The sequence below is a fragment of the Euleptes europaea genome, chromosome 7 (genome assembly GCF_029931775.1).
Source record: "Euleptes europaea isolate rEulEur1 chromosome 7, rEulEur1.hap1, whole genome shotgun sequence".
Lineage (NCBI taxonomy): Eukaryota > Metazoa > Chordata > Lepidosauria > Squamata > Sphaerodactylidae > Euleptes > Euleptes europaea.
In genome coordinates, this window is record NC_079318.1 from 87,751,761 (window position 1) to 87,873,656 (window position 121,896).

The 121,896-nt window shown below is 47.8% G+C and overlaps 4 protein-coding genes and 2 non-coding genes across 6 annotated transcripts; 2 read left to right on the forward strand and 4 right to left on the reverse strand.

The window, feature by feature from the left end:
• Positions 1–31,319: 31,319 nt before the first annotated feature.
• NUDT22 (nudix hydrolase 22) lies at positions 31,320–39,239 on the forward strand. The gene is made up of 5 exons (XM_056853606.1): positions 31,320–31,787; positions 33,348–33,458; positions 33,860–33,957; positions 36,549–36,642; positions 39,135–39,239. Exons 1-5 carry the CDS (start codon positions 31,320–31,322, stop codon positions 39,237–39,239), a joined length of 876 nt encoding a protein of 291 aa, XP_056709584.1.
• Positions 32,600–32,672, reverse strand: TRNAD-GUC (transfer RNA aspartic acid (anticodon GUC)). The gene has a single exon. It is a non-coding gene; the product is annotated as a tRNA-Asp (tRNA).
• Positions 39,240–40,341: 1,102 nt separating the features above from the next.
• On the reverse strand, positions 40,342–40,410 carry TRNAV-GAC (transfer RNA valine (anticodon GAC)). The gene has a single exon. It is a non-coding gene; the product is annotated as a tRNA-Val (tRNA).
• Positions 40,411–48,824: 8,414 nt separating this feature from the next.
• On the forward strand, positions 48,825–55,479 carry TRPT1 (tRNA phosphotransferase 1). The gene is made up of 7 exons (XM_056853470.1): positions 48,825–48,830; positions 49,364–49,445; positions 50,526–50,695; positions 51,822–51,996; positions 52,995–53,051; positions 54,249–54,359; positions 55,457–55,479. The coding sequence occupies exons 1-7, from the start codon at positions 48,825–48,827 to the stop codon at positions 55,477–55,479; spliced, it is 624 nt and encodes a 207-aa protein (XP_056709448.1).
• A 1,465-nt stretch (positions 55,480–56,944) lies between these two features.
• On the reverse strand, positions 56,945–78,737 carry FERMT3 (FERM domain containing kindlin 3). Its single transcript, XM_056852799.1, has 14 exons — positions 78,578–78,737; positions 73,938–74,171; positions 72,097–72,222; positions 70,734–70,902; positions 70,251–70,353; positions 68,376–68,483; positions 68,072–68,206; positions 65,992–66,041; positions 64,661–64,785; positions 63,413–63,519; positions 62,368–62,577; positions 61,148–61,272; positions 58,995–59,136; positions 56,945–57,124 (listed from the first exon to the last, which is right to left on the reverse strand). The coding sequence occupies exons 1-14, from the start codon at positions 78,735–78,737 to the stop codon at positions 56,945–56,947; spliced, it is 1,974 nt and encodes a 657-aa protein (XP_056708777.1).
• Positions 78,738–93,256: 14,519 nt separating this feature from the next.
• Positions 93,257–118,544, reverse strand: STIP1 (stress induced phosphoprotein 1). The gene is made up of 14 exons (XM_056853035.1): positions 118,437–118,544; positions 112,756–112,965; positions 111,136–111,277; positions 108,225–108,366; positions 105,516–105,687; positions 104,169–104,295; positions 102,901–103,003; positions 101,182–101,302; positions 99,842–99,938; positions 99,294–99,418; positions 97,853–97,889; positions 96,509–96,612; positions 95,421–95,593; positions 93,257–93,730 (listed from the first exon to the last, which is right to left on the reverse strand). The coding sequence occupies exons 1-14, from the start codon at positions 118,443–118,445 to the stop codon at positions 93,658–93,660; spliced, it is 1,635 nt and encodes a 544-aa protein (XP_056709013.1). The 5' UTR covers positions 118,446–118,544; the 3' UTR covers positions 93,257–93,657.
• Positions 118,545–121,896: the final 3,352 nt, after the last annotated feature.

The following is a 121,896-nucleotide window of genomic DNA, read 5'->3' on the forward strand; positions in this document are numbered from 1 at the left end:
TCCAACGGTGACTGTAGAAAAGCATTTGTCTTGAATGACAGCGGTATTGAACAGCCTAAGGGGCTTGCACATTTATTAGAAAGGTGAATCCTACCGAGTATAATGAGAGGTCGCACGTGCAAAAAACAGAGAGGCTGTTCCAATGCGGGAGTCTCGGTTTTTTTAATCGAATGATGGGTGGCCGTGCAGGAAGGTGGGTTCACAATCGCATCTCAACTTTCCTGAGCTTCACAGCACACATGCAATTTTGGACATATTTCCAGCATGGGGTAGTAGTTAGATCGACTGCCGGACTAGGATCTAGGAGACCCAGGTTTGAATCCCCCCTCTTCCATAGAGGCTCACTGGGCCAGTCACATAATCTCAGCCTAACCTACCTCGCTGGGTTGTTGTGAGGATAAAACGGAGGAGAAGAAAACGAGGTAAGCTGCTTTGGGGAGAAAGGCAGGGGATAAATGAAGTCAAACAATAAACAAATAAGTAAGCGCACACAGGACTGCAGTCTGAAACTGCAATGGAAAACACACATGTGTTGAAAAAAGCACAGGAAGGCTGAAATGTGATTAGCACATCCAGCTCCCATGAGGCTACCACTGATCGATTCAGAAACCTTTTACTCACACATTTAGAGCCAAGCTACATGATATACCCAACACATGATGATGATGATGATGATGAAGAATAAGAGTTGGTTTTTATATGCCGGCTTTCTCTACCACTTAAGGGTGACTCATACCAGCTTACAATCACCTTCCCTTCCCCTCCCCACAACAGACACCCTGTGAGGTAGGTGGGGATGAGAGAGCTGTGACTAGCCCAAGGTCACCCAGCTGGCTTCATGTGGAGGAGCGGGGAAACAAATCCAGTTCACCAGATTAGCCTCCGCCGCTCATGTGGAGGAGTGGGGGAATCAAACCCGGTTCTCCAGATCAGAGTACACCACTCCAAACCACCGCTCTTAACCACTACATCACGCTGGCTCTCCATGACATACTGGGTCAGGGTGCGACACTTGACGTACATTGGGGGAACTCACCTTAAAAAGCACTTGTTCGCTCAGTGCTGCGAGGGAGCATTGTTAGGGTGGGTAGAAGGAGCTCCCAGTTCCCCCACCCCACCCTGTTTTCACCAGTGGAAAGGGTGGTGGGTAGTGGCTTTTCATCCCTTTTCTGTGGCTCCCAGTGCCCTGTAGTTACACCCTTAGAACTGGCTTTCTGCTTTTCACACGTGGACACCAACGGCCAGAAAAAGGCTGGAGCCACATGTGAATTCTGCCTCACGCCAAGCAAAGCTTTAAAGGGAGCAAAGGATGTGGAGGCAGGGCTCTCTGGAGGAAATGAGGAGCCAAGGAGGATTGGGGGTGGGTGGGAAAAAACTCACAAAGGAACAACAGGCAGGGGGCCATGCGCTTTTTAGGCTGGGTTGAAATGTGACACAGGTTGAGGCAAAATCGCTTGAAGGTGTGTAGCTGCTTTGTGCAGCCCGGTTTAAAGAAGACCTCACATGGCAGAACGTTTCATCGTGCCTAAATCAAGGCTTAAGTGAGGAGGATGCAGAGATAAAAGGCGGAGTGCGGGAGAAGACCCTGCAGGATATAAATAAGAAATAAATATGCATAAGCATTGGTGGCTGGAGGGCTGTGTTCGGCTGGGTGGCCCACACTGGGTGGCTACTGTTCTGCACACAAAAAAACCCCATGGCAGCTTGTGAAGATTCAGCAGAACAAACAGAGCGACTCCCTTAACTTCCTAAATCAATCGATCACACTAAAACCTGCGGCATCAACAGTGAAACAATAAAAAGCCCACGTGGATCTAAAAAGCTGGGCTCTGCTAAAAGCAGCCGAAAAGGAAAGAGATTTCTTGGCAACTAAAAATATAGCAATGTGGGGGATCAGAAAGTTGAAAAGGGGCCTTGCAGGCCATCTAGTCCAACCCGCTGCTCAATGCAGGAGATCCAAAGCTAAAGCATCCCTGGCAGATGGATGCCCAGCCTTGGCTTGAAGACGGCCAGCAAGGCAGAACTGAACCCTTCCACTGCCTGTCCCCGTCCCCACCTCGGTCAGTGGTTTCTCTGTCAAACTGCTCTTATCATTAGGAAGTTTCTCCTAATGTTCCACTGAAATCTACCCTCCTGTAACCTGAGTCCATGGGTGCTCGTCCTGCCCCCTGGGACAGCAGAGAAGAAGTCTCTGGTGTCTCTGGGAAGGATATTTTGCAGAAAGCAGAAAACCCAATAAACAGTAAGCTTGCATTCTAGGGCTGCCAGGTCCCTCTTCGCCACCAGCTTTTGGGGCGCAGCCTGAGGAGGGCAGAGTTTGGGGAGAGGAGGGACTTCAATGCCATAGAGTCCAACTGCCAAGGCGGCCATTTTCTCCAGGTGAACTGATCTCTATCGGCTGGAGATCAGTTGTAATAGCAGATCTCCAGCAAATACTTGGAGGTTGGCAACTCTATTGCATTCTGAGGGATACGTTCCTGTGATGGATAGCTCTAAATGGAAAATTAGGAAGGGGAGGTCTTGCTAGAAAGTTTATTTATTTATTTACATTTATATCCCACCCTCATTCCAGGCAAGCCGGGCTCAGGGCGGCTCACAACACAATATAAAAACATCAATTTAAAATCTATATTAAAAACATCTATATTAAAACGTAACTTTAAAATTCATACCGCATATTATAAAACCAAGGTAGCATAATTTCATTGTGGGGTTCACTGACCAGCCAGTGAACCCCACAACCAGTTGGGGGAGGATGGGGAGGCCAGCAATTCATACTAATGGAAAGGCTTGCAGCTGCCCTCAGGTGCAGGCCTGGTGGAACAGTTCTGTTTTGTAGGCCCTATGGAACTCATTTAGGTCCCGCAGGCCCCTGATGTTATTTGGTAAACTGTTCCACCAGGCCAGGGCCAAAAAGGCCCTGGCCCTTGTTGAGGACAACCGCACACTCCGCGGGCCAGGGACCACCAGCAAGTTGTTGTTCCCTGAGCGCAAGGCTTTTGGGGGGATGTGCCAGGAGAAGCGGTTATCCCACTTAATCCACATCACTTTTGCCTAGAGCTGCCAATCTCCAGGTGGGGACTGGTGATCTCCCAGATTTACAACTGATCTCCAGATAACAGAGATCAGTTCCCCCTGGAAAAAATGGCCGCTTTAGAAAGTGGACTCTATGGTGTTATACCCCACTGAGGTCCCTCCTCTCTCCAAGTTTGGCCCTTCCAGCCTCCACCCCCAAAATCCAACCCCCTGCACAATGCAGGACATTCACAACTACCTCCGCCCTCCACACCCCTAGTGACCAGAAGATAGCCAAGATGCCCTCCCTCTCATCATCTGCCTAAGGTCACAGAATCAGCATTGCTGACAGATGGCCATCTAACCTCTTCTTAAAAACCTCCAGGGAAGGAGAGCTTACCACCTCCTGAGGAAGCCTGTTCCACTGAGGAACCGCTCTAACTGTTAGAAAATTCTTCCTAATGTCTAGACGGAAACTCTTTTGATTTAATTTCAACCAGTTGGTTCTGGTCCGACCTTCTTGAGCAACAGAAAACAACTGAGCACCCTCCTCTATTTGACAGCCCTTCGAGTACTTGAACATGGTTATCATATCCCCTTTCAGTCTTCTCCTCTTCAGGCTAAACATACCCAGCTCCTTCAACCTTTCCTCACAGGACCTGGTCTCCAGACCCCTCACCATCTTTGTTGCCCTTTTCTGGACTCGTTCCAGATGTCTACATCTTTCTTAAATTGTGGTGCCCAAAACTGAACACAGTACTCTAGTTGAGGTCTAACCAGAGCAGAGTAAAGCGATACCATCACTTCGCGTGATCTGGACACTATACTTCTGTTGATGCAGCACAAGACTGCATTTGCCTTTTTAGTTACAGCATCACACTGCTGACTCATGTTCAGTGTTTGGTCTACTAAGACCCCAAGATCCTTTTCACACACACTACTGCTCAAACAAGTCTCCCCCATCCTATAATTATGCATTTGATTTTTCCTACCTAAATGCAGAACTTTACATTTGTCTTTGTTGAAGTGCATTTTATTAGTTCTAGCCCATTTCTCCAGCCTGTCAAGATCATCCTGCATCTTGGCTCTGTCTTCTACTGTATTTGCTACCCCTCCCAATTTAGTATCTGCAAATTTAATAAGCATCTTCTCTATGCCTTCATCCAAATCATTTATAAAGATGTTGAACAACACAGGGCCCAGCACACATCCCTGAGGAACTCCACTAGTCACTTCTCTCCAAGTGGACAAGGAACCATTAACTAGCACTCTTTTGGTACAATCTGTCAACCAGTTGCAGATCCATCTAACAATAATAGGATCTAACCCACATTTTCCCAATTTGTCAACTAGAATACTATGTGGAACCTTATCAAAAGCCTTACTGAAATCTAGATAAACTATGTCTACAGCATTCCCCTGATCCAGCAAGGTAGTAACTTTCTCAAAAAAGGAGATAAGATTAGTCTGACATGACTTATTCTTGAGAAACCCATGCTGGCTCTTAGTGATCAGATCCATCCTTTCTAAATGCTCAAGGACAGACTGTTTGATGATTTGTTCGAACACTTTTCCTGGTATAGAAGTCAAGCTGATGGGTCGGTAGTTACCTGGATCCTCCTTTTTCCCCTTCTTGAAGATGGGGACAACATTTGCCACCTCCAATCTTCTGGCACCTCACCTGTTTGCCAAGACTTTTCAAAAATAATGGACAGAGGTTCCGAAATTACATCTGCCAGTTCTTTGAGTACCCTTGGGTGCAATTCATCTGGCCCAGAGGATTTTGTTTCATTTAAAGAAACCAGGTGTTTGTGCACTACCCCAATACCAATTCTAGGCTGCAAATCCCTTCCCTCATCACATGTTCTGTTTATGCCATGTTGAGCACCACTTCCCTCACGAGAAAAAACTGAGGAAAAGTAGGAATTGAGGAGTTCTGCCCTCTCTTCATCTCCTGTAACAATTTCACTTTCCGGTCCACACAATGGGCTTATCTTGTCCTTGTTCTTACTCTTACTCTGTACATAGGAAAAGAACCCTTTTTTGTTGCATTTAGCATCTCTCACTAGCCTAAGTTCATACTGAGCTTTAGCTTTCCTAACACTCTCCCTACAAGCACTAGTTATTTGCTTATATTCCTCTTTGGTTATAAGGCCCTCCTTCCACTTCCTAAATGAGTCTTTTTTATTTCTCAACTCAGATCAAATCAAGCCTGAACTGACCCTAGAAGCTAAAATGACTAAACAGAGGCTGTCGTATTTTGGTCACATCATGAGACGACAAGAGTCACTGGAAAAGACAGTCATGCTAGGAAAAGTTGAGGGCAGCAGGAAAAGAGGAAGACACAACAAGAGATGGATGGACTCAATAAAGGAAGCCACAGCCTTCAGTTTGCAAGATCTGAGCAAGGCTGTCAAAGATAGGACATTTTGGAGGACTTTCATTCATAAGGTTGCCATGAGTTGGAAGCGACTTGACGACACTTAACACACACACACACACAAATCACTAGAGACCACTCCCTTCCCTCTCTAACCACATAACAGACATGAAAAAGGAACCATAAAACAACGGAGTAACAGTGTGGTATAGCAGTTCAAGGGCCGAGACAAGGACTTGGGAGGTCTGGGTTCAAATCCCCTCTCAGCCACAAAAGTCCTGTCACTCTTTCTCAAAGTCTCAAAATATATTTGGGATAAAATGGGTGGTGGTGGTGGTGGGGAGAGGATTTTTATATGCTATCTTGAACTCCCTGGAGTACCGACAGGATAAAAAATGTGATAGAAGGCACGGCAATGGAGTAAAAAAAAAAAAAGCTTAAAAATTATAAACAAAACCGCATCAGCAGCACATACATTTTAAAGTCAGAGAGAGAACTAGGAAAACAGTTCAAGCTGAATGGCAGCATGTTAAAACCAGGCCAAGGCAAATGCTTCCTTTGGGGGGGGAGGAGACAGTTCTGACACGGCTGTTACTTCGCCAGCCACACGGATGGGCCACCCTGCAAGTGCCATTTCCAGCCGGCGCTCTCCAGCCCACAGCGTTCAGGTGGACCAGATGCTTCCCCTCCCCTCTCCTCGCTCTGACACATACCCTCCTCCCCCCCTTCTGCCACAGTTCTGCCTGGTCTGCACTATTAGGTGTTTATTTGTTCTCATTGCAGGGTTCTGCGAAAACACCATCTGGCTCATTGCAGCGCGGAGCCTGCTAAATCAATTCTACACCGTTAACCAGGTCAAAAATAAACAGATAAAAGGATGCCAAGCAGAGAGTTTCCAAAGGGCAGTTCTGGGTATGCGTGTGTGTGTGGGGGGGTGTAGGTGTTCCCTACAAGTTCTTGCAAACATGCTCAAAGGCAAAGCGTATGCCCCCTGGTCAGCAACTATGTTGTTTTTTAAATATAAAATGGCCATGTTTTGAGCAGAAAGGGCAGCCATATTAGATCTGCACATTCACTCCGTTCATAAAGCTTGGGTCTTTCTGCAGACACAAGGACTTCCGCCCGTGGTGCATGACTTTCTCGCATTCCCCTCCAACGGAAGCCTGGAATGCTCCCCCCATCCTTTCGCTGGGGGATGAGGACCCCTGAAAGAGGATTTCCAAGGACATTTCCAGGGACACGAGAGCCAGTGTGGTGTAGTGGTTAACAGCGGTGGTTTGGCGAGGTGGACTCTGGAGAACCGGGTTTGGTTCCCCACCCCACCACATGAGCGGCCGAGGCTAATCTGGTAAACTGGATTTGTTTCCCTGCTCCACCACACTAAGCCAGCTGGGTGGCCTTGGGCTAGTCACAGCTCTCTCAGCCCCACCCACCTCACAGGGTGTCTGTTGTGGGGAGGGGAAGGTGATTGTAAGCCGGTTTGAGTCTCCCTTAAGTGATAGAGAAAGTCGGCATATAAAAACCAACTGTTCTTCTTCTTCGAGCTGCTGTTAGAGGCGAGAAAGTCAGACTTCACAGGCAGAAGTCCTTGACCCTTTAGCAGCGCTAGTCTAGAATGGAAACAGATGCCCTGCCCGAACACCTCTGAGAAGCTGCCTCCGTCTTGGCCTGGTGCACAGGAGCAAGCAGCTGGTGATGGGGTCAGTCAGGAGTTAAAGAGCCCTTCGCCCAGAGGTTGACACAATTCAGCTGGCCTTGGTAGGCAGCCAACATGTCTGCCCGTCACAGGCAAGACTTCCCCACTCCCACCTCTTCCCCGCAGCGGGACGTGTGTGTGTGTGTGTCTCATCTTCAATTATCACGCTTTTTGGAACCACTAGCTGCTCTCCAAGCATCTTCAAAACCCAACATGACTCAGGTCCCCCTCACCGAGTCCCAGAAGGGCAGCGGCTCATAGTCATGGCTGTGCCAAGCGTGGGTTAAACTTGGAAAGAGGAAAGTGCATTAAAGAAGTTCTTTCTCTCTTGGGATGGCAGGAAAAACAAAACGGGCGCAGAAGCCCTTCCCTACTGCTTGACCCCAGCGTCCAACAAAGGTATACTGCTTCAGCAGAGTTCCATTTAACTATCATGTTTTTTCATTTCCTTTTTTTAAAGAGAGAATAACAGTTCAGGAAAAGGTATCCCTTTCTATCACAACGAGAACAAGCCGGCTCTACCGTAACGTGACTGCAGAGTCCTGCAGCCCTGGGAGCGGCAGACACATCTCTTGCTGTTCGCTGAGCCCCTTTGCATGCGACCCCGTGTCCTTTCGGCAGCGGGCACAGCTGTCATTTAGACAAGCTACGGCGAAACCTTCCGAGCCATTTGTCAGAAGGCCCAGAGCTCCTGTCACAAAGCAGGTGGCGAGATGGCAAACCATGGAGACCAGGGCGCAGTCCTTCCTGTCTCTCCCTGGAAAGGGCCACAGGAGGTCAGCCGCCTGGCGCTGAGCGGCAGAGACATTTCGCCCTGCCCTTAGCAGCTGACGACTCAGTGGGCAGCCTCCAGCAAGATACCATTTGCTCAGCCTCCACGATATGCGTCTTGGATACCTTAAGGGCCATCTGCTCCCTTATATTCTCTTGAGACACCCTACTGCAAGCAACTGAGGCACAGCCTTTGCTGTAGTGGCACCCAACCGATGAAACCCCCTCTTGAGGGAGCTCCATCTGGCTCCTGCCCCATTAGTGTGCAGGCACCAAGTCAAGGCATCTCTTTTATAGAATCATAGTGTGGGAAGGGACCACAGGGTCATCTAGTCCAACCCCCTGCACAACGCAGGAAATTCACAACTACCTCCCCCACACACCCCCAGTGACCTCCTACTCCATGCCCAGAAGATGGCCAAGATGGCCTCCCTCTCATCATCTCCTTAAGCTCATAGAATCAGCATTGCTGACAGATGGCCATCTAGCCTCTTCTTAAAAACCTCCAGGGAAGGAGAGCCCACCACCTCCCGAGGAAGCCTGCTCCACTGAGGAACCGCTCTGTTAGAAAATTCTTCCTAATGCCTAGATGGAAACTCTTTTGATTTAATTTCAACCTGTTGTTCAAAGAGTTTTCACGGTGCATTGACAGTTGTGATTTGGACCACTGCTGCTATTAACTGTCCCCTCCCCCAATTCTGATAGGCACCTCTGCTCTCTTGCTTCTGTTTTATGTGGTTTTAGACTGCATACACCCTAGCCGCATTGGGGAGCCTATTTGGGTAAATGGCAGCTAGGAAATTTTTAAAAGAAATGGAATATTTTGGTTCATGAGAAACATTTTTTTCCTGGCTGCCTTGGACATCTGAAAGACAGGGGTATACTGATATTTTAATAACAACGAATAAGATACTGCAATAACAACAAAATGATTTATCTCGCAGGGCCAGTTTAAGGATTATGTCTGTGAAGCGTTTGGAATATGCTCCATAAATGAGAAGTATTGCTTGTCAGCTGCAGCAGAAGCCAAAATGAAGAGGCAGCTGCTGGGAAAATAAAGCTCCCCCCCCCCAAAAAAAAATCCTTCTAAAAGAGACCAAGAACCCATGGGTTGCCGCAGCAAAATTAGAACTAGCATGGCTCTGAAGGCAGTTGGCTAGACAAATACATGAGACCTGGGTTCAGAATTAGGTGTAACCTAGACCATCAGTTAGATTCTTCCACTGACATCTATAAAAAGTCTATAGAGGCCTAGGACTATATGCTTCAACCCTGGTTAATACTAACCGTTGTTTGTGTTGGGTTACGATCTGGTCTATTGCTGGTTATGACCGCAGACCAGCTTGCCATCTTGTAAACAGAGAAACCAGGGAGGCAGAGAAACTACTCAATCTTAGTTTGCTCATTCCTAGGCATTCAGCACTTAACCCTGGTTAATACTAGCCATGGTTTGCAAACAGGGCCAATCCTTTAACACGGTTTAAGTATATGGAACATAACAATTAACCATGGTAAAGAAAAACAAAACACGGCTAAAGCCCAAACTCGGGTTCCCAGCACTCCCAGCAACTGTGGGAACACCTATTAAAAAATAAAGGAGAGCCCAAATGGGCTCATAACTTCCGGGGGAAGGGAAGGACTCCTGTCTCCCCCCTAGCTGTGGTGTAGTGGTTAAGAGCGGTGGTTTGGAGCGGTGGACTCTGATCTGGAGAACTGTGTTTGATTCTGTACTCCTCCACATGAGCGGCAGACGCTAATCTGGTGAACTGGATTTGTTTCCCCACTCCTACACATGAAGCCAGCTGAGTGACCTTGGGCTAGTCACACTCTCTCAGCCCCACCTACCTCACAGGGTGTCTTTTGTGAGGAGGGGAAGGGAAGGTGATTGTAAGTCGGTTTGATTCTTCCTTAAGTGGTAGAGAAAGTCGACATATAAAAACCAACTCTTCTTCTTCCCGTGCTGAAACAGCACTGCAGGGGAGTTATTTCCCCGTTTTTGCTGCTCCAACGGCACAGAACACTCCACATACAGCAGCAAAAACGGGGGAAATAACTCCCCTGCCAGGCTGAACCCACTCGTTAAAAACTCAAATGTGCAGTTTGACCCTCGGAGTTACATTTGTCCAGAGCAAGCAGGATGGAAATGTAGCAGGAGGGCATGTTGAAACTGGCACATATGTCGGTTGGGGAAGCTGAGCTTCCACATTAGCAAAGGCTTAAGGGTCCGGCGCATCCCTCTCTGGGAAGAGATCTGCTCCCAGCCTCCCCAGGACTTATTTCCATGCAGATGCTCTCGCAAGCTTATTGTCAGTGCCTCCAGGGTTCCAAATCCCCAGGGTAACTTTTGCCACGCTAATCAATGCTAATGCTAATTAGAATGGCTCACACTCGGGCAATCGCTCATTTTAAAAACCCGTGCTGCTTGCTTGCTCCCTTTGGCCAAGTGGGAACCAATCCATCTCCAGTTTTACTGCTGGAACCATCTCCTTCTCTCTCTCTTTCCCGTAATTTTTTACAAGCAAACAAAGCAGCTGCAAACCACAGGCCGTTTGTTTTTACAATAATCCTATCATTTACCCCCAAAAAGCACCACCTATTAAACTAGGCCAGGTTACTTGCACCCCGGGGAGAGGTTCCACAGCTGAGCAGAATGCAGGAATTTAGGACCAAAGAGATTCGAGGCAACAGTTCCTTTAAAAGGGGGAAGAAAACCCCTCCCAACATCTGACTGCTGCTAACAGTGTGCCAGCTTAGAAGTCCACAGCATGCGTACCGATGCGTGCAAACAATGTCGAATTGTTTTCTTGCATGTCATATTTAACCCCACATAGGAAACACAGAACACATGGGGCCTGGTTCTTGAAGCATTATCCTGGGTAAGCACTACCAGGGTTAACCCATGGTTGGTTTTATCAAAGTCCTTCAGAGCAGTTAGCGACAGGGGGAAAATTCCGTTCACCCACAGGCATTTTAACTAGTCGCCGAGCTGCATGTGAGTTCTAGAGGAGTGTGTCTGGGAAGCCATTTTCATGGCATCAGTTAGGCCATGGAGGAGGTTCTGTTCTGTCAACTCTGTAAAGGCAGGAGGTTGCAGCTATAATATTAATTCCTGGCCTGACCAATCCAGAAACCTCGCCCTGCCTGCCAATCTCAAACAATGATGCTGTGTAACCCTGCTTTCGAAGAGGGCTCTAATGCTCACACAGTAGCTTACAACAGGGTTATGTTGATCGCAGTGTAGTGTAGTCTACTTTGTTGTTTTTTTCTTTCCAGAACTCAGTGTTCTTTTTAAAAAAAATTAAAAAAGGAAAAGTAACAGAGAATAACTTCTGGGTCTCCCATAACAGAACATGGGCTCCATTGGGGAGGGGCCGTTTCTCAGTGGTAGAGAATCTGCTTGGCATGCAGGTCCCAGGTTCAATCCCCGTCATCTCCAATTAAAGGGACTAGGCAAGTAGGTGATGTGAAAGACCTCAGCCTGAGACCCTGGAGAGCTGCTGCGGGCCTGAGAAGACAATACTGACTTTGATGGACCAAGGGTCTGATTCAGTAGAAGGAAGCTTCATGTGTTCACGTGTGTCCATTGTACCCGCTGCCGCCAAGTGTTCTTAGAAAGTTGGTGAGGCTGGGTGAGACATGCTCAGCAGGGTTTCTGGTTGGCCACTGGAGATCTAATGGGCTGTGCAAATTAAAATAACGTTTAGAGGCAGCAGCCACTACAGTGCTGATTTCATTCTCTCTCTCACTCCTCTTTCCCAGTGTATTTTTAAAAATTACTCGTTTCCTGTACTTGGGCTTCCTGTGTATGTGTGTGTATGTGCATGCATGTGTGTCCCCGCTTACTATGGTGGCCATTTTGTGGTTGCGCCCACCACCCTGTGTCACAATTCCAAAGGTGCCCACAGGCTCAAAGGAAGGTTGGGGATCCCTGTGCTAGCCCTTGGGGTTCACCCAATAAAATTAATAGATGATTCAGGACAGACGAATCTCAGCAAGTCCACCATAAATAGGCTGATAATTCCCCAGTAAACTATGCTTAGGATGCATAACATGCGGCCTGCAGGCTGCATATGACCTGCGGAACTTTGGTCTGAACAACTGCATCTCTTTACTAATCTGGGTTAAGTGATTCCAGGTAGGTATTCTGGATCAAGAACATGAGAAGCACTGAACTGGATTAGACCAATATGCACATCATACAGCATTCTTTGTGAGAACCTACAGGTTTTCCATAAGTCAGCTCTGACTTGACAGCACACACACACATACTGTATTATACTATAATATAGCATCTATGAGATACAACTTCACATTAACCTGTTTTGCTGAAGGAATAATGCAACGAAGTGCACTGAATGTTTTAAAGCTCTGCACAAATGCTTAATAATAATATCTTGCTGTGTAAACAGTCAGCAACCAGTTTCATTGGGGGGGTCAACTCTGAGAGCGCACCAGTTCTCTTTTCAACATCCATCTTGACACAAGAAATAGAGGTTACTGGAATAGTGACCATACTGATGAAGACTATAAAGTTCTGTGAAAGTTAAAACTATTACACGTAACTATAAAAAGTGTGACTATACAACACATTTCAATTTTTACAGACGCTTCCATGGAAGCATACATGAGATTCAGCGTACAGTTTCATTTAAAAAGTTGTTTTACCAATTTAATAGCAGTCTCAGTTCCTTGTATTGCTTTGGCACATCACCCTGAAATGTCTTCGCTGCTCTGTAATGTTCTCACTGGGACTGAGGCAGTTTGCATTCAAGTCAGACTCGGTCATCGAGGGAAGGAGCAACAGAAGTTCCAAATGCCCTGGAGTAAAACACGTTCAGTGAGAATGTAAAGGTAGTTCCAGGATAACCATCTGACATACTTCAAAAAGAGACAGCTGGATGGAGCATATGTTTCCAACAGGCCTGCCAGTTTTAACCAACAGATTAATCAATTAATTGGTAAATACTTTTCATCCACGAATAGGGCTGCCAGTCTCCAGGTAGGCCCTGGAGAACTCTGGGTACTACAACTGATCCCCAGAGAATAGAGAGGGTTGGTAGTATAGTGTCCAGATCAGAAGTATAGTGTCCAGATCACGCGAAGCGATGGTATCGCTTTACTCTGCTCTGGTTAGACCTCAACTAGAGTACGGTGTTCAGTTTTGGGCACCACAATTTAAGAAAGATGTAGACAAGCTGAAATGTGTCCAGAGGAGGGCAACAAAGATGGTGAGGGTCTAGAGACCAAGTCCTGTGAGGAAAGGTTGAAGGAGCTGGGTATGTTTAGCCTGAAGAGGAGAAGACTGAGAGGGGATATGATAACCATCGTCAAGTACTTGAAGAGCTGTCATATAGAGGAGGGTGCCGAGTTGTTTTCTGTTACCCCAGAAGGTCGGACCAGAATCAATGGGTTGAAATTAAATCAAAAGAGTTTCCGTCTAGACATTAGGAAGAACTTTCTTACTGTTAGAGCGGTTCCTCAGTGGAACAGGCTTCCTCAGGAGGTGGTAAGCTCTCCTTCCCTGGAGGTTTTTAAGAAGAGGTTAGATGGCCATCTGTCAGCAATGCTGATTCTATGACCTTAAGCAGATGATGAGAGTGACCATCTTCTGGTCACTGGGGATGTGGGGGGGGGGAAGTAGTTGTGAATTTCCTGCATTGTGCAGGGGGTTGAGCTAGATGACACTGGTAGTCCCTTCCAACTCTATGATTCTATGGTAGAAGTGACATCATGCCACTCTAGGAATCTAGGTTTTACCATACAGTTTCTACCAACTCCTAGAGAGGCATGGCGTCACTTCCAGATTTTCCCTGGAAGTAACACCACTGTTATGCCAGTAGTACACCTCATATCCCCATGACTGACAGGTGCTAGTCATTAGCTGGTAACCCTACATAATGAAGATCCTTGTGCTGTGGTGTTTTTTTAAAAAAAATTAAAATCTGCACAATAACCAATCAGAAGTCCTGCTGGGCAAAAGCCCTACCTGGTCCTGCCCACTTTCTCAAAACCCTTGGGCGGGGCCAGAAAGGTGTCTGTGGGAGCCATGGTACCCACAGGTGCAAAGTTGTGGACCCCAGGTCCAGCAATTCATATTGCATTCGTGTGCATAACAAGGAGAACATTTAAGTGCTCATTCAAGTATATGAATTGGTTAATCAATGGCCCTTCACTGCATTCATTACTGGCTTGTCAATGCTCCCTGTTATTTATTCCCATATAGCCTAGGCTGTAAATTCTTTGGGGCAGGCACAAAAACGTGAAAGCTTGTGAAAAATGGAAAAATTTGTGGGGGGCATTATATAGCATGAAAAAAATCTGAAGACCTTTCTCCCCCAATTTTCCTAGTGGTAAAGTTGGAAAATTTAGGGTAGCACTGAAAAAACACCCATAATTTTTTTTAATGAATGAAATGTGCTAAGATAGCATAGGCGTAACAGTTTGTACCTTTCTGTCATTTTAGCAGTAGAAAAGAGCAAGAGTCCAGTAGCACCTTAAAGACTATCAGAGTTTCTGGCAGGGTATGAGCTTTTGTGAGCCACAGCTCACTTCTTCAGCTCATACCCTGCCAGAAATTCTGTTAGTCTTTAAGGTGCTGCTGGACTCTTGCTCTTTTCTACTGCTCGTGTCAGACTAACACAGCTACCCATCATGCAATTTTGCTTGTAGATAAAGGTATTTATACTTTTAATTCCATAAATTTGTCAATTAATAGTTTTATATGCTAGCTATAAATACGGTAATGCTTTTTATGTTGATAAAGCAACAAAATAGGTTTAGGTATAAGAACATAAGAAAGGCCCTGCTGGATCAGACCAAGGCCCATCAAGTCCAGCAGTCTGTTCACACAGTGGCCAACCAGGTGCCTCTAGGAAGCCACTAACAAGACGAGTGCAGCAGCACCACCCTGCCTGTGTTCCACCGCACCCAAAATAATAGGCATGCTCCTCTGATACTAGAGAGAATAGCTATGCAGCATGACTAGTATCCATTCTAACTAACAGCCATGAATACCCCTCTCCTCCATGAATATGTCCACTCCCCTCTTAAAGCCCTCCAAGCTGGCAGCCATCACCACATCCTGGGGCAGGGAGTTCCACAATTTAGCTATGCGTTGTGTGAAAAAATACTTTATTTTATCTGTTTTGAATCTCTAACCCTCCAGCTTTAGCAGATGACCCCGTGTTCTAGTATTATGGGAGAGGGAGTAAAACTTGTCCCTGTCCACTCTCCAAATCATTACATATATTACATATACTTTCATATTTTCCTAAAATTTCAATTTTCCCCCAGGAAACAAAACATCCCCACCCCTCATGGCTTTAAAATGTCTGAAATTTTACATCCTTAGGCAAGGATCCCCCATATTAGCATATCTTACTTTGGAAAGCACTGTGAACGCTGGCTTGCTATATAAATAAATTACCCCCCATTTTATTTTAATACAGACTTAGATCACAGGTCAAGCTAATATCTAATGGTCCTAATAACTATCACATTTTTATCCCTGCTCTTCCTCCAATGTATGCTTCCCAACAACCTGGAGAAAAATGTTCTGCCCCATTAACAGAGGCTTAGTGGGATGCTATTTCCTATATGCCATGAAACGCCTCACATGCCATTTCCACATATCAGGCCTCTGTTAAAAGGGCCAGGCATTTTTTTTCCTCCAGGTTGTTGTAACCCCTTCAAAGAGCTCTCCTCTCTTCCATTTTATCCTCAGAACTCTGTGACATGCAGTTAGGCTGTGACAGAGGGAGAGTGTTTCTCACTGCCTCTATTTTCTCTTCACTCTGTTTCTGTCAGATAGCTAGGCTGAAGAACAGTGGCTGGTCTAAGGTGATTCAATTAACTTTTTAACAGAACAGACATCTGAACCCAGGTTTCCTTGGTCCTGGTCTGACTCTGATACTCTAACCATCGTGACATTAGGATATTATAGCTACAAATACTCTATCAATGCAGTCCTATGCAGAGTTACTCCAGTCTAAACCCATTAAAATGAATGGGCTTCAACCGGAGTAACCCTCCTTAGGATTGCACTGTGCAAAGCCTGACGTTTTCGCCGAATTAGAACTGATTTCCAGACTACACCAATCAGCTCCCCTGGAGGAAATATCAGCTTTGGAGGACAGCCTCTAGAGCAGCGGTTCCCAAACTTTTCGGGCCACTGCCCCCTTGGTTCTACAAACTGAACTCCAGCACCCCCTACGCTACCCTACCAAAAGCATCATTCAAAAAAGGGGTTTACATGACGCACTAAAGAAGAAGAAAATAACAATAAAATTTCAAAACTGTAACAATTAATTGCACATCTATTCAAAATCAAATTAAAATTTTTATGTTGAAATTTATTGAACAAAACTGATAAGCTTGATCCAGTGGTACCAGCTCTTCAAAGTCTGGAAAAAAATTCTGAAAGTTTCCACCAAATTTGCCAGCATGGTGCCTTAGCTTGATCTACTGTAAATTAGTGATCAACACTGTTGAAGGGGTCCACCTCTAGCACGCACACACCCCGCTGCCCCCTTGCCTATTAGTGCCTTCCCTAGGTAATCCCACCGCCCCCCAGGGGCTGGTATTGCCCACTTTGGGAACCACTGCTCTAGAGCATCACAGCCCCACTGAGCTCCTTCTCCTCAAACTCTAGCTTCCCCAGGGAGATAGATCACAATGGGTAGCTGTGTTCGTCTGTCTGTAGCATTAGAAAAGAGTAAGAGTCCAGTAGCACCTTAAAGACAAACATAATTTCTGGTAGGTTATGCGCTTTTGTGAGTCGCAGGTATCTGAAGAAGTGAGCTGTGACTCACGAAAGTTCATACCCTGCCAGAAATCTTGTTAGTGGTTAAGGTGCTGCTGGACTCTTGCTCTTTTCTAGCTTCCCCAGGGCACTGCTATCAAACCTCCAGAGCTAAATTCAACATTGACTAGAGGTCGCTGTGGATCACCCAGTTCTCGACAGGTCACCCTGAAGTTTGTATTTTCTCCCCCTCCCTTCCTTTCATGTATCAAGCTGAAAATGTATCCTGAAGAAGAGATCAGAGGAACCCAAACGTTTTTTCACCCCTTTGTAACCATTTGGTTGCTCCTAATAAAAAATGTGTTACTTTGCAATTGTTTGGGTTCTCTCCCCCATAACACAACAACATATAGAAAAGGGCAAGAGTCCAGTAGCACCTTAAAGACTAACAAAAATATTCTCTGGTAGGGTATGAGCTTTCGTGAGCTGTCGCTCACGAAAGCTCATACCCTACCAGAAAATATTTTTTGTTAAGTCTTTAAGGTGCTACTGGACTCTTGCCCTTTTCTGCTACTGCAGACAGACTAACACGGCTACCCACTGTGAATTAACAACAACGTAGCTTTGGTTTCACAGGCCATTTATGCACGGGAGTTTTTGCCTTGGATTTGCCGCTGTGTAGACGCACAACTCTGCATGGGGGCTTATGGTTGAGTTTTGAGAATTTGGATGGGGGAAATGTGCGTCTCGAGAGCGGCAAATCCAAGGCAAAACCTCCCGTGCATAAATGTAGAAAAGGGCAAGAGGCCAGTAGCACCTTAAAGACTAACAGAAATATTTTCTGGCAGGGTATGAGCTTTCGTGAGCCACAGCTCACTTCTTCAGAAAGCTCATACCCTACCAGAAAATATTCTTGTTAGTCTTTAAGGTGCTACTGGCCTCTTGCCCTTTCCTACTACTGCAGACAGACTAACACGGCGACCCACTGTGAATTACCGTGCATAAATGGGCACAGAGAAAAATACACATCACAACTCTTTCCCCTCTCGTTATTATGACAAGCAGAATTCCCAAAATATAAACAGTTAAGCCAGGGAGGGAGTTAAAAATCTGAAGGGCGGAGCTATAAGCAAAAGGATAGACGCTTCCGGGGTAGAAAAAAGGGGGCAGACCCCAAATGGCAAGCGCAGTGCTCGTCTGAAGGACGAGAAAGGGTGACTAACGGCGGGGCTACCGGTGCACAGGTGGGGCGAAGAACAGACCTGAGCAATGGTGGTTTGCAATAGCGTGGGGATAAAATGGGCTGGGGGTGCTGCTGGGGTGTCATTTAAGAGAACATAAAACCAACTTTCCCCCCCTCCCGCCAACGAAAAACAACGATGCAATAGAAAGGAGGGAGTGGTAATAGTGGGGGGGGGGAGACGGCGGTTACCATAGAGACTCACACTCGGCGCGCGGGCCTCGGCCGCCATTTTGGCACCCCGCCTCCCCCTCGTCGTCGCCGGCCGGCTTTGGCCCCGCCCCTTTCGGAAAAGGGCGGAGGGAGGAAGCGACATCCGGGGACTTTCTCAATCGCCTTTGCCCTTGTAGTAGTTGTGACCTCAGTTAAGACTGGATAGCGTCTGTGCTTTATATAACATAAAAGGAACGTTTTATGTAATTACATAATATACTAGTTAATAAATATTTTATATATATATATATATATATATATTATACACACACACACACACACACACACACACACTATTGAACATATGAAGCTGCCTTACACTGAACCAGACCCTGGGTCCATCAAAGTCAGTATTGTCTACTCATAATATTACATAATATACTAGTTAATAAATATTATATATTATATTATATTATATTATATATAACAAATATAGATATAGATATGCGGCTCTCCAGGGTCTCAGGCAGAGTTCTTTCACATCACCTGCTTGCCTAGTCCCTTTAACTGGAGATGTGCGGGGTTGAACCTTGGACCTTTTGCATGCCAAGAGGCTCTACCACTGAGCCATGCCCCCTCCCCATAGCTCTCCAGGGTCTCAGGCAGAGGTCCTTCACATCACCTGGTTGCCTAGTCCGCTTAACTGGAGATGTCGGGGATTGAACCTGGGGCCTTCTGCAGGCCAAGCAGAGGCTCTACCACTGAGCCGTGGCTCCTCCCATACATTTTAAAAAATGTTTTTACAGTGCTCAAGACAAGCAGAATTTCAACAGGAGAAGCTTCCACTAATCCATGCTGGGGAAATGTCACTTGTTGAATTTCTGCCTGTTGTGTTCATTTGCTTTCACGCTTTTTCTCAGGCATGTTAATAGTTTTATGATAACAGGTGCTGCTTTCCCCATGGCCTTGCTGGGGAAAGCTGCAGCTGTGGAATGCCTATCTACAGTTTAGGTGACAAAGAAAAAAGGGAGTCTCAATCCCAAATTCAGGCTGACAATACACCGAATATGTCGCTTCTCATAAAGGGAAAGCAGATCTGTTACGGTATGGGGAAAGGGCTGGCAAGTTTGGCTCTCGAAGTTGCCAACTCCCCCCCCCTCTTCTTTTTTCTTCATTTTTGGAACTGGCCCTATTCCTTTGCCTTTTAATAAGCGGAAATTTAGCAAAGTAACACTTTTCCTGGCATGTCAACAAGCGGATGGAAAGCCTTTACTTGATTAACATTATGTGCGGCCTGGCAGTTGTTAAAAGCCCAGGAGGAAGGCCAGCACAAAAAAATAACGATTACAATTGGCAATACTACATGAAACAAAACAGGGCACACAACTCCATGTATTTCTTGGAATTATTCTTAGGAAGAGTCGCATTGGGCTAGAGGTCCATCTGGCCCAGCATTATCTTTGTCACAGTGGCCAACCAGGGCTCCTGCCTCCAGAGGCCAGCAAGTGAGGTGGTTTCCTAAATTTAAATTGCCCACCTTTTGAATCCACTAGAAGAAAGGGTCAAATGATGGTCCTACCCAAGGTGAGCCAAATTTCACCAGTTGCCTGCCCCAAATATGTACTTAAGACCAAGTCTGAACACATGAAGCTGCCGTATACTGAATCAGACCCTTTGTCCATCAAAGTCAGCATTGTCTACTCAGACTGGCAACATCTCTCCAGAGTCTTAGGCAGAGGTCTTTCACATCACCTCCTTGCCTGGTCCCTTTAACTGGAGATGCTGGGGATTCAACCTGGGACTTTCTGCATGCCAAGCAGAGGCTCTACCACTGAGCCACAGCTCCTCCTGCTGGCTCTGCACCCCACATCTTGTGCTATAATGCTATAATATCTTCTAAATAGAGAAATTGCCCAAAATAATCTTACAGAAACCTCTGGAAGAATATGACATTGTGATGGAGTTGATGGGATTCATTTACCAAAAAAAATTAAACATTGCATGAATATACAGCTTCATGCCACATTATTAAAAATTAATCCTTATTTCATGATGAATAACCTTTGGACTATAATGTATTTTAAAAAGAAAACTATCTTTAGATGGATTTTTCCTCAAAAAGCATTTTATTTGAAAAATCTGATTTACATGAAGAAATCCGATTTTTAATTTAAAAAAATCATTGATTTTTATCCACCCTGATATATTCAAGGTATTAATCCTAGGTTTAGCTGTTATTGTATGCTCCATTTTATCCGATGTTAGCCTCTCTGAGCCTGACCTTGTTAGGAAGAATGGGGAAGGAAATCAAATAAATAAAATAAATAAATTCCTACCTGGATTGGCTTTTCTACACTGGAAAATCGCATTGCGATGATTGTGTAAATGCAGTGAGAGCACAATATCCAACAGGGTGTATGGATGCAGTGTAGGAATATTTCTGATCATGGGCTAAATGCCTTTTCCTATCACTGAGTAATAGGTCTTCCAAACATTAGTTAATTAGGTGTTTTTCCTGCCCATTGATTTTGGGTCTGATAGCAGGTATGGTGTTGCTGAGATCAGATATAACGAGCCAGATTTTTGAAAAAAGTTTTATTGACTTCACAAAACTGAACAATTAGAATCTTCTGACCTACCGCCCCCCAAAAATAAAAAGAAGAGTTGGTTTTTATATGCCGACTTTCTCTACCACTTAAGGGAGAATCAAACCGGCTTACAATCACCTTCCCCTCCCCACAACAGTCACCCTGTGAGGTTGGTGGGGCCGAGAGAGCTCAAAGAGAGCTGTGACTAGCCCAAGGTTGCCCAGCTGGCTTTGTGTGCAGGAGTGGGGAAACAAACCCAGTTCATCAGATTAGCCTCCGCCACTCATGTGGAGGAGTGGGGAATCAAACCCGGTTCTGCAGATCAGACTCCGATGCTCCAAACAACCGCTCTTAACCCCTACACCATTTTATCAAGATGGTCATCCTGAGGAGCGCCGGCTCCACCTACAGACCAAGTTTTTAAAACAGTTTCAAATTACAATTTGACAGCCTGTCAGAGTAATCGCACATCTGAGGCTTGGGAAGGAAGGCTCACAGCTTCAGGCTACGGCCCCTTCACCTTGGCTTGTGTCTTGAGATCTTCATCAAAAGACCGCCTTTCCCATCTCATGTATGTCAACCATTGTCGTGCCGTTAACATCCAAAAGTGTCCTGGGTCAGCGCACGCACACGCACGCACACACACACACACACACAAACATTGTGATGTAGATGTGCAGTTCAAGCTAATAATTGCTGATGCAAACTGTGCTAATGCAACTTCACAAAAATATGCAAATGAAGTGCAAGCAAAATACAGGGTTCACAGGGTAAGAAATGTCAGGGCCTTCACCGGACCTGTCTTCCTTGACGTGAGGGACTAGCCATAGAAAGCAGAGCTCTCTAAAGCAAATCACCATAACAGCTTAGTGTTAATTGTGGAAATGGTGCCAAAAAGAGGGTGAGGCGCAACCGGCCAACAAAACCCACTTTTGTCAAAATGGCTACAGTGACTTCATTCTTGGGGGGGGGGGGGCCACAATGGTCCCCATTCTCTCAAGGGGTTTTTCTCTCCACAATGGTCTCAGTCAGGCCTGCTAAGCGGAAGCTCCAGAGGAAGGGGCGCTGTTGTCAAGGGAGCTGAAGAGCTGCCTCCTGAGGGGCAGGAAGGTGGGATCCCCGCACGGTGTGAAGTAGAGGTTTAAGAATATGTCACGGGATGGTGGTGGAATATTTATTTCGCAAAGGAAAGGTGCTTAGCAGAGGCTGCAGGCTAGTTCTCAAAACTGAGGAAGCCACCAGAGACGTTCTTCTGTCTCCTGCAGTTTATGGCCTCAACGGTTTCCAAACTTTTGAACATGTGTCTGTAGCTGCGCCTTTAACAGGAAGCGTCACCTGCCACCATTCACAGGTGGATAACCTTTTCCTTCATGCCGTGGAGAGCTTTACATGCCGAGTTTTATATATCAGACTATTATTGAAGGCACAGAAGCAGGCCAAGCAGGGTCATTTAATTGTTGGCCACTCCAGTTTGGATGGGAATGAGATGTGAAAGGCCTTCTGCCGCTATCTCCCCATAAACTCTACAACAGTGGTGATTTGAGACTAGGGTTGCCAACTACGGGTTTGAAAATACCTGGTGATTTGAGGATGGAGCCTAGGAGACTTGGGTTTAGGGAGGGGAGGGACCTTGGTAGGTTATAAAGCCATGCAGTCCATTGTCCAAAGCAGTCATTTTCTTCAGGACAAGTAGAATAAATGTTGTAAATGAATAATAAATTATTTATGTAGTCTGGAGATCAGTTGTAATTCTGGGAGATCTCCAGACCCCTCCTGGAAGTTGGCAACCCTATTTGGGACCAAACCTAAAACATGCTTAGGATTACATTGTTTGAACCCATTCTAGAAGGGAGGAGCGAAGCTCCTTAGGAGCTGGCATGACCCCGGGTTAGCATAGGTGCCACCTTATTTTTCGCCACCGGCAGGAGTTTTTTGGGGCAGAGCTTGAGGACGACGGGGTTTGGGGAGGGGAGGGACTTCAATGCCATAGAGTCAATTGCCAAAGCGGCCATTTTCTCCAGGTGAACTGATCTCTATCGGCTGGAGATCACTTGTAAAAGCAGGAGATCTCCAGCTAGTACCTGGCGGTTGGCAACCCTACATGGGGGGTGTTCCCAGGGGTGGAGCTGCCTTTAGGCAGCTTCCACAGCCCTTTCGCCCCGGAAATGCCCCCTTGAGCGACAGCAGGGCTGCGCCACCTTTTTTCAGTGATGTTGCCTAGCTGTTCTCTATGGGGCATTTCCCCCTATTTTTGAATTGTCGAAAAGGCTTTTTTATCCTCCGTGGCAGCTGGAAAGCCTCAGAAGAGGCAGTGTGGCTGCGCCACTCCCCGCCGCCACAGATCCACACACCCCTTCAGGAACGGGCTGCCCACGTCTGAGATATAAAATCCAATTATCAACTCAGTTTTAAAAATATTTACATTCACTGAAAATGTGCTGTGACTGAAGAGTGCCTAAAATCTGTCCCTATGTAGACCAAGGGTGGGGAACGTCAGGCCCGAGGGCCGTATAAGGCCCGCAAAATCATTTGGTCTGGCCCTTCGTGGGTCCTGGCAGATCTCTAGCTCAGAAGGATCTAAGACTGGCGATCCGCCCCCTCCCGCAGCCAGGAATAGCCTCTATTCAGGGCGGATGTGAGTTTGTTTTGCTGAGAAAAGGAACCTTCTTTCCCCCTTGCAGAAGAGTCATTAGCTATGAAGCTGTTAGGACCGCCCAAGAAACTATGTTAACCCTTTCCCACCTGGGCTGTGGAGAAACGTATTTCTTCTGCACTACAAGTGGGTTGGGGGCGGAAGTGGCAACAATGGAGGGGTTAAAGGGGGCAGGGCCAGATTGTGCGGCCCGTGAATGATGTTATAAATATTCAAATGGCACTTGGCAGAAAAAAGGTTCCCCACCCCTGCCATAGACTTTGCTCAGCCTAATGGTGTTGATGTTGGGGCCTTTGTAAGTTACCTTCGCTTTGGCCTTTCTTCGAAGGCAGTATCTCTCGTTCCACCAAGAGAAATAGCAAATTAAGGACACAATTGCCATTTTTTTCCTGGTGGGTGTTCGCATATTTCTCACAACGGGACAGAAACTCGATGGTCAAAGGTTTTTGCGTTACTATATCCTCAGGTTTAGGAAAACTTCGGGCAAAAGCGCATGGTCGCTTTAGCCTCCTTTACTCCCTATTTCAGGCAGGATTCAGCCAAGATGGAATGCATGCGTTTCGCCAAACATGCGTTAGATCCTGGCTGAATCCTGGCTGAAACAGGGACTAAAGGAGGCTAAAGCAACCATTCATTTTTGCCCTTCATTTGCCCATTGCTGCATTTTGTTTCAAGATACAGGATCTCCGCACGGCAGCGTGCGGAGAAACCCGGTTGTAACCTTATTTAGATATGCATCTGACCAGGAAAAAAACAAACATCCTCAGCCTGCTCTTATGGCTTGTAGCACCAGTCTGAGCTCTCAAAAACAGCAGGTGAAACTTTTCAGGGCATGGAGATCCCTGCTGATGTTCAAGGCGCAAGAGCAGGGGTGAGACGAAATTGGGCTAGTTACATCGCTTTGGGATACTGCAGGGAACCAACAGCAAACGGCACCCCCCTCCCCAATTGTTATCTGTCCTCCTAAAGTGTTCCCACTGAGATTAAAATTAATTAGTGCCAATTACAAATCAGATTAGAGGCAGCCTCTTGTGGGGGCAAATCGCTTACTGAATGGAAGCATTGCCAGAGGGGTGTTGTGCACAGTGAACTGATAGATGGGAGGCAAGATTAATTTACCCACGTACGGTCATAATCCCCCTCCCGCAAAGCTAGGAATGAAACCCCAGACTGCTGGTAACCGCCGGATGCTGTACCCCTGCAGCCAGAACTAGAAACAGAAAGCACCAGGGTGTTCTTGATCCTGTTCGTTGTCATGCTACAACATGACCGAACCTTGAGTACCAGATTCAGATTCATTTATTAATAAGGCAAATACCATTAAAAACATTCATATCAGTTCCCAGGTTCAGTCCCCAGCATCTCCAGTTAAAAGGGACTAGGCAAGTAGGTGATGAGAAAGGCCTCAGCCTGAGACCCTGGAGAGCCGCTGCCCGTCTGAGTAGACAATACTGACTTCGACGGACCAAGGATGAGGCAGCTTCATGTGTTTAAGTTACAGAATTAAAATAGGAGAATATACAGTAACTAAAATTATGCGTGTGTGTGTTAAGTGCTGTCAAGTCGCTTCCGACTCATGGTGACACTATGAATGAAAGTCCTCCAAAACGTCCTATCTTTGACAGCCTCGTTCAGATTTTGCAAATTGAGGGCTGTGGCTTCCTTTATTGAGTCCATCCATCTCTTGTTGGGTTTTCCTCTTTTCCTGAATGAAGGAAAATGAAGGACTAAAACTATAGGATATACGATTCATAGACAGTTTATATAATTTAAACAGACCTCGAATTAATAAAACATTCTCCATTTTAAGTAAAGTTACCAAGCCCCAGCTTTGTCTGACGGATCTTATATATTGCAGCACAGAATTTAGCTACTTGCTTCACCCTCCGGTCTGATCCTTCCATAGGAGACTCCTCAGTCTCCCTTCCTTGGAGCTATCCTTTATTAAATCAAGGAGAGGGGAAATTAGCTTGTATCGGACTTCCTGGTAGAAAGAGCACCTGAAAAAGACATGCGCAGTAGATTCAACTTCACCCGACTTGCAGGGACATCCCCATTCTGATCTTGGTAATCTCCTAAATCTGCCTTCTAGGATCGCCGAGGGTAGAGCAGAGCTTCTAGCAAGTGAAAAAGCCCTTCTTTCTTTGTTTGTTTCCAAATATGAAAGATATTCTGCTGGCGCTAACACATACCTATTGTTGTCTGGGGGCAAAAACGCCAGAGAGTTCACAAGCTCATTTTGACGTTTAATGTCAAAAAGCCTCTGCCTGATTAATTGCTTTGCTTGATCGATGTTAAGCGCTAACAGAGAGTGGTTGGCGAATCCTAGGCTTGTGACAGAATCCTAGGCTTGTGATGCCTTGAGTACTCAGAGGTAAAGTGTGCTGTTGAGTCGCAACTGACTCATGGCAACCCCATAAAGTGATTTCACCTCATGGGGTTTCTGAAGCAAGAGATGAGCAGAGGTGGTTTGCCATTACCTTCCTCTGCATAGCAGCCTCAGTCTTCCTAATGGTCTCCCATCTATGTACCAACGAAGCTTAGCTTCCAAGATTAGATAAGATCAGGCTTGTCTGGGGTGTTAGGGCTGCTATAAAGATAATTGTCCGCCATGGAGTCGCAACTGACTCATAACGACCCCAGGACCATGGAGTTTTCAAGGGAAGAGATGAGCAGAAGTGGTTTGCCATTGCCTTCCTCTGAGGAGGAGAAGAGTTGGTTTTTATATCCCGATTTTCTGTACCTTAAGGAGTCTCAAACTGGCTTACAATCACCTTCCCTTCCCCTTAATCCTGAAGAATGACATTGCCAGCAACTCACACTAACAATATTTTAACAAGACGCCCTTTCCTGAAAAAGACAAAATGAAGGACAAAATAGGATACCGACTTAATATGGAGAGAAAACAGAGACGGTCCTGACAAATAAGGACAACTGGAGTGTATCAGAAATTGGCCATTATATATACTAATATTATCCCAGAGCACATAGATGCAGGAGAGTGTTATTTTTTATATATACAGAAATGGCCCTGAAACAACCAGCAGCCATAAAAAGGAAAATCAACTGCACTTCTGGCTGATAAAGGAACAGGCCATCTCTGCGGGTGTTTCGCCTCAAAGGATCTTTCTCTTGATGACTTTCGACAGGTTTCATCTATCTCTTTGTTAACGCTGTCTTGATTCTAATCAGATTCATCAGTCTTCCTTTCTCTCCTTCATCGGATACCAGAATGATCTCTTCAACACCTGTCCTCTTCGTAATCTCGCATCGTGGCTTCTCAAGGATGGAGACTGTCAATCCAGACTTCTCAGGGATGGAGACTGTTTGCATTTGTTTATATCGCTGGTACTGCCAAGGGGATTCTTAGAGACCGATTCTGGAGGAAGTAGGAGAAGAGAAGTTTAAGAATGAATACGGCTTGGCTTCCTGTCCTGAAAACCTCCAGACTAACAAAGACTACAGTCAACAATAGCATGTAGATTAGCCTTGGATTTCACACATTAACAGATCACTTCAGGATACAATGGTTCCATATTAACATACCACACCCTCATTAGCACATTATCTTGATACTTACAGGACAATGATTGGCACATTACCTTTGATACTTTTTGCAGGACAATGATTCAGCTCAAACCCAACCCCTTTCTGACTATATATTACTCTTCCTACACACTTGACACTGAGAGACACTGTCCTTCAGTGTTACTCCTCTGAAGATGCCTGCCACAGCTGCTGGCGAAACGTCAGGAAAGAAAATACCAAGACCACGGTCACACAGCCCGGATAACTCTCTTTCCCTCCTTCGCTGCCAAAAGATATTTATATTAAACTGCGAAGATTGCATTCCACGTTGTACTAAGACCAAATGGGAAAGTCTTTGCCTTGTAATTAAATTGAGGAGTTATAATCTTGTAACGCCGAGCCCAAGAGTTCTCATTTTTACATCCTTCTGAGCGTGTAACATCCATTATAAGGTCAAGAACGGAATCAGATTTAATATCGGAAAGCTGTTAGCTCTGAAAATATGGATTGAGGACGGTCGGCCGCGTTACGCCTGTGATCATACAATCTAGCTCTGATATTTCCCCCCTCACATATTCCTGTTGGGGGGGGGTTCAAGTAACTAGGACTGCACTAGGCCGTGTGACCCAAGGTCTCCATCTTTATTAATGGCACAGCTTTTCTGTCCTTAACAGCAACAGATATATAGATGTTCAGCACGTGAAGCTTTGCTTAATGTTGAGATAAAATGGGTTTTTTTTTTCACTTGTGTAGTATCTGTGTATCGGTTGTTGACTGAAAGCGCAGAAGCACAGGCAGTAAGCAAAAGGTGGCAAATCTGCACCAAGCTAAATTCTCCTATCTGTGTACCTTCTTGCCCTGGGGGGGGGGGAGAGGGTATCTGGCCATCCCACAAAGTCTCTGGGTGCTCTCAATTGTGCAAAACATTGCCAACTTTTAAACTGCTCCTTGCGCCTATGCCTTTAACAGCAGCCTGTTCTGTAGAAATTAACGGGTGGTCACGTTTGTTTGTTTTTTAATTTCCATGCCCTGAAAAGCTTCACTCGCAGGTTTCTTCTGATGAAACTGCTGTTAAAGGCACAGAAACGGGCTGGGCTGAGTTCCCCAACAACTGGCAACAACCTGATATGGTTACCAACTCAGGGCTGGAAAATTCCTGGAGATTTGGGGGTGGAGTCTGGGGGGGAGGGACCTCAGCAGGGTATAATGCCACCCTTCAAAGCTGTTGTTTTCTCCAGAGGAGCTGATCTCTGTAGTAACTCTGGAGACTCCACCTGGAGGCTGGAAACTCTCCTCCAGGCAAACCTAAGTTAAAAGGACAGCAGCAAGCCAGACTGGCATAATGTAAATAATATAAATAAACTGATAACCAGTTTTATCTCCGTGCCATAAAAACGATTCAGCGGCACAGGAACAGGCCAGGTTGGCATTTTTGTGGTCAGTTGGCAACCGTACCCCACGTAGGGTTGCCAGCTCTGAGCTGAGAAATACCTGGAGATTTGGGGTAATGGAAACTGGGGTCGGGGTTTGGGGAGGGACCTCAGTGGGGTGCAAACCATGCCGTTTCAACTAATATTTAAAGCCAGTCTCTGGCTTGTTCCAGATCAGTTGGAAGGGACCTCCAGGGTCATCTAGTCCAACCCCTGTACATAATTCACAGTGGGTAGCCGTGTTAGTCTGTCTGCAGTAGTAGAAAAGGGCAAGAGTCCAGTAGCACCTTAAAGACTAACAGGAATATTTTCTGGTAGGGTATGAGCTTTCATGAGCCACAGCTCACTTCTTCAGATCTGTTAGTCTTCAAGGTGCTACTGGACTCTTGCCCTTTTCTACAACCCCCTGTACAGTGCAGGAAATTCACCACCACCTCCTCCCCACACCCCCAGTGACCCCTACTCCATGCCCAGAAGATGGCCCAGGTGCCCTCCCTCTCATCATCTGCCTAAGGTCATCGAATCAGCATGGCTGACAGACGGCCATCTAGCCTCCGGGGAAGGCGAGCTAGCCCACTGACACTGGCGCTGCAAGCGCGCTGCAAGGGGAAAATGCCTTTTGCAGGGCGGGAGGCTGGAGCAATCAGAGCGAGCCGCTCCGGAGCAAGCCGGCGACTTCCTTCCGGGAGGCGGCAGCTGGAGGTAAGCGGGCCGGCGGCGGCGGCCCAGGCGGAGCTCCCGAGGCCCGGCCCTTTGCAGACCCCCGCAGCCCTGTTCGCCGCGGCGCTGCCCCTCCAGCCCGGGGCCGCCGCTGGGGTCCCCCCGCTCGGAGGCGCGATTTGCATGTCATCTGCATAACCCGCCACGCGCCCATGGACGCGCGCGGCGAAAGTGCCCCGTCAGCGCAGCCTCCCGCTGCTCGCCGCCTCTGACGGTGCAAAAAACGCCTGCCGCGCGGTCGCGGGGCGCCGGCCTGCTGGGAATGCGCGGTAGCCGCGTGTTAATTAGCACGGCCTGCTGGTTTGACGGCGGGAGGCGCGGCTCGGGAAGAAGGCCGGCGGCCGGGCACACGCCCTCCGGCCCCCTGTTCCGGCGGTGGCAGCAGCTTCGCCTTTTCTCCTGTCCGGGACCAGGGGCGCCTGCAAAAGGCTTCGGTTGCCAAGATAACCCCGACCGATGGCCGTTTATGCACGGAAGGTTTCCCCTTGGATCTGCCGCTCTCTGGGTGCACATTTTCTCCACCCAAATGCTCAGAACTCTGCATGGAGGCTTATTTTTGAGTTTTGAGAATTCGGAGGGGGAAAATGTGTCTCTATTGAGTGGCAAACCCAAGGGGAAACCTCCCGTGCACCAATGGCCCATGTTAACTTAAAAAAAAAAATCAGTAGCTATTAGCCACTGGAGTTAAGTGGAGCCTCCATATTAAGAGGCAGTGTGCCTTGGAGACAAACCGGGGAGTGTTAAGGTTGCCAACCTCCGGGTACTAGCTGGAGATCTCCAGCTAGAGTTGCCAGGGGCCTCTGCGCCACCAGAGATTTTTGGGGTGGAGCCTGGGGAAGGTGGGTTTTGGGGAGGGACTTCAGTTCCATAGAGTCCAATTGCCAAAGCGGCCATTTTCTCCGGGTGAACTGATCTCAGCCAGCTGGAGATCAGTTGTAATAGCAGATCTCCAGCTAGTACCTGTAGGTTTGGCAACTCTTATCTCCAGCCAATAGTGATCAATTCACCTGGAGAAAATGGCCTCTTTGGCAATTGGACTCTATGACATTGAAGTCCCTCCCCTCCCCAGGCTCTGCCCCAAAAACCTCCCACTGGTGGTGAAGAGGGACCTGGCAACTCTAGGAGCGTTGTTGCTTTCATGTTCTGTTTGCCGGAGTCCTGACCAGCCTCAGTTGGAAACAAGATGCTGGGTTAGATGGATCTGGTGTCTGACGCAGCCAGTCTCTTTGGGGCTGTCATGTGGTCAGGATTTGAGAATTCCTTTCCCCGCAGCTCTTATTTCCAGTGGCTGGCGGCTTCCTCTCCCCCCTTGGCAGGGCTCCCGTGCCTTTAACATCTTTGTCTTTCAGGCGGAAATTCAGCAGGCATTTATTTTCCCAGCTTGGGTATGCAGTGACAAGAAAAAAGGTAGTTCTTGAATTTCTGCCTTGGAGAAAGGAGTACAGTCGTCACTGGCTTGACCACCCGGTGTCTTTAAACAGAAGCCTGGTCAGGTAGAAATTCAGCTAGTAAAGCCTTTGCTGTCATTGATTTCCCCATCAAGAGGACCTTTGCCTGCATAATTGTTTGGTCATTCCGTTTTCAAGGTAGAAGAGCTAGGCCAATAAAACAAGATGGCAACTTTACACCTGTGCCTTTAATTCGTACTGATTTCTATAAGTCAGGCAGCTGCTAACAGCACAGGAGGGAAACCAGGGCTAGCAACCCAGTCTTTCTTTTTAGGCCATTTATGCTTGGTAATTAGCAGCTCATTCCAGGCTGAAGTGCCCTGCATATTTTTTTTTTAGTTTTTCAAGCTGAACCATCATTCAGGAAGTGACTGCGAAGCAAGCGCATACCTGCTTCGCATGTCTTAAGGGCCCCTTTAACGCGACCTTTGTGTTTGCTCCGCCCCTGCCTCGAAGAATCCCCTCAAGGAAGCATGCAAAATAACAGCCGTGCGTTAGCGGCGGTTGCTAATGGAAGGAAGGAGCAGAGGAAGGAAGGAGCTGGGGGGTGGGTGGGGTTTCTCCTATCTCCAATAGGCATTTTAAAGGTCTCATTAAAAAAAAGAGCTTTGAACGAGCTTCAAAATTGACCCTGCATAAATGGCCTATAAGAACTTATAATTATGCCAAGTGAGACCACTGGTGGTCCATCTAATTTAGAATTGTCTGCTGTAACTGGCAGTTGCTCTCCAGGGTCCCGGAAAAGGATCTTCCCTGACGTCTGCTCCTGGAGATCTGTTAATAGGAGGGGGAGGGAACTTCAGAATACAAGACAAGCACTCTATCGCTAAGCCAAGACCCTTGACTGCTGGGAAATTGGCCTTGAATTCCTGTGGCACAATAACTGGCAAGGGCTGTTGTCGTTTTTCTTTCAGACACCGAGAGGACGGTGCTCTTAGATGGACAGGCAGCTAGAAGATGGATCCGGAGATCTCGCTCATGTTCCAATGTACCTCCCCATTGGGCATTTCCGAGAGTCACGTCAGAGTGGAACTTTCCCCTCTGTACGACCGACACCCGCTACCTGGCGACCGGGTCCAGATCGAGACCGCTTGGGCAGCGCGACGCCAGCGGGAACTGTGGCTCTTCGACGGGGCCAAATTCCGCCTCCACTCGGTCAAGCAGGAGGGAGGCGTCTTAGTCTTCCGCCTCGGCATCACCTGCTACAAGGACTTTGTGGGCACCAACCTGGCCAGCAGAGTCGAAACGCTGCGTCAGCACGGGCACGAGGATTTCGGCAACAGCCAGGCCTACCTCGCCGACCCCCTGGGGGTGGGTGCCATGCTGCACACGGCGGACGATAAGTTCGTCTTCTTGCGGCGCAGTCTGTGTGTAGGAGAGGCACCTGGGAAGGTGGACATTCCCGGGGGGCATCCTGAACCAACGGTTGGTATTGTCCAGTGCGGCGGGGGGTGGGGAGAGAATGAGGCAAAGCATGTCAGTGTTCGTAGCAATGCGGGAAAGTGAATTTCAGATATTGTGGAACCCATGGCAAAAAACAACAAATACCCTTCCTGCCTGTGTGGTGTAATGGTTAAGAGCGGTGGTTTGGAGCGGTGGACGCTAATCTGGAGAGCCAGGTTTGATTCCCCACTCCTTGAAGCCAGCTGGGTGACCTTGGGCTAGTCACAGCTCTCTTAGAGCTCTCTCAGCCCCACCTACCTCACAGGGTGTCTGTTGGGAGGGGGAAGGTGATTGTAAGCCAGTTTGATTCTTCCTTAAATGGTAGAGAAAGTCAGCGTATAAAAACCAACTCTTCTTTTCATGAACACACCTGAAGCTGCCTTATACTGAATCAGACCCTTGGTCCTTCAAACCTCAGTATTGTCTATTCAGACTGGCAGCAGCTCTCCAGGGTCTCACGCAGAGGTCCGTCACATCATCTGCTGGCTAATCCTTAACTAAGAGCCCCGTGGCACAGAGGGGTAAGCTGCAGTACTGCAGTCCAAGCTCTGCTCACGACCTGAGTTCGATCCCAACGGAAGTTGGTTTCAGGTAGCCGGCTCAAGGTTGACTCAGCCTGCCATCCTTCCGAGGTTGGTAAAATGCTGGGGGTAAAGGGAAGATGACTGGGAAAGGCACTGGCAAACCACCCTGTAAACAAAGTCTGCCTTGGAAACGTCGGGATGTGACGTCATCCCATGGGTCAGGAATGACCTGGTGCTTGCACAGGGGACCTTTACCTTTTAATCCTTAACTGGAGATGTCAGGGATTGAACCTGGGACCTTCTGCATGACAAGCAGATGCTCTTCCACTGAGCCACAGTCCCCTCCTCATTTTTTAATTTAATTTTATTCAGTTTATTCCCAGCCCTTTCCCATCCCAAGATGTGCTCAGGGCAGCTTCCAACAATATATGAATACAATACATCAAAACATAATTTAAAACAATTTACCCATATAATACAGATTAAAGTGGCCGTCCAATTTATACCTACTACTGCAATAAAATTAAGCTGTAAAGGTGAGAAGCCCATCAAAGATTTTACGCAGAGGGCCTACATAAATAAAACGAAAGAGGGGGAGAAGAGAAGGGAGGCTATAAGAACATAAGAAAAGCCCTGCTGGATCAGACCAAGGTCCATCAAGTCCAGCAGTCTGTTCACACAGTGGCCAACCAGGTGCCTCTAGGAAGCCCACAAACAAGGCGACTGCAGCAGCATTATCCTGCTTATGTTCCACAGCACCTAATATAATGGGCCTGCTCCTCTGATCCTGGAGAGAATAGGTATGCGTCATGACTAGTATCCATTTTTACTAGTAGCCATGGATAGCCTTCTCCTCCATGAACATGTCCACTCCCCTCATAAAGCCTTCCAAGTTGCCAGCCATCACCACATCCTGGGGCAGGGAGTTCCACAACTTAACTATTTATTGATGGGGGGAGGGGGACACAAATTTGGGCTGTAGAAAATGGAATTGAGTCTCCACATCACTGCTTTTCAGGTTGTGACAGGAGATACTGCCTCAGAGGGACCCATCCGCCATCAGGACCTCCCCGGAGAGCTAGTGGTGAAAGAGTTGTTTTCCTCCGTGCTACGAGAGATTCAGGACGAGGTGAGGAGGCCCGGAGGACAGGGTCGGGCCCATTTCTAGGCTTCCCTCCCCAGCTCCTCTGTGGCCCAGCATTTCCTTTCTAGCATGGTGTAGTGGTTAGGAGTGGTGGTTTGGAGCAGTGGACTCTGATCTGGAGAACCGGGTTTGATTCCCCGCTCCTCCACATGAGCGGCGGAGGCTAATCTGGTGAACTGGATTTGTTTCCCCACTCCTACACATGAAGCCAGCTGGGTGACCTTGGGCTAGTCACAGCTCTCTTAGAGCTCTCTCAGCCCCACCTACCTCCCAGGGTGTCTGTTGTCGGGAGGGGAGGGGAAGGTGATTGTAAGCCAGTTTGATTCTGCCTTATGTGATAGAGAAAGTCGGCATATAAAAAACAACTCTTCTTCTTTTTCTTCTAGGTTAACCTTCCTCCGCCCACCCTGAGCTGCCCAGTGTTGCTTGGGATCGCTCGGAATGAGACAAGCGGAGGCCGTGCCAGTGCTGAATTCTACGTCAGGTAACGTGGAAAGGGCCCCCAGTTAATTGAGCAGCAGGGTGGTGGTGGGTTTTTTAAAAGAAAAATTGGTCAACCTTTTAGAGAAGAGAATGCCTCTTCTGGGAAACTGGGTACTGTAAAAGGCGTAAGGATTATTAGGAATGCCAGCCTCCAGGTGGGACCTGGGGTTCCCTCGGAATTACACCTGATCTCCAGGTGACAGAGATCATTTCCCCCTGAGAAAATGGCTGCTTTGGAGGGTGGACTCTGTGGCATTGTACCCCACTGAGGTCCCTGTCCTCCCATGGCTCCATCCCCAATTCTCTAGGAGTTGCCCAACCTGGAGCTGGCAACCCTACCAGTTCCCCACCTAGGGTTGCCTGGTCTGGGTTGGGAAATATCTGGAGATTTTGGGGGCGGAGCCTGAGGAAGGCGGGGTTTAGTGAGGGGAGGGACTACAGCGGAATATAATGCCATAGAATCCATATTCCAAAGCAGCTGTTTTCTCCAAGTGAACTGATCTCTGTCGGCTGGAGATTGGCCAACCTATGCAGAAGAAGAAGAAGAGGAGTTGGTTTCTATATGCCAATTTTCTTCTACCTTTTAAGGAGAATCAAACCAGCTTACAATGGCTTCCCTTCCTCTGCCCACAACAGACACCTTGTGAGGTAGGTGGGGCCAGTGGCGTAGCGTGGGTTGTCAGCACCCGGGGCAAGGCAAGTAATTTGCGCCCCCTAACCCGTGGATTTTAGCACTCGAGTCTCTTCCACTAGATTAGTTAAAGAAACCCTTACCCCCTAAGCACATGTATTGTTTGTTATGAAAATACTGATGTAATTAAAGTAAAATGCTTCATGTGGAGGAGTGGGGAAACCAACCCAGTTCACCAGAGTAGGGTCCACCGCTCATGTGGAGGAGCAGGGGATCAAACCCGTTTCTCCAGATTTAGAGTCCACTGTTCTCAGCCACTACACCACGCTGGGGGAAGGAGGCAGCCACAGGCAGCATTCCTCTCCCCCACCATTCCCATTCAAAGGTCCTGAATGCAACAGCGCGCCACTGGAGCCAGCTTGCAGCTTCGGGGACCCCTCCAATGTGATTTTCCCCCTTCTAGCTTAGCAGCCAGGCAGCTGGGGCCACTGGCTACCTCCGATCACTCACCCACCCAAGCAGGCGGAAGGCCGGTTGGTGTTGGCAAGGGTCTGAGGCGGAGGATTAGCAGAGGGGTCTACACCTCCTCAAGGGCCCCGATCCTAAAACTGAGATTCTGAAAATCCTGGCTAGGCTATACCATGGGAAAATACGCAGCCAGAGGCGGAAATGTACCAAAAGGGGAGTTGAGGAGGGCAATCATTCTGGGAGCTTTTAAGGGTGGCTGGGAGGGAGACAGCCAGGTCTCTCCCCTTATGGGACGCTGTCCAGCAGGAATTCCTCTTCCACTTTCCCCACTGCAAGAGCACAGGACACCGTACAGAGATTTGCCCGTCTCCGTCTACATGCAAGGGAGAGACCGAAGGGCATTACCAGCTTCAAGCAAATGTGGCCTCGAGGCTGAGAGAGGGGAAAGCCAGGCCAAAGGGACGGACCACTCTGCTCCGAAAAGTAAAAACCCAGGTGGGATCAGGGGGACGGGCATGGGCCCATTTCCCACAGTGCAGCCCGCGACCCTCCACAAGATGGAGCCAGTGGGCCAAAGAGAAGATTCTGTCTTGCAAAGCAAAAAACCGGTCAGGAGCAAGCGAAGACTGGGACGCTCTCCCTAGATCTTCATTATTACTGTTAGTCACTGTTGAACCAACCAAACTTACCTGCAGCGGCGGCTTCTACTCAGTTCCCCACGTCTCCTCGAGTCCTCCCGCCTCCTGCTCGGCAGCTCAGCCAATTGCATGCTGGTTCTCTCCCGCGCTCAGCGCTGCGCTGGGCGGCTGCTTCACTGTCCCTCCCCCAGATAGTCCCTCCCTCGCTCTCTCCGCACCGCACCGCACGCCTGGCACGCACCTCCCCCTCCACAGTGGGCGGCGACCCGGCGGCTCGGATCGGATTCGCACAGCCCTCACTGCAGTGAGAGAGAGTGAGTGAGTGAGCCAGGCAGGGGCAGAGAGCTGCGAGTGCGAGTGCGCCCCCCCAGATGTTGCGCCCGGTGCGGCCGGCCCCCCCTGCACCCCCCACGCTACGCCACTGGGTGGGGCTGAGAGAGTTCAGAGAGAACTGTGACTAGCCCAAGGTCGGTCACCTGGCTTCATGTGTAGGAGTGGGGAAACCAACCCGGTTCACCAGATTAGAGTCTGCCGCTCACATGGAGGAGTGGGGAATCGAACCCGGTTCTCCAGATTAGACTCCACCACTCTTCATCACCACACCATGCTGGTACTGGTCTCCACTAAGCACGGTCTTCACCACAGTTGTCTCCATGGTCTGTCTTCCCATAATCCTTTTGCATGTTCTTCATCTGGCTCCTGAATTGGCTGAAGTGGTTGATTCTGGCTAGCACCTATTCAGTCCCCAATGAGATTTCTTCCTGCAGATCCAAATGGCCACAGAAACCGGTTCTCGCTCTCAGCCCACAGATTTCCTTCACTTCCAGTAACAGGGTCGTTATTTCTGCTTTTTAGGTGTAGCCTGACTTCTGAGGAAGTGCAGCATAACTATGCCATCGGGGGCCCTGAAGCCCAAGAGTCTACAAGCACCATATTTGTCACGAGAGAGGTAAGTGGCAGTCGGGAAGCAAAAGCAGAATTGGCCAGTCTGGGTGTACTTAGGCCTTCACTCAAGAATAAGTGACTCGCACAGAAGAGCCAGGCCTGGCAGAACTGGAGGCTTTATAGGCTCAAGTGAAACCCTATGGCCTGCTTGTGTCACCTGACCACTGCTGTATGAGAAGCTGCAGTATCATGTTCTGGCTAGCACTGTTGGTGGTGCCAAAGTGGTTTTAGAATAGGGTTGCCAACCTCCAGGTGGTGGCTGGAGATCTCCTGCTATTACAACTGATCTCCAGCCGATAGAGACCAGTTCCCCTGGAGAAAATGGCCGCTTTAGCAATTGGACTCTATGGCATTGAAGTCCCTCCCCTCCTCAAACCCCGCCCTCCTCAGGCTCCTCCCCAAGAACCTCCCACCAGTGGCGACGAGGGACCTGGCAACCCTACCGAGAACCCTAGCCTAAACTACTGTATTGCTGCCTATCACTTGTAAGTATGCGCCAAGTATGAAGTTTCTACACTATTTAAAGTGTCGTTTTAAATTAGGGTTGCCAGGGTTGTAATAGCGCTACTTTTACAGCTACTACCTGGAGGTTGGCAACCATAATGATATGTGTGTGTAAAGTGCCTTCAAGTCGCAGCCGACTTATGGCGACCCCTTTTTGGGGGTTTTCATGGCAAGAGACTAACAGAGGTGGTTTGCCAGTGCCTTCCTCTGCACAGCAACCCTGGTATTCCTTGGTGGTCTCCCATCCAAATACTAACCAGGGCCGACCCTGCTTAGCTTCTGAGATCTGACAAGATCAGGCTAGCCTGGGCCATCCAGGTCAGGGCCATAATGACATAGCATATGTGAATTTAGTCAAAAGACATGCTGAACCGTCATTGCAGACTTCCCTGTGAAGCTGGCGCATACCTGCTTCGCATTTCTTGAGAGCCCCTTTAACGCGACCCTTTGTATTTGCTCAGCCCCTGCATCAAAGCATTCACTGAAGGAAGCATGCAGAATCCCATCCGCGGCTTAGCTATGCAAAAGACTATTGCTAATAACGAAGGAGCAGGCGAGTGTGTGTATGTGGAATTTGGTTGACTTTCTCCTCTTGCATCGGGACCGTGAATAGTCATTTTAAAGGTCGGATTTAAAAAATCAGCATTGAGCGAGGAGCAGAATCGACCCTGCATAAATGGCTAGAGTGTGTTAGAGTTTACTGAATCACATTAGTGTGTTGAAGGGCACTGCTTGGAAGTTTTTATAAGGTGTTCCATGTGATCCAGATGAAAATAAAAGCAAAAGTACCCATTCTATAATAGCACTTTAAAAGAAAGGGAGCATCCGGCTGGGTATCTATGAAGTGTGACAAAAGAGAGGTGGCCGTTAACCCCCTAACATCATACTTTAGGTGGCTTTAAAAAATATATTTTTCAAACGTATAGACAAAACATAACAGACACACACATCAGTTTCTGACATTATGCTGGAACTTACTCTATAGTTTCAATTCAATTGTACATTCTTTGGATTATTACGATTTCATATTTTACAACAGAATTTTTAAACTTAAATTTTTATGTTCTATTATTTTTATTAACAGCTATATAATCAAATAATGTTTTCCATTGATCATAAAACTCAGGGCCTCATCTGTCGTGCACTAAAGGTGTTAGTTTAGCCATCATTGCATATTCTGCAACTTTATTTGCCATTTAGCTACATCCAGATAATCTTCTGCTTTCCACTTTCTTGCATTCTCCACCCTTGCCGCTGTCACCTTACACTTAAATAGTTCATTATATATTTTTGGTATGTTATCTGGATGTGAGGGCAGTCTGGCTGCGGTCCGCTAATCTGGCTGCCTATGCGGGTGCCCCCTGCCTCCCTCGCCGCTCCATGCACATCCCGCCCGAAGCTGCGCGCTCAGTGGAAGAGGACGGCCATCCCAGATAGGAGTGTACCGTTCTTCGGTCAAGGAGTGTACCGTTCTTCGGTCAAGGGTGTACAATAGCTGCCCTCCCCTGCTAGAACCACCAAACAAGCTCTAGGTGGCTTTCTTTTTGTGGCCCCTGACCACGTGAAATCCCTGGTGACCAGGCCTTGGGGCATCCCTTAAATGTCTGCCTCCTACATGTGACTTACTTCCTGTGTGAACAGACTGCTGGACTTGATGGGCCTTGGTCTGATCCAGCATGCCTTTCTTATGGACCTTATGTTCCTCTCTTTGAGAGACAGCCTGGTGTAGTGGTTAAGAGCAGTGGTGGACTCTGATCTGGAGAACCGAGTTTGATTCCCCACTCCTCCACATGAGCGGCGGACGCTAATCAGGTGAACTGGATTTGTTTCCCCACTCCTACACACGAAGCCAGCTGAGTGACCTTGGGCTAGTCACACTCTCAGCCCCACCTACCTCACAGGGTGTCTGTTGTGGGGAGGGGAAGGGAAGGTTTGATTCTTAAGTGATCGAGAAAGTCGGCATATAAAAACCAACTCTTCTTCTTTATACAGAACGTCCTGACGATGGAGCAGAGGGGGGACCTATGGAAAGAACTGTGCCCTTCAGGCAAAGGGGCCATAAAACTCTACGCAGGAGTGATGGGCCAGTGCCCGTGACGCATCCACCAATGAGAAACAGTAGGAGGAAGCCAGTGACTCAGGGACCCTTCAGGACTTCTTTGCATTTTTTTTCTGGAACAAAATTGCCAGCTTTTGGTTGGCACAGCTGGAATGTTACTCCAGGGGTATATATATAAGTGGGCTTCCCTCCCATTGCTCTGAAACTGAGCTGGCTAACCTCTTCCTTGTGCCTTGCCTGACCTGCTGCTACCGTGCCTATTTGTCACCCACTTCTCAAAATAAAGGCTTGAAAAAACTTCTTAGAGCTAGCTTGACTCAACTTTCTTGAGTGTGTGTCGGTCTTGATTCTCGTGCTTTTCCCATTCCTTCCGATCAGGTGTACCGACTACTTTCCCCCTGAGGTCTGTGCTTTTAAATATATATTGAATAGTGCAACCCCTATTTTGCATTATACCGTGAACTGACGAAAAGACAAATCAGTGGTTTCTAGATCAAATCAAGCCTGTACTCTCCCTAGGAGCTAAAATGACTACACCGAGGCTATTGTACTTTGGTCACATTCTGAGAAGACGATGCTCGCTGGAAAATAATCCTAGGAAAAATTGAAGGCAGCAGGAAAAGTGGAAGACCCAAAATGAGATGGATTGAGGGCTGTGACTTCCATCAAGGAAGTCACAGCCCTCCGTTTGCAAGACCTGAGCAAGGTTGTCAACAATAGGACATTTTGGAGGTCACTATGGTATAGGGTTACCATGACCTGGATGGCCCAGACTAGCCTGATCTTGTCAGATTTCAGAAGCTAAGCAGAGTCAGCCCTGGTTAGTATTTGGATGGGAGACCACCAAGTAATACGAGGGTTGCTGTGTAGAGGAAGGCACTGGCAAACCACCTCTGTTGGTCTCTTTCCATGAAAACCCCCAAAAAGGGGTCGCCATAAGTCGGCTGCGACTTGACGGCACTTTACACACACATACAATGTATAGGGTCACCATGAGTTACAGTGAACACACGAAGCTGCCTTATACTGAATCAGACCCTTGGTCCATCGAAGTTAATATTGTCTACTCAAATTGGCAGCAGCTCTCCAGGGTCTCAGGCAGGGGTCTTTCACATCACCTACTTGCCTAGTCTCTTTAACTGGAGATGCCAGGGATTGAACCTGGGACCTTCTGCATGTCAAGCAGATGCTCTACCACTGAGCCACCGCCCCTCCCCACACACATACTCTTGTTAGTTATAGGGAGGGCACAGAAACTTTGCAACCCGGTTCTTGACGATTGTTAGTCTTAGCCCCTTTAGAAGCTTCCACGATTAAGAGTGGCATTATACGCACGCCTTTAAATATGTATTCACAATCATAAGGACTAGAAACCTCTTTTATATTTTTAAATTAAAAATTAGATTCACAGGAACGTGAGTTCTGCATCCCAGGCTTTTTCTATGCTTGTGTGCAACTGTTGTGTACGCACAGCCTCGGCTAAGACCTGCACTGGCTTACTTCTAGGAAATTCTTATACCTTTCCCCCTTGTTTACATCACCTGTATGCAAAGAGCAGCACCCACACGTACCAAAGGAGAAGAGGGACTTCTCCTCCAAGAAACAAATGGGTGGCTCCAGGTAAATCCTCCATATCTTGCCCATGTTTGCACCCGAGGAGCTCTGGATATTAGCCAGAGAATTTGCCCCGCAGCAGGGGAGGATTTCTCAGAGCTGGCCGAACAAGGGGTGGGCAGAGGTGGCGTGAGAGAGGGATGCATTACGAGGAAAGTGCTGATCCCTCTCCTTGAGCCTCCATTATCTGGATTATTGGCAGCTCGGAGGTGGGTAATGAGCCGGGATCTGGGTCCCCACAATCCGAGGAGCCTGTCACCCCCTCCTGAGCAGATTAGCGTCTGAGCCGGGACCCGAGGGGCTAAGCTGCAGCATTTGCTCAACCACGTCAGGTTTACGAGCCACATTTCTCTCCCACCCACCCCCTTCCCCTTTACGCAAGCAACCTGGCTTCGATCCGCCTGGTGTGGTCAACTGTCCAGAAAAAGGACCAGCGTGACCCACTTCTGTGCACTAAGCAGTGCTTTGGTCTGCAGAAAGAGGGCAAGCAAAGTGGCATGGCCATGGGCAGTCTTGGCAAATTGGCAATGGGGCAGCTGCCCTGGGCCCCTTGCTTGGGGCCCAACCACCCATGGCTCTTGATGGGGGGGTGGGGGAAGAGGAAGACGAAGAGTTGGTTTTTATATGCTGACTTTCTCTACCTTTTAAGGAGAATCAAACCAGCTTACAATCACCTTCCCTTCCCCTCCCCACAACAGACACCTTGTGAGGTAGCTGGGGCTGAGAGAATTCAGAGAGAACCGTGACTAGCCCAAGGTCACCCAGCAGGTTTCTTGTGTAGGAGCGGGGAAACCAACCCAGTTCACCAGATTAGAGTCTGCTGCTCACAGGGAGGAGTGGGGAATCAAACCCGGTTCTCCAGAGTAGAGTCCGCCGCTCTTAACCACTACTCCATGCTGGCTCTCTAGACCAGGCTCCTGTTGCCGCCATCGCACTCATCCAACTGGGAAATAGGGCAAGGGCTGCCCCTTCCTAGGACCTAGCAGAGGGGCAGCACTGATTCTGGTGCCCTATCCTGGACTATTACCCAGGACCCCAGAGCCACTAAGCCTTGGGGACTAGTGGAGAGGTCCTGCCAATTACAGTGTGTGGAATTCGCTGCCAGGAGAGGTCGTGACGGCCACGAGCACAGATGGTTTTCAAAGGAGGTTCGATGGATTCACGGAAGAGAGGTCCACCAGTGGTTCCTAGCCAAGGGAACCTCCATGAATAGAGCCAGCACATCTGAATAACAGTGCTAGGAGGCAGCATCAAGGGAAGGCCTTGGCCTCTATGGCCGGCTTTGTAGCCTTCCAGAGCAACTGTTTCGGCTACTGTGTGAGACAGGACGGTGACCTAGATGGACCACTGCTCTGGTTCCCAAATGCTCTTCTGATGTTCTTTTTTTAAAATTATTAATTTATATAAAGGGTACAGAAGGGAAAAAGGAATGGGTAAGCAAAAAGGTATATCCGTCTGCAGGCAGAACAGAACAGTTGATCAATTTAACGATAAATGGAAACTGTTTTATAAATACATGGAGGTTGAAGGTTAAGTTAGGTAATATTAAGAATTAAATGCTGAATACTTATGAGACAGATTTTTTTTTTACTGTAGAGTAGAAAATTATATATCTAGTCGTAAATATTTAGGATATTCATTTTTTAAACATATTAAAATTCTAGTAAAGCCAAAGTATTGTTAACATGTAATCTGCTTGATTAACTTACAAGATTTGTTGTGATGTTAATGTTCTTTTTTTTCTGTTTTGTTCTGATGTTCTTAACGTTTACATTTCGAGATGGTGTTAAGCAGAGGAGCAAGGCTGATGAAAAGTGTTGGCAATGCTGAAGTCCCCACAGCACACTAACTTCTCAGAATTGTAAAGAGTGGGAGTTTGGGGACTGTGCCAACTTCTGAACTGGTCCTGTAGCTCACCTACACATGAACACACGAGGTTGCCTTATACTGAATCAGACCATTGGTCCAGGGAGGTCAGTATTGTCTACTCAGACTGGCAGCGGCTCTCCAGGGTCTCAGGTAGAGGTCTTTCACATCATCTACTGCCTGGTGTTTTCAACTGGAGATGCCAGGGATTGAATTTGTGACCTTCTCCATGCCAAAGATGCTCTACCACTGAGCTACAGTTCTGAAAACAAACACATGAACATATGAAGCTACCTTATACTAAGTCAGGCCATCGGTCCATCAAGGTCAGTATTGTCTACTTAGACTGGCAGTAGTTCCCCAGTGTCTCAGGCAGAGGTCTTTCACATCACCTCCTACTTGGTCCTTTTAACTGTCCACATCATGTTCTACCTGGTCTGTAACTGGAGATGCCGGGGATTGAACCTGGGACCTTCTGCATGCCAAACCGATACTCTGCTACTGAGCCATGGCTTCGCCAATGCTGATCCTTTACCAGAAATTATTTGTGTGAGCCAGTAAGGCATAGTAGTTAGAGTATCATCCAAGGATCTGGGAGACCTGTGTTCGAATTCCTGCCAACCATGAAGTATGCTGAGTCACACTTCTACAGTCACACTCTCTATCAAATTAACCTGCTTCACAGATTCACTGTTGTGAATAAACTGGGGGATTGGAAATTTGTCGGAAATACAAGCATGCTATAATATTATGACAGGACAGCTGGTCAGAAAGAGCTGTCAGTACCTGTCAGATCAAGAGGATCTGGGCTGATGTAAGAGGCTGTAATGGCCTGCAGCAGCAGTGTAAACTGGAAGGAACCAGATATGGCCGGAAAGGTGATGCAACTCTGTGGGTGTAACAGCAGGTGGCCTGATAAGTATCTGGTGGCAATATGTATATAAATGTGTAGCCTCTAAGGCTCAGTGTTGGGGTGTTATGCTGAGGACTAAACCGGAGGCTATGCTGGAGTATATGCTGAATGGAAGAGTATGCTGGACATTTGATACACTGTAAATAAACTAAGCACTTTTATAGTAGCTGACGTCTGGTGGAGTGTTTTGGACCAACTGATTAAACTCGCTGAACTCCGCGATGTGAAGCGGCCAGAGCTTGTTAGAGGAAAAGCAGGGTAAACATGTTGAGCAATTATCAGTTGATAAGTTTGGGTTCCCCACTTTGCCATGACGTTCACTGGGTAACCTGGGGCCAGGTTATATACTCTTAGCCTGATCTATCTCACAGGGTTGTTATGAAGATAAAATGGGGAATGAAGGACCACATACGCCATCCAGAGCTTGGAGGATCAAAACACACTGGAGAGATTCCATGCCAGGAAAATCTCCATGGTCTGATTTCTGCAATACAACTTCTGCTAAAGTCAAGGGGATGGAGCAGGAGATAGCTTTTCTGGCAACCCCCATCCCTCCAAGCTGCATTTTCCCAGTACACTTAATTTAAAAAGAATAATGAGCAATAATGTGTGTGTAAAGTGCCGTCAAGTCGCAGCCGACTTATGGTGACCCTTTTTTGGGGTTTTCAGGGTTTTAGCAGCCCTGGACTTCCTTGGTGGTCTCCCATCCAAATACTAACCAGGGCTGACCCTGCTTAGCTTCTGAGATCTGATGAGATCAGGCTAGCCTGGGCCATCCAGGTCAGGGCAATAATGAGCAATAATACAAGATAATTATTAGTAAAACCTCAAAGATTGCTTGCAAAGGGGACTACCCCAAATCACAGAGGATAATTAGAGCACAAGAAAGGCCCTGCTGGATCAGGCCAAGGCCCATCAAGTCCAGCAGTCTGTTCACACAGTGGCCAACCAGGTGCCTCCAGGAAGCCCACAAGCAAGACAACTGCAGCAGCATTATCCCGCCTGTGTTCCACAGCACCTAATATAATAGGTATGCTCCTCTGATCCTGGAGAGTTCTATGGACAGCAGGCTAAATAGAGCCTCCATGGTCAGAGGGAGTGTACCTTTGCATACCAGTTGTGGGGGGGGGACGGAGGCAAGGGGCCGCCCTTGCATTCCTGCCTGGCTTTTAGGCTTCAGCGGGGGAGCATTTGTGAGAACCGGTCTGACCCAGCAGGGCATTTCTGAACTGCTTAACGTCTGCGCATTTTAAGTAGGCCCCTGCCCCCAAGAAGATTACAATCGACATTTCGCCAGACAGCAGGGGAAGGGAAGAGAAAGGATCCGGGAAGGTTATTTATTCTCCCCACCGCCATTAATAGGAGCTTGTCTGGCATTTACGTTTCCAGACTCCTCCGCTCTTTCCAATTGCTGCAATTTGCCCGTCCCAACTGCCAGCGCAGCCCCATCTCCTGCTCCTTGGTATTTCGGGCTGCTTCTCCCCGCCTGGTCCCAACTCTCTTCGCTCTTGAAATGACCTTCTCGAGTCTGGGCGCAGGGAGCTCTTTACGCAAACCCAACCTGACTTTGACGAGCGCAGAAATAAGGCCGACAGCGCCACTTAGTGGCCAAGCGAGATATAGACGCGTTGCCCCAAACGAAAAAAAGAAATATGAACTTCTCATTGGAGGGGGTCCTTTGCTAGCAATTTGTCTGCCTGGGTGAAATTCAGGGACTGTCTTTCTGTATCAAATATATGTTTCTATGCTTCTAAAGTCATAAGAACATAGGAAAAGGCCTGCTGGATCAGACCCAGGCCCATCAAGTCCAGCAGTCTGTTCACACAGTGGCCAACCAGGTGCCTCCAGGAAGCCACAAACAAGACAACTGCAGTAGCACCATCCTGCCTGTGTTCCACCGCACCCAAAATAATAGGCATGCTCCTCTGATACTGGAGAGAATAGGGATGCATCATGACTAGCATCCATTATTACTAGTAGCCATGAATAGTCCTCTCTTCCATGAACATGTCCACTCCCCTCTTAAAGCCTCCCAAGTTGGCAGCCATCACCACTTCCTGGGGCAGGGAGTTCCACAATTTAACTATGAGTTGTGTAAAAAAATATTTCCTTTTATCAGTTTTGAATCTCTCACCCTCCAGCTTCAGCAGATGACCCCGTGTCCTAGTATTATGAGAGAGGGAGAAAAGCTTCTCCCTGTCCACTCTCTCCAAACCATGCATAATTTTATAGACCTCTATCGTGTCTCCCCTTAACCACCTTTCCAGGCTAAACAGCTCTAAGCGTTTTAACCCCTCCTCATAGGGCAGTTGTTCTAGTCCCCGGATCATTTTGGTTGCTCTTTTCTGCAACGGCTTTGGGAATAAACGCAAAGGATGATTTGCTGGAGACGCCGCGCGCCTGTCTCATTCCTTAACGTCTCGCTGCTTTTTATTTAACCGAAGTATTTTTATGCCCAGCTTTCCTCCTAGAACTGGGGGTCTAAGGTGGATGACTGGGGGGAGGGGGTACCATCCCAATAGCTTTCTGCAATAGACAGAAGTCTGAAACTTGGAGACGAATCCTGATTACTAGAAAAATCTGACAACAGAACATTTTCGACTCTCTCCAGTTTACAATGAATACCGAGATCCCATCCTAAGGATAATTCACAGTGGGTAGCCGTGTTAGTCTGTTTGCAGTAGTCAAAAAGGGCAAGAGTCCAGTAGCACCTTAAAGACTAACAAAAGTATTTTCTGGTAGGGTATGAGCCTTCGTGAGCCTCAGCTCACTTCTTCAGATACTTCTCCATCCTAAGGAGAAAGACATGTCCTGGGACCTGGGGGAAACGGTGAAACGAAAAAACTACAACTCCCAGAAGCCTTTGTGGCCCAGAGTGACTATAGACGAGCATAGCTTCAGGTTTGCTTTGCTCTGCAGCCCGTGTTTTGGAAGAGCTTGCAGTCTGGGAGAAGGAGCTGCGTGTATTGTGCAGAGTGGGCACGGGGGGGGGATGGAAAGCAGAAATAGGTAAGGGGGGGAAGGGGCCGATTTCTGGTTCATTTCCAGTTGAGCCTTAGGTTTCTGCACACAGTAGTGGCAACCTTGCTATGGAGGCGGAAACATCAAGTGTTGGGGGAGCGTCGCCAAAGAGACACGGAAAACAGGCCAGCCGAAGGATGCGGAGAGATCAGGTCAGAGGCCTTCCCACCGACACTGCGGATTTGCATGGGGTCCCTGGCCAGATCTGAATTGTGTGTGTTAGGGGAGGGGCCGTGGCTCAGTGGTGGAGCATCTGCTTGGCATGCAGAAGGCCCCAGGTTCAATCCCCGGCATCTCCAGTTAAAGGAGCCAGGCAAGTAGGTGATGCGAAAGACCTCAGCCTGAGACCCTGGTAGAGCTGCTGCCGGTCTGAGTAGACAGTACTGACTTGGGTGGACCAAGGGTCTGGTTCAATATAAGGCAGCTTCATGTGTTCATGTGACTTATGGCAACCCTATGAATCCATGTCCTCCAAAACGCCCTCTCGTGAATAGCCTTGCTCAGGTCTTGCAGACTGAGGGCCGTGGCTCCCTTGAGGGAGTCAATCCATCTCATGTTGGGTCTTCCTCTTTGCCTGCCGCCTTCAACTTTTCCTAGCATTATTGTCTTTTCCCGAGGGTATCATCTTCTCAGAATGTAAAGTACAATAGCCTCAGTTTAGACATTTTAGCTTCTAGGGAAAGCTCAGCCTTGATTTGAGCTAGAACTCACAGATTTGTCTTTTTGGCGGTCCACGATATCCGTAAAACTCTCCTCCAACACCACAGTTCAGACATCTGAATACAGGATACGACTTTTCTCGCCCGTCCAATGTTACCTGATCAGCTTCTTGCTGTTTTAAATGTGGCTTACAGGAGAGAATTCTCCTATGTGCAGCTGCTTCAACATTGCCACCTACACCGGATGAAATTAACTCTTATGTGCAACTGTAAAAGTTACAGGAGTCCTTTTAGGGGGTCAGGATTTGTGTGTGATGAGAAAGGAGGCTAATGTTTTGCATGTCAAAAATAGAACCAAGCATTCCACCAGCGTACAATGCAAGTTCAGATATGTATATCAGTAAAGGATACACGGCATGCCGGGAAACTCAGCTTTCAACATAAGAATGAAAGGAAAAACCCCAGTGTGGTGTAGTGGTAAAGAGCAGTGGCTTGGAGTGGTGGACTCTAATCTGGAGAACCGGGTTCGATTCCCCACTCCTCCACATGAGCGGCGGACGCTTATCTGGGGAACTGGGTTGGTTTCTGCACTCCTACGCATGAAGCCAGCTGGGTGACCTTGGGCTAGTCACAGCTCTCTTAGAGCTCTCTCAGACCCACCTACCTCACAGGGTGTCTGTTGTGGGGAGGGGAAGGGAAGGAGATTGGAAGCCAGTTTGATTCTTCCTTAAGTGGTAGAGAAAGTTGGCATATAAAAACCAACTCCTCTTCTTCTTCTATTCGTAAGGTTAAAAAAAATAGAGCCAAGCAGGTGGTGTATATGCATTTCTGCTTGTCAGCTGCAGCTGTCTCTCCTCCTCATTACTCATGCTAGGAGCGGGGGCTTCAGCCTTTGATAGAGACCATTTGCTAACTTCCAAGGAGGTAGAGGGCCCAGCCTCAGCTGCCAACTCATCCGGGAGCTCTGTCTGTTCAGTGTCCTGGTCCCTGCTAACCACGACACTGCTTTGGGTATAAAACCACTGGGGAAATGACTGATTTTGATGGGTCTGTTATGCTCAGAGAAGGAGGATGTATAATTTCCTTTAACAATAAGAATTACTAATCAACATAATTCGGATATCTGCCAATGGGTGCATCAACTCTCAAAAGTTGTCAATGCCTAAGGTGCTATTGCACTAGAATTAGGATTTCAAAACTTCAGAGCACTTTGCATACGTTCGCTGGTTGTAATGCTTATGATAGCCCTGTGAAGTAGGCCAGTTAATAGTTACTAACATCAAGTTGAGTTCTGGAATTACCACTGATCTCCAAACTACAGAGTTTCCCCCCCCCCCCCCCGGAAAGAAATGGCAGGTCCAGGAGGTCAAATTCTATGGCATCCCATCCCCACTGAGCTCCCTGCCCCTCCCCCCCAGGCACAGCCCCCAAATCAGGAGTTTCCCAAGCTGTAGTTGGCAACTCTACCAGTTTTATCTCCACATTACAGGAGGAGGGGTGGTCTGAACCTGAGAGAGTGGCTGTCCTAAGGGCCACCTAGTGGATTCATGATGGAGGTAAAATTCAAACCAAGGACTCCCTGATTTTTAATCAATCTGGATTGCAAAGAAGCAATTGGGGTCAGCTGGCATGATATATGCAAAGGCCTCTGAGTAAGGTTGCCACTCTGAGTAAGGTTGCCACTGAGTAAGGTTCCCGCTATTACAACTGATCTCTAGCCGATAAGAGATCAGTTCCCCTGGAGAATATGGCCACTTTGGCAATTGGACTCTCTGGCATTGAAGTCTCTCCCCTCCCCAAATCCCGCCCTCCTCAGGCTCCACCCAAAGAAAACCTCCCACCAGTGGCGAAGAAGGACCTGGCAGCTCTACTCTTTCTTTCTCACTATGCACATTCTCTTAACTGCTGCACCACAACTTTCTTTCAACTGTTGCATCCCACAGATGCAGCATTTCTCACTTCTATCTGACAATCTGCCGATCCCCAAATTTCTCGTTGTATACTAGTATTATGGTCTCAGAGTCCCGCTTTCCTTTTCCACAATATACTCCCTTACCGGCTGACTGTTTCTTTCCAAACTTTGTTACAGGATGCAGACGTTCGCCTCTCTAAAGCCCTCTCTTATGCCCTGCGCCACGGTGCGAACAAACTGGGATTACAGATGGGGCCTGGTGAGTGTTTCTGCCTTGTATCTTCCCCTTGCTGCCTGGAAAAGCCTTGCCGGTTGAGTTTTTGCCTGGCTTAGAAGACACACAGCCCCAACTGAAAAAAAAGTTGGCACTTGGTTTTAATTTCCATATACTTCTCCTGTTGCACTGATTACTGGAAGACCCATCATTTTGACTACATTGGCTTTTACACTGTGTCAGTGAGAAAAGCAGACTGTAAATAATGTGTGCGTAAAGTGCCATCAAGTCGCAGCTGACTTATAGTAACCCTGTAGGGCAGCAGTTCCCAAACTGTGCTCCACGAAACATCTAGTGCTCCGTGAAGAGATTGGAAAGAAAAATACTACTGTCATTCAGTTTAGTATATAGGTCTAGACATTAGGAATAATTTTCTAACAGTTAGAGCAGTTCCTCAGTGGAACAGGCTTCCTCGGGAGGTAGTGAGCTCTCCTTCCCTGGAGGTTTCTAAGCAGAGGCTAGATGGCCATCTGTCAGCAATGCTGATTCTGTGACTTTAGGCAGATGATGAGAGGGAAGGCATCTTGGCCATCTTCTGGGCATTGAGTAGGGGTCACTGGGGGTGTTGTGGGGAGGTAGTTGTGAATTTCCTGCATTGTGCGGGGGGGTTGGACTAGATGACCCTGGCGGTCCCTTCCAACTCTTTGATTCTATGATTCTAGGTGCTCTGTGACTAATTTATCTCCTGAAAAGTGCTCCACGACTCAAAAAGTTTGGGAACTGCTGCTGTAGGGTATTCAAGGTGAGAGGCGAACAGAAGTGATTTGTCATTGCCTGCGTCTGCGTAGCGACCCGGGACTTCCTTGGTGGTCTCTCATCCAAATACTAACCAGGGCTGACACTGCTTATTTTCCGAGATCTCCTGAGATCAGGCTAGGCTGTACTATCCATGGCTACTAGCCATGACGATGAAAAGGAACCTCCACATTTAGAAGCAGTCAACCTCTGAATATCAATGCTAGAGGGCAGGATCAGGCCTTGGTAGGGTTTAGTCGGGCTTTTGTTTGCACAGTCACAGTGGCATCAGGGCGGCCAAATGACACACCATCTTGTTTTTGAATGCAGATGGCTTTGTGGACATAGCAGAGGTCCTCCGCTTGCCCCAGTTTAAGGCCTGGTCCCTGGACGATGTGCAGCGCATTGTGGAGACGAACGACAAGCAGCGTTTTGCTGTGCGGCTGCACCCTTCTGACGGACGCCCCCAGATCCGTGCCAATCAAGGGCACTCACTGCAGGTGGGTGTGTATGGGAGGGCAGAGCATGAGTCAAAGGCTGGTTGGGTTGAGAGCTGTGGAAAGAACCACGTGGATATCATTATTCCATAGGGCAAAACACAAGAGGTTATGCTGCAGCAGAAGTCCCCAGCCTTATTTGTGCCTACGGGCACCTTTGGAATTCTGACACTGGGTGGTGAGCGCAACCCAAGGTTGCCAACCTCCAGGTGATAGCTGGAGATCCCATTACAACTGATCTCCAGCCGACAGAGATCAGTTCCCCTGGAGAAAATGGCCGCTTTGGCAATTGGACTCTATGGCATTGAAGTCCCTCCCCTCCCCAAACCACGCCCTCCTCAGGCCCCACCCCCAAAACCTCCCGCTGGTGGCACAGAGGGACCTGGCAACCCTAGTGCAACCACAAAATGGCTGCCACAGGAAGCAGAGCCAATCACAAAATGGCTGCCACAGGAGGTGGAGCGATATGCATACTCAGAGAAAACACAGGGAAGAAGGGTAAACCGTACACTGGGAAAGAGGAATGAGAGACAGAATAAAACCAACATCGTGGTGGCCGCTGCCACTGAAAAGACATTATTTTAATCTGCCTGGCCGATTGGATCTTCAGTGGCCATTCAGAAGCCCTGCTGGGTTAGTGTGGCGCCTGGCCCCAACCACTTTGTTAAAACACTTGACTGGCGCCAAGAAAGGTGTTGGGCAAGAGATGTTTCGAGGTGGTTTGCCACCATGTCACATCACACCCCTGGTATTCCTTGGAGGTCTCCCATCCAAATACTAGCCAGGATCGAGGCTGAGAGGGTGTGACTGGCCCACAGTCATCCAGCAATTTTCATCCAGCAATTTTCCATGGCAGAGTAGGGATTCGAACCTGGGTTTCCCAGATCCTAGTCTGACACCTGAACCACTACACTACGGTGGCTGTCTATTAAATATAATACATTTCCCCCTGTTAAATCTGCTCCACAGTTAGTCGTGACTCTTTAGCATCTCAGAGGTCACAGGGCAAAAAAGGGAAGGGAAGGCTATAGAAGTAGGGCAGAGCAATTGCAGGAGTGGGGTGGGAGACGCAGGAGTAAGTTGGTCATTTGCAGTGGATTGGTGTCTTGACCATTATTCTTTAATGCAGGTATCTGAGTTGGAACTGATCCCTTTGCTGGACCCTGCGGACTTCCCTGAAACCGTAGCCCACGGCACGTATCTGCGCCACTGGCCAGCAATTCGGAGTAAGGGCTTGTCCAGGATGGGGAGAACACACATCCACTTGGCGCCAGGATTGCCAGGGGACGGGGCTGTCTTGAGCGGTGAGTCGTCCTTTCTCTTAATACCCTGACCTGGCTGGCCCAGGTTAGCTGGATCTCATCAGATCTGGGAAGCTAAGCAGGATTGGTCCCGGTTAACGCTTGGAAGGGAGACCACAAAGGAAGTCCAGGGTTGCGATGCGGAGGCAGGCAATGGCAAACCACCTCTGAACGTTTCTTGCCTTGAGAAATCTAAGGGGTCACCATAAGTTAGCGTTGGCTTGACAGCGCTTTCCACCGCCACAAAGGGGAAATCAGTAACCCTGCAACAGCAAACCTAGAATAACACACAAGTCCCAACTGGATATACAGCCCTGTTCCACAGTCCACTGAATTTCTCCAGTATCCCTGAAGTCTGTTTCTCTGTCAACCCCAGATGACATCAGCCCAGAGGGCATTATTAAACATTTTTGCCCCTCAGACTATCTACTGAAGTAGGAAGGATGCATGTTTTCCATGGCTGCCACTTCTCGTTTTCGGAACATTCTTCTGGAGTGGGTTAGGAAAGCCCCCTGTTCCCTTCCAGCGTGGTGTAGTGGTTAAGAGCAGTGGTTTGGAGTGGTGGACTCTGATCAGGAGAACCGGGTTTGATTCCCCACTTCTCCACATGAGTGGCGTAGGCTAATCTGGTGAACTGGATTTGTTTCCTCACTTCTCCGCATGAAGCCATCTGGGTGACCTTGGGCTAGTCACACTCTCTCAGCCTCACCTACCTCACAGGGTGTCTGTTGTGGGGAGGGGAAGGTGATTTTGAGTCTCCCTTAAGTGGAAGAGTTTGAGTCTCCCTTAAGTGGAAGAGAAAGTCGGTATATAAAAACCAACTCTTCTTCTTCTTCTTCAGTTTTGGAAGGACTGTGAAGTGTTTTTGTTCAGGCCAGCCTCTGAGGCAGTGGGAAGAAAGAGTCACAGTTTTAATACTTCGTCATGTAAAAACTCCCGCCAGAGGGGGGAAAATAGTATGTCTGGGTCTGACAGACCATTATGTGGTTTTTGCTCTGCAGGAATGAGAAACAACTGTGAGGTGGCCATAACCATTGATGTAGCCAAAGCTCTGGCAGGTGAGTGAGGAGGAAGCGGAGGCAGCTCCCCCCCCCCCCCGCCGCCGAAGGAGAAATGGGGGAGGTGACTTGGTAGCCAAGGCCTTTCCACTCATCCTTTGCCCTCTCTAGCAAGCGTCTCTTCCTTCCACTGCCTCATCCCGTCTTATCTCTGCAACAAGCCAGAAAGGTAAGCTTAGCTTTTGACATCGTGGCTGGCCCGGTTCCTTCATTCACTGAGTTTCAGGGCTTAGCAGGGATTGGAACCCAGGCCCAATGGAATTCCTCAAACTCTAGATAGCTGAATTTTCCCCCTCTAAATTAAAATGGGAAGCTCAGCAGCATGTCCCATCCTAAGTGGAAGGAGGCAATGAATCATACAGAGGTGAACTGTTCTTCCACCTCTGTATAGTGTGTACTTTGACCTGTTTATGTATTCCTCTTGGTACACTTACGTCCCTCACAATGCAGTTGGGGGATCCCTGCTGTGTATATTCCACTGCTTTGGCTCTTGCTTGTTAGACCTCCCTTAATGTCATGTTGGGGAACTGGGAATAGAACGCAGGCATCCTAAACCCCAGGAATGCATCTTAGAATCATAGAGTTGGAAGGGACCACCAGGGTCATCTAGACCAACCCCCAGCACAATGCAGGAAATGCCAAACTACCTCTCCACCTCACCCCCAGTGATCCCTACTCCATGCCCAGAAGATGGCCAAGAGGCCCTCCCTCTCATGATCTGCCTAAGGTCATAGAATCAGCATTGCTGATAGATGGCCATCTAGCCTCTGCTTAACAACCTCTAGGGAAGGGAGAGCTCACCACCTCCCGAGGAAGCCTGTTCCACTGTGGAATCGCTCTGTTAGAAAATTATTCCTAATGTCTAGACAGAAATTCTTTTGATGTAATTTAACCTGTTGGTTCTGGTCCGACCTTCTGGGGCAACAGAAAACAACTCAGCACCATCCTCTCTGTATGACAGCCCTTCAAGTACTCGAAGATGGTTATCATATCCCCTCTAAGTCTTCTCCTCTTCAGGCTAAACATACCCAGCTCCTTCAGTGTTTCCTCATAGGACTTGGTCTCTTCAAACCAGCCGAACCCGAGTGGAGAATAAGAGGGTGTGAAATTCAGGGTTCCTGTCACACCACTTTCGGGGGCCGGAAATGGAGGTTGTTCTGTACATAAGCGCCACAGGCCTGGTTTCTTCTCCTGCAGACGGAATCCCTTTTTACCACTCGGCTAACGGTGTCATCCTCACCCCCGGCGATGGCGACGGGCTGCTGGTCCCTCAGTACTTCCAGGAAGCCCTGCAGCTGCGGCCCGATCGTAAGTTCCCAGCTGGCTTCTGTTGCTTGTATTGCTGCAGGACGTGGTCAATTTGGAGTGGGGCGGATTTCACAGAGGGCCCAAAAGGGACTTGCCTGAGGCCACAGCGGGTCAGCGCTACGGAGTCAGATCTGCTGTGATCCCCTTATACATGGACTGCCTTTCACCAGAGTCAAAGATCAAGCCCAAATCCTGTTTCCCTCTCCCCACCAGTTTTCATCCTCTGATGCTGCAAATCCCCACTGCCCTTACCAAAAACTGCCCAGAAGTCTTTGAAATCACAATCCCTACTGCTACAAGTTGCTGTGTCAGATTAGAATCATAGAATCAGAGTTGGAAGGGACCACCAGGGCCATCAAATCCAACCCCCTGCACAATGCAGGAAATTCACAACTACCTCCCCCACACACACCCCAGTGACCAGAAGATGGCCAAGATGCCCTCCCTCTCATCTTCTGCCTAAGGTCACAGAATCAGCATTGCTGACAGATGGCCATCTAACCTCTTCTTAAAAACCTCCAGGGAAGGAGAGCTTACCACCTCCCGAGGAAGCCTGTTCCACTGAGGAACCGCTCTAACTGTTAGAAAATTCTTCCTAATGTCTAGACGGAAACTCTTTTGATTTAATTTCAACCCGTTGGTTCTGGTCCGAATTTCAACCAGTTGATTCTCCTTTACCAAGGTAGCTTCTTCTTCAGCTAGAGACTTAGGTCATTTATGCAGGGTCAAAGCTCTTTTTAAAAATGCAACCTTTAAAATGCCTATTCACAGTCCCAATGCAAAAGGAGAAATTCCACCCCCCGCTCACCTGCTCCTTCGTTCCTTCAGTTCCATAGCTATTAGCAATCGCTGTTTGCGTAGCTAACGCGCGGCTGTGATTTTGCATGCTTCCTTGAGGGGATTCTTGGAGGCGGGGGCAGAGCAAACACAAAAGGTCGCGTTAAAGGGGCTCTTAAGAAATGCAAAGCAGGTATGCGCGGGCTTCACAGTCACGGTTCTGCTTGAAAATTCCTTTCTGAATTGCATCTTTCGAATGTGAATTCTTTCTTTTTTGCCTGAGGCCATTGACTAACATCTTTGGGGGTTTTTCCTTGCAGGGTGCCAGCTTTCTCTTGAGTGACCCATCTCCATGCCGGGATTGACCTCTTCTACCTCGTCTCCCCCATGAGTCTACCTGTGAATACCGACTGCTTCTATGCCTTCATGCCATATTTATAGATTTGCTGAAGACTCCTCATTGGCTGTAGTGGAAGACAGCAGGCTGGAATATGGACTTTTAATCTGGTTCACAAGCAGTTCTTAGACATAAGCACCTAGCTGCAAAATAATAGCCCTTGTCAACCACTTGGAAAATGAGGAACAGAACCTCACCAAATAAAAGGGGGAGAATCAAGGCCACTCTAAAATGTGGAATGACGATGTGATTAAAGGGTGTTTTATGGTGACAGCTTCAGACACATGCAAAGAAAGAAAAAGATGATACGTTACTGAGAATCGAGAAGAACATTTTTATTTATAGCTCTTTGGGGCAGATAACAAAAAGCAAAACCCAACTGAGAGGCCTTCAGTAAAACAGAATAAAAAAATTCAACACCGTTACAATAAAATGGGCAGTCCCGTCCCCCCCGCTACCCACCCATCAATTCCTTTCTTACTTAGCCAAGACTCTCTCTTTTCCTGCAGCCAAACTACCCAAGACCCTGGAGATCATATCCACCGATGGGAAATTCAAAAGCGGCTGTGGGAAGGGGGGGCAGTTCTCCTCTCCCAATGCTGTTGCCCCCACCTGCTTTTAGCCCTAATATTGAGGGGGGGGAGAGACACACACGCTCCCAGTACTGTCTTTTTTTCTTAATAGGGCAAAAAGTGTCACGGGTTGTGGTGGTGTCAATTTGGGGAACAGTGCATGGGAGTGGGGGGTGGAGTTGCCAAATCTGGGTTAGAAATTCCTGGAGATTTGAGGGGTGGAGCCTGGGGAGGGAAGGGAGCTCAGCGGGGATGTGATGCCATAGAGCCCACCCTCTGAAGCGGCCATTTCTTCCAGGGGAACCGATCTCTAGTCTGAAGATTGGCTGTAATTCTGGGGGAACTCCAGGCCTCACCTGGAGGTTGGCAAACTTAGGTTAGAGTTTCCTTTCCGTTCCAATGCTGTTGTCCAAGGGACCCCACACTAGGGTTGCCAGCTCTGGGTTGGAAAATCTCTGGAGATTTGGGGGGGTGGAGCCTGAGGAGGGCGGGGTTTGGGGAGGGGAGAGGCTTCAATGCTATAGAGTCCAATTGCCAAAGCAGCCATTTTTTCCATGGGAACTGATCTCTGTCACTTGGAGATCAGATGTAACTGGGAGATCTCCATCCACCACCTGGAGGTTGGCAACCCTACCCCACCCCAATGCTTTTAGACACTAATGGGGGCTGGAAATCTGATCGCTGGCATTTGGCATTGGGTGTAGCCTGGCTTATCATGTCCTTAGGGAGCTTGTCGTGTTTCCATCAGCACTGTCCAGACAGTTCCTTGAGAAGGCAGGCCTGCATGTGCGCTCCTGGGGAGGAGCAGGAGGAGGGAGCTGGGCTGGAGGGGTGCCAGGTCAGAGAGCTTCGTGGCCCCCCGTCAGCTTGTGGAAGAGGTCTTCTTTCAGCTCTTGGCCTCTGTCAGCCGTGCGGGTCGACAGGAAGATATAGCCGCCAATATATTCGTGCACCGTCTTGCAGCTGGCGGAGATGCAGCTGAAAGCCACGTTGATGTGTTCGTCAAACTCGATGGCCACCTGTGGAAGAAGGGCAAACGCAAGGTGATTATGGGACTGGAGAACCTTCCCTGCAAGGAAAAAAGGCTAAAGGGATGGGGTCTGTCTTTTTCGTGATGGTGCCTTCCCCAGGACATGGCTCAAACTCCACTGTTAGCAGAACAAACCTTCAGGATCCAATTTAAAGTTAGACTAGGATATGGGAGACCCAGTTTCAAATTCTCATTCTGCCATGGAAGCTTGATGGATGACCTTGGGCCAGCGTGGAGTAGTGGTTAAGAGCGGTGGTTTGGAGCAGTGGACTCTGATCTGGAGAACCGGGTTTGATTCCCCACTCCTCCACATGCGCCGCGGACGCTAATCTGGTGAACTGGGTTGGTTTCCCCACTCCTACACATGAGGCCAGCTGGGTGACCTTGGGCTAGTCACTCTCTCTCAGCCCCACCTAGCTCACAGGGTGTCTGTTGTGGGGAGGGGAAGGGAAAGGTGATTGTAAGCCGGTTTGATTCTTCCTTAAGTGGTAGAGAAAGTTGGCATGTAAAAACCAGCTCTTCTTCATAGGGTTGCCAGGTCCTCCCTGGCCACTGACCGGGGTTGGGGGGTATGGTTGCAGTATCCAGGTTGGGAAACTGGAAATTTAGGAGTGAAGCCTGGGCAGGACAGGGACCTCAGTGGGGTACAATGCAATAGAATTCACCCTCCAAAGCATCCATTTTCTCCAGGGGAACTGATCTCTATAGTCTGGAGATGAGCAGTAATTCTGGGGAATCCCCAGGTCCCACCTGGAAGCTGGTATCCCTAGCCAGTCACATACTCTCAGCCTAACCTACCTCACAGGGTTGTTGTGAGGATAAAGCGGAGAAGAATGATGTGAGCCACAAAATAAGCATGTCAGGCATATTAGAATCTTCTCCCTGGACATCTTAGCTTTCTATGTGAAAGGGGTTTTTTTTGGGGGGGGAGGGTTGTCTTATAGTAGTGCATTCCATACTGCATGCCCCCACCTGCAGGATGAAAGTGGTATAGCTTGTTTATCACCTTGAGTGAGTTGGTAAATCACCACTTTGCCTGCACACACACAAAATCCCCATAATACAGAAAACTAGTTTATCAGGGAGAAGGCGGGCAAACTTTTTACTGACATGCTAGTTTTCTACAAGCAGGGGGCTATTTTTGCCTGGAGGAGCATTCGCACAAGCCCCAGCCTTCAGTCTAAACTGGTACAGCCCAGATGTAGGTTTACTGCTTGTAGAAATTCTGCTGTGAGTGTTTTGAGTGTCTTTAGGTTATCTGCTACTACTTAGCCTCAGCCTACCAGTCTGTAATACTGTGGTTTCAATGCTGACCTGCCTTACAAGGATGTTGTGCCGATTGCTGAGATAATGAATGCAAAACATAAATGCAAAGTTTTAACGGGTGATATGTAGGCTGGGTTTTTTGTGTCCCCATTTAACAGTTTTAACACAGAGTAGAAGCAAAAACCAAATTTATCCTCCCTTAATAGGAACTTTCTCATTTCAGAGTTATAGATCCAAGAGAATATTTTTCCCCAGGAACAAAAATATTATCGATAAAAGTTTATTGCTGGCAGCTAAAACGGTCTTAGCCCAGCACTTAAACGATCTATTGCATCAACTGCAACAGGAACAGCTTAGAAATTATACACATGAATAAATGCATAGATGCAATTCATTATAGAAAATAATCTATTTCACATTATTTATGGACTATACAGTGCATAATGACCTGGGACTGGAATCTTCGGTACTTCTCATTTAATTAAAAAAACTAACCAGGGGTGTGGAGGGGACAGGGTCATAGATCTACTCAGGCTGTTCCTGGGAATTCAAAACCCTGGGGAAAAAAAACCCCAATTGCTGCCTGGCCTCACCTGGCGGATATCCCAGTTGACGTTCCACTGGCGCATGTTGCTGAACCGCCACGTCTTCACCACGTCCCCAACAGCCAGGTCGATGCGGATCAAGCGGTTATTGGCAATGCCCAGAATTTCATCCTTCCGGCTGCCCTTGAACCTGCACAAAGACAGCAAGGAGGTGTACGGGAGGGTGTGGATTGGGGATAGATTGGCCCTTCGCCTTCCCGGAAAAATTCCCTGCTCAGGTGGTAAGAGCTGAGCTCAGCCCAAGGCGCTGTGGGGTCTGATTGGCCTGGGCCTAGCCAGTGGCGACCTCAACAGGAGTAGGCTTGCCTGGTGCCTATTTCTGCACCACATGGCGTAGGAACAGGCCACAGGTGAGCCTGCACCTGTCGATGTTGCCAGGCCAGAGTGAGCAATCCCCAGAGTGCAGCCAGCACTGCAGGGGGCTCAACTCAGCTTGTTTCTGGCCTGTTTATAGGTAAGGTTGCCAGGTCCCTTTTTGCCACCAGCGGGATGTTTTTGGGGCGGAACCTGAGGAGAGCAGGGTTTGGGGAGGGACTTCAATGCCATAGAGTCCAATTGCCAAAGCGGCCATTTTCTCCTGGTGAACTGATCTCTATCGGCTGGAGATCAGTTGTAATAGCAGGATTGGCAACACTATTTATAGGTCTCCAGTCCACCCCAGAGTGGATGTTATAAATAGGGTTGCCAACCTCCAGGTGGAGATCTCCTGCTACTACAATTGATCTCCAGCTGGTAGAAAACAGTTCCCCTGGAGAAAATGGCCGCTTTGACAATTGGACTCTATGGCATTGAAGTCCCTCTCCTCCCCAAACCCTGCCCTCCTCAGACTCCACCCCCCAAATCTCCAGGTATTTCCCAGCCCGGAGCTGGCAACCCTAGTTATAAAAAGATTGTACCATAAACTTCAGCAAACGACAACATGAGCAGCACCGATTATTGGGAAAAGGCAAGGCTGTGAAAGTGCAGTTATGAGTGAGTATCCTCCCACATTTCGGTCGTCTTCCCAGAGGGATTTATTTAGCAGTAACGGTACACAAATTGCCTCTCCTTCTAATATTAACACGCGTACAGCGGCTGAGCTTGTGATCGCAGCTCCTCGGCGTATTTTATATTAGAAGGAGATGCAATTTGGTATCGAGCGAAACCGCTGAATAAATTCCCTTGATGAAAACAGACCGAATGCATCAGGAATTACTCATTCGATAATAATTGCACTTTTCGACCTTGGCTTTTGGATTCTTTTTTGTAATCACGTAGACTGCAACAGGGCCCCCTTCGGAGATCTCTCATATCCTTTCCCCACACTTCCAATTTTCATTAACAAAACTGCCAGCCCTTTTACTAATAGCGATACAAGGACAAACAAGCAGGCTAGCTAGCTGCGCAGAAAGAAACAAACTCATTTCCCACATTCTGTTGTTCTTGCCAATGGGGGCAAAACACTGGAATTATTTAAAATGCTCAAACATCTCTCAGTTTTAGTAACAATTCAATTTAGTGTCATGAAAAGGTTAAGAAATTAAGCAATTTAGTGTCATGAAAAGGTTAAGCAATTGCAATCATGCAAGGGCTAAAAACTGCAGAATGAATATATATATATATATTTGTTTATTTAGCAGTAACGGTACACGAGAGCCACCATGGTGTAGTGGTTAAGAGCAGTGGTTTGGAGCGGTGGACTCTGATCTGGGGAACCGGGTTTGATTCCCCACTCCTCCACATGAGCGGCGGAGGCTAATCTGGTGAACTGGATTTGTTTGCCCAATTAATGCGCCACAAGACTCCCATTTTTGCAGCGACATGGCAATGTCTCTGGAACATCTCTAGAATTATTTATGTTAGTATATTTTATGCAACTTACATTTTAAGACCCGATCCAGTCAATGCTGGGCACTTCCAGCTTCCACTGATTTCAGCGGCTGGGAATAACCTCAGTATGTCCTTAATTCTCTCCCCTGGCGAACTTTTAAAACACTTGATTTTGCTCTCCATTGTTACAAAATTATAGCTTGAATATGCACATTACCTTTGGCAACTGAACTCCAAGTAAAAATCCCAGCCGAAAAGATCTACTTTGGCTTACTTCAAGAAAGGAGATTATATTCGCATGACTCGACTATGGAGACAGAACGGGGCTTTACCTGACCACGAAGTAAGAGATGCCGAAATCAGGGAGCGACTGCCAGGCCTGGATAAACTTCATCTTGGCATCAGTGAGCGAGAGCTGAGCCACATTCTGGTAGGCTTCCAGGATACGTGGGGTTAACTGTGCATTTACAAATGGAGAACATTAGAAGTGATTTGTAAGCCACTTTAAGCCACAGGGAAAGGGCAGGATATAAATAAACAAACAACCTGTGCTGGATCAGACCACAAGTCCGTCTAGTCCAGCATCCTGTTTCCTATAATGGCCAATCTAGTGTTGACAATAGGCCTGGAGAAAAATGTCTTGTCCCTTTAGCAGAGGCTTAATGTGTGCAAATGGGCAGCTGAAACTTTTCATAGCCCAGAGGTAGATATCACCAGGCAAATAACATCCCATTAAGCCTCTAACAAAAAAAACAGGGAATTTTTATTCTCTAGGCAGTTGGCAACCCTAGCGGGATACGGTTTTTATTACCACACTTTTTGCAGCCAGAATTGTTGTTCATTAGTGTTCTTTTTACAGTTGGAATTGCTGAATTACAACATTATTATCATGGGGGGGGGGAAAGTAACGAGCAATGGGTTTGGCTACAAAATGCAAAGCACTAATTATAACCCTTCGAGGAGAAGAAGCGATTTATGTGCTCCATGGCTACTGAGAGTGAACAGAGTAATTAGGTCAAGAAGCAAAAACAAGAAGGAAGCAAGCAAAATGTAAAGGGACAGAAGCCCTAGAAAGCCTCGACACTGCCAATGCATTTTAAGTACAAAACAAAAATAGAATCCAGCCTCATGATCTCCCACTTAAAAAAACAACAACGTTAAAAGCAGCTAGTTTGCCCAGAATAAATCACCCCACTAAATTGGCTATTTTCTCCACAGGCATTCCTCTCTCGAACTTGTATGTTTCCTCCCATGGGGCAAATAACAGCTTTGGTAGGGTGATTAAGATCTGGAAACTGGCATTGTTTCCCTGAACCAATTTCCCCCCATCACCTATGGCTACTTTCAGATTTAGAGGGGGAAATTACAGGTGATCCAATAATGGAATTCCCACCTTCTCACTGAGTTTGGCCATTATAATACTGGAGACACAGGCATCCTGGGGGTGTATGGTTAGCTGAATGAAGCTGTGAGTACCCTGAAGGCGTGAGAGAGCTAAGCAGAGCAGTGCCAAGGGGTAACAGTGTGGGGAGGGGGCGCAGCACAGAGATACCTGCTTGGGTTTGAATTTCTTCTGATAACGGGGTGACACCAGCCACTGGGCACCCTCAGCTTCAGTGGTAAGGGGCGCATCAGGGTTGGCCCGCTGCAGTTGTAGAAAGGACAGGATGTTCTGCACCTCGGCCTTGTACGATGCATCTGCCATAGTTTTCCCCTTTGCGGCCAGCCGACAGCCAGCCATCCAGTGGGCATACTGCTGCTCCTGGTGGCAGGGAGAAGAAGACAGGGCCGTGAAAGTTGGTTTGCTTTCACACAATTCTCCATGTAGCTCTTGTGGCCCCTGCAAGCGCAGAGGCATTCACAGTAGCAAGGGAACCTCCGTACAGTAATTCTCCTTACAATGTCCTTGCCTCAACCCACCCACTGCATAGCTGCTGCCCCCACCACCACTGGAGGACTTAAAAAACCCCCACAAAAATCACTAGCAGATAGATTGCTATAGTGTAATAACAGCCAGCATGGTGTAGTGGTTAAGAGCGGTGGTTTGGAGCGGTGGAGTCTGATCTGGAGAACCAGGTTCGATTCCCCACTCCTACACATGAGCAGCAGACTCTAATCTGGTGAACTGGGTTGGTTTCCCCACTCCTACACATGAAGCCAGCTGAGTGACCTTGGGCTAGCCTCAGCTCTCTGAGAGCTCTCTCAGCCCCACCTACCTCACAGGGTGTCTGTTGTGGGAAGGGGGAAGGCGATTGTAAGCCGGTTTGAGTCTTCCTTAAATGGTAGAGCAAGTCGGCATATAAAAACCAACTCTCTTCTGTGGGCAGGACTTTCATAACTGTGCCCCTTCCCGTCCACACATTGTACAAAGGCGCTTTGACTGAGATCTTTCCAAAGTGATTCACCAGCCCAGATTTGGGAAAGGTCAGATCAAAGCAGGGCAGAACCCAGAAAGTAGACTGTTAGGGGTGTGTAGAAGATAAACCGAGGCACAACAAAATCTCCTTAGCGGAAGCAACCATTGTCTGCACTGGGTTTGCTAATGCTATCCGTGCTCCCTTTTAAACCTGATTTCGTTTCCGCACCCCAGGACTCACATCTACGCAGCGCAAGTGAATTTCACTCATCCCGTCTGGGGAAGGCACCAGTAGCTTGATGCAGAATTTCTGCCCTGAGATGTTCACGTCGGGCACCACCTCGCAGCCTGGAGTGGGGAAGAAACAGTCACAAATGGAGAGGAGAAAGGATGCGAAAATGTACGAACCCACCTTGTACTGAATCAGACCACCGGTCCATCTGAATTAACTGCTGTCCAGTTATGACTCTCCAGGGTCACAGGCAGAGAAAGATCTTTTGTGGTTTCCTGAGGTCCTTTATCCAGAGGTGCCAGGGACTGAACCTGGGACCTTCTGTATGCAGAGCACATGCCCCATTCAATGGGCTGTGGTCCCACTCAGAACTGAAATTAAATATACTTTAAGATAGTGGGTTTAAACTGTGCCGTGGGGTACCCTGTGGATCCCCAGAAGCTTTATCGGGGTCTGTCACTACGGACCTTTTTCCTGTAAGCTTCTGAAGATAACTTATATAGAGCCACTGGCTTATCATCCAGGACTGTCTACTCCAGGGGTGTCAAATATAAGGCCCGAGGTCTGGATCCGGCATCTTGAGGGCTGTTATCTGGCCTGCAGGCCAGCCGAGGCAGCCACCCACCACCCACTCTCGATCTGGGCTGGCGAGGCATGGCCCAGCCCGACCGAGTGACATTTATGTCATATCCGGCCCTCATAACAATTGGGTCCACATGAACACATGAGGCTGCCATATACTGAATACTTGGTCCATCAAAGTCAGTATTGTCTACTCAGACTGGCAACAGCTCTCCAGGGTCTTAGGCAGAGGTCTTTCACATCACCTCCTTGCCTAGTCCCTTTAACCGGAGATACCGGGGATTGAATCTGGGACCTTCTGCATGCTAAGCAGAGGCTCTACCACCCAGAGGGGAGTAGTCTACTCTGACTGGCAGCAGCTCTCTAAGCTCTGCTCTCCAGTTTCTTTTCAACTTTGGACACACAGGACTGCGCTTCTGCAGGGGGAGGGGCTGTAGCTCAGTGGCAGAGCATCCGCTTGGCATGCAGAAGGTCCCAGGTTCAATCCCCGGCACCTCCAGCTAGAAGGACCAGGCAGTAGATGATGTGAAAGACCAATGCCTGAGACACTGAAAAGCCGCTGCCAGTCTAAGTAGGCAATACTGACCTTGAAGGACCAAGGGTCTGATAAAGTATAAGGCATCTTCGTGTGTTCACAGCTTGACCTCTGGGCCTTGTGACCGGAGTCGGACTCACCCTTGAGACTGAGCTGTTGCAGGGGCTCCCCGAGAGCTTCCTCGGCACTCTTGTAGTAGGAGATGGAGGTCTCTTTGAAGGTGACCCAGTACTGCTTGTAACCCTTCAGCGTCAGCTTGCGGGGCCTGGGCAGCAGAAAAGGACAAGAAAGGGACTTCAATGCCATAGAGTCCAATTGCCAAAGCAGCCATTTTTCTCCATGTGAACTGATCCCTATCGGCTGGAGATCAGTTGTGATAGCGGGAGATCTCCAGCTATTACCTGGAGGTTGACAACCCTAGCACCTAGTAAGCATAGGCACTTTAGAACTAAATAAAACAAGCCTATCACCCGCAAGGAATTCTCCAGGGGAGGGGGATAAATTATTGGGTCCCTCCTCCCAAACCTCCCCTCTCAGGAAATTATAAGTTTCCAGGGTTTTCAGCAGGCCAATTCCCCCATCTTTTGTTTCCTTATTTTAACTGTCTCTCAGCACTGCAGGCTGCATGAAACATGCTCAGTCTTCCTCATGAGGCTTTTTGTTTGGGGCAGAGTTGTTTTTTCCCTCTTTTGGCAAGGAGGGTTGCCCACTCTGGGTTGGGAAATACCTGGAGATTTTGGGGGTGGTGCCTGAGGGGGTGGGATTTGGGGAGGGGAGGGACTTCAATGGGGTATAATGCCATAGTCCACCTTCCAAACGGTTTTTTTTCTGCAGGTGAACTGATCTCTGTCACCTGGAGATCAGTTGTAATTCCAGGAGATCTCCAGCCACAACCTGGAGGTTGGCAACCCTAAAGTGACATTGATCTGCTGCTGCTTTTATGACTGACATGAGCCACCCACTTTTTCCACAGTAATAATATTAAAACTGCTTCGCCAAAAATGGTGCCCAGTGTACCAGGGAAAGCCAGCACTTCCCAGAATCTCGGCTCTGTCTTCCACATTCTGACCTTCTGTAACCACAATAGGGTTGCCAACCTCCAGGTACTAGCTGGAGATCTCCCACTATTGCCGCTGATCTCCAGCCAATAAGAAATCAGTTCACCTGGAGAAAATGGCCCCTTTGTCAATTGGACTATGGCATTTAAGTCCCTCCCCTCCCCAAACCCGCCCTCCTCCAGCTCCGCCCCAAAAACCTCCCGCCGGTGGCAATAAGGAACCTGGCAACTCTAAACCACATGGATATCACTCTGTTTCCATACTTGGAAACAGAAACAAGGCGTCCTTCCCCCAGCTTCCCAAGCTTTAGCAAAATGCTAACATTTCCACTGAAACCAATAGTGAAGAAGCTGCTATTGCCAATGTAAGAGCTCCTTAAATTTTAAGATCCATTTTATGGTTTGGGGACTCACCTGAGGATTCGGAGGTAATCCTTCAACTGTGGGATAGCTGTAAGACTGTCCTGGAAGAGCGAGATGAATTCTTACTTTCATTTATTTATTTGGAAAATGTAAAGGCCCCCTTTCGAGAGATGTACCCGGGGCAGTTCACAAAGTAAAGCAAATTAACAATAAAAATAATGAAAACCAACAACATGAAGACCAGCACTAAAATAAGTGACAAACAGCATTCCTCCCGCCCCCGCCCCCCCCGGTCAAGTCACCTCTGACTTATGGTGGCCCCCGTTGAGTTTTCAAGGCAAGAGATATGCATGGTCGCTTTATCCTCCTTTAATCCCTGTTTTAGCCAGGATCGAACGCACATTAGGCAAAACACATGCGTTCAATCCTGGCTGAATCCTGGCTGAAACAGGGATTAAAGGAGGTTGAAGCGACCGTGCGTTTTCGCCCATTCAGAGGTGGTTTGTCTCCCAACCAAATACTTGCCAGGGTCGAGGCTGAGAGTGTGTGACAGGCCCAAAGTCACCCAGAACGTTTCTATGGCAGAGTGGAGATTCGAACCTGGGCTTCCCAGATCCTAGTCCAACACCTTAACCGCTACACCATGCTGACTCTCACCAAACAGCACCGAGCAGTGTAAAACAGCAGCATAGAACAATGGTCGCAGCAGCCAAACAGCAATGATAAAAATTAGAAAAGGATGAGCTGACCCTTCGATTTAAATCCCGGATAAAAACAAATGCTTCGGGGCTGGAGCCTAAAACAGAGCAGGGTAGGGGTCAGGCAGGCCTCAAGAGGAAAGGCAACCCAAAGGCCACCACCGAGACCTTCTCCTTGATGGCCCCCTCCCTGCAGAACACCCTGCCCTAAGAAGTTCCTCAGGTTCGCATTCTCTCGTTGAGAGCCAGCGTGGCACAGTGGTTAAGAGTGGCAGACTCTAATCTGGAGAACCAGGTTCGATTCCCCGCTCCTCCACATGCAGCCTGCTGGGTGGCGTTGGGCTAGTCACAGTTCTCTTCGGACTCTCTCAGCCTCATCTACCTCACAAGGTGTCTGTTGTGGGGAGGGGAAGGGAAGGCGATTGTAAGCCGCTTTGAGGCTCTTTTAAAGGTAGAGAAAAGTGGATATAAAAACCAATTCTTCCTCTTCTTCTTCTGGCGATCAGCTTGGACCATTTAATTCCATTTGAACTTTGTGGGGGGAATGCCCATCTGCCCCTGTTGAATGGTTCTTTTGAGCTGACTGCTCTATGGATTTTGCCTGCTGTTTCATAGTTTTTAAAATGCATTAGCTGTTCCATGGGAGCAGACCTTAGCAGCTTGGCCTGCTATGTAAGGGGCATGTTTAGGGTTGCCAACCCCCAGGTGGCACCTGGACATCTCCCACTATTACAACTAATCTCCAGATAACAGACATCAGCTCCCCTAGAGAAAGTGACCGTTTTGGAGGGTGGACTCTACGTAGGGATGCCAGCCTCCAGGTGGCACCTGGGGATCCCCTGGAATTACATCTCATCTCCAAACTACAGAGGTCAGTTCCCCCAGAGAACATGGATGCTTTGGAGGGTGGACCCTGTGGCATTGTACCCCACTGAGGTCCCCGCCCTACCCAGGCTCCACCCCCAAATCTCCAGGAGTTTCCCAACCTGGATCAGGCAACCGTCCCCTCCCCATTCCCCGCAGGTGGCCAGGAGGGACCTGGCAACCCTAACTCTAAGGCACTGTACCTTGCTGAGGTGCCTCCCCTCCCCAAACCCTCCCCCACTCCCCAGTCTTCACACCCCAAATCTCCAGGTATTTCCCAATTCAGACCTGGGTTCATAGAATCATAGAGTTGGAACTACCTGGCGATTTTTTGGGGCTGGGCCTGAGAAGGGTGGGGTTTGGGGAGGGGTGGGACTTTAACGAGAGATAATGCCATAGAATACACCTTTCAAAGCAGCCATTTTCTCCAATCGAACTGATCTCTATCGGCTGGAAATCAGTTGTAATCCCAGGAGATCTCCAGCTTTATAGGGGCAACCCTACACCCTAGCCGTGTTCCGTCTCATAATTTCAGCGTGCAGGGAGGCCACGCCCAGTTCAGCACTCACCAGATCATTTGGAGTCATTGATTTCCCTTCCATTTTGACCTCCAATGTGGCAAGAGCGGCATCCAGGTCATCAAGGCCGGAGTCTCCGCTGTGGTCTGCAGGGTTGGTGTTCAAGGACAGCTGGTTGATCCGATACTGGAAGGGATGAGAAACAGGTTCAGCTTGAGATGGGAGTGTCAGATGAATGACACTTGCTCAGCGGGCCTCTCAAATAAAGGTCTGGACTCCAGAATTAGCCGCTAAACCCCCCACAGTCATCGGGTAGTGGGCCCCTAAGGGTTCTTGGAGGGAGAGAGAATGTTACCTGCAAAGCAGCAAAGACCACCATCTCTTCCTCAGTACAATCTGTCTCCTCGAGTAGCACAGCCCAACGGGCTTGTTCATACAGTTGGTTGATCCGCACGGTGTCGTACTGGGTGCAAGAAGAACAACATGGTTTGGCCAAGTGACTACATAGGACAGGGGTCCCCAATCTTTTTGAGGTCGTGGTCACCTTTGGAATTTTGACAAAAGGTGGTGGGCGCAACTGGAACTCCCTGCCCCAGGATGTGGTGATGGCTGCCAACATGGAAGGCTTGAAGAGGGGAGTGGACATGTTCATGGAGGAGAGGGCTATCTATGGCTACAGGTCAAAATGGACACTAGTCATGATGCATACCTATTCTCTGCAGGATCAGAGGAGCATGCCTAATATATTAGGTGCTGTGGAACACAGGCGGGACAATGCTGCTGCAGTTGTCTTGCTTGTGTGCTTCCTAGAGGCACCTGGTTGGCCACTGTGTGAACAGACTGAGGGATGTGATGGACCTTAGTCTGTTCCAGCATGGCCTTTCTTATGTTCTTATGAGATAGAGCTAGTGTTGCCACTCTCCAGGTGGCACCTGGAGATCGCTTGAGACTTCAACTGATCTCCAGGCAACAGAGATCAGCTCCCCTGGAGAAAATGGCTGTTTTGGAGGGTGGACTCTATGGCAGCTGGTTGATCCTAGGGTTGCTAGCTCCAGGTTGGGAAATACCTGGAGATTTGGGGGGGGGAGCCTGAGGAGGGGGGTTGGGGAGGGACTTCAATGCCATAGAGTCCAATTTCTACACTAACTGTGATAATCCTATATAATACAATGTGACAAACCCACCACCAAAATACAGTACTGTACAAATTATACAAGGAAAAAATCTCTCAAATCGGAGTAAATGTCTCTCAAACAGATTATATAGGATTACCACAGTTGGTGGAGAAAGTTATAGGAATAGCATATTAGTATATTAAGAGTTTATTATGTTATTATGACTATTTGAATTGCTTAATAAATTGATATAGTAGTATTTGAGTATTATTGAGAAGTTGAGCCAGCGTGCTGTTTGTTGGTTTGTAGCACTGTTATTTCAGCATAGGTATATATTATTAAGTACCTGGAGGTTGGCAACTCTGGTTATACCCCATTGACGTCACTCCCCTCCCCAAACCCTGGCCTGCTCTGGCTCCACCCCCAAAATTTCCAGGTATTTCCCTGCCCAGAGCTGGCAATCCCAGGTAGAGCCAGTGATAAAATAGCTGCTGCAGGAGGCAGAGCCACACACAAAGGGAACCTCCAACGCAGAGGAGAAAAAGGGTGAGACAGCAAAAAATAAAATGGAAAGAAGCGTGAGAGAAAATAAAATCAACACTGTGGTGCCAGCTGCAAATAAATGTTATTTTATTCTGCACAGCCAGTCAGATCTTGAGTGGCCAATCAAAAGCCCTGCTGGGTACAAACCCCACATGGCTCCCCCTATTTTTAAAGAATACTCGATGGGTGCCAGGAAAGGTGTTGGGAGAAAAGCAGGTTTAATGGTTTAAACAATAAATAGAATAAAATCTTGCCCCTCTGCACTTACACTCAGAATCAAGGGAGGGGGGGACTAATGAAGTGAGATTGGGGGCCTGGGCCCCTTGGGGAGGGAGGCGGCGCTAGGCTTACCAGGTCCCTCCTCTGCTCTGGCGGAAGGCTAAAGCGGCCCTTTACCACTCAAACTAAGAGGAAAAGGCCCCTCGCGAGGTGGCACTTCCGGTTATAAACCAGAAGTGCCGCTCGCACGCTTGTTTGCCCCCTGACCCTCAAGTGGTCGGCGGGCAGAGGGACGATTTGCCGGGGGTTTGCCCACCACCATCAGGCACCTGGCAACCCTAGGCGGCGCTGACCTTTGGTTCCAGGTCAAAGAAGCTGTAATACTTGAAGCGGAGCCACAGATGATCATTTTCCTTGATGTCTTGTTGCAGCAGAGTCCGTGATGAATCCAACCATCTGGGGAAGCAGGAAGTGAGCAAACATGAAGATTGTTGAGAAACTACGTTTGTCGCAACTTTACATCCTGTTTCTTTTTGGGTCTACTTTGTAAGGAAAAGCACACTTGCAGCTAGGGTTGCCAGGTCCTTCTTAGCCACCAGCGAAAGGTTTTTGGGGCGTAGCCTGAGGAGGGCAGGGTTTGGGGAGGGGAGGGACTTCAATGCCATAGAGTCCAATGGCCAAAGTGGCCCTTTTTCTCCAGATGAACTGCTGGGCAGTTTGAGCCCTGCTAGAATCCATGGGCCCTGGCAACTGCCCCACCTTAGGGGATGTGGACACCAGTCCTGGTCCTACCCTTCTCTACCCAACACATCTGCCCCATCCCTCTCCATTCTCACCTGCTGTTGATCTGAGTCTTCTCAACTAGGGATCCTGGCCGGTGCATGCGCAAGATCTGCTCAGGGGTCAACCCAGTCTGACTGACGGACAACATCCTGTAACAGGCTTCGGTGTGAGCGCTGTCTGAAAAGTGAGCAGGCATTCCGCGGAACAGCTGCTGCTCGGCATCTGGTGTCAGGATGAATCGGGGGAAAGATCAGAGATGGAGAAGGGGGTCAAGCATGTTACATTTTGTACTCTCCGGAAGGACCACCGGATGGTCCTTATCTGAAAAAGTGGGCATAGTGGTCTCTCTAGGGTCAAGTGTCCCAGCTGTAGGAGGTGAGAGATACAGGTTCTATTGAGACCCCTCTCAAAACCATCGTTTACACAAATTATAATGTAGAACCCCGACCACAGCTTGAGTTCATTGATTCCCCAGAATTGCAGCTCACCTCTAGACTACAGAGATCAGTTCCCCTGGTAGGGTTGCCAAGTGCCCGGTGGTGGCAGGTAAAATCCCGCCAATCCACCGGGCTGCCCACAAACCAGCTGAGGGCCGGCGGGCAACACGTGCCCGCGTGCCCGCGCCTATGTCACTTCCGTGGACACTCTAGCAACCTCGGCAGAGATTGCTAGAGAGTCTGCATCGCTTCCGGGTAAACCCAGAAGGGACATAGGCGCGTCACGCGGGACGAATGTGCGCCTGTGTCGAATGCTGCAGCAATGCTCCTGAAAAGCTCCCGCCGATGGAGCTACGGGGACCTGGTAAACCTATCCCCTGGAGAAAATGGATGCTTTGGAGAGTGGGGCACTGTACCTCACTGAGGTCCCTGTCCTCCCTAGGCTCCAACCCCAAATCTCCAGGAGTTTCCCAACCTGGATCTGGCAACCTTACACCCCCCGTCCCCCGCTGGTGGTAGGAGGGGGGCTGGCAATCCTACCACATACCCCCTCATATGAACCTGTCTAATTATGAAATCACCTCAAACCCTAGTCGATGTGACACAGATCTGAAAGAAGGAGTAGCCATAGAAACAGGGCCTATTTTGTGGTGGCACCTTGATTATGGAACACTCCTCCCTGCCACTATTTGGCCGGCAACAAGTATACTAAGTTTCCACCATAATCTGAAGACATATTTGTCAGTTGATTTTATTTATATTTAAATAAACATGTGATTTGAATATAATGTTACTATATTGGTATTTTTTTAAAAAATGTATATTGTTTTAATTCTTTCTATGCCACCTTGCCCCTTTGGAAGAGTTAGTGGATAGACAGGATTAAAATTGTTTCATGCTTCCAGCAGTTTTAGAAAGCACATGCTGTTGCACTGGGATGCGCACCCATGCTCACTCGGCCTCCCCTCAAACAACTCACTTGTTGGGAGCCGCACTCCCATGAGGTCATAGCTCTCTGTGGCATTTCCTTCTTTCTCCTTCTGCTTCCGCTTGTCCTTTTCTGCCTGCACACGCAACAACGACAGTTCTTCAGGATGACGGATACCTGCAGGGGAGGGGCTGTGGCTCAGTGGTAGAACATCTGCTTGGCATGCAGAAGGTCCAAGTTCAATCCCCGGCATCTCCAGTTAAAGGGACCAGGCAGGTAGGTGATGTGAAAGACATCTGCCTGAGTCCCTGGAGAGCTGCTGCCGGTCTGAGTAGACAGTACTGACTTTGATGGACCTTGATGGTCTGATTCAGTGTAAGGCAGCTCCATGTGTCCATTAGCCCCTTGGCTGATGTTACCTGTTGCTTTATCCTTTCTTGGTCACCTGCAAGGCACCCTAATATAGGGTTGCCAGCCTCCAGAAAGGAGCTGGAGAAAAAGGCTGCTTTGGAAGGTGGTCTATGGCATTATACCCCTTGAAATTCCTCCCCTCCCCAAACCCCACCCTCCTCAGGCTCCACCCCCAAATCTCCAGGTATTTCTCAACCTGGAGCTGGCAACACTACCCTAACTCTTTGCCCTGTCTTCCCCTGTAACCTTCTTGCCTTGAATCCCAATTCACTATAGGGACTGGGACATGAATCTGCAATGAGCTTAGCTTCATGTCTAAAATCCAGCCACTTTCTTGAAAATCCTAGCTCACTAAATTTCTAGTCCTCATTATTGCAAGGAGGAGCTTACGGGCGGATGACTGGGCCATAAGAGGATGTTGTTGGGAGGACTGGCTTTTTACAAGAGAATGTACTAGGAAGTATAGCTTTTCTCACCCCTGAACCACAAGCCAAATTCTCTCATTTACACAGCCGTTAAGGATCACCAGACCTTCCAACATCTGGAACACCAGAGTCGGAGCAATGAAGTAGAGCGCCCAAATCCTGAAATTGGATCCATCAGGGTAGAATAGGATTATCCAGTATCAAAAAACAGAAGAAGGGAGCTGCACCAGAACAGAGTCCAGGAAACAAAGGAGGGGAGGTACAGTGGGGAAGTATTTTTATTTATGTTTATAGATCCCTATGCATTTTGCATGCTGCTTCATCAGGGCATCTAATTAAAACAAAATAAAAGAATATAATAACAACAACTGCTCTTCTATGTTAAAAACATAAGAACATAAGAAAAGCCATGTTGGATCAGGCCAAGACCCATCAAGTCCAGCAGTCTGTTCACACAGTGGCCAACCAGGTGCCTCTAGGAAGCCCCCAAACAAGACGACTGCAGCAGCATTATCCTGCCTGTGTTCCACAGCACCTGATATAATAGACATGCTCCTCTGATCCTGGAGAGAATAGGAATGCATCATGACTAGTATTCATTTTGACTAGTAGCCATGGATAGGCCTCTCCTCCATGTTAAATTTTGTTCATCTTGTGACTCAAAAAATGTGTACGAATAACTTTATCCCGGTTACTGCAGGCCTGTCTTTTTGTCAAAAACCTTAAATATGTTATAACTTTACAAAACAGATAAACTGTATGGCTCCTTAACAAAAAAATATGCTCAGTCCTAAAATTTCTTTTATAAAACAGTCTGTATGTGTGTGTGTTTTAATTTCTTGTTATTATTGCATCCTTTTATTTTGTTCTTAATCAGATCCTGTGATGACGCAGTGTGTGAAAGGCACAAGGATCTACATAAATAAAAATATTTACCCACTGAACCTCTGTTTTCCCTCTTCCCTGCATAGAATAGGAACAGTCAAGAGTTGTGGAGGGAAGCTGCTGCCCACTTTGATGCCCCCAAGGCCATCCTCTGCCTTGTGGAGTACTCACCAAGTACCTTGCAGATGTCGATCACTGCACTGAAGACCGGCTTAGCAAAGTTGGCTTGGATGCGAATGACGCATTGGTTTGGCAAGGAAAGACGTACCGGCTTGTGCTGCGGAGTATAGAGCAAGCGGGCATCAGCTAAAACCCCATATTTATCCAGGCTCCAGTGTGTATTCAGCAGCCACATTTTCTTCTGCTCCCACCACAGGGCATGGTCCGACCAGTCCCGTTGCAGCTCTGGAGGAAAAAGCAAGAGAAGAAGCTCAGTTAGAGCACATACTTCATGTGCACAAGGTCCCAGGTTCAATTCCTTTCTGCTGGGGACCAGACACTGGGAACTGTCCTTCTCAGCCTGAGACCCTGAAAGCTGCTGCCAGTCAGAGTAGGAAACACTCAGCTAGACAGATCACCGCTCTGAATTGGGATAAAGCAGCTTCCTAAATTTATAGACGAGGGTCCTGTAGCATCCATATGAAAGCCACAGATCCAAAGATGGGGGCCAGTAAAATAGAAATACGGTTGAAGTTCTGTGTATGTAAATTCTGGTAAATAGCGACCTCTAAAACAGTGCATAACACAGCTGGATAGAGGGGCATGTAATGGCAGTATCTGACAAAGGGAGCTCATACCCCCCCCCCCAAAAAAAATCTTGTTGGTCTCTAAGGCCATTTTTGCATGGTAATTAGCAGCGTGTTCCAGGCTGAAGTGCCCCACACATTTTTTTTTTAATTTTGCACGCTGAACCGTCATTCCAGAAGTGACTGCGAAAACACAATCTTCGGTGTTTGCCGTGAAGAATCCCCCTCAAGAAACCATGCAAAAAAACAGTGGCGTGTTAGCTATGCACATGCTAATGGCTATGCAAACAGGAACAAAGGAACAGGTGAATGGGGAGTGGAATTTCTCCTTTTGCGTCGGGACTGTGAATAGGCATTTTTAAAGTCGCATTTTAAAAAAGAGCTTTGAGCGAGCATCAAAATTGACCATGCAAAAATGGCCTAAGGTTCTACTGAACTCAAATCTACATGTAATGGCAGAGACTCGGGTAAGGCAAAACACCAAACCATGGTTCATTTTAACCACAGTTAGTTCATAAAGCCACCATTTCCCAGACAAATCCTGGTTTACCTTGATAAACCCTGGTTTTGTTCTGTGTTCTGCCTGGACATCTCTGTAGCTGGGGAGTGTCTGAGGGTGTTGCTAAGGAACGAGCCAGGACCATCTGCATCCCAACATCACATGAAACCATTCTTAAGACTAACCGTGGTTATTAAATCGACTTCAAATCAGATCCTGGTTTGACAGGTCCTAACCGGAGTTTGCAGAGTGGCAATCAAAGTGGACCATCACACTGGTCATAGTTAAATAAACCATGGTTTTGTGAGTCATTTGAACCCAAGCCTAAGAGGGACCTGAGAGGAAGACCTGGGTTGCCTGGGCCACAGACTCATTTGGTAGCCTTGGGCAAGCCACTATCTCACACTCTGAGCCTCGACCCTGGCAAGTATTTGGAGGGGAGACCTCCAAGGAATACCAGGGGAGTGACGTGAAGGCAGGCAATGGCAAACCACCTTCGAATGTCTCTTGCCTTGAAAACCCTACGGGGTCACCATAAATCAGCTGTGACAGGACAGCAAAAAACAAATAGCAGAATATAATTGTTCTGCAGTATGTTGAACAATTCAAAATATACCGCAATAGCTGCAAGGTGTGAAAATGGCAAGAAGCGCGCTCTGTGGCGCCTTAGCATTTCATGAACATGCATGTTTACATGCAAGTGCTCCAGAGATAAGATACATCCCCCTTACCAAATAAAACCTCTGGAGATGGGTGAGCCTTGAAGAATTACAGCTTCAGCAAAACTAGATTCAAATCCGGTAGCACCTTGGAGACCAAAAAAATTATCCTGTTGGTCTCCTGGGTACTACTGGATTCGATTCTAACTCTTCTACTACAGACCAAGACAGCTACCCTTTGCAACTAGACTTTTTTGAGGCATCTCCAACAAGGGAAAATAGGGACTGTGATTTACCCAGAAAACAGGGACCTGGATGTAGGGACTGCCCCTAGTAAATAAGGGCAATCTTTAAAACAAATTTTATTGTTTTATAAAGAAGGGTACAGAAGGAAAGAGGGATAGGGTAAAAATAAGAATATTCAACATACAAATATAGGCCAGTCAGACTACATTGCCCTGCTTTCCTGCGTTATAATCAAGTACTTGGTTCTAATTGTTAAGTAGAAAGAGAATATTTAAGCTAACATATAATCTAAAAATAATCACATAAAATTATTAAACATATCAAAATATTTCTACTGTGTCTCTATTGTCAAAGTTATTTCTTTGTATTTATATCTCTGCATTCATTTATTATCTAAACATGAGTAAATAAGGGCAATCTTAAATTGTTGCTTATTAAACTGAAGGGGTTTTCCCCTCCAGATTGTATCAGCGTTCCCACATCACAATGCTGACATTGCACTGTTTCCCCCACCTTCACGCAAATGATGCCCCCCCCTTCTCCGTGAAACTGACATGATTGCAAAGACCAAGGCGGGTGGTAAAATGATTGGAGAGGAACTAAATTTATGAACAGCTGTGTCATTTCCTGGCCTGGTTATCACACCTCTAAGCCAAGCAGGGGCAAGGGTGGGGGTAGCATCAACCCCTAAGGGTGACAGCGTGCTAACGTTTATCAGAGGGTTTCCAGAAGCCCACAAGGGAAAAGGGATCCGACCACAGTCCCTAGCTGAGTCACTGGTATTTCCTCCGCACACATATGTGACTGGATATAGACACATCTTTATTGTGTTTTGTGAACTGCATACACAGGCAGACACTTGTGTGCTCAGCTAGGAGTTATATATTTACAGTATATCTCTGGAAGATCTAAGGCAAAATTTAGAATGCGCAAAGACATAACAAAACTTTTATTTCTAGCTTTGTCTTTGCGCCTAGTTCACTCCTGTGTCCTTGAGATGAAACGGAAACTGGGCACTGTCCAGAAAGCACTGCATTTTTTGTCGACCCACAGCACTGCAAAAGTGGTGTAAAGCAAACCACTGGAACATGCAGTAAAACATCTCAGGGCTTATGATAAAATAGATTAATATAGTTTGAGTTAGGAATTGGGAAACGAGGAAAATGGCTTGGATCCTCCAGACCAGATGTTTCCATGAACACAAGGATTTCCACCAATGGAGTGTGATTTCCCTACCTCTCCCTTCTCACTACAGCCTGAAATGCCCCCTGACATTCCGTTCCCAGGGTCGTCTCTCCCCCAGGAGGGTATTTTGGGCTGCCATAGAAGGAGAAGGTGGGAAAATCATGTTCCTTGCATGAAGGGTTGCCAACCGCCAGGTACTAGCTGGAGATCTGCTATTACAACTGATTTCCCAGCAGATAGAGATCAGTACCTGGAGAAAATGGCCGCTTTGGCAATTGGACTCTATGGCGTTAAAGTCCCTCCCCTCCCCAAACCCCACCCTCCTCAGGCTCTGCCCCAAAAACCTCCCACAGGTGGCGAAGAGGGACCTGACAACCCTACTTGCATGTGCAGAAAAATTAGCCTGGATCCAATGTAATGTCTTTATCTGGAAGTAGTCTACGTATATTATATAGCCCCCTCACCTGTGAAGACCAAAAATCCACACAAAGTACCATCCACAGCTAGGTTTTTGCAAACTTGGGAAAGTATGGGGGGGGGGCTAAATTACTCCAAAAACTGTAACTGAGCCATCTGTACATATGCAAATTTAACAGGAAAAAAACCCTAGACCTTCAAGTGCCGTTTTTTAACCCTCAAATGGCAAGTAACAATTGGTTCTAGGACTGCCGCCAGGGAGGGATGGGGAGGTAGAGTTGCTAGATCCAGGTTGGGAAACTCCTGGAGGTTTGGGGGTAGAGCCTGGGGAGGACAGGGACCTCGGTGGGGTACAATGCCACAGAGTCCAGCCTCCGAAGCATCAATTTTCTCCATGAAATGAGTTGTAATTCTGGGGGACTCCCAGGTCCCACCTGGAGGCTGGCATCCCTAACTCGATGTCAAAAAGGAAGAAATTAGTTTTTGGGGGAGGGAAGCAAGGGAAAGGAGATGATGGGGTGGGGGAGGAGACACACTGGGGCAAAGGTAGGGGTTGCCAGGTCCATCTTCGCAACCGGCGGGAGGTTTTTGGGGCGGAGCCTGAGGGGGTGGGATTTAGGGAGGGGAGGGACTTCAATGCCATAGAGTCCAATTGCCAAAGTGGCCATTTTCTTCAGGTGAACTGATCTCTATCAGCTGGAGGTAGGTTGTAACAGCAGGAGATCTCCAGCTAGTACCTGGAGGTTGGCAACCCTAGGCTAAGAGGACACAAAAAAGCAAGTGGGTAGGACTGTTAAGATAAGTGTCTGGGGTTAGGGAAAACAGGGTGGGTAGAAAGAAAAATTGGCGGAGGGGAGAAAAGAATGAGGCATGGAACCAAAACAGAGGGAGGAAGGGCCAACTAACACAGCCAGAATAAGTCGGGTGGGGGGAGATAGAATTTTCCCCTCCCCCTTGAGCTCCCCTTGTAACCAACGGAATTATTTTAGAATATTTATGTATTCACAAGCTTATTCTACCATTTTCAAATAAATGAAAGAAAGCTAAGTTGGGACTTACTTAGTTTATCTACTATCTGTAGCATGACACCTCCAATATGCATGCTGCCGGAGACGCGGAGTGGGACTGGATCAGCCTCAGGTCCCAGATCTTCCACGAACACGCTGAGCTCCCAAGAGTCATCGATATATTCCCCACTGGCTGTCTTTATACCAGCCATGGTAAATCCTAGAGAGGCAAGAAGAGATAATAGCTTGAGAGAGCAGTCCTGCTGGATCAAATCAAAAGGTATTTAGTCCAAATGCATTCCTTGACCTGGATAGCCCAGGTTAGCCCGATCTTGTCAGATCTTTGGATGCGAAGCAGAGTTGGCCCTGGTTAGTACTTGGGTGGAAGTCCAGGGTTGCTACCCAGAGGCAGTAAATGGCTAAACCACCTCTGTACATCTCTTGCCTTGAGAACCCTACAGCAGCAGTCCCCAACTTTTTTGAGCCTGCGGGCACCTTGGAATTCTGACACCGTGTGGTGGGCACAGCCACAAAATGACTATCCCAGGAAGTGAAGCTAGTCATAAAATGGCTGACGCAGCCATTTTACTTTCTGTCACACAGTGAAAATCCTTGTGTTGTGGTGGTAGCTACTGCCAAAACGACGTTTTAAAAAATCTGCACAGCCAACCAAATCACCAGCAGCTAATCAGAAGCCGTGGTGGGCAAATGCCTACCTGGTCCTGCCCACTTTCTAAAAACACTTGTTGGGCACCAGGAAAGGTGTTAGTGGGTGCTGTGGCACCCATGTTAGGGACCCGTGCCCTATGAGGTCATCATAAGTTGGCTGCGACTTGCTGGCACTTTCCACCACTAGTCCAAATATATATGTGATGGCCTTCCTCTGTTTCTCCCCAGAATCTGGCATTCAAAGAGGTATATTGCCCATTTACCTGGAGGTTCCATCAAGCGATCAGGACTAGCCACTAATGATAGTGCATTCCTTCATGCATTTTTAACCACTTTTTAAACTATCTAAGCTAGTGGTCATCATATCTTGTGACAGTGAATTCATAAGTTAACTACATGTCATGTGAGGAAGTACTTCCTTGTGTTTGCTCTGAATCTACTCAAAGAGATGGGAATCCCAGGATACACATTCAAGGCAACACACATTAGCCATTGTCTCAGGACTGATTCATATATTACCAGAACAGTAACTGAACAAATAACAATCACACATGAACATACATGAAGTTGCCTTATACTGAATCTGAGAGAACTGGGACTGGTCCAGGGTCACCTGGCAGGCTTCATGTGGAGGTTCTCTAAGCCTGGGAATTAATTTCTGAGCATGGAACGCCGAGAACATGTTTGCCGACGACGCACACGGCAGACATGAGCACTTTGTAGCATGTGAATGATCTCTTGAGACGGCCACATTGCCAAGTGAGTCTTCAAATGAATGGAAAAATCCATGATTCCTTCATGATCACAGAAACTTCTAGAGCCTTCTCGCACTAAATCCCAGTGCCTAGAGACTGTGAACTGTCAGTAACACTGGTGGTCCCTTCTAACTCTATGATTCTATGGCCGTATACAGTTCTGCTTTAGTCTGGAAGCTGCTTAAAGTGTGCTCCTTGAAGAACTCCCTTCAGTTACCCTTACTAACTCTAAGTGGCCTGTTAGGATGAGGTAAAGAGAGTTTCCCCCCCCAGGATCCCTCTTTCTGGCAATAGTTATCTCGAAAAATCTGTGGCAGGGAGAGAATCTTGAATGCAGCTCTCAGATGTGTGAAATTTGGAGGTCTACTGCTAAGGAGATGGGACCAAGTTGGTACCACCCAACCAAGGGCCCTTCCTGGGGAAAACATAAAGTGTAGGTAGGGCCTTAGAGTGTCAATTCAATTACGAAGTGTCAATGGGAAAGGGCAACCTGATCTTTTTTGCCTTGGGCTGCAAACTGAGGACAACTTTGGTCCAAAACATGCCGTTCTGAGGACTTGACTCTCCAGCTCCTTATGGCACATGAGGAGGCCACAGGCTGAGTACCTCCAAGATGGGGTCAGGCACACGTCCTAAAATGGTTGTAAGCCAACATGGCTAATATCAGCTTGGAGGTGTTTCCTGACTGCCACAGATCAAAGAGGTGGCTGCCACTTAGGCACAAGAAAGATTTGAGGACACAAATCCCTTTTACCTCAGATGACAGAAAGTAATGGCAGCCTTCTTAAATAGTGGCTTTCCCATCACCACATCCACACTTTCTGTTTATGGCGAAGATGCTAGAAATAGTTTACAGACGAACATGCCCCTGCCATAGCATACCAGGGAGGGTGGGGTTTGGGGAGGGGACTTCAGTGGGGTATAATGCCATAGAGTCCTTTCTCCAAAACTGCCATTTTCTCCAGGGAAACTGATCTCAGTCGTCTGGAGATGAGTTGTAACCCCAGGAATTCTCCAGCCACCACCTGGAGGTTGGCAACGCTAGACAGCAGGGTGATGTGAGAATGTGATGGTAGAGTCCTGAGGTCGTAGAACAGACTGTACCACATCAGGAAGAAAACTCTTTGAAAGTGGAAGACCAGCATAGCAACAAATTGGCTGGGCTAATTCTTCGCTGCAATGTGCTTACAGGGGATTTTAAAAAATAAAATAAAGTGTTAAAAATTACACATATGGTTGTCTAAAAGAGCACTGTCTACTCAACCACAATCTCTTCCTGCTCTAAGTATAGATCCATAGTAATGCCTATGATCAGAGATCTGGGCTGTGACGAAGCTGCTCATTACCACATCTTCCGTTCCGTCTCCCCTCCATAACTTCCTGCCAAAATGCTTGTTCGGATCTCTCTGGCCTAGACTACTGCGAAACTCTGTGTTACTTCCTTTTCTGCTACTGTGAGCAACCCCCTTTGGCTGCTTACAAATGCTTTCGCGATAAATTCATCATCCACTCAAGTCACTTATGAGTCACGATTGCCGTCGGAAGCCTCTGTGTGAGCTGCCTGCCAGTTTTGCCTACCAAGTTTCTAGCCTTTACAAACTACATTTGGGGCGAACAGTTCAGAGAACTTCTCTTTTTGTGAAAAGAGGCGCAATATCACGAAGGGAGTGGATAAATCCAAGGTTCTGTGAGGTGCCAGAGGCTGCCTGCAAAGTACGTGAGACAAATCACCCAGACTTGCCTGCTCAGAATTACATGATCTTTTTATTCTTTTTTGGGGGGAACAGTAGGGTTGCCAACGTCCAGGTAGTAGCTGAAGATCTCCCGCTGTTACAACTGATCTCCAGCTGATAGAGATCAGTTCACCTGGAGAAAATGGTCGCTTTGGCAATTGGACTCTATGGCATTGAAGTCCCTCCCCTCCCCAAACCCTCCCCTCCTCAGACTCCCCAAAAACCTCCCGCCGGTGGTGAAGAGGGACCTGGCAACCCTAGGGCACAGTGTTCAGGAAGGATCCTACTTAAGGCTATTTGGCAATCCTGTCCACAGTTACTAATAATTTTATGCTGACACCAACAGTTGAGTGGGAGGCCAAAAGTCTTTAGGAGATGGGCAAGGGCCTGTGCAAGTGTCCAGGTCATGTGCGCCGGTGCCCGGGCCGCTTGCGCTGCTCAGATTGGCACGAGTGCTGGCATTGGGCCACTCACACTGGCCTCTCAGTGCTGCCATGGCAGCACAGCCCTGGGACGCCAGCGTGGCCTCCCGCCAGCCTCCTGATGTGTACCTCCGTCGTCCCAGGTGTGCCGTCGTCCCAGGAGGCACTCCCAGGGCATAGCCACCTTTGTGTGGCTTCCTAACCCCCCCCTTCAGGCCGGAAACGCCTCCTTTGCCCTTACCTGCAGTTACGCCGCCTTTTTAGGTGACGTAGTCCCTTGGAATGCTATGGAGCGGTTCCACGGGGCTTGCAGGTAAGGGCAAGGTTTTGGCTTCGATGCGGGGGAGGGAATCCTCCTTTGGAGGTGGCACGGCTGCGCTGCCTCCAGCCAACAGCTAAGCCCTCTCCCTCAGGAATGGGCTGCCCTTCTGTGAAGTGCCCTGAAATGACCGGTTCATTGGTTACTTTCCATAGCCTGAAGTTTGCTTTCCACGTAGAACTTGTATGCACCATGGAACAAGACGTCCTAGAACCTGATTTAAAATTTTAATCACTGTATAAGTGTTTTTCAGTACAACGTTTCACTCGAAAACGTTTTGGAGACAAAACGGGGGGGAGTGGTGCGGACATACAGGTAGAAGACATTTCATTAAACGTCTCCAAAACGTTTCTACCCTAAGATTGTTTTGTTGTTGCCGTGGTTAGTAATTCCTTCTAAATAATCAACTGCACACAGAATTGTAACGGGGATTCCACATAGTCTAGGGATAATCTTCCCATCAAATCTTACCACATCCATTCCCACAGGCAAATCCCTTTTTAGCAAGGTTTCCATTTCTTGCCCCAGTTTTTTGTGCCATCAAGCTTAATTGGTTACTCCTTGTAGTCACAGCATTTGAATCAATGGTTAATTATTACTTAGTGGTTCCAAAGGGATGGCGTCTTAAGTACTGCTTTTCACTTTGTAGTTAAAGCAACTGCTTTAAAAAAATATGTTACCATGGAATTTAATAGTACTTTACCAATTACAAAAAATAAAATAGGAGTGGCTGCCCCAGGGAGGACACAGGTGTTTACACTAGTTAGTTCTTCTGTGGTTGCTGCCCTTATCTTGGGTACATTTGCGCTTTGTGGGAAAATAGCCCAAACAGTCCTTCTCTTAAATAACAGGGCGCGAAATGCAAGATGTTTAGATCACCTCTCAGCATACATGACACAGGTTACATTTAGCTTTGACCTCACTTTTAACAATTGTGTCTGTCTGAACCCTTCCCGCATCTAATGAAGCGTGTTCTAGACCTTAACCCTTCGACAATTGCTGAAATACATTCAAGTGGAGGTGCCACAAGACACTCTGCCGTAACAGACCAACACAGCCCCCACCCCTCCGGGCATGAGATTCTGCTCCGGTGAAGTCCAAAAAGCAGAGAATTTAAACTATGATAACTTTACAAATTGGCCCTGTCTAGGAACAGTTAGGGAGGGAAGGCAGCATGGTATAACCCGATCTCAGAAGCAAAGCAGGGTCAGCCTGGTTAGCATTTGGGTGGGGGACCACCAAGGAATACCAAGGGCATGATGCGGAGGCAGGCAATAGCAAACGACCTCTGAACGTCTCTTGCCTTGAAAACCCCAGAAGGGTTTGCCATGAGTTGGCTGCGACTTGACAGCAGTTTACACACACAGGAACAGTTAAGAAATAAAAGAGGAACTTCCTAATCTTGCTGCTGCACCCTGAAAAGCACCCTGGAAACGTACCTTTAGGTGCTGGTTCCGCCACAAAGGCCTTGATGCCTCTGATGCGGGTTAGAGTGTGGGTCCAGTCTTCCAGGGAGTGTCACAGCATGCCTCTAGAGTCCCCACTGCTCCACGTTCAGGCCGTTCTCCTCTCCCCTCCCTTATCAACTTCCTCACTGTGCATGCCACATGCTTGAACCCACCCCCTTGCAAAACACGACTTCCACTTTTGAACAAGCTCATTCGCTCTGCACAGGAAACTGTGCAGCTCCTTCAGTTGGCTGGGGCAGGTGTCATTTATAGCCATATCTCGCATTATAAACACACCTGTTTACACTTCAGAGCAGAAAAGCTGGCTAGACCATTGTTTAACACACACACACACAAAGGCACAGGGCAACAGCCTGCCTCCTGTTGGCCAGAGGGGGGGATGCCCACCCATACATCTGGACAGCTGGAAAATGCTTAGAAAGGTACCAATGGCTAGACCAGTATATGCAGGTGGAAGAAGGGATGGGGAGGAAGAAAGACACCCAATTTTAATGTGGTAACCTTACCCTCCAATTTCCTGCAAATGGAAACACAGAGAGAAGAAGAAGAGTTGGTTTTCATATGCCAACTTTCTCTACCACTTAAGGAAGAATCAAACAAGCTTACAATCACCTTTCCCTTCTCCTCCCCACAACAGACACCCTGTGAGGTAGGTGGGGCTGAGAGAGCTCTAAGACAGCTGTGACTAGTCCAAGGTCACCCAGTTGGCTTCATATATAGAAGTGGGGAAACAAATCCAGTTCATCAGATTAGCCTCCGCCGTTCATGTGTAGGAGTGGGGAATCAAACCTGGTTCTTCAGGTCAGAGTCCACCACTCCAAACCACTGCTCTTAACCACTACACCACGCTGGTAGAAACATAGAGATGGAAGGGACCTCAAGGGTCATCTAGTCCAACCTTCCTGCACAATGCAGGGAATTCACAATTACCACCCCTCCCAAAATTCCCCCAGGGACCCCCTGCTCTGTGCGCAAAGGAAAGCAAAAAACCTTCAGGATCCCCAGCCTGGAGAAAGGTTGCTTCCAGACCCCAAAGTGGCGATTGGCATTACCCTGGGCATGTAAGAAAGGGCCACAAGAGCCGAGCACTGACTCATCCCTTCCTGCCCTTCGTCTCATGATCCCCCTAAGTTCACAGAATCAGCACGGCTGTCAGACGGCCATCTAGCCTCTGCTTAAAAACTTCCAAAGAAGGAGATCCCACCACCTTCCGAGGATGCCTGTTCTACTGAGGAACCCTTCTAAATGTCAGGAAGTTCTTCCTAATGTTTAGCTGAAAACTCTTTTGATTTCAAACCACTGGTTCTGGCCTGACCTTCTGGTAGAAAACTTGCAGGAGAGCTGTGATACTTATGCTTTCAGGGTGTCTCCTTTACGCAGAATACTTAAAATGGTAACCTGTCCCAACACCCCTCCACCATACTACTCTCTCCCTGTCATTCTACATGCAGCCTGTTCTAACTGTAAAGAAGAAGCATGAGGAGGACTATGAATAGCCCAGGATTAGCCTGAGTTAGGGTTGCCAGGTCCATCTTCGACACTGGCGGGAGGTTTTTGGGGTGGAGGGCGGGGAAGAACATCAATGCCATAGAAACCAATTGCCAAAGCGGCATTTTCTCCAGGGGAACTGATCTCTATCGGCTGGAGATCAGTTGTAATAGCAGGAGATCTCCAGCTAGTACCTGGAGGATGGCAACCCTAGGACCAGGGTTGTTTTGCAGAGGAAGGACAACCTCCATTCATCACTTGCCTTGAAAGCCCCCTAACTCTGCCGTCAAGTTGCAGCCCTTAATTAGGTGGCACAGAAATAGACTTAGGACAGCAGTGTGTGTGTGTGTGTGTGTGTGTGGAGGGCAAGTAAGCCAATATGTTACTTCTCTGCACTGCTGCTGCGTATTGACCTGGCCTCTTGCTGATGACACAGCAGGGCACAGCCCGGACATGTTTCTGAACGGCAGAAGGCCTGCGCCTGAGAAACGGGAGGAGACTAAAATACCCCTAAGAGTCCCAGCTATGGCTGTGGTTCCCCTTCAGACCCAACCCAGTTTCCTGTTGCTGTGACCACATCGGAAGGCTTTCGACGTATAAAGCCCTGGCTTGGGGTTGTTCCACCGCTTCAGAGGGGAGGAGGCTAGTCAGTTGTGAGCTAAGCCCCATCCCCTGGCCTCCAGTACCTCCCTTCCAAAGTGAGATGCTGTTGGTGGATTGGTGTGTGCGTGTTAAGTGCCGGCAAGTCACTACTGACCTATGGCGACCCTATGAACTAATGACCTCCAAGACATCCTATCATTAACAGCCTTACTCAGGTCTTGGTGGGTAGCCATGTTAGTCTGTCTGTAGCAGCAGAAAAGAGCAAGAGTACAGCAGCACCTTAAAGACTAACAAAATTTCTGGTAGGGCATGAGCTTTCGTAAGTCACAGCTCACTTCTCCTGAATATCTGAAGAAGTGACCTGTGACTCATTAAATCTCACACCCTACCAGAAATTTTGTTAGTCTTTAAGGTGCTACTGGACTCTTGCTCTTTTCTATTGCTCATGTCTTGCAGACTGAGCTTCCATTAATCCCTTTATAGAGTCAATCTATCTCAAGCTGGGTCTTCCTCTGTCAGGTACAATCAAAAATTATTGCACATATAACCCAAGATGATAAGTGGGAAAATAAAATACAGGATATTAAAGAGAAATGGTCAAGTTATATGGAATGGTTAAAAGAAGAAGAAGCCAATTTGCACATAGCATATAAGATAGAAAGATGCTCATGGCTAAAACTGTAAAGGGAGCCTTTGGTCCGAGGGGGTGGGGAGGGAAGGGGGGGAAAAGAGGTAAACTAAATTTTACAAATGAATTCGGGGATTAGTACCTGGATAAATGTGGGTTTTAAATCACATGTTCAATGGTACTTGTATTGAATGTAACATTAAAATTATTGAACACACTTATGAAGGAAATAAAGTGTATACATACATGGAAAAAAAAGTTGGGTCTTCCTCTTTTCCTGCTGCCTTCATCTTTTCCTAGCATTATTGTCTTTTCCAATGAGTATCGTCTGCACATAATGTGACCAAAGTACAATAGCCTCAGTTTAGTCATTTTAGCTTCTAGGGACAGTTCAGGCTTGATTTGCTCTAGAACGCACTGATTTGTCTGGTTTGTGGTCCATGATATCCGTCAAACTCTCCTCCAACACCACATTTCAAAGGTTTACTGCTTTCTTTATTGTCCAACTTCCTCACCCATACATAGTAATAGGGAATACTATGGTATGAATTATCTTGGTCGCCAGTGACACATCCTTACACTTAAAAATCTTTTCCAGCTCCTTCATGGCCCTTCCCAGTCTCAACCTCCTTCTGATTTCTTGGTTGCAGTCTCTACCCTAGCCTCACTTTGTTGACAAGCTTGCAAGGCATGCAGGTTTATTAATTCCATTTCTGAATTTTATTTTATTCAAGTGCAAAGGATATACAGCCATTCCTATTGCCTTTCCCAAGCTATAGCCTGTCAAAAGTTCATGTGCCCTTCAACTCACTGTAGGATGACCAGCACACATTCTCAGTTCCGCTTCTTTATTGCTGAGAAGAGTGAGGCAGCAACTGTCTCTCTGTTCTAAGGCCCTGAAATTTCCCAATGCTGTTGTAATAAGGACTTCTGATGCTGAACTAGCAGCTGAGGAGGGAAAGGGGAACCACTGTGAAAAGCTACCGGAAAAGCCTCGCTACTGAACCATCCCAGGAAGGCTGCCAACCTCCAGGGGGCACCTGGAGATCTCCCACCGTTACAGTTAATCTCCCGACAACCAAGATCAGTTCCCCTGGAGAAAACGACTGCCCTGGCAGGTGGGCTCTAGGCCATTATACCCTGCTGAGGTCCCTCCCCTCCCCAAACCCTGCCTTCCCCAGGCTCCACCTCCCAAATCTCCAGGTATTTCCCAACCCAGACCTGGCAATTCGACCCTCGAGGCTTCGAGCATATGAACAGCTGCACCAGAAAGCTGTCGCTGAAAACATTTCTTCCAGTCCACCCCTCAGGGTCAGTGTAGTCCAGCACCTCATCGTGCTCAGCATCTCACCTGCAACGGCCACTCTGGATTGACAGGGGGACAATACAAATTAAATGAACTGTAAGGGCCGCTGTCATGCCAAGTCAGGAACGCACAGATTTTCTTTGAAATTGGGGCCTGTTCTAAGTACAGAATAGAAAGTCCCCGATTAAAGTCTTGTTTTAGCTCATCCTTAGCCTGCAAGGAACGGCCTTGGATGTAAGACAGTGACACTGTTGACGTCGCCAGATGGCAGACGGCAGGTATCCATGTTCAAGGCTGAAAAACTGGAAGAAACAGAGCAAACGTAAGCCTACCAAAGCACAAAGAGTGCTGAAAGAGGTTTAAAGCAGGATGTGTTCCACATCGGCCAATCTACCAAGAGGCGAGGGGCTGGCTACACACACAGAGAACGGAGTCCAATTTTCAGGGCTGCATGCCTCGCATTGGGGAAAGCACTTGGTGCAGAGTTTGTTTCCACTTAGAACAAAACACATGAAAACTCAAGTTATGGCAGCAAAGATATGCTTGGAAGTGTTTAGGCCAGGCCAGGAGGCCCAAACCTTTTGAGCCCTTGGCCATCTTTGGACTTCTGACACAGTGTGTGGTGGCTGCAGCCACAAAATGGCTGCCACAGGAGGGAGAGCCAGTGACAAAATGGCTGCCCCGGCTTACTTTCAATCATACGTGAAGATGCTTGAGCTATGGTGGCAGCTGCTGCCAAAGTAATGTTGTTTTTTAATCTGTGAAGCCTATCAAATTGCCAGTGGCCAACCAGAAGCCTTGCTGGGCAAAAGCCCCACCTGGCCCTGTCTGATTTCTAAAAAACACATGGCAGGCACCAGTGTAATGCCTATAATCTTCATTATTATTGGAAATGTATGCTTTTATACTCAGTCCGCATACTCACACTTATAAAGATGCTAAGCCCGGGGTATAAGGGTTAGCATCTGGCACAATACCATATTCTGCACACACATATATATAATGGCAATACCCCATGTATAAGGGGTCAAGTATTATTCTTTGGTTCCTATTCACTCCTGTGTGATCACTGAGTTACCATAAACTGGCATACACTACGAATCAGGTGCCAGTGAGATCATCCTTGCAGGCCTGGTACAGCTAGCCGCCCTAATGAGGCCCAAGGCAGTGATTTAGGGATGTCAGATAAGAATGTTAAGTTTCTTTTCCCCATTAGAGATCATATGGCCACCTAAATCCACGCCTCAAAACCACCCTGATAGGATCTGCGAATCCAAATGTATTGGGTCTTTGTGTCTCTACGCACTATATTACGTATATTGTAATACCCCTGACCAGAAGTTATAGACGTTGTTGCAATCCTTTGTTCTGGGGTGTGAATTGTCCTGCGCATTTGGGGCAGTTCTCATCCGGTGTGTATATTGGGCCTAATAAACAAACTGCTTTGAATTCTTAACCTCCTACTGTGTTATTGTCATTGGGAATTAATACAATAATACAGGCATATCACCAGGAAATGTGTTGGGGGTGGTGGTGGTGCCATGTTTGCCCACAGGTACCACATTGGGGACCCCTGGTTTAGACAATGCATGGGTTAAATCTCAAGAGGAATGGATTAATAAAATGCTCAATAGTCAGCTGGGATAGCCCAGACTAGCCTGATCTTGTCAGCTCTCAAACGCTAAGCAGGGGGAACTCTGGCAAGTATTTGGATGGGATACCTCCACGAAATACCAGGGTTGTGATGCAGAGGCAGACAATGGCCAGAGCAGTGTGGTGGTTAAGAGCGGCAGACTCTAATCTGGAGAACCAAGGGCGAAAACGCACGGTCGCTTTATCCTCCTTTAATCCCTGTTTCAGCCAGGATTCAGCCAGGATCGAACACATGCGTTTCACCTAATGCGCGTTCGATCCTGGCTAAAACAGGGATTAAAGGAGGATAAAGCAACCATGTGTTTTCGCCCCAAGTTTGATTCCCCACTCCTCCACATGAAGCCTGCTGGGTGACCTTGAGCCAGTCACGGTTCTCTCAGATCTCTCTCAGCCTCACCTACCTCACAAGATGCCTGTTGTGGGGAGAGGGGGAAGCAATTAATTGTAAGCCACTTTGAGATTCCTTAAGGTAGAGTGGAGTATAAAAATCTACTCTTCTTCAAACCACCTTTGAACGTTATCTTGCCTTGAGAACCCCGCCAGGGGTTGCTGTAAGTCAGATGTGACTTGAAGGCAACAAAAAAAAAAAAAGTCAGAAGGGAAGATCTTACTCTTCCCTAGGCCTAGCAGAATAAATTTACAAAATAAGAATTTGTGTGGTGGTGGAGGAAAGTTCTGCCAACTCACAGCCAACTTATAGCAACCCTGTACTGTTTTCAAGGCAAGTGACAGAACAGAGGTGTTTCGCCATTGCCTGTCTCTGTGTAGTGACCTTGGATTTTCTTGATGGTCTTACTTCCAAGTAACAACCAGGACTAACCCTGCTTCACTTCAAAGATCTGATGGACCAGGCCGCCCTAGGCCATGTAGCTCAGGGCAGAATCTATGTACATTTCCCTAATTCAGGTTACTAAATTTCTAGCACTGACTGCTCTTTTGCAATAAGAACAGCCCTGCTGAATCGGACCAGGGGTCCATCTAGACCAGCATCTTGTCTCACACAGGGACCAACCGGTTCCTCTGGAGGTCTAACAGGGTATAGAGGCCAAGGACTTCCCTCCTGATGTTGCCTCCTGGTACTGATATTCAGAGGTTTACTGCCTCTGAATGTGGAGGTTCCCTTACTCACCAAGGCCAGTAGCCACCGAGAGAGCTCTCCTCTGTGCATCCGTCTAATCCCCTTTTAACGCCTTCTATGCCTGTGGCCATCACTACATCCTCTAGCAGCGAAGTCCATATTTCAATCCCTTGCTGTGTACAGAAATGTTTCCTTTTGTCCATCCTGAATCTACTGCCCATCAGCATTTTGGGAGAGAAAATTGACATTGTCAACTTTCTCCACCCTGTATATAATTTTATAAACCTCTATGATGTCTCCCCTTAGTAATCTCTTTTCTAAACTGGGAAGTCCCAGACTCTCCAGCCTTTCCTCATAGGGAAGGTGCTCCAACACCCTAATCATCTTGGCTGCCCTCTTCTGTACTTTTTCTGCAATGTCGTTTTTGAGAGACTGTGACCAGAACTGTCCACAGTATCCCAAATGAGGACAAAAACCTACACAGGGGCATTATAATACTGGCTGTTTTTATTTACAATCCATTTCCCAATAATCCCCAACACAAAGATTGCCTTTTTCACTGCTGTAGCCTGGGCCACCCTTCTATTGAGCTACCAGCCCTCATTAGCCTACACTTGAATTTGGGATATTTTGTCCCAGTGTGCATCATCTTACACTTACCAACATTGAACTTAATTTGCCACATAGTTGCCCACTCAGCCAGTTTGTGGAGATCCTCCTGGAACTCTTCATTCTTGGTTTTCACCATCCTGAATAATTCTGTGTTATTTGCAAACTTAGCCGCTACACTACTCACCTAGTCCCAGATCATGTATGTACAATTAGTACTGGCCCCAATGCTAATCCTTGTGGGACCCCCGCTGCTTACTTCCCTCCATTGGGAGAACTGCCAATTTATTCCTGCTCTTTGCTTCCTGCCTTTTAATCAATTTTTAATCCATGAGAAAACCCGTCTTATCCCATGACTGCTAAATTTACTCTGGAGTCTTTGATGAGGTACCATGTCCAGAACCTTCTGGAAGTCCTAGTATATAATGTCTACTGGAGAGCCAGGGTGGTGTAGTGGTTAAGAGCGGTAGTTTGGAGCAGTGGACTCTGATCTGGAGAACCGGGTTTGATTCCCCACTCCTCCACGAGCAGCAAAGGCTAATCTGGTGAACTGGATTTGTTTCCCCACTCCTGCACATGAAACCAGCTGGGTGACCTTGGGCAAGTTACAGTTCTATTAAGAACTTTCTCAGCCCCACCTACCTAAGGTGTCTGTTGTGTGGGAGGAGGGAGAAGGGAAGGTGTTTGTAAGCCGGTTTGAGTCTCCATTAAATGGTAGAGAAAGTTGGCATATAAAAACCAATTCTTCTACTGGGTGACTGTTGTCTACATGCTTGTTCACTTTCTCAAAGAACTCCAAAAGGTTGGTGAGGCAGGACTTTCCTTTGCAGAAACCAAGCTCATTTTCCTTCAGTGGGCTTTGTTCCTCATGTGCCTACTCAGTCTATCTTTGATTACAGTTTCTACTATTTGCCTGGGACAGACGTTAGGCTGACTGGCCTGTAATTTCCTGGTTCCCCTCTGGACCCCTTTTTAAAAATCAGTGGAACATTTGCTACTCTCCAGTCTTCCGGAAACAGCAGCAGATTGTAGCAACAGATTACATATATGGGTTAGTAGTTGAACAATCTCACATTTGAGTTCCCTAAGAACTCTGGGGACTATGCCATCTGGACCTGGAGAGTTATTGGTTTTTAATTTTCCCCACAGGTCTAGAACTTCATCTCTCGTCACCTCAATTTGACTGTTCTTCAGACCTTCCTTTCTGAAAATACTGGCTGTGGCTCTGGGGTTGTGTGGCCTCGACTGGGTGCGGATGCCAGAAAACAAGCAGGGAGGAATCAGGGAGTTTGTGCTACCCTACAGCAGAGAGCCAAGCCACAGGTTTAGCTCACAAATGATAGGAGAAACATGCTTTGATTGTTGCGTGCATGTTTGAGAGCCAGCGTGGTGTAGTGGTCAAGAGTGGTGGTTTGGAACGGTGGACTCTGATCTGGAGAGCCAGGTTTGATTCCCCACTCCTCCACATGAGCAGGAGAGGCTAACTGGTGAACTGGATGTTTCCCTACTCCTACGCATGAAGCCAGCAGGGTGACCTTGGGCTAGTCACAGCTCTCTTAGAGCTCACTCAGCCCCACCAACCTCACAGGGGAGGGGAAGGGGAGGAGCTGTGGCTCAGTGGTAGAGCATCTGTTTGGCATATCGAAGGTCCTAGGTTCAATCCCCGGCATCTCCAGTTAAAGGGACTAGGCAGGAAGGAGATGTGAAAGACCCCTATCTGAGACCCTGGAGAGCTGCCGCCGGTCTGAGTAGACAATACTGACCTTGATGGACCACGGGTCTGATTCAGTATAAGGCAGCTTCATGTGTGATTGTAAGCTGGTTTGATTCTTTCTTAAGTGGTAGAGAAAGTCGGCATATAACAACCAACTCTTCTTCTTCTATAGCCAACCAGAAAACCAGTGTGCATGCCTTGGAGCAGACAAGAGAGCATTAGTGGAGGAACGGAGCCGACACAGGAAGCCAAGGCCACTAACTTTGCTTTTTGTTTTATTTATTGGGTGTGCAGCAGACAAAATGCAGCCTCACAGCCGAAAAAAGAAACCAGACAACCAACAAGTGATGAGCTTCCCCCACGCCAGAGCTGCCGGCGAAGAGGATTAAAAACTGCAAGGGGTGGAAGGGGAGAGAAGAGGGCAGCGTACAAATGGGAACAAGTGCCAAGAGGCAGAGCGATGGGGCAAGATGATCGACGGGCCAGCCCTTGTGCTGGCAGGGTGTTTGGCGTGAGCGCACGCGCATGGATGTGTGAACGAGAGAGAGAGAGAGAGACCGACACACCGCTCGACTGTACAAGTCCCTGCCTCAGACAGAGGAGAGGCAACCTTGGACCGCGCTGCTAGCATCCAAAAGTCCCAGCTGCCCTTTTCAACCGGGAGAGGGAGGGCGCAGTCAAAATCATCACCGAATCGCAATCAAACCAACATCCATAAGCTTCTGGATTTTCTGAGCGATGACGGGATTCTTCAAGTGTCTGCAGAGAGGGGAAACAAAAGACTTGCGTCAGAGCTCCTGCCTGCAAAAACGGTTGAGCGGTTATGGCGTTCTGAGTCACGGTAGGAGCCTTCTGCCAGCACAGAGACAATGTGGAGCCCAGTCTAGTGGTTAAGAGTGTCGGAGGAGGTTCTGGGAGACCCGGTCTCAAATCCATACTGTCTCCTAGACGCTTGCTGGGCAACCCTGAGTCAGTAGCTCTCGACCTAACCTACCTTACAGGGTTGTCGTGAGGATAAAATGGAGGGAAGGAGGAAGTTGTAAGACACTCTGGGTCCCCACTGGGGAGAAAGGTGGAGTAAAAATGAAATAAAATGAAACACAATAATGTAAGAAAATCCATGCTGGATCGGACCAAGGCCCATCAATTCCAGCAGTCTGTTCATACAGTGACCAACCAGGTGCCTCTAGGAAGCCCCCAAACAAGACGACTGCAGCAGCATTATCCTGCCTGTGTTCCACAGCACCCGATATAACAGGCATGCTCCTCTGGTCCTAGAGAGAATAGGTATGCATCATGACTAGTATCCATTTTTACTAGTAGCCATGGATAGCCCTCTCCTCCATGAACATGTCCACTCCCCTCTTAAAACCTTCCAAGTTGGCAGCCATCACCACATCCTGGGGCAGGGAGTTCCACAATTTAACTATGTGTTGTGTGAAGAAAGACTTCCTTTTATCTGTTTTGAATCTCTCCCCCTCCAGCAGATGACCCTGTGTTCTGGTATTATGAGAGAGGGAGAAAAGCTTCTCCCCGTCCACTCTCTCCCTACCAGGCATAATTTTATAGACCTCTATCATGTCTCCCCTTAACTGCCTTCTTTCCAAGCTAAACAGCCCTAAGCGTTTTAACCGCTCCTCACAGGGCAGTTGTTCTAGCCCTTGTGAACAATTTACACAGGGACTTCAGAAACCACCAGGCTACCAACAGAGCAAACAGCACAGTAAGGCCTCATGGGAGAGAGGGTGCTTCTAATTCTCATGAGCGTCGAAACGCTTTGAAAAAGTACAAAGCGGAACCTGTAAAAGGCTTCAAAGGAAACTCCCCCAGCCTGACCTCAACCGACTGCCACAGGCCAAAATCCATTTCCAGCCCCTCCTCATAACTCTCCTGAAGCTCCAACACAAAGAGTTTCCAGGTATGTTAAAAACCCTGAGCTCCAAAACTGCCCACAGTGAGGCACATGAAATTAAAATCTATTCAAAACACCGATTGACATATGCAATATTGATCTGTATTTATCTGAAGTAAAACCTGGATTACAAATCCTCTTTGCTTCAGGGGCTTCAGCCACCCCATGTGCATAATTACCAGTCTTAGCCCTACCTCACATTTCACATATTCTCTTGGCTGGTCGAAGCATGAGATGTGGAATGGTGCATGTATTTTGAACAACAAGTGACTGCCATTATGTCCCACTGAGTTCTATGGAGCTGATGCTCTGGTGTTTAGAATTGCAGCGTCACCAGGGTAATTCGGCACAACAAAGGAGCTTCCAGGCTAAAGCGAAGGAACCCGAAACCAGAATATCCCCTTTTGTTTATTAGTACCATTTGGACTAGCACCCAACCCCTGAAGGATCTCTATAAAGACCCCAGGGCAGCTTGCCCAAGCTGAACACACCAACCGCCCCCCCACACACACACAGCATCTCCCTGGCCTCACTCACTCGCTTAACGCTTGAGGATCTTTCTGCATCTGCTCCAGGATCAGCCTCATGGCTGGGTCGCTCATGATCTGCTGCACCTCGGGATCGGACATGGCACGGCGCTTCACATCCTCGGGGTTGTCGTTGCGGTTGTACTGGGACATGAGGCAGCGCTGGTAACCCTCTGAGGCTTCCTGCAAGGCCAAAGGCAGCAGCATGAGGGATTCTGCTTGGAAGACAGGTGCGCCTTGCCCCCTGTTCTCTCCTACGGCTAGCGTGAACTGGGCAAGGCCCACAAAGGTCTGTTTTTCTCTGCAACAGCTCCTTGCCCCCTACCAGACTGTGCTGGAAAGTCACTTGATTCGTATGGGACTGCAACAACAGCTCAGCATAGCCAGCTGGCAGAAGAATATGATTGACTGGGGGCATATGAATATATATATGTGCAAGTTGGGAACCTGCAAGGACTTTCGGAAGGCATCTCATTTCTCCCTCCACCACTATTTCGTCTTTCTCTTTCCTGAAAGCCCCCATAGCCTCTCCCCTTTTCCTTATTTCTTAGACCTGACCCCAATGAGTCCTCCCTCAAAGGCCAAAACAGGTCTGCCCTCTCCCTTGCCTTTTCCTGACAGAACCAAGCCTGGAATACTATGGTTGCCTAGCAATAGCCATTGAGGGAATTCATTGCTTAAAGCTACAGGCGCTCATTTTATCATTTTGGTTTTTTTTAAATCACCCAATGTCTTTTTTTAAGATTTCACATTTTTCTGCAAATTTGGAGCAGTTAGGTTTGTAGAAAAGTGGGTCTTGCCCATTCACAGCTCCAATCACCGGATTTCAGTATCCTCAGATTTGGCCGACTTCACTATTGGCATATAGTTGAAGGCAAACAAGCGTAATGTTTAGAAAACCCCTTCCCTGGGAGAGAAAACTGGTTTCCACTAGGAAGGCCCTTCCTTTGCAATCACAAGACCAGTTTTTATTCCTGGGGAGAAGGAGTGCCGCCCCATAACACCCATAACATTTCCTGCCTCTTTAAGGGAAAGAAGACCTGGTCCCCCCCCCACGTCCTCTGTTATAGCAGCTGTGTCCAGAAAACATGTACCCACCTTGCAGTTTGAATCCAACTCAAGCGCCTTCTGATAAACATCCATGGCTTTGGTATAATCTTTCATCGCTTCCAGTGCCGCTGCTTTGCGTGTGTAGCCCTTGACTGCAAGCCAACACCAGATGATCAGTCACCCTCAGAACAAGAACTACAGACCCACGTACTCTGCCCCAGGTTCTCTTTTGTTAAAGAGAAGAAAGCAATTGTCCAGCATCACTGGCTAAGCTTTTTACAGCACAGTCCTAAAGACAGCCGATGAAGGGAGCTTTGAGTCTCAAAAGCTTATAGCCTGAAAATTATGTTGGTCCCTATGTTGCTACTGGACTTGAATCTAGCTAACCTAAGGACAGTTACCACCTTCTATGCCCCCTGACTCCAATGGACCTAAAAGGGCAATTCTTGTTAGGATTACAGTGTCCATCAGCAAAATGGTGGACTGAAGGACTCAACAAGCGGAGGGGATTCTTGGACTCATACTCTCCCGTCTTCACACTGCCAGGTATGTATATTTGCTCGTGGCAAACCATGGTTTGCTGTCACGTCCAAGCCAGAAAGCCGTAGTTTATGCTATGCCTGCAAACCAGGATTCCAAAGGTCTGGAATTCTGGTTTGCAGGGAAAACACATACCGTAGCTGTGCTGATTTGGATACAACCTGTGGGAGGAGCTGGAGGGCCCCCATTCATGTAGCATTAAACCACAGTTTGGTTTTTAACAGGTGCTCATAGCCGCAGTTGTTTGGAATAAGCTGTAGCCCTAGGGACTTGAAGGCAACGTAATCAAATCTAAACCCCAGCCTCTGGGCCATTGTCCATCACCCCGACCTTTATTTATTTGATTATTACCCTGTCCTTTCTCAACCAAAGTTGGACTCAGGGCAACTAACAATAAATAAAATACAGTTTAAAAATAGATATGCTATGCAAGATATAGATCAGTCTGAAATCATTTCCAGTATTAATATTAAAGTTCAAAAATCCAGATGGCGTCCCTACAAATAAAGGGAGAACAAACAAAATGGACAACAAGGGGGGGGAGAAAAGGGGAAGAAAAGAGGAAGGGAAACAGAGAAAGGAAAATGGAAATGCAGGGTAGGGAGGCCAGCTAGAATGGAACCTTCGCTATCCTCAACCATAGGACTGGCAGAACATTTCAGTCCTACAGGCCTTGCGGAACTGAGCCAGGGCTGGGGTCTCATTTGAGTTACACCAGGCTGGAGCCAGAGCCAAAAAGGCTCTGGCCCTGGTCAAGGGCAGCCGGATACATTTTCATGATGTACCACTTCATCATCTTTTGCCTTCCCTCATCCCCCTTCAAAGTTGGCATCCTCAAGACCGAATACTTACTGAAGGTGGGTTCTAGACGGATACATTCTTCACAGTCCTGTGGAAAGAGAAACAACTTTTTAAAAGACTTTCTTCCCATACTCTCTGGGCCACCAGTTAAGATTTTCCTCCCCAAGGCCCGCTCTTCAGCCCCCTGCCTGCAGAGGTGAGGCAGCGGGCAACCAGAAACTTTTATTTTTATATAGTGGCATCTTGCTTTTGGCATGTCCTCCCCCTTGAGGCTCACCTGATGCCAAGCTTACTGCCCATCGGGCACCAGGAAGAAGCCATCTTTTTACCCTTGCTTTTAACGGAGACATTCCCTTTTTCCCCCGTGTTATTTATTGCACTTATTAGCTGTCTTTCTACGTCACAGGAACTCAAGGCAGCTCCCAATGTAAATAACGAACTGCATAAAAACCACTACTTAAAAACAATAAAACTGCTGGTAGGTGGAAGAACTAATAAAATGCCATCATGAATAAAACTGTCTCCTAAAGACGGAGAGTGATTGGCCTGGGTGCAACTTCCTGGGGAGGTTGATTCATAATTGTGGGGCTGCCATTGAAAAGAAAACTTCAAGAAACCTTTTTCCAAATCAACAGTAACCACTATGTAGCTTTTATCGAACACAGGCAGCATTCAATACATTTCGGGTACACTGTTAAGTAACAAAGAAGAAGAATTGTTTTTTATATGTCGAGTTTCTCTACCATTTAAGAAAGAATCAAACCGGCTTACAATCTCCTTCCCTTCCCCTCCCCACAACAGACACCTTGTGAGGTAGGTGGGGCTGAGAGTTCAGAGAAATGTGACTGGCCCAAGGTCACCCAGCTGGCTTCATGTGTAGGAGTGGGGAAACCCACCCAGGTCACCAGATTAGAGTCCGCCGCTTATATGGAGGAGTGGGGAATCCAGTTTTCCAAATTAGAGACCACTGCTCTTGACCACCACACTGGCTCTGAGGAAGGCTGGTATTACCCCTATATTGCAAGCACAGGGCTGAGATGGAGAGTGGCTCAACAAACACAATCAATGAATCTGCTGGCAGAGAAGAGATCTGACCCAGAGACTGCCTCAGATCACAGCTGATCCTCTTCGACACTTCGCCACTGCCAGCTCTTCTGTGCCAGAGAACATGGGCTAAAGGACCTTGGGTCACTTCCTAGGGTGCACATAATTCACTAGCGGCCTGCTGAGTTTCTCCATTGCCACCCATGAATGCACACCCCTGGGGATCAGCAGTTGTGGGCAACCTGTCTTTTGTACCTAAGGGAGCTTTGGCTCTTGAAAGCTTATACTTTGAAAATCTTGTAGGTCTCTAAGGCGCTACTGGACTCAAGCTTGTCTTTTGTGGAAGCTTATCTGGCTTTCCTTCGTAAGTTACTCTGAACAGCTTCAGAGAGGCTCCAGGGTTTCCTGGAAGGCAGCTCAAAAGCCCCCCACTCTAGGAGACGGTTACCTTCAGCGCCAATGGGAACTCCAGCAATTTGGTGTAGCAGGCAGCTCTGTTACTATAGAGTTTGGCATCGTTGGGGTTACGTCGGATGGCTTCTGTGTAGTGCTTCATTGCCTGAGGGTAGTCTCCTGGGGGGAAAAAAGATAAAGGATCAGATCATATTACAACAGGTATCTTGCTCCAAGTGGCTGAAACTGGCTAATTAGAACTGAACAAAAAGCACAGTTAAAACCAACACAGAACACCAAAAAAGTAAAAATCAGCAGCAGATAACTCAGAGTAAAGCAGTTCAAATGACCCTGGATTCAATCAGTTTGGTCAAAAGCATAGTGAGGAAATGAAGCTGCCTTATACCAAATAAAACTATTGGTCTACCAAAATCTCCTCTGAGAGGCAACACTCTCCAGGATGAGGTCTTTCATATCCCCTACTGTCTGATCACCTACTGAACTGACCCTGATGGACCGAACGCCTGACTCCATCTAGGGCAGCTGCCTAAGTTCAGCAGCAGAATGAGCACACTAAGACATGACCTGGCGCAAGACTCTCACCTTTCTGGAAATACTCGTTGCCTTTGTTCTTCTCCTCCAAAGCTAGCTGAGGATCAATGTAGGCAAGCCTCTCCTGCTCCTTTAAGATTTTCTCAGCCTGTAGAAGGAAGTTACGTTTAAAAAGCAACAGTGCCATTACCGACTGTACCCCTTCCGGAAATCCAACCAAATTAAAGACTTCTAATGGAGTGCCTAAGCCCCAGGAGATAAAGAAGAGTTGGCTTTTATATGCCAACTTTCTCTACTTTTTAAGGAGAATCAAACTGGCTTACAATCTCCTTCCCTTCCTCTCCCTAAAACAGGCACCTTGTGAGGTAGGTGGGGCTGAGAGTTCTAAGAGAGCTGTGGCTAGTCCAAGGTCACCCAGCTGGCTTCATGTGTAGGAGTGGGGAATCAAACCCAATTCTCCAGATTAGAGTCCACCACTCTTAACCACTACACCAATGCTGATGCTGCAAAATATAAATATATTTTATTACTCAGTTAAAATCCCCTACACGTTTCACCCAAGGGAATCTATTAGTCTTGCAGTGGCTTTTCCAAAGAGTATAAGAGCCTTCCATTGACAATTCGCCACTGATCTGATAGTCTTGCAGTGTTTTTTCAAAGAAGAGTAACAGATTCCCTTGAAGAAGCCTCGCGTAAAAGTAGGGAATTTTAACAGAGTAATAAAATATATTTTTACCTTATTTTGCTCCATCGGCCTTGGCCTTATTTTTTTTAATCTTTGATCTGCGAGACTACCTAGCCCATGGAGTCATTGCTGACATAAGAAGCCCCAAGGGGCAATGGGAGCCGATTGTGCTGTAGAATTTAAGGCTGATGAAGCCCTCTAGCGAAAACGTTAAAAATTAATCCGGAAAACGTTCCTTGAACAATTTCCATCTCTGGCTGTGAAGACTTCTTTGAGAAGCCAAGTCAACTTACCTTTAGCCATCCAGGCAAGAAGAAGATACTATTCTCAGTTGCACTATTCAGTTTATGAACTTTGATAAGAACTTTGCAAAAAGAATGTTGAGAATGTTTTGACTGTGTCTTTAAGTGCATTTGTATATGTTTTGTTCACATAGTTTTGGGTGTTAGGCACAGGGTCATACTTTTTGTATAATATCGTGTCTTTGATATTGAAATATATTGAGCTCTGTGCTGTTTATTCTCGCTAACCACCGAGTGTCATGGCTTCCTGCAGAAGTTGCATGAGGAAGATGGGATGCCTGTAGCAAGGGAGGCAGTACCAGCCAAAGAAGCCGGAGACTGCAGATGCTTCTGGAGGTGGGAGGGGCACAGGGACACGACCCAGCTGACTCCGGCAGAAGGCGGCTCAGGACCCCGACGCTCACCTGCTGGCACTTTTTCAACACGTCCGGAATGCGGTGCTCGGCCAGAGACTTGTTGTAAAACTGAATGGCTTCCTTGTACTTTTCCTCCTTGAAGTATGAGCTGCCAATTCGGGCGTAAGCTCTAGACAGAAGAGTTGGTTTTTACAGGTCAATTTTCTCTACTTTTTAAGGAGAATCAAACCAGCTTACAATCGCCTCTCCTCTTCACAACGGACACCTTGTGACGTAGGTGAGGCTGAGAGAGTTCAGGGAGAACCGTGACTGGCCCAAGGTCACCCAGCTGGCTCCATGTGGAGGAGTGGGGAAACCAACCCGTTTCTCCAGATCAGAGTCCGCCACTCTAAACCACTACACCACTAAGAGAACATGCTTAGAACAAGAAGCTCGTAAGTGGAATGCCCTGAGGCACGAAACCCGTGAAGTTTTGTTGGGGAGGATGGGAAGACTCAAGCAATGGGTAAACACAGGGTGGTTCCCAAGAGAGAAAAAGAGCATGATGAGCAGCAGGCTCTGCCATACACAAGAGGACATCTCAAGCAATCACGTTTCAGCTTCCGTTCAGTCCATGCATAAAAATTCTCAAAAGTCTTAAAACAGATTGTCCTGTTTTTCAAGAAAAAAAACCCTGAAGAAAGCAAAGCAAATCAATGGGCTGGGTCCCTCCAATGGGAAGTACAAGGCACTTACAGGCAGCTTTCCTTGCTTTTCCCTTCCCCCAGCAGTTCCCCTACAACCCACTAGCAGCCAACGCTGAGAATCATGGGAGCCTCTTGGATAAAAAGAAGAGGCACAGTGATGTGGGAAATCAGACAAAACCTCCCCGATCTCCTCTTCCTGCTGATGGAACACGGGCAATGGAACAAATTTTGTGCTGCTGCTTCTGAGAAGAGGATGTTCAGCTCAAATCACCTCCTTCATTTCAACAACCTAGTCAACTAGGCTACCCTGACACCCCTTTTCCACCTGCATTGACTTGCTGGAAGTCTTATGCAGCTGCAGAGGGAAGATCTGTCATTATGAGGGCCTTTCATGAGCATCATCTAATGCAGGGGTGTCAAACTCATTTGTTATGATGGCCGGATATAACATAAATGTCACTTGGTCAGGACAGGCCGCGCCTTGTCAGCCGAAATCGGGACTGGGAGGGGTGCCTGCCTTGGCTGGCTCGCAGGCCAGATAAGAGCTCTCAATGGGCTGGATCTGGCCCCCGGGCCGTACGTCTGACACCCCTGATCTAGCCCATTTCCTTCAGAAGAAGAATTGGTTTTTATATGCCAACTTTCTCTACTTTTTCAAGAGAATCAAACTGGCTTACAATCTCCTTCCCTTCCTCTCCCCATAACAGGCACCTTGTAAGGTAAGTGGGGCTGAATGTTCAGAGAGAACTGTGACTAGCCCAAGGTCACCCAGCTGGCTTTATGTGGAGGAGTGAGGAATCAAACCCAGTTCTCCAGATTAGAGTCCGCCGCTCTTAACCACTATACCTCTATGCTGGCTCTCTAAGAATGGGTTGGCAGAAAAGTGTGCTAAGATGCAGAAGCTCGAGCAACATGTTTACCAACGGGGTGGGACTGCTCTCTCCCCCCACCCCAGAAAAACTGCAGTGGGTGGAAAAACCAAAGTGATCCTTAAAGAAACTGAAGTCCCAACAAGCAGACTTGCAAAGAAACACAGCTCTGAGCAACAGAGGACAGCTCTCGCGAGCGACTTGCTGCTTACTTGGCAATCTGGCGGTAGTCCTCTCGATTCTCGCGCCCCACCTCGATAGCCTGCTTGCACAGCTCCCGGCACTTATTATAATCCCCCTTCTCAAAATAGACCGCTGAGGAAGAGAAGGTGGGTGAAGACAGAAAAAGTAGTGAGTCCCTGACAATCCCCAAACCCTGTCAGCTATCAGCAGCAAAGTTCCTACGGATGGAAAGATGCTGGTTGACAGGCAAGTAAGCACACGATCCAGCACTTATACAGAACCACAGCAAACTATATGAAGAATCATAGAGTTGGAAGGGATCACCAGGGTCATCTAGTCTAACCCCCTGGACAAGGCAGGAAATTCACAACGACCTCCCCCCCAAACCCCAAGTGACCCCTACTTCATGACCAGAAGATGGCCAAGATGCCTTCCCTTCATGATCTGCCTAAGGTCATAGAATCAGCACTGCTGACAGATGGCCATCCAGCCTCTTCTTAAAAACCTCCAGGGAAGGAGAGCTGACCACCTCCCGAGGAAGCCTGTTCCACTGAGGAACCGCTGTTAGAAAATTCTTCCTAATATCTAGAGTCCCTGCCCTGAGGGACAAGCTGCAATTTCAAGCCAAGGGGAAGGGGGATAAGAGGGAGAAAGAACGTGCATTCATGCCAGTCAGGCTTTTGTTTCGGGGAGGGACGGCTACCATCCAACAGAGCCAGCAAATAGCCAGCTTTGATACCAAAGAACCGGTCCCCTTGATGTTCTGGCTGGGCCCTATGCTTCAAGCCTCCTTACTACCAATACCACCTGAGTGATTTTATGTCCTTGAACTGAGAAAAATAATCTGGCATAATGGCTGTCAGCTGTTTTTGACCCTGGTCTTTGAGAGGAAACGCCTGTTTTTGACCCTCGTCTTTGGGAGGAGGCAAGTGATCTACTCTCAGCTTCAGCTCTTCCTCCACACTACAGGGATGGAGACATTGGTCCTGCCTGACCAGATGCTGTGAAGATTACTGAGAGCATGTGTTGAGTGTGCAAACAGGACAAGGTTATTGGTGCTACCGAACCAAGTCCTGGAGAGAAGTGCTCTCAAGCACCACCTGTTGGGGTTCTTTCTCCTGCATTTTCCCGGCAAAAAGACGATCAAATGCTAAGCTTAACTGCTCGCAACTCTGAAGTAGGCCAACTGACCTGGCGCAAGTCCAGCCCAAGTCTTTTGACTCTGGCCTCCTCTGCGGCTGGACATCTCAGCTTTACCCTCTGGGAGGAAGGATAAAAGGATCTTCCTTCATCTCACCTGCTTGATTAGTGATATACGCCATGTTGGTTGGATCCAGCTCCTTCGCTTTGTTGTAATGCTTCAGGGCTGTCTCGAAGTCTTTCTTCTTGTAGGCCTCGTTCCCCAGCTCCTTCTCTTTAAGAGCCTGAAAGGCAACCGAGAGGTCTTTAAATGATAGCTACTTTAGGACAAGTTCCAGAATCAAGCAGAAACTTGGGACACTTCAAGGATGAAGACTTTCATTGCAGGATAAACAGACAACACCACTTGGATAAAGTGTGGGTACAAACAGAAAGAAAGGAGGAGAAAACCAAGGGAGGCCAGAAGGTCTAAAAATCTATCTATCCATCCATTCACCCACCCACCTATATGACAGCCAGCTTGGTGTAGTGGTGAAGGTGTTGGACTAGGATCTGGGAAAGCCAGGTTCGAATCCCTCGCCATGGAAACTTGCAGGGTGACCTTGGGCTACTCACACACTCTCAGCCTCGACCCTGGCAAGTATTTGCATGGGAGACCTCCAAGGAATACCAGGATTGTGACGCTGAGGTAGGCAATGGCAAACCACCTCTGAATGTCCCTTGCCTTGAAAATGCTACATGGTTGCCATGAGTCAGCTGTGACTTGACTGTGTGTATATTATGCATGTATATACGTATGTATGTACCATGAAGCTGCATTATACTGAATGAGGCAATTACTTCAAGGTCAGTGCTGTCTACTCAGTGGCTCTCCAGGATTTCCAGCAGGTCTTTCACATCATTCACTGCCTGGTCATTCCAACCGTGTCCACCCTTGCCCAAACATGGGGCAAGCATCTGGTAGCAGAAGCCAATGGTGTCTGTGATGCTCCGTTTTCAGTGGGCAGTACATAAGAGCTATGCTGGATCAGACCAAGGTCCATGAAGTCCAGCAGTCTGTTCGCACAGTGGCCAACCAGGTGCTTCTAGGAAGCCCATAAGCAAGAGTGCAGCAGCATTCTCCTGCCTGTGCTCCAAAGCACCTAATATAACCACAGAATCATAGAGTTGGAAGGGACCACCAGGGTCATCTAGTCCAACCCCCTGCACAATGCAGGAATTTCACAACTATCTCCCCCCCCACACCCCCAGTGACCCCTACTCCACGCCCAGAAGATGGCAAAAAACAACCCTCCAGGATCCCTGGCCAATCTGGCCTGGAGGAAAATTGCTTCCTGGCCCCAAAGTGGTGATCGGCACTACACTGGGCATGTAAGAAAGGGTAGGCATGCTCCTCTGATCCTGGAGAGAACAGGTCTGCATCATGACTAGTATCCATTTTGCTAGTAGCCATGAATAGCCCTCTCCTCCATGAACATGTCCACTCCCCTCTTAAAGCCTATACCTGCTTCTTGTTCTCTGGGAGGTCTTCCTCCATGGGCTCCGGCTTCGGTTCCTTCTTGGGAGGAGGAGGGGGTGGCGGGGGAGACATTGCTTCGTCGTCATCATCTGCACCGGCCAGGTCTACTCCAAGCAGCACCCCCAGGGTTGTCATCACCCGCGGGTCCTTCAATTTCCTTTTATGAAGCAGGGCATGGAACAAACAGGTTACACGCTGCTGGCGGCAGGATCCGAAGAACTGGAGACATGCATTCTACCCACACTTCTGCTACAGGCAATTTTGGCCATACTGGTCCAAAATTAAAATGAAAACCACATAATGCCCTTTACTAGCCTGGTGGAACTCTGGTGTCCTAACAAGACCCGGCCCCTGCAGTACTTAACTCAGTTCCCCAGGCCCTGTAAGACGGAGATGTTCCACCAGGCCTATGGTTGAGGGCAGTGATGGTCTATACATAAGCTGGCCTTTCATTCCTATCTCCCCAAAACCCACATTTAACACATTAGGGACAGCAGTAAAGAAATGCAGGAATTTTAATTGAAGTGATTTTATAAATTTGCTACAATTGATTTTACTGTTGTGGAAAAGAAGTTGTAAACCTTGTGGCTGATTGTATGTGTTGGAGGCCGTCCTGAGACCAGCTTTGCTTGGGGAGGGTGGGGTATAAATACAAGAGAAGATTAAAAAAAATTCTAGGACCAGCCACAATGCTACAGAGCCACTGGGTGCCCAGTCCCTACTAGTCTCTGGTTTGGTACGGATATACGGGTCTTCATTTACCTAAATGAGTTCTATGGCTATAAAACATCATCTTGATTTTATTTGGTCTCTTATCCCCCAGCCATCTAACTACTTTGATTACAAGCCCCCAGGGAACAGAAGCACCTGCATAAAAAAAAAAAAAAAACTATTCCAAGCTGCTCTGAGCCAGCAAAATAGAAATGTAACACACCTGAAAGGCCTGGGTTCGAGTTCCAGTACTTTGAGTTTAAAAGAACTCTTTAAAAAGGTCTGCCAAAGATCTATTGGTGGAGATCTGGGGAACCAGCTGCCTGTCAGAGCAGGTAATGCTACAGTAGAGAGATCTGTGGTCTGTCTCACTGTAAACCAGCTTCAGCTGTGCATCTTTCAGCATGCCACTATGCAATTAATGTAGGCAACACCAGGCACCCCCCCAGGAAGTATTTCAGACAGAAATCAACAGATTTCCCAAAACAGTGTGAAACCCAGAGGCCACATGTTACTCTCACATTTCCAGCCGATAGCTCTTGCACTGTGCATCCAAATCCTGCCCCTAAACCTCAAAGCTGTCTCTTACAGGTGGTAACCAAGTCAGCAGAGGCATGGACACCTGCCTCAGCTGAATGACAGACTCCATTTTCATGTCTTTGAGTCATAATGTGGGAGAAATATTTTCTGGTGCACCATCAATGGAAAAAAAACAAAAGGGAAAAAACTCAAACTACACAAAGAATTAAAAGTTGAACTAATATTATACAAATGGTATTATAATTTATTATAGAGTGTACATGCATTAAAAACACTAGGCCCAAAACATTAAAATTACTAAACATCCAACAGTGTTGATGACCTGTAATAAATGCAAATGACCAACATGAAACCGCATTTCAGCCTTCCTCACTGGTCATATATACATTCATACATATTTTCACAAACACATCCAAAAATACATAAAAGGTATGTTGAAAAGTAACCACCTTATATGTTGTGTGGCCCGTTGTCAACTGTAGCGAAATATGTTATTTTCACCATTTAAAATAGGCACGCACGCAAATGTTCTTATAATATTTTTACTATGTCACCTGGATGTCTAAATCATCAAACAGTGATACAATGTATAATATTAGCACCACCAACGGAAGCAGACGCTCAACTGCCCATGGTGACAGAAGCGCCAAGGTTTTCACACACTAATTGCCCTCACACCTGCCGATAAATTCACCTATGGATTCTGCCTTTGAGAGCTCAAGTTTCCTGCAAGGAGTACGGTTTCCAAGGCAGTTAGAATCATAGAGTTGGAAGGGGCCAAACAGGCCATCTAGTGCCACCCCCTGCTCAATACAGGATCAGTCTAGAGCAGTGGTGGCGAACCTATGGCATGTGTGCCAGAGGCGGCACGCAGAGCCCTCTCTGTGGGCACGCGCGCTGTTGCCCCAGCACATCTAGAGATTTGCAAATCCAAGGCAAAACCTCCCATGCGTTTTAGCCATTTTGTCCCTCCCCTCGCCTGCCGGCCGTGCTAAGACCCTGCGGGATCCGCCCAGGCCTGCCTCCCGCCTTCCTTTCCCCCCTGCTTCCCGGAGCCTCCCGATGGGCCTCCGAGCGGCTCCGGAGCAGCAGCAGCAGGCAGTGGCGGGGCGGCCATGGAGTGGCGAAGCCGGGGGCTGCTGCTGCCCGCCCTGGCTGGAGCGCAGTACGAGAAGTACAGCTTCCGTGGCTTCCCAGCGGCCGAGCTGCTGCAGACAACACTGTGATAGATGAATGGTACCTCCACATACAGGCAGTCTACGAGTGAATACCAGATGATAATGACAAACAGCGGGAAGGGCCAAGAATCACACATCACATTAAAAAGGACTCCAGAGACTGCCTGCTGCCAGAGACAGAGTACTACGCTAGACAGACCTTTGGTTTGATCCAGTAAGTGAATCCAAGCTACCCTCACCCCCCCCCCCACCCCCCGGCACTTACGTCCCCAGCTCCGATGGCTTGTTGCGGAGCTGCTCGATCAGCTCTCTGTAACTTGGGTCACTGAGCAAGCCTCTTGTGCGTGGGTCGCTCTCCAGCTTCTGGAACAGGTTAGGCATGTTGAAAGGGTTCATGAGATTCCTTTCTGAAGGGACGAGCAAGGGGGGAAAAGTAAGGAAAGTGAGATTTCTTTCAATAACTTGGGGGGCTACTCTCGATTGCAGGATAATTTCTGTCAGCTGCACCTGCCACCTGTGATTGAACACGCAAACTCATGAAGCTGCCTTATACTGAATTAGACCCTTGGTCCATCAAAGTCAGTATTGTCTACTCAGACCGGCAGCAACTCTCCAGGGTCTCAGCAGAGAGGCCTTTCACACCACCTACCTGCCTAGTTCCTTTAACTGGAGATGCCGGGGATTGAACCTGGGACCTTCAGCATGCCAAGCAGAGGCTCTCCCACTGAGCCACAGCCCCTACCCAATCGCTCTTGGCCAATACCTGTCTACCCCACTTGTGTCTTTCAACAGCCAGCCTGCGTGGAAATACAAGCAGCTGACTTTTCAGTTTTAAAAAAGCATAAGAGGCCCATCTCTTTTGTACTGACTGAATAGCAATAAACACTGAGCCTGACTCTTTGCCAGTTCTCTCTTTTTTTGGGCATCCAGCGCAGGGCTCAGAAGCCACCTGTGCCAGGTGTTGTGGAAAAGAATCAATCCAGAAGGAGGCTTTGCCAATACACCAGTTTGGTGTTTTATAAAACAGTCTTCATTTTCTTCCCAAGAAGCAGCTAACTCGTCCAGTATTCCCACAGACTAGTTTAAAGGATCTTTAAGACAAGAAATAACTTTCTAAATAGATGCAAGGGACTGCTAACGGAAGCACGAACAGCCCGTATCTCTCATCCTGATTTAGGCATGTGTACACACAAACATGTTAGAACAAATAAATCACATGTACTCACAAGGAGGTAGTTGGAAATGCCAAGGACCATGACTATTTATTTTATTTGTATCCTGCCCTTCCCTGACCAATGTTTTGGATCAGGCCAGATACAACACAAGGCTGTGGTTACTTTTGTAAAACAGGGTTTTGGCTGACATGCAATTACTCAACCTGGTTTGCCTCAAATTATTAGAGGAAAAAGCAAAGGCGATGAAACTATCTCCCCTGCAACGATCCAGGGCGTATCCCAGCCTGTACTGCTGTGATGATGGGCAAGCCAGGATGTCTGCATTGGTATGTCACCAAAAAACAGCTGTGGTTAATAGACCAGCTGCCAACCATGGTTTCAGGTGTTGGTATAAAGTGCCTTAACCAATAGTTAATGGAATGATCTGTATTTGGACGATCATGCTACCATAGTGAAATTAAACCACAGTTTTGTGTGACATTTGACACAAACATTTTTTCTGTCAGGCAGAAGGCCATCTTCCGTTAGAGTGGAACTAATCAACGATGGGACACCTGAGGCAGAGCAACACTGACCTCCTCCCTGCATGGCTCCCAGGGCAATAAAGACAATCATAGAATCATAGAGTCGGAAGGGGCATACAGGCCATCTAGCCTGACCCCTTGCTCAATGCAGGATCAGTCTAGCGCATCCCTGACAAGCGTTTGTCCAGCCTCTGCTTCAAGACTGCCAGCGAGGGGGAGCTCACCACCTCCCTAGGCAGCCGATTCCACTGCTGAACAGCTCTTACTGTAAATAGTTTTTTTCCTAATATCCAGCCGGTACCTTTCCACCTCTAGTCCTAGATCTTTAGTCCTGGGAAAGAGGAGCTAAAACATGCATCACCCAGCAACGGCCATTTTGAATCCACCAATGGAACGCCATCTGAACATCCCATACATCTGGATTTTTTTTTAAAACCGTTCTCGCCTTTCCAGGTTAGGTTTGCAAGGATGAATCCATTCATTCCTCAATGCTTATAGCACCTCAACATTCCAGGTATACTCTAGCACCAGCTGTATATTTATACTGCCTGGAAAGGAACACACATTGGAGGGACTATACAATGGCCAGATGTGCAGCCCTTCTGCCATATTAGAAGGGAGATTTAAGAAGATCCCCAGGGTGGAGAGACTTTGCCCGTGGAACACAGGGGAGCTGGAAACCACTGAGCATGTAGTTTTTAGATGTCCCCTCTACAAGTCAGCCCACTTCAATATCATTGACCATTTGATTAGGGAAATGGGCTCTGGTGATGAGGGTGAATGGACCAAAAGGTTTCTGCTGGGAGACAGCTCACCAATCACCACCCAGGTTGCAAAATATTGTGCAGTAGCAATGAAGCTACATCGCCTTAATATACAATTTTAATCTGTCAAAACATAAAATTGGGTGATTTCTAATTTTGTTGGCCTTGGTTGTAAACATCTACTCTGTATGGTCAGTTTCTGTTTTACCTGTTTTATCTGGCATACCTGCAGCAAATAACATTTATTCATTCATTCATTCCTCAATGCCATCCACTTGCAACTATGCCTAGCATGTACCAAATAAGTCCCTTCCACCTTTTAGGTCAATGCAGGTCACCGAAGCTGGACAAAAGATCAAGAAAGTGCTCCAGTGGAATCCCCATAGGTATGAAACAATCACTGAGAATAAGACATTTCCTTATTGGAAAGTAACTGGGGAGGACTGTATACAAACCTATGGATCAGATACAGATTGGATACGCACCATTTGATTCCTGTAATTTGCCCCGAGCCAAGCATACTACAGACAGGGTGTATCCTTGCAAGTAACGCCTCCATGGCTGCAGGGCAATGGTTAGAAAGGTTCCCCCTAGCCCAGGGCTTAGCGGACTCCGCCTCTGGAACAATTTCTCACTCTTCTTTCAATTAAGCTACAGACTTAAGAGCAGCGAGTCCACAAGGAAGAAAGCAGACCGAGGCACGGCCTTCTCACCTGTCAGCCTGGCTTCCATGTTCTGAAGGCCTTCCTTCAGCTGCGCGTTGCCTGGCTCATGTTTCAGGCCTTCTTCGTAAGTCTTCTTGGCCTCTTCAAAGCGGTTCAGGAATTCCAAGGCAGCTGCCTTTCGGGAGTAGCCCTACAGACAACAGGAAAGAGGTGAGGCCAGGCTTTTAGGAGGGAAAGATTGCTATTGGCACCTCCACAAAATGTGGCGTTCAGTCTCAGTGATGGTGACTTAATAACGTAAGAAAGGCCGTGCTGGATCAGACCAAGGTCTATCAAGTCCAAGAGTCTGTTCACACAGTGGCCAACCAGGTGCCTCTAGGAAACCCACAAACAAGACGACTGCAGCAGCATTGTCCTGCCTGTGTTCCACAGCACCTAATATAATAGGCATGCTCCTCTGATCCTGGAGAGAATAGGTCTGCATCATGACTAGTATCCATTTTGACTAGTAGCCATGAATAGCCCTCTCCTCCATGAACATGTCCACTCCGCTCTTAAAGCCTTCCAAGTTGGCAGCCATCACCACATCCTGAGGCAGGGAGTTCCACAATTTAACTTCAAGGGCCTCAGATCACCCCTCCCCCTCCAGGTGCTGCTCAAGAATTGAGACTGTTTGGTGGTAGTGTTTTCCCTGGAAGGGGGTTCTGAACTGGAGATGGTGGAAGGTGTTATTGAAGCCAAGGAAACGATAAACTGGATATGAATATTTATGAGCAGGGGCCCTGGCTCAATGGCAGAGCACCTGCTCAGCATGCGCAAGGCCCCTGATTTAGTTCCTAGCATCTCTGGAAGCAGAGGATGGGATAGGCCTGTGACCCTGAAGAGCCACTGCCAGAATTAATAATATTGAGGCGGTTTCACAGATTCACGTCAGCAAACAGACCAGATCAGCAGCAAGCAACCTTTTTTCGCTCGAGCGCTAAAAATCGTGCAATGCCTACTAGTGAAGACGTTGGTGTGCTGGCAAATGACATAACAGGGAGGAAGGTTTTGCTTGACCAGATACAGTGGGAGCAAGCTGATGCCTAGCAGCCCTCTCGGTGCCTCAGGGTTTTACGTTCCCCCACCCCAGACCACTGGACAGAATCTGGCCCTGTGGGCACAGCAAAACAGTCTTGGTACATCCCTGTCTGGCACATACTTGCCTACCCCTGGACTAGACTCTCTGCAAGGTGCCAGTCGCAGAGTTCTTTCGCAGAAATTGCTAGGAAGAAGAGCTGGTTTTTATATGCTGACTTTCTCTACCACTTAAGGAAGAATCAAACAAACTTACAATCACCTTCCCCTCCCCACAACAGACACCCTGTGAAGTAGGTGGGGCTGAGAGAGCTGTGACTAGCCCAAGGTCATCCAGCTGGTTTAATGTGGAGGAGTGGGGAAACAAATCCAGTTCACCAGATTAGCATCCACCGCTCATGTGGAGGAGTGGGGAATCAAACCTGGTTCTCCAGATCAGAGTCCACCGCTCCAAACCACGCTGGGAGGAACAGTGCTTTCAGCTCGAACCAGAAGGCAGCCAAGTGGCTCTAGACAAGGCCCAGGAAATCCCCAGCACACAAGAGGATTTTCCTGCCCTGAGGAGAGCCTCAGCTAGAAAGATCTTCTCACCTTGCCCCACTCCGGCTTCAGCTCGATGGTCTTGCATGCATCTTCCAAGGCTTTCTGATATTCCCCCTTTTTGGCATAGGCAGCAGATCTGTTGCTGTACAGCACATGGTTGGAAGAGTCCAATTTAATGGCCTCGGAATAGTGCTTGATAGCTTCCGCTGTGTTCCCCGAGCTCAGGGCTTTGTTACCTTTCTCCTTCAACTCGTTCACCTGAAGAGCATCAAAAGACACAGAGAGAAAAAAGTCAAAGACGTGTTAAGAATTGTGTGAGCTAGTAACCCAGTAAAGTAACCTATTTCCCCACTGCACTATTTCTTAATAAACACGGAGCACCCTGGACTAGTTATCCTATTATAACATGTAACCAGTCATACATTTTGCTTTTATGAACTGTGCTTGGGTTATAAAGGGAAAGGAACAGCCTTCCCAACTTCAAAAACTCTCGGTTTTTTGAAAAGAAATACAGGCCTTCCAAAGTTGATTGTTACTTGAAGGCACACGTTTGGGAGTGAGGACCCAAGCTTCAATTTGAACATCTCCCGTAAGGATATTGCAACTGCACAGTGCCTCATTTTAATTAGGCTGCTACCCATGCAAAACAGCTACCTCTGCCAGCCCCATGCTCAAATCAAGCCAAACATGCCAGGCAGGCAGGAATACCAGCCAAAAAGAACCCCCTGCAACCAACCAGTCTGCACAGTATTGTGGGTGGCAGCTGAAAACTGTTCCAAGGTTTGCTCTTCCTGTAACCCAGACGTAGGACTCGAACGGGAGCCTGCAACGGCTCCTTTCTGAATTCTCAGAGCTCGCTCTGCTCTCTAGACAATAACTTAAGGAGAAGTGGGGCTGGAAATTGAGCTCAGCTTGAGAGGAGAAGGGCCATGGCTGTGTGGTAGAGCATGCAGAACTGTGTGGTAGACCAGTTCAATCCCTGCCATCTCCAGTTACAGCATCCGGTAATAGCGGACATGGAAGACCTCTGTCTAAGACCCTAGAGAGCTGCTGCCAGTCTCAGCAAGAGCATACAATGCTGTAATGGACCGATGGTCTGCTTCAGTCTAGGGTAGCTTCACGGGTTCAGTTTAATGGGCTCTACTTAATTGTTTCTCAGTTATGCAGTACATGCCCACAGGACCACATTGCTATAATGGATACATGCTTCAACCTTTTGATTCTGTAGTATCAAACCAACATACAGAGCCTACGTTTCTTACAAGGCAGAAATATTTTTGATCCTATCAGTGACAACAGCAGGAAAACTGTCTGCCAAACCTTCATTTATGATTGATAGTCTCCAAGCGCCATATATAACTGCCATGAGTCCAGTCCATGAGTCCTCAGTTAACCATCCATCCCAAACACATGAAGCTGCCTTATCCTGAATTAGATCACTGGTTCCTAATGGTCAGTACTGTCTACTCAGACAGGCAGCGGCTGTCAGGCAGAGGTCTTTCACATCACCTCCTACCTGCTTTTTAAACTCGAGATGCCAGGGGTTGAACTCGGGACCTTCTGCATGGCAAGCAGATGCTCTACCACTGAACGGCACGCCCCCACCTACGACAACCTTAAAAACTGCAAGCAAACAAGGCTTTGCTCTAGGAAGAAATGCAGTGAGAGCCTGAGGGACAGAAAGGCCTCCAGGTATGAGTCACTGCTTCCACAGGTAGCACCTCCAGCTAATGAGCTCCAGAGGAACAGAGACTGCAGCGAAGCCTCTACCAGCCTGCATGAACGTGCAGCCCACGATCTGCCAGGGCAAACGGAACGACAGTGAAATCCCCACCATGGCCAAGGCCACTCCTGAAAGGAGACGCGAGCGCAGGCGGCTCCCTCTGAATCACAGCTCCATTCAGATGGGGACTGACTGCCGAAATTACAGACTGTTAACGGGAGAAAAATCACCACTTTCAGCGGGGTTGAACTGGAACATTCAGGCTACATATGCAGAGACCCAGGGACCTTATGACGCTACTTTGAGAAACAGCTGCACATTAAAATGTGGGCAGATTATCACACACGCTTACAAAAGGGGGGAAAAACCCTGCGATGAAGTCCAGAGGTTGTCTGTTCTCTCATCAGAAGAGTACTCATTACTCTTACCCTCTTGCCACATATTTGGTGGGAGGCAGGAAGGAAGGGAGAACCAGAGCTAAAGCCAGGGTTTTGTGGAGGGAGAAGGTGGACTATAGCCAGGTTGCCATAGCTCAGCCTTGGCAGAAACTCTTAATAGATTTACCTTCATCTGCCTGCACGACGGGCCTGGTTTTCTCCTTGAGAACTGAAAAACTACCTTACTAGCCCTCCTTGAAAGAGCGGTAACTTTCCACATTCCATTTTCACACTGTAAGGCAACAACGGGTTTCTCTAGCAATTAATGTGGGAAGGCAGTGCCTATAATTAGTGTGAGGAGGTCAGACAGGGTTATATCTCAGTGGCAAAGCACATGTTTTACATGCGGAAGTGTCCTTAAAACATTTAAGTGATGCTTTTGCACCCAAATAGGGTCCCCCATGGTGGCGAACATCAAAATAAGCACAACCGTTTACAGCACAACCACTTCAAAAAGTCACTTCAACCAGCAGAGTTCGGCAAGTGTCATAGTCAGAAACTGCGGAGAAGCAGCTGTCAATCAGAGTAGGACAATACCACAACAGATGGATGAATGATCTGGCCTGCCGGAGCTTCATAGTTCCATATGATCTAATTTCTCACAGAACCATTACCGCCAGTGAAATTTTACATTCACAAAGATTTCAATGCTTCTTCCAAGAATGTTGCTGAGTTGAAATCAACACAGCCAAGCATGAGCACAGAAGACCAACAGAGTCCTCCCTCTGCTATGGCAATGCAAAATTTCCCCTGAAATAGGGCCAGCTGAAATGCCTCTGTTTCCCTCTTATCTCTGCCAAACATGCTGCAAACATGCTGCAACTTGTTGGTTGCTGTCAGCCCAGAAGGCACCCTTGAAAACAAGTGTGCCTTTAAGAGCTGTAAGGTCCTGTCAAACCACAGTAACCCAATCACTGGTCCAGCTTCTGCCTCATTTCATATGCTGCAGAATAATGCACATAACCCCTAAATATCTAAGTCATCCAAAGCCCCCCAAACACAAACACACCATGCCTCACACCCCAAGAAATAGTATCCAAATTCAGAAAGTGTTCCACGCTTTCTTGGCCTGACTCTTAACCATTCTGACCAAAGCTCCCCGCATATATCTCGTCAAACGGGATGTCTTTTTGAGCACAATTCAGAATTTTAGAATCACGACCACAGATCAAGGCCCCATGCAATACCTGAAAAGTGTACTTGCTAAAAAATAAGGTACTGCGTGGGCCCCATGCTGCCCATTACCCTAACACTCCAAATCCAGCAGTTACATTGCCATTTCCCATTCAAGGTGCATACTGGACATCCCCTTCTGAGGCACTCTTCTTAAACCCTACTTCCTAGAACAAGCAACCTTTCTGAGCCTGTAGGCACCTTTTGAGTTCTGACACAGGGTGGTGGGTGCAGCCCAAAACGACTGCCATGGGAGGCAGAGCCAATCACAAAATTGCTGTCACAGGAGGTGGATAAACACACGCTAAAGAAGCCCAAGTGCAAAGGAGGGGTAATTAAAAAACAGTAACACACTGGGAAAGAGGAGCAAGTAAGAGAATAAAATCAACACTGTGGCAGCAGCACCAGAATAGTGTAGTGCTTAAAGGCGGTAGACTGTGGTCTGGAGAACCGGGTTCGATTCCCCACTCCTCCACATGAGCGGCGGACTCTAATCTGGTGAACCGGGTTGGTTTCCTCACTCCCACACATGAAGCCAGCTGGGTGACCTAGGGCTAGCCACAGTTCTCTCAGTACTCTCTCAGTCCCACCTACCACACAGGGTGTCCGTTGCAGGGAGGGGAAAAGGAAGGGTGATTGTAAGCCAGTTTGATTCTGCCTTAAAAGGTAGAGAAAATCAGCATATAAAAACCAGAAAGGCCATTATTTTAATCTGCACAGCCAATCAGATCTCCAGGGGCCACCAAAAGCCCTGCTGGCACCACCCACTTTCTAAAAAACTTGGTGGGCTCCATGGTGCCCATGGGCATCATGTAGGAATCCCTTGTCCTAGAGGTAACTTCTGAGTGCAAGCCCTAGATACAATGAAGAGAGATTCATGAACACATCTCCAGCTGCCTTCAAATTTAAAATACAGTGGCACCAGGCCATGCAACATGAGAACAGAGGGGAGGGGAAAGAACCTAACCCCCTCCTGCACTCTTTCAACCACTGGGGGGGGGGGGGAGATGCAAGCACTCCCATGGTACCTGTATTTCTCCCCCTTCAGGGCAAACAGCCAAGAGAGGATAGAAGGTTATAACCCCATCTGAAGCAGGGCCCCATGTATACTGCAAAGTTTTTAAAAAGAGAAAGATACCATCTAATTTGGCTTGGAGCGAATAAAAAGGCAAGGATATTACAAGGTATGTCAAACAATCTAAACACTCAGAAAAACCATAAAATATTAAAACCAGCTCTCTGCTGTTGATTTTTGTTCATATTTGTGTAATTTTACAGGACCCTGACCTGGATGGCCCAGGCTAGCCCGATCTCTACAGAATTCAGAAGTTAAGCAGGGTCAGCCCTGGTCAGTACTTGAAGGGAAGATCACGAAGAAATACCCAGGGTCATTATGCAAAGGAAGGCAAGGGCAACCCCCCTTTATTAGTCTCTTGCCTTGAAAACCCTACTGGGTTGCCGTAAGTTGGCTTCGCCTTAATAGCATTTTACACACAATTTTATATGGCTAACCCTAGCCCTCACAAAACGCCCTCACACATTTCCCACTCTTTCCCTACCTACTGTTTCATTCCACAGTACCCCTCAAGGCTCATCCACCAACACTTGCACTATCCGCTCCAACCCCAGCTTTCCCAGTTCCTTGCAAAGATTTAGCCTCTCCTTTCTTACCTTCTCACATTATATTTCTTCAGCACCCATTGCCCCATAGCTAAAACACCTTCAGATCTCCCCATCCCCGTGACATAACCCCACACCTGCACCATTCTTCCCTTAACAGCAGCAGCAGGGGGGACAGTTTATTGCCAATACACAGGAGCCCTGTAGTGCCTTCAAAATACTCTTTTTGCACCAGAACAAAACTGAATTGATCGTTCAACATGTCATAGGCTTCCTGCTCACTCCTTCCTCAGGGCCCTCAACGCACCTTGACACCCCCTACCCTCACAACGCTACCACTCCACACAAACCCCTTACCCAGACCTCACCAGCCTCCCACACTTCACACCCTCAAGACCCCCACCATCCAGACACCCCCTCGGACTAGACTTCCCAGAATCCCTTGCACAGAAACCCCTCCAAGACCCTCTTTAAGTTACACTACATTCTCAAGACCCCCCCATCCAAGAAGCCCGAGACTCACTTTCCCACAACCTTTTGCACACAGGTAGCCCCACCTTCACACATTAGCCCCTCAGGTACCCCTTCCCCTCTTGAACAAGCCCCTTCCCATGGTCCTTTGCTTCCCCCCATGGATCCCCCCCCAGGTCTATGAAGCCTCATAAAGATAGGGGGGCCCTCATTCCTCTCACAAAACAAGGTTCCCCTGAAGGCCCCCACTTCCCATGAGCCTTTGCACAGGATGCAGGCCCTACTTTTCTGTCTCTCTCCCCCACCTTCTCCATGGCGCCGGCTTAGGACTCCGCGCCACCTCTGCCGCCGCCTCTACTTAAGCCTTCCTACCCCCCCTCCCTTCCTGCGCCCGCCTTTCCTCTTTCCCCCCCGCCTTCTGGAACCTGCTAGAACCCTCCGGCCCCGCCCCCGAGCTCCGATTGGCTCCCGCCTCCCCCCCTCGGGACACGCCCCTTTCTAGCCTCGGCAAGGCGTCCATAGGGCATGCTTTCCAGCGCTCCGCCTCTTCCTCGCCTTAATTGGTGAGAATTTCCCCCCAAGCTCGACAGCGTCCCGCCTACACCTCGCGCTGATAGGGTGCCCGTCGCTCGCGGGATGGGTCCGAGATGTTGACTGGCGTCCTCCTGTGTCAAAAGGGGAGGGGCTGGTTAGGAGAGGCGTCTTGGATTCGTATTGGCCCCGCTGCGAAGGAATGGGTTGTTCCTAATAAAGCGCCCGCCTTCAAATTTCATTGAGCAAAGCTATGCTTAGGTCCCATTGGACGAGATAGGATGAGACGTCATCGAACGGTGAGCTCATTGGCTGGAGATTCCTTCCTACCGGTACCTCAAAATCTTTTTCATTGGTTTTTCAGATTTCTTCACTTTGCAGTCCCTGATTTGGACGTAAAGAGTGACGTCAGCGCCATGTCTTTTAAAAAGAGATAAAAGATGCTTTTTGCCTCCAGCTGACTTCGCGAGGTGTGTTATAATGAGGTTTTGACACGTATTTTACTTCTTAACGTTTTCAGGTGCTACTTTCACACGCATTCACAAAAAGCTATTATTTCAAAAATGTCATCTGTTTGCGCTTTTAACTTTATTTTTAAAAATAAATTTAAACATAGAATTACTTTTTTTCATTATAGTTGAGCATGTGTTTTGGCGGCCTGCAGTATGGTACTGGGCACAACCTAGGGCTTTGCGCAAATATGAGGCAGCAATTTTACTTAAAAAAATCAGAGACACATGCTCTCTCCCTGTTTTTATTTCTAAAATATTGTTCTGGAGCCCCTGCAAGGCATGCCACTTTTTTTTTGCTGTGGAGAGTTTTACGGATTCCGTGGACTGCCAAAAAAAACCCAAATCAGTGGGTTATAGATCAAATCAAGCCTGAACTGACCCTAGAAGCTAAAATGACTAAACTGAGGCTGTCGTATTTTGGTCACGTCATGAGACAACAAGAGTCACTGGAAAAGACAGTCATGCTAGGAAAAGTTGAGGGCAGCAGGAAAAGAGGAAGACCCAACAAGAGATGGATTGACTCAATAAAGGAAGCCACGGCCTTCAATTTGCAGGATCTGAGCAGGGCTGTCAAAGATAGGACATTTTGGAGGACTTTCATAGGGTCGCCATGAGTCGGAAGCAACTTGACGGCACTTAACACACACACATTATTTGTTTAATGCCCGTTCCGGGCAGTTCCGGGTTTTACCCTGTTCCATTTAGGGACTTTATACTAGGGTGACCAACCTCCAAGGGGGTGTCCCGGAGAGCTCCTAAAATAACAACTGATGTCCAGATGACAGAAATCAGTTCCCCTAGAGCAGGGGTCCCCAACATGGTACCCATGGGCACCATGGCGCCTGCCAAATGTTTTTAAAAAGTGGGCTGGCCCAGGTGGGGCTTTTGCCCAGCAGGGCTTCTGATCGGCCATTGGATATTTGATTGGATGTGTAGATTTTTAAAAACTGCTAGGGCAGAAGCTGCCACCGCAACACATGGTTCTTCACTGTGTGACTGCAGCAGCCATTTTTTGTCTGTGTCTGCCTCTTATGGCAGCCATTTTATGGCTGCACCCACCACTCTGTGTCAGAATTCCAAAGTGCCCCTAGGCTCAAAAAGATCAGGGACTCCTGCCCTAGAGAAACTGGCTTCTTTTGAAGGTAGATTCTGTGGCATCATACTTTGCTAATGTCCCTCCTTTCCTCAAACTCTGCCTTACCCAGTCTCCTCCCCCACAAATCTCCAGGAATTTCCCAGCCCAGAGATGGCATCCGTTGAAGCTTTAGCTAGTTAAAATGCATTTTTAAACCATTCTTTGCTTTGAAATGATGGCATCATTGGTGTATCTTGTGATGTTTCTTTGAGGATTAATGCCATAAAACTTGTAACAAGATACTATCAATTATACACTATCAACATACTATCATACATACATATTACAAACGATGTAGTTGACATACTTGTAAACTACATACTGTGGTCAAGGCTGTGGTCCTATGTACACCAGATAGGAAGCCCTATTGCACATATTAGCCTTCTAACTGAGTAAACATCCATAGAATCATAGGGGCCATATGGGCCATCTAGTCCAATCCCCTGCTCAATGCAGGATCGGCCTAGAGCATCCCTGGCAAGTGTTCGTTCAGCCACTGCTTGAAGACTGCCAGAGAGGGGGAACTCACCATCTTCCGAGGCAGCTGATTCCACTGCTAATCACTCTCCTGTAAAGGTTCAGCCAGTACCTTTCCGACCATAATTTAAACCCATTATTGCGAGTCCCATCCTCTGCTGCCCACAGGAACAGCTCCCTGCCCTCCTCTTAGTGACAGCCTTTCAAATACTTAAAGAGAGCAATTATGTCCCCACTTAACCTCCTCTTTTTCTCATAGCGCTTGGTTTCCATCCTCATCCCCCATCCTGATCATCCTTGTCACTCTCCTCTGCACCTGCTCCATTCTGTCCACATCCTTTTTGAAGTGAGGCCTCCAGAACTGCACACAGTATTCCGGGCACAGTATTCCAGGTGCAGCCTGACAAATGCGGAGTACAGCTGAACTATGACATATTGCGATTTGGATGTTATGCCTCTGTTGATACACCCCAAGATAGCATTCGACCTACAGTCCAACCTTACCCCTAGATGTTGTTTACACACAGTGTTCACAAACACATAGGATTATGCTACCTGTTCCATAGGGACAATCTAAAAAAGAAAGAAGAAAAACATATGCTAGGTGCACTTGGAATGAGATGTCTTGTAACTGTGGTGGATATGACCCAGTTTGCTTATGAACTGGAAGGGATTTTGTTTAAACTTCCTATGTATGTTACATTTCTAATGTTCAAGCATTGAAACAAGGATATTTGAGTGGTATTATGAAATATGGGGTACGTGCATTATTACTCCCATTTTGCAGTCATTCCATTGACTGCCCATCAGTTCCTGGGTTCAATTTAAGATACTGGCTGGCTATCACAAACAAACCCTCCATGGCCTTGGGCCCTCATATCTCCGTCACTGCTCTCCCGCTATGCTCGCCATGACAGCTTAGCTTGTCTGAGCAGGGCCTTCTATGGGTGCCACCCTGTAAATGGGCAAAACCAACAGCTTCCCAGACTTGTGCGTTCTCTGTTGTGGCCCTCGCCTTGTGGAATGGGTTGCCTGATGAGGTCAGGAAGACTCCCACCCTCCTGGCTTTCCACAAGCTACGCAAAGCTGAATTAGTTAAGATGGTTTTTC

Bases quoted from the DNA above. Each gene is read 5' to 3' on its own strand.
- STIP1 (XM_056853035.1), bottom strand. The intron at 101,303-102,900 runs GTAAGCAGCAAG...TCTTCTGTCTAG, and splicing joins GACTACCGCCAGATTGCCAA to AGCTTACGCCCGAATTGGCA. The intron at 96,613-97,852 runs GTAAGTATTCGG...GTTGGCTTGCAG, and splicing joins CCGTCTAGAACCCACCTTCA to TCAAGGGCTACACACGCAAA.
- NUDT22 (XM_056853606.1), top strand. From the start codon at position 31,320: ATGGATCCGGAGATCTCGCTCATGTTCCAATGTACCTCCCCATTGGGC. The intron at 31,788-33,347 runs GTTGGTATTGTC...ACTGCTTTTCAG, and splicing joins GGGGGCATCCTGAACCAACG to GTTGTGACAGGAGATACTGC. The intron at 33,459-33,859 runs GTGAGGAGGCCC...TTTTTCTTCTAG, and splicing joins TACGAGAGATTCAGGACGAG to GTTAACCTTCCTCCGCCCAC.
- TRPT1 (XM_056853470.1), top strand. The intron at 49,446-50,525 runs GTGAGTGTTTCT...TTTTGAATGCAG, and splicing joins GGGATTACAGATGGGGCCTG to ATGGCTTTGTGGACATAGCA. The intron at 51,997-52,994 runs GTGAGTCGTCCT...TTTGCTCTGCAG, and splicing joins GGACGGGGCTGTCTTGAGCG to GAATGAGAAACAACTGTGAG.
- FERMT3 (XM_056852799.1), bottom strand. From the start codon at position 78,737: ATGGCTGGTATAAAGACAGCCAGTGGGGAATATATCGATGACTCTTGG. The intron at 63,520-64,660 runs GTGAGTCCGACT...TCCCCACTCCAG, and splicing joins GCAACAGCTCAGTCTCAAGG to GCTGCGAGGTGGTGCCCGAC. The intron at 61,273-62,367 runs GTATCTCTGTGC...GTAAATGCACAG, and splicing joins AGAAATTCAAACCCAAGCAG to TTAACCCCACGTATCCTGGA.